This window comes from Oncorhynchus tshawytscha, linkage group LG05, assembly GCF_018296145.1.
Source record: "Oncorhynchus tshawytscha isolate Ot180627B linkage group LG05, Otsh_v2.0, whole genome shotgun sequence".
Lineage (NCBI taxonomy): Eukaryota > Metazoa > Chordata > Actinopteri > Salmoniformes > Salmonidae > Oncorhynchus > Oncorhynchus tshawytscha.
In genome coordinates, this window is record NC_056433.1 from 66,522,216 (window position 1) to 66,666,394 (window position 144,179).

Sequence of the window (144,179 nt, forward strand, 5' to 3'; positions counted from 1 at the left end):
CTAGGTAACTAAACAAAACTCATGTTATCTCCTACATATGCTGAGACATTTATGAAACAGACATATTCAGTTACTGATATTAAAGTTTTTCCTCCCACCGCTCTGCTGATGTCATTTCTCTCTTCTTTGAGACTAATATAATATTTTTCTTTTCATTTGCATAGTGAGTTGATTTTGAGTGACTTGTCTCTTGTCAGCTGCTAAAATATGATTGGCTCTAGAACAGTCTCAGTGGAGCTGGAATATATGACCTTAATAAAGTATGAAGCCTCATCCAGCAGAGCAGGCAAATGAATTACTTTTCCTCAATTTAGCTCCAATTCAGGAATTTTCATTACAGGATACACAACAACAAAGCAAATAAGATCAGACAACCTATCAGAAATTTCATTTTCTTGTCATCTCAACTTCTTGTCTGTGATCTCAGGAGGAATTAGGGCAATTAATGGCTTTTTGGTCATTAATAGAGAAGGAGTGTGGGGGAATTTTTATTTGTTTGTTGATGTTTATTGGACAAATCTGTCTCTGGGCTTTTGTTGTTTTAGTTGACTGCCTGTTCCTGTGATATGAAGTCACTGCAGTTGATAGTCAGAGTCATCATTAACTTGGTAAACTGGTTCAAACCAACTACTATCATCGGTTTATGCACTCAGCACTACTTGCTTAACTATATCAGGCTAAACTGCATGTACAGTAGATTATGTTTATGTGTAAATAAATCAACCTATTGTTGAGAACCGCGAGGCATTGTGGCCTGAGGATAAACACATTAAATATGTTTTTTCCTCCCCTGCTCGTGAGCTCCCATGCATTTAACGAGACACCCCATCCATCTTCCAAACAATATAAACCTCTACTAAGGTCTCTTTCTGTCCCAGATGGGTCAATGAGTGATTGCTGGCCGAACACCATATAAAAAGAAAACAATTTTCATCCCAGCTAGACTTTAAGAACTGCTACAAATAGCACCTACAGCAATCTGAGACTCAGTGGCACACACACAGTAAGTAAGTCGTTAAGTACCGTAGTCTAGTCATTGCCATAGTAATATTAGATCAAATTGATCATGTAGCTAGCTCACCATGAAGGAAATGTGGTGGTTACCATAGAGATTCTGTAATATTCATGAATTTGAATCACTTCTGTAATATTATATTGGCTTCCTGTGGCTGATGTTCCCAAAGCATTGTTTCATGAAGGAGATTAAAATGAAATTCCACTGGGCACAGACATCAGTTTAACTATCTATTTTGACTTACATTTGGATGAGTCGTCAACTAATGTGAATTCAATGTGAATTCCACAAAAAAATGTCACCCTGTCATTGGAGTAAGGTAAAAAAATTAATTCATGACTTTTAGCAAATCCAATCCAATCAAATCAAATTTTATTTGTCACATACACATGGTTAGCAGATATTAATGAGAGTGTAGCGAAATGCTTGTGCTTCCAGTTCCGACCATGCAGTAATATCTAACAAGTAATCTAACTTAACAATTTAACAACAACTACCTTATACACACAAGTATAAATGAATGAATAAGAATATGTATATAAGAATATATGAATGAGCGATGGCCGAACGGCAAAAAAGTATTGAGTCAGCCACCAATTGTGCAAGTTCTCCCAAATTCATAAAAAATCCTACAATGTGATTTTCTGGATTTTTTTACTAATTTTGTCTGACATAGTTGAAGTGTACCTATGATGAAAATTAAAGGCCTCTCTCATCTTTTTAAGTGGGAGAACTTGCACAATTGGTGGCTGACTAAATTCTTTTTTGCCCCACTGTACATATGAGTTGAGAAATGTAGGGTATGTAAACATTATACAAAGTGACATTGTTTAAAGTGGCTAGTGATACATTTATTGCATCTATTTTTTCATTATTAAAGTGGCTAGAGATGAGTCAGTATGTTGGCGGCAGCTACTCAATGTTAGTGATGGCTGTTTTAGGTATAGGGGGCAGCATTTTCACTTTTGGATAAATAGCGTGCCCAATTTCAACTTCCTGCTACTCATGCCAAGAATATAAGATATGCATATTATTAGTAGATTTGGATAGAAAACACGCTGAAGTTTCTAAAACTGTTTGAATCATGTCTGTGAGTATAACAGAACTTATGTAGCAGGCAAAACCCCAAGGACTAACCGTTCAGATTTTTTTGTCTTTGTCTGTTCAGTAGTTCTCATTGGGAAATGATATTTCTTAGACACTTGTTTTCAGTTCCTACCGCTTCCACTGGATGTCACCAGTCTTTAAAATTTGGTTGAGGTTATTCCTTTGTGCAATGAAGAAGTATGGTTATCTAGGAACTGGGTAACACTGTTGAGAGTTGTGCAAGACTTGAAAAGTAGTGTTGGTTTGTTGTCTTCCTGTATTGAACACAAATAGACCCATCTTCAATTTGATCGATTATTAACATTTAGAAATACCTAAAGCTGTATTACAAAAGTAGTTTGAAATGTTTCGGAAAAATTTACAGGCAACTTTTGAGATATTTTTTAGTGAAGTTGCGCAAATTGGAAGCTGTTTTTTCTGGATCAAACGCGCCAAATAAATTGACATTTTGGATATATATGGACGGAATTAATCGAACAAAAGGACAAATTGTGATGTTTATGGGACATATTCGAGTGCCAACAAAAGAAGCTCGTCAAAGGTAAGGCATGTTTTATATTTTATTTCTGCGTTTTGTGTAGCGCCTGCAGGGTTGAAATATGCTATTCTCTTTGTTTACTGTTGTGCTATCATCAGATAATAGCTTCTTATGCTTTTGCCGAAAAGCCTTTTTAAAATCTGACATGTTGGCTGGATTCACAACGAGTGTAGCTTTAATTTAGTATCTTACATGTGTGATTTAATGAAAGTTTGACTTTTATATAATTTTATTTGAATTTGCCGCCCTGCATTTTCCCTGGCTTTTGGCCAAGTGGGACACAAGCATCCCCTATCCTAGAGAGGTTACAAGTCTGATGGCCTTGAGATAGAAGCTGTTTTTCTGGATTATAGCAGGGTGAACAGGCAGTGGCTCGGGTGGTTGTTGTCCTTGATGATCATTTTGGCCTTCCTGTGACATCGGGTGGTGTAGGTGTCCTGGAGGGCAGGTAGTTTGCCCCCCGGTGATGCGTTGTGCAGACCTCACTACCCTCTGGAGAGCCTTACGGTTGTGGGCGGAGCAGTTGCCGTACCAGGTGGTGATACAGCCCGACAGGATGCTCTCGATTGTGCATCTATAAAAGTTTGTGAGAGTTTTTGGTGACAAGCCAAATTTCTTCAGCCTCCTGAGGTTGAAGAGGCGCTGCTGCTGTCTGTGTGGGTGGACCATTTCAGTTTGTCTGTGATGTGTGCACCGAGGAACTTAAAACTTTCCACCTTCTCCACTACTGGCCCGTCGATGTGGATATGGGACTGCTCCCTCTGCTGTTTCCTGAAGTCCACGATCATCTCATTTGTTTTATTGACATTGAGTGTGAGGTTATTTTCCTGACACCACACTCCGAGGGCCCCCACCTCCTCCCTGTAGGCCGTCTCGTCGTTGTTGGTAATCAAGCCTACCACTGTAGTGTCATCTGCAAACTTGATGATTGAGTTGGAGGCATGCATGGTCACGCAGTCATGGGTGTAAAGGCAGTACAGGAGAGGGTAGGCTTCAGTGTTGAGGATCAGCGGGGTGGAGATGTTGTTACCTACCCTCACCACCTGGGGGTGGCCCATCAGGAAGTCCAGGACTCAGTTGCACAGGGCAGGGTCGAGACCCAGGGTCTCAAGCTTAATTACGAGTTTTGAAGGTACTATGGTGTTTAATGCTGAGCTGTAGTCGACAAACAGCATTCTTACATAGGTATTCCTCTTGTCCAGATGGGTTAGGGCAGTGTGCAATGTAATTGTGATTGCGTCGTCTGTGGACCTATTGGGGAGGTAAGCAAATTGGAGTAGGTCTAGGGTGTCAGGTAGTGTGGAGGTGATATGGTCCTTTACTAGTCTCTCAAAGCACTTCATGATGACGGAAGTGAGTGCTATGGGGCGATAGTCATTTAGCTCAGTTACATTCACTTTCTTGGGAACAGGAACAATGGTAGTCCTCTTGAAGCATGGGGGAAAATCAGACTGGGATAAGGATTGATTGAATATGTCCATAAACACACCAGCAAGCTGGTCTGCGCATGCTCTGAGGACGCGGCTGGGGATGCGGTCTGGGCCGGAAGCCTTGCGAGTGTTAACACGTTTAAATGTTTTAGCATGTTGGCTGCAGTGAGGAAGAGCCCGCAGGTTTTGGTAAGCGGGCCGTGTCATTGGCACTGTATTGTCCTCAAAGCGAGCAAAGTAGTCGTTTAGCTTGTCTGGGAGCAAGACATCGTGGTCCGCGACGAGGCTGGTTTTCCTTTTGTAGTCCGTGATTGACTGTAGATCCTGCCACATACCTCTCGTGTCTGATTCATTGAATTGCGACTCGACTTTGTCTCTATACTGACGCTTAGCTTGTTTGATTTTCTTGTGGAGGGAATAGCTACACTGTTTGTATTCCGTCATGTTTCCGTTCACCTTGCCTTGATTAAAAGTAATGGTTCGCACTTTCAGTTTTGTGCGAATGCTGTCATCAATCCACAGTTTCTGTGTGTGGAATGTTTTAATAGACGCTGTGGGTACAACATGTCCGATGCACTTGCTAATAGACTCGCTCACCGAATCAGCTTATTCATAAATGTTATTGTCCGACGCGAAGCGGAACATATCCCAGTCCACGAAGCAATCTTGAAACGTGGAATCCGATTGGTCGGACGTTGAACAGACCTGAGCACGGGTGCTTCCTGTTTTAGTTTCTGTCTATAGGCTGTGAGCAACAAAATGGAGTCGTGGTCAGATTTTACGAAAGGAGTGCGGGGGAGGGCTTTATATGCGCTGCGGAAGTGAGAATAACAATTATCCAGGGTTTTTCCAGCCCGGGTCGCGCATTCGACATGCTGATAAATTACAGGTAACCTTGTTTTCAGATTAGCCAATCAGTTTTCCATGTTGTTTCAACGTGATAGCATATCACTTTTTGGTTGAAATGAAGTGGAAACAATGTTGATTCAAATGCATTCATGACAGTGAATTTCCTGCAGGTTTGTGGCAAATTTGCTGCAAACGAAATAGTGAGCGTTTAACACTAGGGAAACCAAGCTGCCTGGGTAGGTACCTACCAAAGTTGTCCGGTGGGTGTCTATCTTATTAAACTCCCGAATAAACTTGAAAATGTTATGGTGTTCATAGAAAGACACCACAGAAGAAGCCACTGCTGTCCAAGAAAAACATTGCTGCACATCTGAAGTTTGCAAAAGAGCACCTGGATGTTCCACAGCGCTAATATTCTGTGGACAGATGAAACTAAAGTTGATTTGTTTGGAAGGAACACACAACATTATATGTGGAGAAAAAAATGCACAGCATACCAATGTCAAAACCTCATCCCAACTGTAAACTATGATGGAGGGAGCAACATGGTTTGGAGCTGATTTGCTGCCTCAGGGCCTGGACAGCTTGCTATCATCGACGGAAAAATGAATTCCCAAGTTTATCAAGACATTTTGCAGGAGAATGTTAGGCTATCTGTCCACCAATTGAAGCTCAACAGAAGTTGGGTGATGCAACAGGACAATGACCCAAAACACAGAAGTAAATCAACAGCAGAACGGCTTAAACAGAAGATAATACGCCTATTGGAGTGGCCCAGTCAGAGTCCTGACCTCAACCCGATTGAGATGCTGTGGCATGACCTCAAGAGAGCAGTTCACACCAGACATCCCAAGAATATTGCTGAACTGAAACAGTTTTGTAAAGAGGAATGGTCAAAAATTCCTCCAGGTCTGATCTGAAACTTCAAAAAATGTTTGATTGAGGTTATTTCTGCCAAAAGATGGTCAACCAGTTATTAAATCCAAGGGTTCACATACTTTTCCCACCCTGCACTGTGAATGTTTACACTGTGTGTTCAATAAAGACATGAAAACATATAATTATGTAACGGCTTTCTTCCTGGGAAGGAGAGGCGGACCAAAATGCAGCGTGGTTATAGTTCATGTTTTTTTAATAAGAAAATTCAACATGAACATAATACAAAACAATAAACAAGGCAAAACCTAAACAGTCCTAACTGGTGCAGAAAACACTAAGACAGGAAACAACCACCCACAAAACCCAACACAAAACAGGCTACCTAAATATGGTTCCCAATCAGAGACAATGCCTAACACCTGCCTCTGATTGAGAACCATATCAGGCCAAACATAGAAATAGACAAACTAGACACACAACATAGAATGCCCACCCAGCTCACGTCCTGACCAATACTAAAACAAGGAAAACACAAAAGAACTATGGTCAGAACGTGACAAATTGTTTGTGTGTTATTAGTTTAAGCAGACTGTCTTTGTCTATTGTTGTGACTTAGATGAAGATCAGCTCAAATTTGATATCAAATTTATGCAGAAATATAGGTAATTCCAAAGGGCTCACATACTTTTTCTTGCCAAAGTAGATGTTCCTTTTTTCCAGGTGGGAAAGGGTAGTGTGGAGTGCGATTGAGATTGTGTCATCTGTGGATCTGTTGGGGAGGTACACAAATTGGAGTGGATCTAGGTATTCCCGGGATGATGGTGTTGATGTGAGCCATGACCAGCCTTTCAAAGCACTTCATGGCTACCGATGTGAGTGCTATGGGGTGGTAATCATTTAGGCAGGTTATCTTCTCTTCCTTGGGCACAGGCACTATGGTAGTCTGCTTGAAACATGTAGGTGTTACCGACTCGGTCAGGGAGAGTTTGAAAATGTCAGTGAAAACACTTGCCCGTTGGTCCGCGCATGCTTTGAGTACACGTCCTGGTAATCTGTCTGGCCGAGCGGCATTGTGAATATTGACATATTTAAAAGTCTTGCTCACATTGGCTACCGAGAGTGTGATCACACAGTCATCCGGAACAGCTGGTGCTCTAATGCCTGCTTCAGTGTTGCTTTCCTCGAAGCGAGCATTTAGCTCATCTGGTATAGCTCACGTCACTGGGCAGCTTACGGGTTTCCCTTTGTAGTCTGTAATAGTTTTCAGGCCCTGCCACATCCGAATGGAAGATGTATGCATCAAACAGAGATTGGGTGTTGATTGATGTAAATGGCTATAAAGTATAGAAAATACATTTTGTGTGACGGCATTGTCAAAATCAAATGATTTCTCTAACAGGTTGGGACCAACGTGGTTGAGTACGTGAACCAGGTGGAGGTGACCAGACCCTACCGATTTGTGTTGGCTCCTGGTGAGTGCTCACAGGCATTTGCAGTCATTAGTGGACAGGCATTGGAGCAAGGTACAATGTGTGAGGCACTGGAAGTGTGCTTCATGTCATATTATGTGTTTAATATCAACTTTCCCAGACAGACCACGATGCATCAGCTGTCAGGAACAGAATCCCCCGCAGTAAGACTTTTTTCCCCACTGAACAATAGTGGATAAGTATCTTCTTTTGTATGTAGTGTGAGAAGTGACAGGAGTAAGCAAAGCCCTCTGGCTGATGTGTTCCTGTGAATTAATAGATGGAAATATGGATGAGCCATGAGTGTCTCATTCCAATACTAATATGTGATCGTTTCAGGAAACTAGACGTATGTTGCGGGTCACTAGTTCACAGGAGAGCCGTTTGAATGTGAACGTTTAAAAAAAATAAAAATACATTTTTTTGGTAGAAATGCCTTCTCGAACATGGGAACTTTCATGCGCCTTAATAACAAACGTGTATGCCGTCTGTAAAGACGAATAAATAAATAAATTATGAGCCTAGTTGGTTTAGCCACAGAAAGAGTCAGCAACCTTCTTGCTAGCCATGATTGGCTGAGATAATGAGTGGGCTGGACATGCCAAGAGATGAGTTTGGATCTGTCTGTATTTTTGAGCTGGTGTTTGTAATCCTGTCTAAGGCGTCTTTTTAAAAATGTATCGCGAAGGTAAACTGCATAAGTGTTGCTCTCTGGAGGACCGAGTTCAGTGGAGTTTAAGTATGATAGCTAAGGAGATGGAGAAAACACCTGTCTCTGGATTACATCGTCAAACTAGGGGCAACCATGGCATCCGTGACAGGAGACATGTCCATCTATGATGTATACGGGTAAGAAAGTGGTTTCATTCCAAGTTAAAGTGTACTGTTAGCTAGCTAATGTTAGCTGGCTGGCTGGCTCGCTAGCTAATGTTACGTGTATGATCTTATTATTCGTATCTCAGAGCCATTTGCTTGGCTAGCTAACAAGGAACATGGTTGGTTAGCTACATGCAGATTAATGCATGGTTGTAACGTCATGAGTTGGGATTATGGTTCATTGTTAACCTAGCTAGCTAGCTACATGTCTTAACAAAAGACTCCACCACGCAAGTAACCATTTCAGGTGAATTCGTAAATTCAGTCTGGCCATCTGCTCAGATTTCAGTGCACTCTCATCTGAGTGTGCCAGAGCGCAGAATAACTAATGAATTTGTGACCGTCAACAGCAGTTGAATATGGCCGGCGTCAGTAAACGTCGGCAAAATAATTGTAATTAAATTGTTGCCAGCAGCACAGTTACAGTCACCAACGCTCTGGATAACATGAAAACAGTTAATGTGTGAAAGTTACATATTTCGAAACAATATTTTTGAATTTTTCGCGCTGCCTTTTCAGCGGAACCTCTGCGCCAGAAAGGTTAACCAGCTCTGCTAGGGTTAGTAAAATGGTCAGAGTGGGGTTTCTCTCATTATGTGTCTGGTAGTAACTAGCAAGCTAGACAATGTTAGCCAGGTAGCTTGGGTGCTTGACTGTTGTTGTGAGGTCAGAACGTTTGGATCAACCCTACTCATCGGCCAGAGTGTTCAGTGTGCGCTCTGAACGCTCCGAGAGCTTAACACTCTAAATTTACTAATGGACAATCTGACTGCACAGTTGCAGTCTCCAACTCTCTGGATAACATAACAGCCTAACCAGCTCTGCTAGGGCGAGTAATGTTCAGTGAGCTGCCATTAAAAATAAACAAATTAACAATGAAAGTTAAATTAGGGTCCATATAATTTGGATCAAAATAAAGCATAATATCAGTCTGTTAAAATAACAGTAGTTTATTTTAAAACCAAATCTTCTAACTCAGTCCAAAATCTTCTGAAAAGTCCCAAAATAAATGGTCAAGACTCTCTGGGTCACAACCACCAAATACATATTTGTTATCAATAGCTAGTTTGAATCTGTGTTTAATGAAGTTCTTTACAGGGGTGCTTGACTGATGGTGAAAGCACACCAAACGATTATGTTAGGTCAGCACCTAGTCACAGAAAAACACAGCCATTTTTCCAGCCAAAGAGAGGAGTCACAAAAAGCAGAAATTAGAGATTAAATGAATCACTAACCTTTGATGATCTTCATCAGATGACACTCATAGGACATCATGTTACACAATACATGTATGTTTTGTTCGATAAAGTGCATATTTATATAAAAGAATCTCAGTTTACATTGGCGCGTTACGTTCAGTAATGTTTTGCTTCCAAAACATCCAGTGATTTTGTAGAGTCAATTTACAGAAATACTCATAATAAACATTGATAAAAGATACAAGTGTTATTCACAGAGTAAAATATATACTTCTCCTTAATGCAACCGCTGTGTCAGATTTAATTTTTTTTTAACGGAAAAAGCAAACCATTCAATAATCTGAGTACGGCGCTCAGACAACAAATCAAGCCAAACAGATATCCGCCATGTTGGAGTCAACAGAAGTCAGAAATAGCATTAGAAATATTCACTTACCTTTGATGATCTTCATCAGAATGCACTCCCAGGAATCCCAGTTCCACAATGAATGTTATATTTTTTTGATAAAATTAATCATTTATGTCCAAATAGCTCCTTGTTAGCGCGTTCAGCCCAGTATTCATGACGCACAAGCAGACAAAAAGTCCAAAAGTTCCGTTACAGTCCGTAGAAACATGTCAAACAAAGTATAGAATCAACCTTTAGGATGTTTTTCACATAAATCTTCAATAATGTTCCAACCGGAGAATTCCTTTGTCTTCAGAAATGCAATGGAACAGAGCTCTCTCTCTCATGTGAACAAGCGTCACGAGCTCGAGGCACTCTGCCAGACCACTGACTCAAAGAGCTGTTATGAGCCCCCACTTCACAGTAGAAGCATCAAACAAGGTCCTAAAGACTGTTGACATCTAGTGGAAGCCATAGGAAGTGCAATTTGACCCCATAAACACTGTGTTCTGATAGGCCAAAAGTTGAAGAACTACAAACCTCAGATTTCCCACTTCCTGGTTGGATTTTTCTCAGGTTTTCACCTGCCATATGAGTTATGTTATACTCACAGACATCATTCAAACAGTTTTAGAGACTCAGAGTGTTGTCCATCCAAATCTACTAATAATATGCATATATTAGCAACTGGGACTGCGTAGCAGGCAGTTTACTCTGGACACGCTTTTCATCCAAATGTGAAAATGCTGCCTTCTATCTCAAACGGTTAAATATTACAGCATTAGACCTCTCACTAAAGGCGTCAGTCAAAAGTTACTTAATAAATCCGAACTGGATTTAACAAAAAATGCCATGACAAGTGCACATTTGTAAATCCCAAATTCTAAAAGTAATTGGAAAGGTAGATACAAATTATTTGTGATATTGTGGTTACAATAAAGAATGTAAACAAGATATAAAAGAGTAGTGATGGACAGCTTGTGGCATTTTGAAAACAAGTTTTTAAACACCTGTTTTCACAAGTGTACTGTAGTACTGTAGCAGGGATAGCCCTAATATTTTATGTACCTTTTGCTTTGTAAATAGCCAAACTTACCATCAATCAATTATGGGCCTGGTCCCTGGCGAGAAATTGCCCCCCACACATGGAGTTTGAGCGGATACTTGGGCCAATTGATCTTCTTCCTTTTTTTCTGTAGCAATTTTGAGCAAATTGCTCAAGGGCCATGGTTGATTCGTCTGTGAAGATGATGTCACTGAATGTCTCACCAGCTTTGATCCATGCCTGGGCCTGCAGGACGCGAAGGTCTTTGTTTGTAAGACAAATCGTTGGGTCTAAACTACAGAACAGTACAAAAAAAGCAAACACACATGGTTAATGTTCTGAGAAAAACAAACAAATATATATATATATATATATATCAACATACATGGTGAGTTCGTCGTGTCGTCGGTTCACCCTGATATTTCCATTCCTCTTCTGACAACAGAACTTGACCAACTGCTCACCAGGCACAGCAAAAGCTGTCCGGACTGTTATGCTGTTTTGCTATTCCAAGAATGTTTAACTGAAGAGAGATACCACGAGTGGACACAGAATACCAACTGGGATGGATCGCGAGGCAAATGTGGCTTACCAATGATTCTCCGAGTGTTTGTCATTAGTACTGTGTCTCAGAAGTTTCTGTCCATGACTGATGCAACCCAAAAAAGTATTAAAGACTAATGAGTACTTGAGGTCACCGAGAAAGTCTGGACATGGCCTGCTCTCCCTTATGTAAGGAATTAGGCACTTTGCCATGTTTACTACAGTATGTACTGTAGGCTATGTTTACTTGTCAGACTGCAGAGTAGCCTAATACACATGCAGGTAGCTTCTATCTTCAAAATGCTTTAAATGCTTTATTATCCAAATGTTTAAAGTGCGTGTGGGTGACCTCATGCAACCACAAAACATTGGATAAAGCATATACTGTACAGTACTGTATTTCTTCATCAGCATCTTTAAGCTTTCTTTAATAAAATAATGATAAAAAATACTCCTTCGAAATGCAAATGTTTCTTTCCTTATGGATCCGTAAAGAATTACAATGGTAATAACTATCACTGAATGACAGAAATATTGGAAGAAAGTAGACTAATGAAGGTAAACAAATTGTTGCTTCCTGGAAAATACTCTTTCAAACACACACGGTCACGTTGTACAGCTGCAATATGGCTATTAGCAGGGCTGTCAGCAGGACAATAGAGTTGCCTAGAAGGAGGGTAGGGGAGACTTCTGTCATCAAATGTATTTCTTAGTTGGCTGCACGCCCAATTTTTCAGTTTTTGATTTGTTAAAAAAGTTTGAAATATCCAATAAATGGCGTTCCACTTCCTGCTTGTGTCCCACTTGTTGTTGATTCTTCACAAAAAAATACAGTTTTCTATCTTTGTTTGAAGCCTGAAATGTGGCAAAAGGTCGCAAAGTTCAAGGGGGCCGAATACTTTCGCAAGGCACTGTATGTTGTGGTTAAACTCAAATATCCTAATTGATTATGGGCTATTATCAGGACAATATACCTTTACCAACATCTCTCTGTATTTTGATGCTTTGTGCAATGCAATTGATCAGCATTAAAAACTTTGCATATGGGGCCTCCTGAGTGGTGCAGCGGTCTAACACACTGCATTGCAGTGCAAACTGCATTGCTACAGATGCTGGTTTGATACCCGTGCCGGCCACAACCGGGAGACGGATGAGGTGATGGTAGGCTTTTGGTTTCTCCTTCTAAAAACAGAAATAAATCATCCTTAATAACAAACTGGCTTTATTTCCAAATTTGTGAGAATGCCTCAGCCCATGTTCAAGAATGGCCATTTTGTCACTCACTCTATCTCCAAAATATAGTTCATTTCTAAACAAAGTAAATTACTTAAAAGCCCCTTAGATATTCTCACAGATTAGATTTGTCCTAATAAAAAATGCCCCTTAGACATTAATTTACAATCCAGCATTCCTCTAAATGTAATTATTTGGCGGAGAGTCGTCTTTGAAAAAAATATTTGTAGATATACTGTAGGCCTACCGAAGGCTAAATGAGTCTCACTAGTGTTGAGTAATGTGCTATTAAAAGTGGTGTAGGTCTTATTTATTTAAAAAGCATATTGAGGTTAAAAGCAATAGGATTTGAAGCAATAACTATTTCAGCATCATTTTGTGCTACTCTGAGACAATCATGGGGAATGGTCTTGAAAAATCCATGAGATTTTTATTTTCACTGAATCTCCATTTGGGTATTGGTTACAGTTCAGTTAAGGTGTGGAAATGTTATGCACTTAGTACTCTAGCATACTCCCGACCATCACGTTGTACAGTGCCATATTTTCCGTACCATCCTAACGGAAACCCTTAGGGGTTCGTTTTTCATTTTTCTTGGAATAGAAACACCATAATATTAAGCAAATTAATTAAGCAAAATTTCATAAAATCAATCCTATATACTATGTTCTTACAAAAAAGATTATACATTCTCTAGTAATTCCAAAATTGAAAACTATCAACTTTGCTTTCACCTGGTCAGTCTATGTCATGGAAAGAGCAGGTGCTCCTAATGTTTTGTACACTCAGTGTACATTGTACATAGAAATTGGATCCCATAGGACTCTTGTGTGAAATTAAGCATTTAGTGATTTATAATATTATGGAACAAAAATATAAATGCAACATGCAACAATTTCAATGATTTTACTGAGTTACAGTCCCTATAAGGAAATCAGTCAATTGAAATGGATTAATTAGGCACTTTTCTGGGCAGAGGCGTAGCCATGGGTGGGCATAGGCCCACTCACTGGGAGCCAGGCCCACCCAATCAGAATGAGTTTTTCCTCAAAATAGGATTTTATTACAGACAGAAATACTCCCTAGTTTCATCAGCTGTCTGGGTGGCTGGTCTCACACGATGCCACAGGTGAAGAACCCAGATATGGAGATCCTGTGATGGCATGGTTACACGTGGTCTGGGGTTGTGAGGCCGGTTGGACGTACTGCCAAATTCTCTAAAATGGCATTGGAGGCGGCTTATGGTAGAGAAATTAACAATACATTATCTGGCAACAGCTCTGGTGGACATTCCTGCCAATTGCACGTTCCTTCAAAACTTGAGACATTTGTGGCATTGTGTTGTGGGACAAAATTGCACATTCTAGAGTGGCCTTAAATTGTTCCCAACACAAGGTGCACTTGTGTAATGATCATGCTGTTTAATCAGCTTCTTGGTATCCCACACCTGTCAGGTGGATGGATTATCTTGGTAAAACAGAAATGATCACCAACAAGGATGTAAACAAATGTGTGTTGTAAATTGGAGGGGGATAAGCTTTTGTACATATGGAACATTTCTGGGATCTTTTATTTCAGCTCATGAAACATGGGACCAAAACTTTACGTGTAGTGTTTATATTTTTGTTCAGTATATAATTTTACATAATGCAAATTATAATTTACCATTCACAATATCTTCAGCATTTCAATTTGAGTGATACAATATTTATATACAGTATGTAACTGAGCTATAAAAATGACAATTTTGATTCTTCATTCTTGCCTTTTTTTACTATTCTACTATTTATTTTCTAGTTTATTGTACTTTAGTTCGATGGTTGTTATTAAATAAACATCAGTCTGGGAAAGTTTACTTCCGTGAGGTTACTAAGTTCATCTTATTCATCTCAATTTGTCTTGCTCAAAGTGGTGTACCACAGGGCTCAGTGGTATGCCCTCTCCCAAACAGCACAGTACAAAATTACTCAGCAGAGAACACTCAAGAGGTTACTATAAAAATTGCTCAAAACATGCTGCACACGTCATTCATTTAGACCATTATGATATAAGGCCACAGGGAAGAAGCTGTAATAATATTTGACTAGAATGAGAAACAGAAAATGAATGGTATAAAATTGCTTGCAGGGAAACATTGAGCATTTCATAAGGCAGTTATCATATGCCCCTGATAGAGAATTCTCAATGGAATACACGCAGTATTGGATATTGAATTTGACTGTATGTGCAGCTAAATTGTTATTTTGTATCCATTAAATATGTCTGAGTTGTTTATATTTCCTTGGAAAAACAAATACTCAGTAACCATCTGTATCCACATTTGAGTTTTTTTAGTCTGTCCTTGATCAGTGATTGTTAAATGTGAACAACATACTGAGACACCCACTCAACAAATTACTACAAACACTCCCAGAGCACTGATACAAAAAAATCAAATTTAAAAAAAAATCTTTAAAACGATGTTCTGCTTTTTTCTGTACATGTATTGCTGCTGGCGATGATGTGAACTTGGCTGTCAATGAAACATGGAAATTGTTGGGAGCCATTACTTATGAACCATTTAAGGAAGACGGGCTGCAATCTCATGCAATCATCTATCCTATTTTTCTTGATGTTGGCTGCGCTTTGGAAAGGAAGTGAAGGTGTGATTGATACAGTCGAAACATGAATCCCAGATAACTATCAGAGAGAGAGAGAAAGAGAAAGACCTGTCTCCAATGTGATTATAACAGGAAAAACTCAGTTGGTCAGAAGTGATGTCATTGAAGAGTATTCACCTTGACTGGCAGCCAGCTCGCACACCACTGAAATACCACTGTGCCTTCCTAAAACATTTAAAGTACAGTATGTACCACAATGTTTCTATGTACACACACAATTTAAAGCAAATCATCAATATTCAGAGCCCACTTCCTGTACAAATGTAAGATGAGGAAGTTCTTTAACCGCCTCAGCAGGACATAAATCCACTCTCCCCAAAGTCCTAATTTAAAGACTTAAATTCCACATTTAGTCAAACTAAAGCAGTCAGCCTGTGGATCACGCTGTGCCTTGCAGGGAGGAAACATAAAGACGGCTTGTAATTGTTTTTCCTCTCTAGTTGTTTCTCCTTGGTTTGGGTGCTGTGTTCTCTAGACCGCCTCTCTCTGTTTGGCCTTGTCTTTACAGGCACTGGAGACCAAGAAGTTGGAGAATACACTTTTCTGTTTATGTTACCTACTTTAACACATTCAATGAACATGAATTAAAGCTTTGACAAGTCTTTGATCTAAAAGAAGAGTGACAAGTCATTTTAAACAAGTACACAAATGGAAACATATTTATCAACATATCCTTTTCATATCCTTTTTTTGCCACATACCTCTTGTGTCTGAGCCGTTGAATTGAGATTCTACTTTGTCTCTGTACTGGCGCTTAGCTTGTTTGATAGCCTTGCGGAGGGAATAGCTGCACTGTTTGTATTCAGCCATGTTACCAGACACCTTGCCCTGATTAAAAGCAGTGGTTCGTGCCTTCAGTTTCACACGAATGCTGCCATCAATCCACGGTTTCTGGTTGGAATGTTTTATCTATGGGAACGACATCTTCAACGCACGTTCTAATGAATCGCACACCGTATCAGCGTACAATGTTGTTGTCTAAACGAAACATCTCCCAGTCCACGTGATGGAAGCAGTCTTGGAGTGTGGAGTCAGCTTTTGGACCAGCGTTGGACAGACCTCAGCGTGGGAGATCTTGTTTTAGTTTCTGTCTGTAGGCAGGGATCAACAAAATGGAGTCGTGGTCAGCTTTTCAAAAGGGGGCGGGGCAGGGCCTTATATGCGTCGCGGAAGTTAGAGTAACAATGATCCAGGGTCTTTCCACCCCTGGTTGCGCAATCGATATGCTGATAAAATTTAGGGAGACTTGTTTTCAGATTAGCCTTGTTAAAATTACAATGAATGCAGCCTCCGGATAAATCGTTTCCAGTTTGCAGAGAGTTAAATAAAGTTGTCAGAGCCATCGATGTGTCTGCTTGGGGGGATATACGGCTGTGATTATAATCGAAGAGAATTCTCTTGGTAGATAATTCTACATTTGATTGTGAGGAATTTAAATCAGGTGAACAGAAGGATTTGAGTTCCTGTATGTTTCTTTCATCACACCATGTCACGTTGGCCATAAGACATACGCCCCGCCCCTCTTCTTACCAGAAAGATGTTTGTTTCTTCGGCGCGATGCGTGGAGAAACCCGCTGGCTGCATCTTGCGTCTCTCCAGTTAGCCATGTTTCGTGAAGCAGAGAACGTTACAGTCTCTGATGTCCCTCTGGAATGCTACCCTTGCTCGGATTTCATCAACCTTGTTGTCAAGAGACTGGACATTGGCAAGAAGAATGCTAGGGAGTGGTGCACGATGTGCCCGTCTCCGGAGTCTGACCAGAAGAAATTGCTTTTTCTGAGTCGTTTTTTTTTGGTCGCTGCATGTGATCCACTCGGTTACACTGGTTGTAAGGCAGAACACAGGATTATGAAAAACATATTCTTGGTCGTACTGATGGTGAGTTGACGCTGATCTTATATTCAGTAGTTCTTGTCGGCTGTATGTAAAGAAACCTAAGATGACCTGGGGTACTAGTGTAAGAAATAACACGTAAAAAAACAAAAAACTGCATAGTTTCCTAGGAACGCGAAGCGAGGCGGCCATCTCTGTCGGCGCCGGAAGTACGTGTTTGCGCCGGAAGTACGTGTTCTACAGTCAATCACGGACTACAGGAAGAAACCCAGCCCAGTCACGGACCAGGATGTCTTGCTCCCAGGCAGACTAAATAACTTTTTTGCCCGCTTTGAGGACAATACAGTGCCACTGACACGGCCTGCAACGGAAACATGCGGTCTCTCCTTCACTGCAGCCGAAGTGAGTAAGACATTTAAACGTGTTAACCCTCGCAAGGCTGCAGGCCCAGACGGCATCCCCAGCCGCGCCCTCAGAGCATGCGCAGACCAGCTGGCCGGTGTGTTTACGGACATATTCAATCAATCCCTATACCAGTCTGCTGTTCCCATTGCTTCAAGAGGGCCACCATTGTTCCTGTTCCCAAGAAAGCTAAGGTAACTGAGCTAAACGACTACCGCCCGTAGCACTCACATCCGTCATCATGAAGTGCTTTGAGAGACTAGTCAAGGACCATATCACCTCCACCCTACCTGACACCCTTGACCCACTCCAATTTGCTTACCGCCCAAATAGGTCTACAGACGATGCAATCTCAACCACACTGCACACTGCCCTAACCCATCTGGACAAGAGGACACCTATGTGAGAATGCTGTTCATCGACTACAGCTCGGCATTCAACACCATAGTACCCTCCAAGCTCGTCATCAAGCTCGAGACCCTGGGTCTCGACCCCGCCCTGTGCAACTGGGTACTGGACTTCCTGACGGGCCGCCCCCAGGTGGTGAGGGTAGGCAACAACATCTCCTCCCCGCTGATCCTCAACACTGGGGCCCCACAAGGGTGGTTCTGAGCCCTCTCCTGTACTCCCTGTTCACCCACGACTGCGTGGCCATGCACGCCTCCAACTCAATCATCAAGTTTGCGGACGACACAACAGTGGTAGGCTTGATTACCAACAACGACGAGACGGCCTACAGGGAGGAGGTGAGGGCCCTCGGAGTGTGGTGTCAGGAAAATAACCTCACACTCAACGTCAACAAAACTAAGGAGATGATTGTGGACTTCAGGAAACAGCAGAGGGAACACCCCCATCCACATCGATGGAACAGTAGTGGAGAGGGTAGCAAGTTTTAAGTTCCTCGGCATACACATCACAGACAAACTGAATTGGTCCACTCACACAGACAGCATCGTGAGGAAGGCGCAGCAGCGCCTCTTCAACCTCAGGAGGCTGAAGAAACTGGCTTGTCACCAAAAGCACTCACAAACTTCTACAGATGCACAATCGAGAGCATCCTGGCGGGCTGTATCACCGCCTGGTATGGCAACTGCACCGCCCTCAAAAGGCTCTCCAGAGGGTAGTGAGGTCTGCACAACACATCACCGGGGGCAAACTACCTGCCCTCCAGGACACCTACACCACCCGATGCTACAGGAAGGCCATAAAGATCATCAAGGACATCAACCACCCGAGCCACTGCCTGTTCACCCCGCTGCCATCCAGAAGGCGAGGTCAGTACAGGTGCATCAAAGCTGGGACCGAGAGACTGAAAAACAGCTTCTATCTCAAGGCCATCAGACTGTTAAACAGCCACCACTAACATTGAGTGGCTACTGCCAACACACTGTCAATGACACTGACTCTACTCCAGCCACTTTAATCATGGGAATCGATGGGAAATGATGTAAATATATCACTAGCCACTTTAAACAATGCTACCTTATATAATGTTTTCTACATTGTTCATCTCATATGCATACGTTGATACTGTACTCTATATCATCGACTGCATCCTTATGTAATACATGTATCACTAGCCACTTTAACTATGCCACTTGGTTTACATACTTATCTCATATGTATATACTGTAGATATCATCTACTGTATCTTGCCTATGCTGCTCTGTACCATCACTCATTCATATATCCTTATGTACATATTCTTTATTACACTGTGTATGACAGTAGTTTTTTTTGGAATTGTTAGTTAGATTACTTGCTCGTTATTACTGCATTGTCGGAACTAGAAGCACAAGCATTTCGCTACACTCGCATTAACATCTGCTAACCATGTGTATGTGACAAATAAAATTTGATTTGATTTGATTTGATTTTAAACAGACAGACAGATCACATACTGTGTACTCTGATTCAACTGCTCTGTGTGTGCGTGTTTTTTTTTATCAGAGTATGGTTCCCTATGTGTTTATATGTGTGTGTTTGCGTGTGGTGTTGGCTTTATAAACAACATGCTGAAAAACAACAAAGGGAAACGATTCGAGGTGAGATGAGAGGCCTCCTCAGATCTGCAATAGCTCCCTACGGCGACACTGATGTGGCACCGCGAACACAAATCACCTAATGATGATCGCTTTTCAAGGACCCACGTCGTTCTGATGATTAGTCAAACATATTCCCTGGCCTCTAATTATGTGTGAGGCAGCAGAGGCAGATACAGAGCGGAAGACATGCAGGAGAGGCCTCTGTTCTGTCATATCGTGCTTGGCTGTGCTGGGGTGGAGGGTGACTGACTGGTGTGTGGTTGCTGTTTAGGACTGTCAGTATGAAAGGCTGCAGAGGTGGATTTGAGGGACTATTGATGTTAGGTAGAAAAGAGGCATGCTTCATTGAGATGCATGCAAACCGTTTTCTGCATACGATAGAGGAACCAACTTTGAGAGAGGAAGCTGGATATCTGAGTCTGCAGTTGGCTCTGTGTTGTCATTTCCTGAATCCTCGCTGATCTCTGAACTGTGCTTTAACCTGACATATTCCACTTCCAGTCATCCACCAGTAGTGCAGCTACAGCAATGAAATGGGAGGGAACATGACAAATAGGCAGAAGTTTAGAATGATCTTTGTGGTAAATATAATGAACACAATGCGTGTATGAATTAAATAATTGGATACTGAAAACTCACACAGACAAGCACGTTTTTGTTGAATTTTTGTGGCCCAGAGTAACTAGAAGTGAAGTTGGGGAAATCAGTCCTCAAAGGTGGTAGCAGAGTGTGTTAGCGTTTGAAAGTCAGCACTGCTGCACTTTCTTCAGAGCAGGGGAAATAATTGGCTGGATTGTGTGAGGGAAGGTGTACATGTCAGGCTTTATAGTGAGTGGAGCCATTGATGTGGTGAAACACATAAAAACAGACATCTCTCAAGGTTAGCTCAGTTTAGATGTAGGTGTGTTTGTTTCCCTAGTATTGCATGTAGCCCAAAACATCTATGATTGTTTGTCTCTCTCTCTTTCTCTCCTTTTTTTCTATCTTTCTCTCTCTCTCTCTCTCTCTCTCTCTCTCTCTCTCTCTCTCTCTCTCTCGCTCGCTCGCTCGCTCTCTCTCGCTCTTTCTCTCTCTCTCTCTCTCGCTCGCTCTCTCTCTTCAACACCAACAAATTTAACACCGTCTTCTTCACCTGTCCTTGATTGCATGTTGTGATTTGTCGTGTTGCCTCTCATTAACCTTTCTATTATGCTAATTAACCAGCTTTAACACTTCTGAGGGACTACAAAGTCCATCTCTGGGAGATTGCAGGTTGCAGCATTTTGATCCCACTGGTGAATTACATTATTTTCAGAACCCCACTCCACAGTGTCTCTCTGCCACACAGAGCTCTTTCTGATGTGGTTCCTGGATTCTGCTGGTTTATAGTTCCTTATTTGAGAGACAAAAAGGACAAAAAGACAGACAGACAAAAAGGACAGACAGAAGACAGACAGACAGACAGACAGACAGACAGACAGACAGACAGACAGACAGACAGACAGACAGACAGACAGACAGACAGACAGACAGACAGACAGACAGACAGACAGACAGACAGACAGACAGACAGACAGACAGACAGACAGACAGACAGACAGACAGACAGACAGAGACACACCTGGCTCTCAAGAGAAGACAGGCTATGTGCACACTGCCCACAAATTGAGGTGGAAACTGAGTCGCACTTCCTAACCTCCTGCCAAATGTATGACCATATTAGAGACACATATTTCCCTCAGATTACACAGATCCACAAAAAATGTGAATAGAAAAAGCAATTTTTGATAAACTCCCATATCTACTTGGTGAAATACCACAGTGTGCCATCACAGCAGAAAGATGTGTGACCTGTTGCCACAAGAAAGGGCAACCAGCGAAGAACAAACACCATTATAAATACAACCCATATTTATGTTTATTTATTATCCCCTTTGAACTTTAACTATTTGCACATCGTTACAACACTGTATATAGACATAATATTACATTTGGAACTTCTGTGAGTATAATGTTTACTGTAAATTTGTATTGTTTATTTCACTTTTGTTTATTATCTACTTCAATTGCTTTGGCAATGTTAAAACATATGTTTGCCACGTCAATAAAGCCCTTAAATTGAATTGAATTGAAGTGAACAAGTGTGTGCCTGTTTGTGCGTTTGTTGGGGCACAACAAAGTAAATACTTTGGAAAACACATTGCATCAGAATTCAAACATCTACATCTAGTGGCTCATTGTGTAAATTGTTGCTAAGTTGCAAGAGAATGGAGCAAATATACTGAACAAAAATGTAAACGCAACATGTAAAGTGTTGGTCCCATGTTTCATGAGCTGAAATAAAAGATCCCAGAATTTTTCCATAAAAAGCTCATTTATCTCCAGTTTTGTGCACAAATTTGTTTACATCCTTGTTAGTGAACATTTCTCCTTTGCAAGATATCCATCCACCTGACATGTGTGGCATATCAAGAAGCTGATTAGACAGCATGATCATTACAGAGATGCACCTTGTGTTGGGGACAATAGAAGGCAACACAATGCCACAGATGTCTCAACTTTTGAGGAGTGTGCAATTGGCATACTTACTGCAGGAATGTTCATTTCTCTAACATGTGGCCCTCCTCTGTCATTTCATAGAACTCGGCATTACGTCCAACCGGCCTCACAACCACAGACCACGTGTAACTGCGCCAGGCCAGGACATCCACATCCAGCTTCTTCACATGTGGGATCGTCTGAGACCAGCCACTCAGAAAGCTGATGAAACTGAGGAATTTATGTCTGTAATAAAGCTCTTTTGTTGTGAAAAACTAATTATAATTGGCTGCCCATTAGGTGGGCCTGGCTCCCAAGTGGGTGGGCTTATGGCCTCCCAGGCCTACCCATGGCTGCACCCCTGCCCAGTCATGTGGAATCCATAGAATAGGGCCTCGTGAATTTTCTTCAATTGACTGATTTTCTTAGATGAACTGTAACTCAGTAAAGTCATTGAAATTGTTCAATGTTGCATTTATATTTTTGTTCGGTATGTATATCTAAGTTGTGTTTGCTCTGCTCATTGTATACATGCTAGAACTAAATGGTTGGATTTGATACATTTTGCCATGAATGCAAATTGTATCTGTTATCAAGTCTAATACGTTGTAGATGTACAGTAGACTTTGGCATCAAATATATTGATTGCAGGACTGGGGCCAATGTTTTCGAAAAAAAGAAGTTAGAAAATTAGAAGGTGAACATTCACTGCATGACCAAAAGTATGTGGACACCTGCTCATCAAACATCTCATTCCAAAATAATGGGCATTAATATGGTGTTGGGCCCCCTTTGCTGCTATAACAGCCTCCTCTCTTCTGGGAAGACTTTCCGCTAGATGATGGAACATTGCTGCTGTGACTTGCTTCTATTCAGCCATTAGAGCATTAGTGAGGCACTGGTTTTGGGCGATTAGGCCTGGCTCAGAGTAGGCGCTCCAATTAATCCGAAAGGTTATTGATGGAGTTGTGGTCAGGGCTCTGTGGTGGTCAGTCAAGTTCTTACACATTGATCTCGACAAACCATTTATGTATGGACCTCGCTTTGTGCGCGGGGGCATTGTATTGCTTAAACTTGAAGGTGCCTTCCCCAAACTGTTGCCACAAAGTTGGAAGCACAGAATTGTCTAGAATTTCCCTTCAGTGGAACTAAGGGGCCTAGACCGAACCATGAAAAACAGCCCCAGCCCAAAATACCTCCTCCACCAAACTTTACAGTTGGCACTATGCATTCGGGCAGGTAGTGTTCTCTTGGCATCTGCCAAACCCAGATTCGTCCGTTGTACTGCCAGATGGTGAAGAGTGATTCATCACTCCAGAGAAAAGGTTTCCACTTCTCCAGAATCCAATGGCAACAAGCTTTACACCACTTCAGCCAGTGCTTGGCATTGCCCCTGGTGATCTTAGGCCTGTGTGAAACCCATTTCCATGGCCGTTGCTTCCAGAGGCAGTTTGGCACTTGATAATGAATGTTGCAACTGAGGACAGACCGTTTTTATGCTATACTCACTCCAGCAGTCAGTGGTCCTGTTTTGTGAGCTTGTGTAGCCTATCACTTCATGGCTGAGCCATTGTTGCTCCTAGACATTTCCACTTCACAATAACAGCACTTACAGTTGACCAGGGCAGCTATAGCACTGCAGACATTTTACGAACTGACTTATTGGAAAGGTGGCATCCTACGACGGTGCCACTTGAAAGTCACTGAGGTCTTCAGTAAGGCCATTCTACTGCCAATGTTTGTCTAAGGAGATTGCATGGCTGTGTGCTCAATTTTTCAGCACACTAAGACGTGTTAGCTTGGGGCAGCAGGTAGCCTAGTGGTTGGAGCGTTGGGCCAGTAACCAAAAGGTTGCTGGATCGAATCCCCAAGGTAAAAATCTGTTGTTCTGGCCCTGAACATGGCAGTTAACCCACTGTTCCCTGGTAGGCAGTCATTGTAAATAGGAATTTGCTCTTAACTGACTTGCCTAGTTAAAGAAAGGTATAAATGTATATACAGTACCTGTCAGTGACAGGTGTGGCTGAAATAGCCAAATCCACTAATTTGAAAGGGTTTCCACATACCTTTGTATATATAGCGTATATCAACATTGCCATGCTGAATCTTACATACACAATCTCTCATTTGCAATCTTGGATGTATTCACTGCTTGTAACTTTGATATCATTAATAGAGACAGCTACCAATGGAACATGATCTAGCTCCAACCCACTTTTGAGTGAATACAGAAGCTTTCATTCTCTCTGTCCTCGGTATCTCTGTCGTCTATAGAGATCGTTGACAGGGAGAATCCTGCTGTTAGTGGAAGATAATGAGGGTCTGGAGAGGTACAAAAGATTGGACTCCTCATTGCTAGAGAGTGTGAGGTCTTCTGTTTCCCAGCAGCAGATGCCAACGGCTGTATTCTGACATCCACTTTACCTACTAGCAAAAATACCCAGGGGTTTTCCTACTGAATGTATCACATAGTCATTGTGACTGTTCCTAGTGTAGTGGCAGGAGAAATGACACTAATAAGGAGACTAAATGCTGAGCCCAGCATTTTGGTGACAGGAAAAACACTGCTGTAAAGATTCTGACTGTTGGATAAGGAAATGAATAGAGAACAGGATTGTATGGCTGCTTAAGTGCGATTTTACCACAGTATACTTTTCTCAGTGCAGTGAGGTGTGTTCCTGTCTAACAACAGTGAAGGCAATCTATTGGACATGCCTGTAATTAGTTAAAAACCTAACCCAAAAATAGACTTATCATGAATGGACATCACACTTGTTTGTTAAGCGATGTCAGTTAAGGAATCTCAGTGGGCTCTGTGTTTGAAATGTGTTTATCAGGAAGAGACTGGCTGTGTGAGGAGTGTTTATGCCAACGGTAAAAAACAGATCTGTTTCATCTGTGATAACGAACAGCTCTGCCACTCTCTAATTACTCTGTTTTCATACCCATCCTTCGTTACATATACACAGGAGAATCATTTTTAACAATGCCCTGTCTCCTTCAACACCTCATGGACATCAACAAGCAACCATCAACCCTAGCTGTCACTTGAAAAGACCACTGGCTCTGCAATCAAAACAATAACTGCACTTTCAAATGCTGCTTGGTCCAGAAAACAGCCATCAATATCCCTCCTCACTTAGGTGGGTAAAGAAGGACATTTGATCAGGAGTGCTTGGTAAACAATTGCATGCATCGCTCCAGAGCCCCTGGGAGAGGTTTCAGCAGCCCCATTCTCAGTCAGGCTAGCTCGTTAGTTAAGCCTCAGACCTGTCACACCTTATATTTCACTGCTTCCTCGCATGGTAGTCTTTCCTGTAAACCTGTGGTTCACTCTTACATTATTGACCCTTTTCATACCTTTCTTCGATCCCCTCCCTCCCTCTAACTATCCCCTTACACTCCTTTCCTATTTCCTCTATCCCTCCTCTCATACCCCTTTCTCACCCCATTATATCACTACCCCCTTCCCCTCCACCCCTGTCTCTCCCTCCTCCAGCCTTGTTAAATAGAGAACCACATTAGTCTAACTGGGGCCTCCTCTGGGGCTAGCAGTCCTGTCAGCCCCAAGGTTTAGTTGATCACTCAGCCAGCCTCCAAGTCCTGCGTGAAGCTTGGCTCGTTGGTACGTCCCCCGACGCTAATAGAGAGACAACTATAGGGGAGGAGAGGGGAGAAAAGGGGGAGTGCTTGTTAGAAATGCAGTTATTTAAGGAAATGGTCCATTTCAAATCAAAATATTTGTCTCCGGCTGGAGGTTTAGGGTTCTGAGAGGATGGATAGGCTTTAGTTATTGAACTGCAGATCTGGAGTAACTCAGGGATGCAATAGGCCATGAGACACTATAAGGCTGTTGACACTATCAATTTGAAATGTGATAAATACTCGCTGTGTTTAGACAGCATATTTTATCGCCAAAAGAGAGGTTTAGTTTTAATCATTTTCAAAGGGATTTTGCTGACTCCTTTTGTTGCTGGAAACCCAATGAGGTGGGACTCAATACAGCTAAACTATGACCTCCATTTGCACGATGCCGTCTGCTTCAAATCATAGAGGGTTTCTTGTTTACGCACAGCAAATTTGCGGTCAGAATTTTTATACCCACATGTTAAATGTAACACTTTCTTAGTAATTACAGTATATATGACTCATATAAATAGTGTTAAACTAACACCATTCAAAGTATTGAAACATTAACACCCCAAGAGTTAGGGTAATACCATGGGTGTTGCAAATTACGACATAAATTAACACTTTATTAGAGCTGATGCTGATACACTCTCAGTGTTAGGGAGGTAACACCTGCGGTGTTGTAGTAACCCGTTTTGGGGTGTTGTTTAAAACCTCTTAGATCTAAAGTCTGCTGTTTAGGGGAAATGCGTGGTTCTGGTACCACTTCTGACTGACAGTTTATAGTCTATCTGTGGACAATGTAGATTGAAATCCTTTGCATTGAGCGATAGCCTTGGTTACATTGGCCGCAGACTATACTTCTTTGCCTATGTGACGTAGGATTTGAAATCTGAAACCACTTGAAGTTGTTCCTCCTACCAGACTGTTTTCCTCACGGTAGCACATTCAGAGATTGATTTATATGCATGAATCTAAAATAATTAATACATTTGAAACAAAAAACACTTTTGGTTTGTCATAGACGGACAAGATTAACATAAGAGGAAAGGCGAGTTCCTAACGCGTTCAGGAAGCCAATAACATATGCTAAATATGTGTATGTGACCAATAACATTTTATTTTTATTTTTATTTGGTTGTTGCATTCAATGTCCATCAGTCCTGTAGCCTTCATCCAGTGAGTGCCTAAGTGAATAGTTTATAATTCAAATTGAATTATTTATGGCTTATTACTTTTTTTTGACAATAGCATATTTCAATAGCCTATTGTTACCCCAACACAGTGTTCTAAAACTCCTGGTTTGCAGACCACATCAGTAGAACATATTATGCTGGTTTACAAAAACATAAAAATGTCAATGATTTTACTGAAATACAGTTCATATAAGGAAATCAGTTTATTAAAACAAATGAATTGGGCCCTGGGTGGGCTTGGGAGGGCATAAGCCCACCCACTGGGGAGCAAGGACCAGCCCTTCAGGATATGTTTTTCCCCACAAAAGGGCTTTATTACAGACAGAAATACTCCTCAGTTTCATCAACTGTCCGGGTGACTGGTCTCAGACGATCCGCAAGTGAAGAAGCCAGATGTGGAGGTACTGGGCAGGTGTGGTTACACGTGATCTGCATGTGAGTCACGTTGGATGTACTGCCAAATTGCTCTGAAACAACATTGGAGGCAGTTTATGGTAGAGAAATTAACATGAAATTATCTGACAACAGCTCTGGTGGATATTCCTGCAGTCAGCACGCCAATTGAACAGTCCCTCAAAACTTGAGGAATCTGTGGCATGGTATTGTGTGACAAAAACTGCACATTTTAGATCGGGCTTTTAGTGTTCCCAGCTAAAGGTGCACCTGTGCAATATTTTTTTATTTTTTTATTTAACCTTTATTTAACCAGGTTGGCAAGTTGAGAACAAGTTCTCATTTACAATTGCGACCTGGCCAAGATAAAGCAAAGCAGTTCGACACATACAACAACACAGAGTTACACATGGAGTAAAACAAACTAAATATATATATATACAATGTGAGCAAATGAGGTGAGATAAGGGAGGTAGGCAAAAAAGAGGCCATGGTGGCGAACTAAATACAATATAGCAAGTAAAACACTGGAATGGTAGATTTGCATTGGAAGAATGTACAAAGTAGAGAGAGAAATAACAGGATGCAAAGGAGCAAAATAAATAAATACAGTAGGGGGAGAGGTAGTTGTTTGGGCTAAATTATAGATGGGCTATGTACAGGTGCAGTAATTTGTGAGCTGATCTGACAGCTGCTCTGACAGTTTCAGAGATTTTTGTAGTTCGTTCCAGTCATTGGCAGCAGAGAACTGGAAGGAGAGGCAGCCAAAAGAAGAATAGAGTTTTGGGGGTGACCAGAGAGATATACCTGCTGGAGCCCGTGCTACAGGTGGGTGCCGCTATGGTGACCAGCGAGCTGTGGTGGGTAGTATATGGGGCTTTGGTAACAAAACGGATGGCACTGTGATAGACTGCATCCAATTTATTGAGTAGGGTATGGGCGCTATTTTGTAAATGAGAGGTAAATGTAATTAACTAGAAAGTCGGGGGACCACAAAATAATTTTTAAAGAGCTGTTAACTTCCGAAAAAACTCTTAACCTCCTTGGGGTTATGTGGGACGGTAGCTTCTGGGCCTGAGTCGCAGGCAGTTTACTTTGGGCACGCTTTTCATCCAAAATTCTGAATGCTGCCCCCTATCCCAAAAAAGGTAACTTCTTTGTGACAGGGGGGCAGTATTGAGTAGCTTGGATGAATAAGGTGCCCAGAGTAAACTGCCTGCTACTCAGTCCCAGATGCTAATATATGCATATTATAAGTAGTATTGGATAGAAAACACTCGGACGTTTCTAAAACTGTTTGAATGATGTCTGTGAGTATAACACAGGGCCCTCAGACAGTGGTGTCAGGAAAATAACCTCTCACTTAATGTCAGCAAAACAAAAGAGATGATCGTGGACTTCAGGAAACTGCAAAGAGACACCCCCCTATCCACATCAATGGGACAACAGTAGAGAAAGTGGAAAGTTTTAAGTTCCTTGGTGTACATATCGCCGACAAACATAAATGGTCCACGCACACAAACAGTGTGGTGAAGAAGGTGCAACAGCGCCTCTTCAACCTCAGGAGGCTGAGAAAATGTAGCTTGTCACCGAAAACCATCACTAACTTTTACAGGTGCACAATGGAGATCATCCTGTCGGGCTGTATCACCACCTGGTACCTCAACTGCACCGCCCACAACGGCAGGGCTCTCCAGAGGGTGGTGAGGTCTGCACAACGCATCACTGGGGGCAAACTATCAGCCCTTCAGGACACCTACACCACCCGATGTCACAGGATGCCAAAAAAGATCATCAAGGACTTTAACCACCCGAGGCACTGCCTGTTCACCCATCTTCCACCCAGAAGGTGAGGTCTGTACAGGTGCATCAAAGCTGGGACAGAAAGATTGAAAAACAGCTTCTATCTCAAGGCCATCAGATTGTTAAACAGCCATCACTAGCATAGAGAGGTGGCTGCTTACCTACAGTTTTCATATTGTAGCCCATTCAACCCTCTCATCCCCATACTGTATTTATTTATTTATCTTGCTCCTTTACACCCCAGTTTTTTGCACATTCATCTTCTGCACATCTATCACTCCAGTGTTTAATTGGTGTATTGTAATTACTTCGCCACCATGGACTATTTATTGCCTTACCTCCCTTATCTTACCTCATTTGCATACACTGAATATAGACTTTATCTCCTGTATTATTGACTGTATGTTTGTTTATTCCATGTGTATCTCTATGTTGTTGTATCGAACTGCTTTGCTTTATCTTGGCCAGATCGCAGGTGTAAAAGAGAACTTGTTCTCAAATAGCCTATCTGTATACTGTACACTACACTATTTAGTCTATACTATCTATTGCATCTTTGCCGCTCTGTCACTGCTCATCCATATATATTATATTTCTATATTCTTATCCCATTCCTTTACTAGATTCTGTGTATTAGGGGTTGTTGTGGAGTTTGTAAGATATTCGGTTTTGTTGTGGAATTGTTAGATATTACCTGTTAGATACTGCTGCACTGTCAGATCTAGAAGCATAAGCATTTCACTACACTCGCAATAACATCTGCTGACCATGTGTATGTGACCAATAACATTTTATTTTATTTGGAGCATGCATGGCCACGCAGTCGTGTGTGAGCAGGGAGTACAGGGGGGGCTGAGCACACAAGGGGCACCAGTGTTGAAGATCAGAGAAGTGGAGATGTTGTTTCCTACCTTCACCAGCTAGGGGCGGACCATCAGGAAGTCCAGGACCCAACTGCACAGGCTTAATGATGAGTTGAGGGTACTATGGTGTTGAATGCTGAGCTGTAGTCAATGAACAGCATTCTTACATAGGTATTCCTCTTGTCCAGATGGGATAGGGCAGTGTGCAGTGTGCAGTGTGATGGTGATTGCATCGTCTGTGGACCTATTGGGGAGGTATGCAAATTGAAGTGGGTCTAAGGTGACAGGTAAGGTGGAGTTGATTTGATCCTTGACTAGTCTCTCAAGATCATTTCATGTTGACTAAAAGTGAGTGCTACGGGGTGATAGTCATTTAGTTCAGTTACCTTTAACTTCTTTGGTACAAGAATAATGGTGGCCATCTTGAAGAATGTGGGGACAGTAAACTGGGATAATGAGAGGCTGAATATGTCCGTAAACAAAACAGCCATCTGGGCCGGCAGCCTTGCAAGGGTTAAATGTCTTACTCATGTCAGCCACGGAGGAGAGCCGACTGTCCTTGGTAGCGGGCCGTGTCGGCACTGTATTATCCTCAAAGCGGGCAAAGAAAGTGTTTAGTTTGTCTGGAAGCAAGACGTCGGTGTCCGTGACATGGCTGGTTTTCTTTTTCTAGTCTGTGATTGTATGTAGACCCTGCCACACACGTCTTGTATCTGAGCCATTGAATTGCGACTCCACTTTGTCTCTATACTGACATTTTGCTTGTTTGATTGCCTTGCGGAGGGATATAACTGCACTGTTTGTATTCGGCCATATTCCCCGTCACCTTTCCATGGTTAAATGCAGTGGTTTGCGCTTTCAGTTTTGCGCGAATGCCACCATCTATCCACGGTTTCTGGTTAGGGTAGGTTTTAATAGTCACAGTGGGTACAACATCTCCTATGCATTTCCTTATAAACTCACTCACCGAATCAGCGTATAAATGGAAGCGTATAAATATAAGTGGATTCTGATTGGCCAGACCAGCGTTGAATAGTCCTTGTCACGGATACATCCTGTTTGAGTTTCTGCCTACAGGGAGGGAAAAGCAAAATTAAATTGTGGTCAGATTTGCCAAAAGGAGGGCGGGGGAGGGTGTTGTATGCATTGCGGAAGTTAGAGTAACAGTTATCCATTGTATTGCCAGCGCAATACAATCAATATGCTGATAGAACTTAGGTAGCCTTGTTCTCAAATTTGCTTTGTTAAAATCCCCAGCTACAACAAATGCAGCCTCAAGATATATGGTTTCCAGTTTGCATAGAGTCCAGTGAAGTTCCTTGATGGCTGTCATGGTATTGGCATGAGGGGGGATATATATACGGCTGTGACAATAACTGACGAGAATTATCTTGGGAGATAAAAAGGTAGGCATTTGATTGTGAGGAATTCTAGGTCAGGTGAACAAAATGACTTGAGTTCCTGAATGTTGTTACAATTACATCATGAGTCAGTAATCATGAAACATATACCTCTGCCCTTCTTCTTCCCGGAGAGATGTTTATTTCTGTCGGCGCAACGCACAAAGGCTCCCGGTGGCTGTACCGACTCCAACAGAATATCCCGAGAGAGCCATGTTTCCTTGAAACAGACCATCTACAATCCCTGATGTATCTCTGGAAAGCAACCCTTGCCCTAATTTCATCTACCTTGTTATCTAGAGACTGGACATTAGCAAGTAATATACTCAGAAGCGGCGGGTGGTGTGTGCGCCTCCTAAGTCTGACCAGAAGGCCATTCCGTTTTCCTCTTCTACGGCGACGTTGTTTTGGGTCAGCCTCTGGAATCAATTCCAATGCCTTGGGTGGTTCGGACAAAGGATCTCCGTCAGGAAGGTTGTATTCCTGGTCGTAGTGCTGATAAGTTGACGTCGTTCTGATATCCAATAGTTCTTCCCGGTAGGATGTAATAACACTTAAGATTTTTTGGGCTAACATTGTAAGAAATAATACATAGAAAAGCAAAATACTGTAATATTCCCTAAGGACTAGAAGCGAGGTGACCTTCTCTGTCGGCGCCATCTTGCTATCTGTAGCTATGACTGTAGGTTTCCATCCAAATGGCGGGAGATTTTCATGGGAAAATTCTAAAATCCGTGTGTAGAAAATATGTGCATTTTCCTACCAGCGGTTTTTCCACCAAACTGACTTTTTGCGGAAAACAATCAGTGCGTGATGAAATAGTGCACACAAAATGCAATGTTTTGCTTCAGTTTTCATGTACTGAATTGCATATTCAATTCTACCATCTCACAAAAACTGTTGCCTTAAATAGCAAATGTGCCTACTCTGGTCTTCCACATGCGCTCTAGCCAACAGCTACGGGTAAACTGTGCTGGTAAACTTGTCAACATGATGAGATTATTGGATAAGACTAAGAGCAAGAATATTTTTATTTGTCAAACGTTAAACCTCTTTGGGCGGAGATCCCTCTATAACGGGATCGATATGACAACAGCCAGTGAAAGTGCAGGGCGCCAAATTCAAAACAACAGAAATCCCACAATTAAAATTTCTCAAACATACAAGTATTTTACACCATTTTAAAGATACACTTCTTGTTAATCCCACCACAGTGTCCGATTTCAAAAAGGCTTTATGATGAAAGCAAACCAAAAGATTATGCTAGGTCAGAGCCAAGTCACAGAAAAAAAAAACATTTTTCCAGCCAAAGAGAGGAGTCACAAAAAGCAGAAATAGAGATAAATTAATCACTAACCTTTGATGATCTTCATCAGATGACACTCATAGGACTTCATGTTACACAATACATGTATGTTTATTTCGATAAAGTTCATATTTATATCCAAAAATCTAATTATACATTTGCGCGTTACGTTCAGTAGTTCCAAAACATCCAGTGATTTTGCAGAGAACCACATCAATTTACAGAAATACTCATAATAAACATTGATAAAAGGTACAACTATCATGCACAAAATTATAGATTCACTTCTCCTTAATGCAACCGCTGTGTCAGATCTCAAAACCGCTTTACCAAAAAAGAAACCATGCTATAATTTGAGTACAGCGCTCAGAGACCAAAACAACCCAAACATACGATGTCCATAATTTATGTCCAAATACCTAATTTTGTTTTTTAATACCCAACCGGAGAATTCATTTGTCTTCAGAAATGCAATGGAACTCAAGCTAACTCTCATGTGAACGCACGTGGCCAGCTCGTGGCTCTCTGGCAGACCTCTGACTCATTCCCCTCTCATTCGCCCCCACGTCACAGTAGAAGCATCAAACAAGGTTCTAAAGGCTGTTGACATCTAGTGGAAGTCTTAGGAAGTGCAATTGACCCCATAGACACTGTGTATTCGATAGACCAAGAGTTGAAAAACTACAAACCTCAGATTTCCCACTTCCTGGTTGGATTTTTTTCTCAGGTTTTTGCCTGCCATATGAGTTCTGTTACACTCACAGACATCATTCAAACAGTTTTAGAAACTTCAGAGTGTGTTCTATCTATAACACTAATAATAATATGCATATATTTGCAACTGGGCCTGAGTATCAGACAGTTTACTCTGGGCACCTTAGTCATCCAAGCTACTCAATACTGCCCCCAGCCATAACAAGTTAAGCATCGTTCATCATGTCACAAGAATAAGACCCTCAATATTTATTGGAAAGCTGCATCAACCTGAACACTTTCACCTATTGGAGGCTCCTCAGAGGAGGAAGGGGAGGACCATCCTCCCCAGTGAATTTCATAAAAAGAAAAATTGTAATACATTTAAAAGTGTTCCTTTTTTAGATACAACTATGCTAAATATAATCATGTCAACAAATACCTGATTTAAAACAGACTATTTTGCAAATAAGGTCTACGGTAGCCTCAGAAGCACTCTGTAGGGTTAGAACCATGGTGTAACCGGAGGGAAAGGGGGATACCTAGTCAACTGAATGCCTTCAAATGAATGCCTTCAACTGAAATGTGTCTTCCGCATTTAACCCAACCCCTCTGAATCAGAGCGGTGCGGGGGGCTGCCTTTATCGACATCCACGTCTTCGGCACCCGAGGAACAGTGGGTTAACTGCCTTGCTCAGGGGCAGAACAACAGATTTTGACCTTGTCAGCTCGGGGATTCGATCCAGCAACCTTTCAGTTCCAGGCCCAATGTTCTAAGGACAGCTAATTATAGTTGACTCAACGAGAGAGAAATACAATAGTTGAACAGTTTTGAACAAATTGATTTCTTCCAAAATGAAGGAGAAGCAAAAGAGAAATAAAGAGAGATTAAAAAAAATCACTTTCAGTTTGACTTACTTAGCTAGCAAATGCAGCTAGCTAGTTTAGCCAACTGAAACGCCCTGCTCAAACAGAGGGATGCTATGTTAGCTAGCTGGCTATGACTTTCAAACACAACACTGGAACTCTTCCAAGTCAAGGTAAACTTTTGGTTTTACTCATTTATTGCAACCGGGGACTGTCAGTGTAACTGCTTACTGACTGTACACTAACGTTACTGCAAGATTGTAGCGGGTTTACTAACACATTAGTTCAATTAGCTATGCTGACTATGGCGTTACTTTAGCTAATATTGTGAGAATGATGTAGGCTGTGTGCAGCAGTTTGGTTTGGAAAGTTTTTTTCGCCTGGTCACATACAGCTGATGTGTTGTGCATTGAAGTCCACAAGCAAAGGGAAGAGGTGAGAGGAGAAGAGTGCATATATGCGAGAAGGAATACAATGTGGCTGCTATGAAAATGAACTGCGTTTAAGTGTGAACAGGGGTGTATTCATTCCAGACAATTCTGTTGAAAAACGTTTCTTAAACCGAAGCAAACGTAACAAAACAGGGATGAACATATCTGAATTTGTCCAATAGAAACTCTCGTTTGCAACTGTTGGACTAATGATTACACCCTATATCAGCTAGATGCAGGCAAGAGTGTGCAAGGCGGTAATGAATGTCATTGTCTGTCCATGTGTCACTGTCTGTCACCTCAAATGTTTTCTCTCGACCTGTGTTCACCTACATTGTAAACTTTCATTCATAGGCTAGGTTGGAGCAACCTCATGATGGGAATAGGGAAAGTTTGAGTATCAAGTCGCCTAAACCTATCGCTGTTATATTGAACTGGGTGAATGGAATATGAATGAGATTCATCCAATATGCTGTAATAGAAATAAGGCCATTCTCATGGGAAAAAATGTTGTCCTCCCTCATCTTAAACGGCACTGACGCCACTGCTTTCACCACCCTGTAATTTATTTAATCTGTAGCCTTATATACTGCATGGTTTCCAGAGTTATAGTGGGAAGACCACACACCATATCATTGCGTTTCTGCCACCATTTTTTGCATAATTAATTTTACAGACACAAAAACATCCCACCATGTCGAACGAACAAATTATCTATCGCCATTTATCAAACTGTACCGAAACTTCCTGTTTCCATCACATCTGTCGTGATTTCATTTTAATACAGTAGGACATTACTCGCATAAAAACTATGGATGGAAACGTGGTTTGTGGTACCAAATCTTTAATGTTTTGATCTTCAGTACCTCTTCATTTAAGGTGCTGCATACAGACGTATCACAGGGTCCATGGACAGGGTCCATGCTACATATTGCTACAGACAGGAAGAATAGAGCTGTTTTTGTTTGACGTTACCTCTGGCAGAAACCTCCTCAGGTGTCTCCAGTCCTGACTGAGCCAACCTGTCCCCAGTGTTTGTCCCACTGTATCATTAGCCAGCGACTCAGCTCTCCGCTCCAAATGTCATATATCCACAGTAATGAACTGCTAGAGAGAATAGAGTAGAGTACATGCTATTCCCAAACTTCCCTGCTGCACAACTCCCATTAATCCAAATGCTCTGACTTTGCTGCTCCAGTACCTCTCCTCATTAGCCTTGGCAGGTATCAGGATGCACATAATTGGGAGGTGCCCCATGTCAGGCAGTTGTATATACTAGAGAAGGAGAAAGAAAGAGGGAGAGAGAGCCATGAGGAAATGACGAAACACCCTGGAGAAAGATGACTAGGGCTCAGATTACTACAGGGGTGCAAGGGGCAAGCATCAAGCTGTCATTCTGTTTGTCAAACCGTGTCAACGCCTTTCAGCGCACTGTGCCAATAAAAAGTCCATAAAAATATATATGAAAATGTAGAGGGGGGGACAAACAAGGTGTTTGTGGATTCCAATAACCCTCAGAGGCTCTGTGAGTCTCCCCCTATACCCGCTTATCCAATGTTTACCTCACAGAGAAGCATTGTTATAAAAAACAAATAATTATGTATCCTGCACGTTGAACTTCCTTGCCAGTCCCTCAGTGGGGGAAAGTGAGGCTCTACTGTCAAAAATTTTTTCCACTGATGTTCATTGTCTTGGATAAGAGTATGTCCTTGGTTAATATTACAGCACTATAACAGAACGCCTTGCCTTCCTGGCTTTGTCACAATTAAGACAATCTCATCCTAGCTCCTCATGAATCTGAGCACTTGGTACACTTCATGGCGAGGGATGCCTGAGAGCCCGATTTGCGGAAATGCTTTCACAAATAGATGCACATACAAGCCATAACACTGCTATGGTACCTCATTCTCTACATGTTGCCCCTGCATTAGTTTCCATGTTAAATTGAACGGGGGGTGTCCACCTTAACTGCATCTTGCCCTGGAGTGACATTGGAGACACGTGGTATGGAGGGGCATGGAGCGGCATGGTGTGGGGCAGTGCAGAGTGGGCAGGTGCGGTTGGGCACTTTAATAATGCACAGTGCTTTAATAATTGCCTGGGCAACATGGCCAAGCCCTGGTGGTTGTGTGCTGCGACTCTGAAGAAGACGCTCAGAATGTGCCACTGCATCATAGATTGAGGTTGGGAACCTAGGAGCACGTCTGGGCCATTTTTCAAATGTGCATTTCTTGTCCCAGAAGGAAGAAGTGGTTTTCCCCTATCATAAGCAATTGGAATAGATACAGGCACTAATATACTCCTTCAGTAGGTTGAGAAAGAGGGCTCACTGTGATGTTTTTCCTGGAGCACTGTATTTCTCCTTCCTGTTTTCACTGATAGAAGAATGAGGAGAGATCTGAGAGGAATGGGCTTACTGACCCATTCAATACTGCAACAGCCATGCAATTACTCTCCGTATGCTCTGACACCACTTTGAATGTGGTATAGAAGATGGCAATGCAACAACACAGTATTTACAACAGCATGGTGCTTTTAGGAGATTGTATGGGGTCCTTACTGTAACAGACAAACACTGTAGAGATTTCCACAAGGAAATAACACAAAAGCAGTTACCCCATTTGAAAATATAAATCTGAATTATGTGATTATATGATTATGTAATTATATGAATATTGAAATATAGAAATAAATGTGAATTATAACAGTAAATCCAAATGGCACCAAAATAAGTAGTGCCTGGACCTGGAAGTTCTTACAACTTATCCACCCTTATTGTGGATATGATTTTTCCATCCTGTTCTCTTTCAATAAAAGGCACCAATCATTGTTAGTAATTGGAGAGCGAATGGAAAGGACATTCCTTTGAAATGCCACTCCTAAATGGTCCCGTGTCAAATGAGGTAAGGGAATCCGAATCAGAATCCCCCTCATCTCTACTTCCTTATCAAATGCATCTCATGCAGCCTATTTCAGAGCTATGCAAAAATCTGATGATTTAGAGAAAAGCCTTGCCTTTTCTAATCCAGCAGAAATGTCATGCTTGATTGAAACTTGGAGGAGTTGCAGAGTCGAGTCAAGTGAGAGGCGCATTCATTTGCATTTGGCCGACCAAATCACTATTTTTATAGGCCCCCTTTTCACAATTACACTCTCAGGATGTTAATGTTACTTTCAGACAGAATTACCTCTTTATGTGCTCTGATGCTTGTACTCCATTAATTTTGTTTTATTGCCACTAAATTAGTTTCACTCAGCCCCTCTGGCAGAGAAACCTAATGCGCATAAATATAATTTATGCACCTAAACATTTGTACTCAAAATATTCAGCTCAAGTACACTGTAGGTAGGCCGTGGGAATGTCAATTCGCTTCCCAACTCTTTGACTTCCACTCTGTTCTGACTGTGTAGGAAATGAATAGACTTATGGAGTTATTCTGGTGAAGTCATTCACCACAGGAATACCTTGTCTCTAACCTCATAGATAAAGTTTCTAAGGGAACATTTTCTCAGAGAATTGTGCCTCGTAATAATGTCACCTTCAGCCCACCAAATTCGGAAGTCTGTGCTATTTCACTTTCATGCATGAACATTATGTTTTAGTGCTACTATTAAGGCTATATGAGTTCAGATATTACTGTTTTAGCGGTGGGCGGGGGAAACTAGGTGTCACATTGGGAATTGCACTTGATTGCAGTTGTGTGGTGAACTATGAAGATCATTTGGAGAAGGATGCAGAGATTACACCATGGGGAGCTCTACAGTACCTAGCTGAGGAATAAACATCCACTAAACAATAAAACAACAATTATGAAACATTTCAGGAATAATGGGGTCTTTATGAAAATCTATGTTTATAAAGACTCAAGGTTGAGTCTTGCCTTGTCGACTGAATGACATTAGTTGGACCATTAATATAAATATGTGGACTACACTCAATAGATTTTTTTTGTACTGCTTCAGAGGGAGAGACATTACAGCAAATAAAGTAATATCAGCAGGAGATAGTTCTACACAAGGATGCACTAAAGAACCTGAGATGTTTTGGTGGATACTGGGTATTAAGGCTTTTACTCCAGCCCTGATCTAACACACCTTATTTGGCTAATCAAGGTCCTGATGAGCAGCTGATTTGTAAGGCAGATTTGTTAAAGCATGAGAGCACAGTAGCTCTCCGGCAGGAGGGTTGACCACCCCTGTTGTTTTCTATTTACTATTTTCCTTCAGAGGATGCTGTGGAATGTTTGAGTCTCATTGGCTCCAGTTGTCATTCTGGGTGATGAAGCTAAAGCTGAGCTAGGGTTGGGAGATTTAAACCAGAATGTAAACATTTGTCTCCCATCAGGCCTGCTGTTGAGACAACCCTAAGCTTTTTCACTCCGAGGCCTCTCAGGTGAAATTCCTTTATTCCAGGACCCAGAGTAAGACATAAAACTCTATAGATTACAAGAGACTGGCAGCTAGTGAGAGAAACACCTGAGATAATGAGCTTTGATACGCTGCCTGTCTCTCTTCCTCCAGCAGCCATCCATCAATGGAAATGTTAGAGACAGAGAGGTCCAAAGCTGGGTTATTCTCCTCCTGTCACTGGAAACTAGATTCCACACACCTGCCTGACCTTTGGTGAAGCAATTTTCTGCCCATGTAGTATAGCCTACTGCTGGTGTCCTGCCGACTACACCAGCTGCTGGGATGAGCGATGGGATTTTATTAGGGATGGCAACGTCTTGTTACTGACCAAACATAACTTATACCTGCACCCACCTACATCCCACTGGGAACACCATGTCATTTCAACATGGGTAATTAGGTAATATTTAGTTGCAATATTGTACAATGAGATTACAACCTATTTTCAACCAAAAAAAAGCTTCTCCCAAGTGGGTGTGACACATAGTCCCATTGCCTGCTGCACTGCTGCTTGGATTCCACCTGGCAATCTGTTCACCGTCCGCCCTGGCCTGACTCCCACTGTCTGGTAGAGGTACCTCCACCACACTCACCCCTCTCTCCCGAGCTTTTGCTCGCCTCCAGCACTCAGACACTGTTGGGGCGAGTGACTCTGAACTTACAATGGCTAGCCCCAAGTCGTTATATATATATTTTTTTTCTTGGGAATTTTGCTATTTGCCTCAAGACTACTGCATACTTTGTTGACTACAAAGTTTCTTTACCCAACCGTTGGACAGACTATGTTTGATCCCACACTTGGTTCTTTGACACTCTATTGGTTGCACAGACTTTTGGCCTCCCATCCTATTCCAACCACCTCTCGCCGGCATTGTATTCATGTTACCTGATGAAATTGCTGTACAATATGATCTTGTTGCCATCTGACACACATTCAGATGTCATAAATCAGCACTGCAGAGCTCTCCCTGTAGTATGCCGTGCCTTGATTGTATTACTGTTGATCATATCTGGAAATGTGCATGAACACCCTGGCCCACCTACTGTTGTTAGCCCCAATTCTCTTTGTGCTCTGATATCTGCTTCACTGATTTCTGCTCTCCTAAAATCCTGGGTTTTCTGCACGTTAACACTAGAAGCTTATTACCTAAAATGTATCATTTGAAAGTGTGGGTTCACAGCTCCAATCCAGATGTGTTGGTCATTACTGAGACATGATTAAGGATGAGTCTTTTGAATACTGATGTTAACCTTTCTGGTTATCACTTTCTTTTGGCAAGACAGATCTTTACCAAGGATCACCTTCAGTGCTTGGTTATCTCCATCAAGTCTGTCCCCAAACAATTTGATTTGCTGGTTTAAAGCTTTAAACTTGCAAATAGCTCTTTCCCTAATTGGAGGGAGTTGAAATACCGTGTTGCCCAGCAACAACCCCCCAAAAATCACTGCTCTAGAGAAGATCTGCATGGAGGAATGGGCCAAAATACCAGCAACAGTGTGTGAAAACCTGGTGAAGACAGAAAACGTTTGACCTCTGTCATTGCCAACACAGGGTATATTGAGATAAACTTTTATTATTGAGATAAACTTTTGTTATTGACCAAATACTTATTTTCCACCATAATTTGCAAATAAATTCATAAAAAATCCTACAAAGTGATTTTCTGGATTTTTTTTTCTAATTTTGTCTGCCATAGTTGAAGTGTACCTATGATGAAAATTACAGGTGGGAGACAGTTACAAGTGGGAGAACTTGCACAATGGGTGACTGACTAAATACTTTTTTGCCCCACTGTATATATATATATATAAAAGCATAAATATATAAGAAAGCATAAATACATCTATGTCTGAGGTTTTTATATATAAATTAATATATATATATATATATATATATCAGTGACATTGATATTGATGGATACCATGTTTTTTTGTTCCGATTGCAGATCTAAGGGTGGTGGTGTTGCTATATACATAAAATACACGTTTTTGGAAACCATTCTGACTCGTTACCAAACCCAAGCAATTTCAATATCTGTCTTTGAATATAAATCTGACTCACAGGTGGTAACTGAGAACCTCTATTCTGAACTATTTTAATGAACATTTTCATGATGCAGACATTATTTGATAGAGTTAAATTTATGTTAAAAAAATCCCCTGCCCCTGATGATCTGAAAACCCCACCTACTACAATTAGCTGCAGACATTGTTCCTCCCCCTTCAACATACATTTTTTATTTATTTTTTATTTCACCTTTATTTAACCAGGTAGGCTAGTTGAGAACAAGTTCTCATTTGCAACTGCGACCTGGCCAAGATAAAGCATAGCAGTGTGAACAGACAACACAGAGTTACACATGGAGTAAACAATTAACAAGTCAATAACACAGTATAAAAAAAAGAGTCTATATACATTGTATGCAAAAGGCATGAGGAGGTAGGCGAATGATTACAATTTTGCAGATTAACACTGGAGTGATAAATGATCAGATGGTCATGTACAGGTAGAGATATTGGTGGGCAAAAGAGCAGAAAAGTAAATCAATAAAAACAGTATGGGGATGAGGTAGGTAAAAATGGGTGGGCTATTTACCGATAGACTATGTACAGCTGCAGCAATCGGTTAGCTGCTCAGATAGCAGATGTTTGAAGTTGGTGAGGGAGATAAAAGTCTCCAACTTCAGCGATTTTTGCAATTCGTTCCAGTCACAGGCAGCAGAGAACTGGAACGAAAGGCGGCCAAATGAGGTGTTGTCTTTAGGGATGATCAGTGAGATACACCTGCTGGAGCGCGTGCTACGGATGGGTGTTGCCATCGTGACCAGTGAACTGAGATAAGGCGGAGCTTTACCTAGCATGGACTTGTAGATGACCTGGAGCCAGTGGGTCTGGCGACGAATATGTAGCGAGGGCCAGCCGACTAGAGCATACAAGTCGCAGTGGTGGGTGGTATAAGGTGCTTTAGTGACAAAACGGATGGCACTGTGATAAACTGCATCCAGTTTGCTGAGTAGAGTGTTGGAAGCAATTTTGTAGATGACATCGCCGAAGTCGAGGATCGGTAGGATAGTCAGTTTTACTAGGGTAAGTTTGGCGGCGTGAGTGAAGGAGGCTTTGTTGCGGAATAGAAAGCCAACATCTTTAACGTCACCCTAGAATGTAATGAAATCCCCAGGTTGCGGAAATCAGCATTTGTCCTTCCTCTTTTGAAAGGAGATGATCCCACTCTACTTAATAATTATCGGCCAATATCTAAATCATCTGTTCTGGCAAAGATATTTGAGTCCCTAGTCAATAGGCAGCTTAAGGTTAACCTCCAGGGAAAAAAAACATTTTGAATGGTATGCAATCAGGTTTCAGGTCTAGCCATAGTACTGCCACAGCAACTTTGAGGGTGTGATATTCACTGTGCCCTGGATAAGAAGCTGCATCTGTATCTGTTATCATAGACTTTCAAATGTTTTTGACATTGTAGCAAATTCTCTTGGTGCAGAGATTATAGTGTATTGGGATTACTGGTCATACTCTGGAGTGGTTTGTGAACTACCTGTTTTCATGACGTTGGCCTGGGGGGTTGGTTTATGACAGTCATAAATACCTCTTTTATTTTGGGAAATGAACTATATTCTGGTAATCCAAACAATTGAGCATATGCAGTGGTACTTAATGAATATGATGTCAGTTCGGTTGTCATCTGAGATATTCTCATCAATGATAAAATGACAAACTCTACAGTGAAAATCTACACATCAGAGTTATCGGATTCACATGGAATTGTTTTTCAATTTAAATGTTTGAATATGAAATTATTTGTGATGGGACAAAATGTGATTTTAGCTTCTAAAATGTGAGATGTGGGTTTTCACAAGTTAGGGCTGCTCACTCAGTGGCCCGCCTCTGTGGAGGGACATGGGCTATAAAACTTTTCTAACACACCCTCTTCTCCCTTCCTATATAAGCCCTTGACGACAACATAACTTCCTGTTCCGATGAGGTGGGATGACGATCCTATGTCAGAATGGTTCAGAAAATAACTGTTCCGATGAGGTAGGATGACGATCCTATGTCAGAATGGTTCAGAAAATAACTACAGGACGAACCGAACATCAGCAGGAGCTTTGGTTGTGAATGGTATGAACTTTGAACTCTTATTCACTACAGAAGTGATACCTCCTAGCTGTTGAGTTAGCGACCGCAGCTGCAAACGCACGTTAGGAAGGAACGGACAGAGTATCCCGTCTATCACAACGACGTTACTACAATGTATCCAATTGACAACCAGAGACATTTTTCAAAGGACAGAGGACTCGGTTTGGCAACACGGCCTTCCATCTACCACCAACCTAATGAAGCGGCGCACAGAGTAAATATTTATTGCATTTTCCTTTTCCAAATGGGCGGTAATTTAGAATGCATGAGATACTGTATTTACGATAGCACAGCTTTGCCTTTGTTCCTCTCTTCCCGCTCTTTCACTCAACCTAGCACCTTTTCCTTTGTGTAACAAGCCGTCATATCTGTTCCACCTGCAAGGGACGTTTTCCTATGACGTAATTTGTAATCAAGTTATGATTTAATTATGTGTATGTGAATTATGTGTGATTAGTTAGGTATTTAGTAAATACATGATTTAACCCAATGTTGTATTGCTGATTCAAATTGTTAGCCAGGGTTCTTGAAGATAACCAAGAATTTACAACTTTCAGATTATGAGACTGAAGTAGAGACGGCCTACAGGGAGGAGGTGAGGGCCCTCGGAGTGTGGTGTCAGGAAAATAACCTCACACTCAACGTCAACAAAACTAAGGAGATGATTGTGGACTTCAGGAAACAGCAGAGGGAACACCCCCCCATCCACATCGATGGAACAGTAGTGGAGAGGGTAGCAAGTTTTAAGTTCCTCGGCATACACATCACAGACAAACTGAATTGGTCCACTCACACAGACAGCATCGTGAGGAAGGCGCAGCAGCGCCTCTTCAACCTCAGGAGGCTGAAGAAATTCGGCTTGTCACCAAAAGCACTCACAAACTTCTACAGATGCACAATCGAGAGCATCCTGGCGGGCTGTATCACCGCCTGGTATGGCAACTGCACCGCCCTCAACCGTAAGGCTCTCCAGAGGGTAGTGAGGTCTGCACAACGCATCACCGGGGCAAACTACCTGCCCTCCAGGACACCTACACCACCCGATGCTACAGGAAGGCCATAAAGATCATCAAGGACATCAACCACCCGAGCCACTGCCTGTTCACCCCGCTGTCATCCAGAAGGCGAGGTCAGTACAGGTGCATCAAAGCTGGGACCGAGAGACTGAAAAACAGCTTCTATCTCAAGACCATCAGACTGTTAAACAGCCACCACTAACATTGAGTAACATTGTACTGCCAACACACTGTCAATGACACTGACTCTACTCCAGCCAATTTAATCATGGGAATTGATGGGAAATGATGTAAATATATCACTAGCCACTTTAAACAATGCTACCTTATATAATGTTACTTACCCTACATTGTTCATCTCATATGCATACGTTGATACTGTACTCTATATCATCGACTGCATCCTTATGTAATACATGTATCACTAGCCACTTTAACTATGCCACTTGGTTTGACATACTTATCTCATATGTATATACTGTACTCGATATCATCTACTGTATCTTGCCTATGCTGCTCTGTACCATCACTCATTCGTATATCCTTATGTACATATTCTTTATCCCCTTACACTGTGTATAAGACAGTAGTTTTTTTGGAATTGTTAGTTAGATTACTTGCTCGTTATTACTGCATTGTCGGAACTAGAAGCACAAGCATTTCGCTACACTCGCATTAACATCTGCTAACCATGTGTATGTGACAAATAAAATTTGATTTGATTTGATTTGATTTGAAGTACGATGAAGATTAATGTTGACTGCTATTGATGTAAAATATTACTAGGTCTTTAAGACCTAGAAGATAACAGCTCTATACATATTATTTTGTGGTGCCCGGCTCTCTAGTTAATTACATTTACATGATTAGCTCAATCAGGTGATATTAATTACGGAGAAATTATTTTATAGAATAGCACTTAATCCGGCATAGCCAAAGACGCGACACTGTCAAATCGAAACCAGTGTGTTAAGGTAGCTGGTTGTAAATCGGACACCATAAAGTTCTGCTCGGGTGTGCCTCAAGGATCCATTTTAGGTCCGCTGTGGTTTATTATCTATATCACCAACATTGGGAGACATATTGAGACGCTGATGTATATTTTTCATGCAGATGACACTGTTCTCCATTCAAGTGGCTGCAGTTTTACTTTGGCTTTTGAAAAATGCTCAAACAGCTTTTAATGTCATTCAACAAAATCTGTACAATTTGAAGCTTGTTCTGAATTTCTCTAAAACAATATGCATGGTATTTTCCAATACTAAACATTCTGAAAACCATGTAAGTACTACCTTGGAAGGACATTCTACAGAGCAAATCAAAACATACAAATATCTGGGAGTTTGGGTTGTTGTGACTTTTGACTTTTGATTCATTTGGTTATCCTATTTAAGAGAATCTATGAGGACACCATTAAGGTTTGGATACAGAAAAACCCTTGACTTAATGCTCCCAGTAGTTATCATTAACCGTTAAACCATTAATGACTATATCAACACGTCAATAATTTAAAGTTTAAAGTTTTAATGTCACATGCAGTGAAATGACTTTCCTGCAAACTCAAAACCCAACAACTCAATAATCAATAACAATGTATCAAAAAACAAAAAATATGAGAAATAAGAATAAGAAATACACAATGAAGTAAGTATACTATAAAGAGTAAATATTTTAAAAGTCAGTTCCAATACAATATTCACATGTGCAGGGATCCTGGAGTGATGGATGCAGATATGTATAGCGCTAAGGTGACTAGGCAACAGGATATAATATAAACAGAGTAGCAGCAGCTTTGCATGTGAGTGGGTGTGCGGGTGTGTAGAGTCAGTATAAATGTATGTGCATATTATGTGTGAGTGAGCAAATGATGGAGTGAGTGTTTGTGTGTGTTCGAGTGACAGTGTGTGAGTGTGCAGGGCAAATACTGAAATAAAAGGTCAATAAAGATACAAGGTAAATTCGGTCCGTGTAGCTATTTTGTTAGCTATTTATCAGTCATATTGCTTGGGGGATATAAGCTATCCATGAACCTGTTGGTGGCAGACTTGATGCACCGGTACCTCTTGCCGTGCAGCAGCAGAGAAAATAGTCTTTGACTTGGGTGGTTGGGGTCTTTGACAATTTTCCAGCCTTCCATTCACACCACCTGATATAGCGGTCCTGGTGGCAGGGAGCTCGGCCCCAGTAATGTACCTCAAGGAACATTCTGTCTAATAAAATGATCATTCTTAATTAAGGATTAGCCCCTTTTTTCCCCAATTTTCGCCTAAAATAACATACCCAAATCTAACTGCCTGTAGCTCAGGTCCTGAAGCAAGGATATGCAAATTCTTGGTACCATTTGAAGGGAAACACTTTGAAGTTCATGGAAATGCGAAAGGAATATAACACAATAGATCTGGTCAAATATAATACAAAGAAAAAAAACAGTTCTTTTGTATTTTTTGTACCATCATCTTTGAAATGCAAGAGAAAGGCTCAAATGTATTATTCCAGCCCAGGTGCAATTTTGGCCAATAGATGGCATCGGTGTATGTGCAACGTTTTAGACTGATCCAATTAACCATTGCATTTCTGTTCAAAATGTTGTATCAAGACTGCCCAAATGTGCCTAATTTGTTTATTGATAACTTTATGTTCAAAATTGTACACACTCCTCAAACAATAGCATGGTATTACTTCACTATAATAGCTACTGTAAATTGGACAGTGCAGTTAGATTAACAAGAATTTTATTTTTATTACTTACAACCTCGTGCTAATTGCATTAGCCTACGTTAGCAAAACCGTCCCGTGGAAGGGACACTGATCCCGAAGAAGTTTTAATAGTCATTAGTTCTGGAACTGCAAAAACCCAGTCACTGGCAAATGACTTCAATGCCACAAATAATCAAATTCACGGTTTTACTTACTAGACTAAATAGGTATATCATTTCGTAGTTAACCTCTTTGAACCACCCCTCCTGGATCTGGGATAATTGTCATCAGCAACGCTGAATAGCATAGCGCAACAGTCAAATAATATTACTAGAAAATATTCATATTCATGAAATCACAAGTGCAATAAAGGAAAACACAGCTTAGCCTTTTGTTAATCACCCTGTCATCTCAGATTTTGAAATTATGCTTTACAGCGAAAGCAATCCAAGAATTTGTGTATTTTTATCGATAGCCTAGAATAGCATTATGTACACTTAGCATCAGGAAGCTTGGTCACGAAAATCAGAAAAGCAATCAAATTAACCGTTTACCTTTGATGATCTTCGGATGTTTTCACTCACGAGACTCCCAGTTACACAGCAAATGTTCCTTTTGATCCATAAAGATTATTTTTATACCCAAAATACCGACGTTTGTTTGTCGCGTTATGTTCAGAAATCCACAGGAAAGAGCGGTCACGACAACGTAGATGGAAATTCAAAATAGTCTTCATAATGTTCACAGAAACATGTCAAATGTTTTTTAGAATCATTCCTCAGGTTGTTTTTAAAATATATATTCGATAATATATCAACCGAGTGAGTAGCTTTTTCCATAACAGTGCGAGGAACAATGGCCGTTTTACTCAATTGCGCACCAACTCTCTGAGAGCCCCCAACTGTCCACTTACGCAACATACACACTAATTTTTCTAAATAAAAGCCTGAAACTATGTCTAAAGACTGCTGACACCTTAGGGAAGCCACAGAAAAAGGAATCTGGTTGATATCCCTTTAAATGGGCAATAGGGATGCATAAGAACAGAGAGATTTCAAAAACAGGGGCACTTCCTGATTGGATTTTCCTCAGGTTTTAGTCTGCAATATCAGTTCTGTTTAACTCACAGACAAAATGTTGACAGTTTTGGAAACTGTAGAGTGTTGTCTATCCTAATTTGTCAATTATATGCATATTCTAGCATCTGGTCCTGAGAAATAGGCTGTTTACTTTGGGAACGTTATTTTTCCAAACATAAAAATAGTACCCCCTAGCTTCAAGAGGTAAATAAAAAAATTAAGACAGGGTACAATGGGATACAACACAGTTATTGAGGTGAGAATCTCCGCAGATCAGTATGAATAGGCTTATGTACTCAACAACACATTCACAGGACTTTTGAGGATGATATGATCTTATTCATTGAAAGAGAATATGTGAGAGGGGTACATCAACATAGGCTTTCACAACCATGAAACTATAGAGCTCACCTTCCAGGAATAGACATGGACTAGGCTACCAGTTAGCATCCGATGTTGACAGTGCCAGGACAGTATTGATCATTGGTTTGTAAATTATACCTACCCTCTTACAATGTTCAATGACTTCCACCACTTAACACAAACAGCGCCACATTCAGAGGAAAGTAAGAATGCAACACCGACTTGCATGTCAGTGTTGCCTGCCCAGTTGGATTCCGTTAGGATGAGATGGAGCTGGGGTAAAGGGTTTGTTGTCCAATTCTCATTCGACAGTAGTGCTGAGGTCAGCAGGCCGAAGTAGCTCATAGCAGAAAGAGCTATACCCACTTCTCTCTCTCTCAGTCCTCAGTCAAGGAGAGTAAAGTTGATTACAGCTTTTTCCTGTGCAGTGAATTCTTCCTCTGATCCCAACCGGGGTGGATTGTGAACTCAGTCAGTTAGTCTTGAATGAGCAAACAGTGCATTCCGCAGGATCACCTCTAGGATGATTGCTTCTGTCTGAGTGGGATAGGTCTCGTCAATAGGTGTTTGGTTCCAAGGTAATGTGGATAATTTGTTCAACTGGTGTGGCTGCACCGCGAAGAAACTTGATATACTAGTCTGTTAGCAAGTAATCCTGTAATTATAGGGATACTCACAGATGGCGGGCTGATAGGCCAGACAAGGTACCACGGGACCACCCCGTTGATCCCAAGAATCCATCCAATTTTTGACAAGTGAGATAAATCTAAGATTTCCTCATAAGTATCGACAGTATGTTCCTACTGTAGAGAAAACAGGTCAACAGTCCCTAGGATGAAATACATATCCTATAGATTCTAAACATACCTTAAGTAAAATGCATTCATTCCATGTCTCAGCAAATACACATTATATAACCCTTTTAGAAACAGAAAAATCAGAAGAAAAATATCAAGTTATGCCAACCAATGTCATGAGTCCTTCTGTTTGGTACATTGTTCAGAAATGAGTTTAAATGTCACTTTCACAATTGCTGCCACTTTTCCTTCTTGTTACAAGGAATATCATAGCCTGCCCCCCATTGGAATCCACATCTATGGTACCCAAAATTCTAGTTGGTAATCCCCAGTAACAAATGTACATTGTAAAGATGATCTGCTGATCTGCAGAAAGTGCCTGTTCTTTGTCTCTTAGACCTCCTTCAGGAGACAATCCTTCAGGAGTCATAAAAAGGGGAAACGGAGAGGAGTTTATTGTTCTTGTGACAGGGGCCTCTTGTAAGCTACTCAGTGACTGGAAGGTCTGACCCCCCTTTGCACATTAATGCGTGCAGAGGGAAACTTTGCTCCATCATTGATGGCTTGAGGAAGGTGCTGTCAATAACAGAACACTCTGGCCTGGAATGTAGTACATAGGGAATATATGTTCTCCACCATTCATAACTGAGGGTCACTTGTCAACAACAAAACTTAAAATCTTTGCCTGGAGGGTGTGTAACCCTCACTCGTGGGCTCTTGTTACAACAGAGTGGATGAGAAGTTAAGTTTCAACACCCATGTTGAAAACCTTGTCCATCAACACATGCTGGCAATTGGGTTTTATTACCTGCACAAATCTTGTTTTTCCTTTGCCGCCAGAAAATGGTTGATTTGTTGTACCTTTCTCTCTGTGTTGGTCTATGGTGATACTATTATGTTTAAGCCTAAAACTCTACACTGAAGGCTTTTGAATCTGTATCATGAAGCCTTCATTTTGTTACCAATCAGACACATCTAATTCATCATGGTGATCTTTACAGTGTACTAGCAACACGCAGGCTCAAACACTGGTACATTCTTGAGGTCATTTTAGGTAAAGTGTATCTATCCGCTCTTCTAGCTTGAAATGGAAACACAAACAAGCTCAGATCTCAATCTTGTCTCATGCTAATCGTACAGCAAATTAGAACCAAGCATGGAAAAAGTTCCTTTCATTACTCAGCCCCCTGGTCTTGGAATTCCCTCCAAGCCAACCTAAATCTCCAGGACCTGGCGTCCCTGGAGGAGTTCAAAGGACAAATAGATAAACAGGTTGTTTGAGACATGTAGTTGTTTCTAGTTCTCACTCGATGTCACACACATCCACTGTTTGTCAATGTGTCTTCTGTCTGTTTTCCATTTTGTCTCACATTGTTATCCCCAATGATGAAATCCGGGGAGGGGAATGTGGATCTTTCTCCGTCCGTCTGTAATTTCATTTGTTTATTCATTCGTAGATTTGTTTGTTCATACATTAGGCACACACAATATCGCAAACAGCACTGGCCCAATTTTAACTAAGCTTTGGTGTATGATGTGTCTTTCCATAGAGATCCAGCATTTACAAAATTACACTGATTGGCCAGATGGTGGTGCTACAATAAGAGATTGAAAATGCAAACTTTGAAAGGTCACGAGCCTCACCCCGTTTGATCTGAAGTCATGAAATTAGGTACATAGGTCTCAGGGGGGCGCTATAATAATGAACTGGAATTCAAAACTTTGAATAAGCATATCTCCTGCCTTTTACCTGCTGTTAATATAAATAATAATTTCTTCTTAATTGGCTTGCTTGGTTAAAACCTTGTGTGACTAGGGGGCAGTATTTTCATTTTTGGAAAAATAATGTTCCCGTAGTACACAGGATATTTTGTCAGGACAAGATGCTAGAATATGCATATAATTGACAGTTTAGGATAGAAAACCCTCTAAAGTTTCCAAAACTGTAAAAATATTGTCTGTGAGTATAACAGAACTGATATTGCAGGCGAAAGCCTGAGAAAAATCCAATCCGGAAGTGACTCATCTTTTGAAAGCTCTGCGTTCCAATGTGTCCCTATTGAGCAGTGAATGGGCTATCAAGCAGATTACTTTTTCTCTGTATTCCCCAAGGTGTCTACAGCATTGTGACGTAGTTTTATGCATTTATGTTGAAGAATACCCGTAAGTGGCTACATTGCGCAACTGGTCACCTGATGGCTCCCAGAGTGATTCTCGCGTAAAATACAGAGGTAGCCATTATTCCAATCGGTCCTACTGAAAAACCAATTGTCCCGTTGGATATATTATCAAATAGATATTTGAAAAACACCTTACGGATTGATTATAAACAACGTTTGCCATGTTTCTGTCGATATTATGGAGCTAATTCGGGTTTTCGTGACTGCAATTTCCGGGCAATTTCTCAGCCAAACGTGAAGAACAAACGGAGGTATTTCACCTACAAAAATAATATTTTTGGAAAAAGGAACATTGGCTATCTAACTGGGAGTCTCGTGAGTGAAAACTTCCGAAGCTCATCAAAGGTAAACGATTTAATTTGATTGCTTTTCTGATTTCCGTGACCAAGTTACCTGCTGCTAGCTGGACAAAATGCTATGCTAGGCTATCGATAAACTTACATAAAGTATTGTCTAGCTTTGGCTGTAAAGCATATCTAGAAAATCTGAGATGATGGGGTGATTAACAAAAGGCTAAGCTGTGTCTCAATATATTTCACTTGTGATAACATGTAAACACCCTAACCAGCTCTGTTACGGCAAGTAAAATAGTCAAAGTGAGGTGTTCTCTCGTTTGTGTCTGGAAGTAGCTAGCTAGTAAGCTAGCCAACTTTAGGCATTTAGATTGGGTGCTTGGTTGTGAGAAGCATGCATATGGCAGGCATGCTGCAGAAAGAAGAGCAGGCAACTTACTATTCCCCATCGTTTATCGGTGCAATTTTGACGGCCGACTAGCTCAAAAGTTTTGAGAGGGTTTATCTAATGTTCCTTCGTTCAATTTTACCTCATCTTGCTCTGGCTAGCATTAGTTGTTCATCTTGTTGTTGATGATTGGCATATAAGGAAAGATAGCCTACCTTTTTGTGGTTTGATCAATAGGACTGTAAAGTTCCAAAATGTAAGAGGACTCCTGTGTTATTTATATATTTGCAGAAATCAATTCAGGTGAAATTTGTGGCTTACGCCAAATGCGTTCTAATTTTCTAAAAAGTTGCGCTGATGCAACTGTCTGTAAACACACAGGTCAGTTAAAAGTGAATGATGGCAGGTCCTTGTGGCAGATGTTTGCGTAAAGGCCTACTGTAGCTCTGATTGGCTATGGTGCAACGGCCTGTGTAGACTCCAGTCCTGGATGATACTTTTTTTTATCAGGTTTTATTTACTGTAGTGTCTATTAATAGTCCAAACACACGGCCGCTTTCCCACTCTATATTACTATAACATTTTCTCAAATGCCATAACATACGTAATTCCCAAACATTCTAAGAATTTCTGAAAATGTGAAAAAAAAGTGCTCGCTTGTCAGAAAATGTACCAAAAAAATTACATTCATCCTAGGGCTGTATTTGAACAGATTTTAAAAATATATATATTTTTTAAATGCTGTCAGTTCAACTTTAAATAACTGTTAACTAAAAAAATATATAGGCCTAAATAGCATCATTGATGTTATGAGTCACATTAATTTGCTCTGTTAAATCTACCCTTTGGAATGACTTCGATAGCAGCAGTTAATCTATTTAGATTTTAAGTGGAAATCACTCAACATCATTCTCACGATAACATATTGGTAATCGTCAGTAACAAATATCATAGCTAAGCAGGGCTTGGTTAAAATCCTGAATGGGAGACCAAAAGGTTGCTGTAGATAGATTCATTCTCCAGGTGCTGCCCAGCTTATTGTTTTTTTCTGATAGTGGATTTTACTTTGAAGATCTGATGTTTTAAATAAACAAATTCAAAATAATTTATAGACTAACTTTCTATGTTGAAATGTAGTTTACCATGATGAAATAAACCTGTGGTTGAAATTTCACCGTCAAAAACAAGTTTACATTGATGACTTTTTCGAATCCAATGTATTTTCCACGTAGATTCCACATCACAATAGGTTGATAAATTGCGTTGAAACAACATTAATTCAACCAGTTAGTGTCCAGAGGGATGTAGTTAAAACAAAGACAATTGAAAGTCCTTGAAACTCACATTTCAAGTGTACCAATGGACACTTTTGTTTCACTGTTGTCATCAAACGTCCAATTAACCAGAGCATTTAAAAAAAAACTTTTCTTAAAGCCAGATTTCATATTGGCACATAAAAAAGATTCATACCTCATATTCTCAAAAATTCTGAAAAAGTACTAATAATGACAGACAGAACAGAGAGAGAGTGAATCAATAAATAATGAATGCCTCCACTTTGATTGATGATCATCTGAAGATATAGGGAAACTTTCCAGGCTACCACTCTTTTAGTATTTTACACTATTTTCCTGCAGTGAATTGGCTGGATTGCTTTCAAGGATATCCAAGGGGAAAAGTCATTAGTCGAAGAATAAGTCACCTGGCGTTTTATGCCAAATACTGGAGCGAGTTGTGCTCTAGGGTTTGTTGTGACTTAAATATATTATTTTGTTGTCGGGCAATGTTGCCTTGTCGAAGTCCTTTACACAGATAAATTGCAAAGGTTCATTCAAGTCAACATTTCTCTCAAATTACAGGATAAGAAATCCTCTCAAAACACAGAAGGACTGAATGGAACATCTCATATTCTGTGGTTTGCATGAAGCATTTCCTTTTCAGAGAATAGATTGATTTTGAAATAGAATCTTAACTGACAAAGGAATGCATCAGATATGATATAATCTAGATTATTTAAAAATATCAAATATAAATATGAAATTGATTCATCATACATAGATTATCTCTGATAAAAATATCCACTAGATAAAACATCTAAACTATTTACAGATGGCACATAAAAATGAGTTTTATTTAGTGAATTAGCAAATTCAGAATGTTTTCATACATCATATAGACATTGTTTCATAACTGTTCACAAACGACTGCATTATAAAAAATAAAAGTAACATAAACATACTAGCCATTGCGTGTATGGTGTTTTATTTCTGCATGTCTGAAGTATTGTATAACTCTAATTTTACAAATATGTGAAATAGAAAAGCCTATGTGGGAATTTAAACTTATGACAAACAAGGAACATTTGATTTCCTTAGCATCTCATTTAGCTCTGGACACATGGGGTGTAGTGGGATTAAACAGAAGAGTATGATAATAAAAAATGGTGTGTTCAATAACAAAGTGAAAGTCCTAAGTAAAGCCATTCTGGTGTCAAACCAAACACACTGTTGAGATAACACTTAATTATCAGCAAAAGCTTCACATTTTAACAGATTATTGAGATATGTGCAATTTATGGGAAACATATCAGTAATGATACATCTTTTATATCCATCACGGTCAGAAATCAACTCTGTTTCTAATTTCTTATCATTTAAAAAAGGCAAAGTGGGCATGGTGAAGCCCCCTTGTGTTTGTATGACACACACTTTCCAGAAATATATAATTTTACACGAATCCCAATAAACAGCGCTCAACATCATAAAAACAAAGAAATGCCCCTCGGTGCCTTACAAAATTGCTCTTAAGTGTAATCAAGTCAGTGTAATAGCAGCACAAGCATCTGTGTAGTTGGACTCCGGCCCCTTATTAGCTACATAATTTGGTTGTTTCGTATTCCATGGAGTTCGGCTGTTTGGCAGAAAAAATCTGCAACGCTGCCTGTATTCGGACAACATCTGTGGTGGATAATTTCAGGCGGTGGCGCAGCAGGCAGGAAAAGAGGTCCAGGAGCTGAGGTCCAGGAGGGGACAGTCTGTTGACCCGGTCCCTGATCTCTAGCAACTGCAGCAGGGCTGAGTCCTGCGATCCCTGAGTGTACGGGTAGTCCAGCTGCAGAATCAGGTCCTGGATTGCTTCCGGGTCAAAGTGCATACTGTAGCCAAACACCTGGATGCTGTTTATTTTCATGTAGCCCAGGTTCTTACCAGGCTCCAGGAACTCTAAAGGTTCGTAGTAGACTGAGCCGTTCCCTTGGGGCAACGGAGCACTGATCCGGCTCCGCAAGTAGAAGTGGACAGTTTCAAAAAATGTTTTCCACTTGTTGCCCAAAGTCAACGTCCAGTTGTAACAGTCCAGGGGAATGTCTAGTTTATTCCTTTCCCAGTCGGGGTAGCTGTTCTGGTGTATAGGCATGATCCAGCTCTCAGAGTGACTGCCCCCGAAGGGGTTGATGTAGACAGACAGCACTGGCTCCAAGGTGCTGTTCTTAGTAAGGCAGATCTGCAGGGTCATCCCGAGGAGCATGTGGACGTGGTTGGACTTGTACTTGTTGCTCTTCAGTGTCAGCAGCATCCTCTTTCTCCACGACGGGTCAAACCAGTTGTTGAGCCGGACATCGTTGCTGACGAAGAGCCCATGGATGCCAATACGGCTGTCTTTCTTCTGTAGCAGGTATCTCAGCTCCAGGTCCTGCAGGTCCATCTCAAAGCCGATGTAGTGGTCTGTGGAGTCCGGCACCTCATTGCGGCAGACCCCCTGGCTGAGCATGTACCCAGGATTGCATGTGGCACAGCGGGAGCGGTTGTCGTAGGAGCAGGAGGCGCAGAAGGAGCCCTCGCCCATGGTGCAGGGTATGACACCCTGGCAGGACGGGTGTTCATAGGGGCAAGAGCAGCTCCTTGTCTCCTCCAAGTATGAACCTATGTGGTTGTTCTCACTGCAGTACATGATGGACAAGATAAAGTTCAGCCAGTAGGTGAAGGACCTGCAAAACACAGATAAACACAATGAAGATAAACTTCCAGACTGTTTTCTACAGGAAATGCACTTTGTGTGGCCAAACACTTTGCAGTTCTGGGAAAAGGGAAAGAGGGATACCTAGTCAGTTGTACAACTGAATGCATTCAACTGAAATGTGTCTTCCGCATTTAACACAACCCCTTTTGAACACTATCTGCTCAAGGATCAAATCAAATTCAATTTATCACATGCTTTGTAAATAACAGGTGTAGACTAACAGTGAAATGCTTGCTTTGTCCTTTTTAAATGTGTGTGTGAGTGTGGCATCAATATGCATGTGTGCTCATGCGATGTGTGGGCGTATGCAGTATATCTGTGTTTGGTGTGTGAGTGTTAGGGTGAAGTCGGAAATTTACATACACCTTAGCCAAACACATTTAAACTCAGTTTTTCACAATTCCTAACATTTAATCCTAGTAAAATTCCCTGTCTTAGGTCAGTTAGGATCTCCACTTTATTTTAAGAATGTGAAATGTCAGAATAATAGTAGAGAGAATGATTTAATTCAGCTTTTATTTCTTTCACCACATTCCCTGTGGGTCAGAAGTTTACATGCTACCAAATACTAATTGAGTGTATTGCCTTTAAACTGTTTGACTTGGGTCAAACGTTTCAGATAATATATCCACATAATTTTCTATACTCATGTTGCCATCTATTTTGTGAAGTGCACCAGTCCCTCCTGCAGCAAAGCACCCTCACAACATGACGCTGCCACCCCCGTTCTTCATAGTTGGGATGGTGTTCTTCCAAACAGTTATATTTTTGTTTCATCAGACCACAGGACATATCTCCAAGAAATACGATCTCTGTCCCCATGGGCAATTGCAAACTATAGTCTGGCTTTTTTATGCCAGTTTTGGAGCAGTGGCGTCTTCCTTGCTGAGCGGCCTTTCAGGTTATGTTGATATAGGACTCGTTTTACTGTGGATATAGATATTTTTGTACCTGTTTCGTCCAGCATCTTCACATGGTCCTTTGCTGCTGTTCTGGGATTGATTTACACTTTTCGCACCAAGGTACGTTCATCTCGGCCTCCCGGGTGGCGCAGTGGTCTAGGGCACCAGAGACTCTGGGTTCGAGCCCAGGCTCTGTCGCAGCCGGCCGCAACCGGGAGGTCCATGGGGCGATGCACAATTGGCCTAGCTTCATCCGGATTAGGGAGGGTTTGGCCGGTAGGGATATCCTTGTCTCATTGCACACTAGCGACTCCTGTGGCGGGCCGGAGGCAGTGCACGCTAACCAGGTCGCCAGGTACACAGTGTTTCCTCCGACACATTGGTGTGGCTGGCTTCCGGGTTGGATGCTCGCTGTGTTAAGAAGCAGCGCGGCTTGGTTGGGTTGTGTTTCAGAGGACACATGGCTTTCCACCTTCGTCTCTCCTGAGCCCGTACGGGAGTTGTAGCGATGAGACAAGATAGTAACTACTAACAATTAGATACCACGAAGATTGGGGAGAAAAGGGGCTAAAAAAATTTTTAGGAGACAGAACGCATCTCCTTCCTTATTGTTTATACAGATTAACGTGGTACCTTCAGGCGTTTGGAAATTGCTCTCAAGGATGAACCAGACTTGTGCAGGTCTACAATTTTTTTCTGAGGTCTTGGCTGATTTCTTTTGATTTTCCCATGATGTCAAGCAAACAGGCACTGAGTTTGAAGGTAGGCCTTGAAATACATCCACAGGTACACCTCCAATTTACTCAATTGATGTCAATTAGCCTCAGAAGCTTCTAAAGCCATGACATAATTTTCTGGAATTTTCCAAGCTGTTAAAAGGCACAGTCAACTTAGTGTATGTAAACTTCTGACCCACTGGAATTGTGATACAGTGTATTATAAGTAAAATAATCTGTATGTAAACAATTGTTGGAAAAATTACTTGTGTCATGCACAAAGCAGGAGTCCTAACCGACTTGCCAAAACTATAGTTTGTTAAAAAGGAATTAGTGGAGTGGTTGAAAAATGAGTTTTAATGACTCCAACCTAAGTGTATGTAAACTTACGACTTCAACTGTATGTGTGAGTGTGTGGGTAGAGTCCAGTGTGTATGTAGAGTTAGCGCAAGAGAGTTAGTGCAAAAAAGGGTCAATGCAGTTAGTCCTGGTAGCCATTTGATTGGCTATTTAGCAGTCTTGTTAAGCAGTTTCATGGCTTGTTAGTAGAAGCTGTTCAGGGTCCTGTAGGTTCCAGACTTGTGCATTGGTACCGCATTGGTACCGCTTGCCGTGCGGTAGCAGAGAGAACAGTCTATGGCTTGGGTGGCTGGAGTCTGATCATTTTTTTGGACCTTCCTCTGACACCGCCTGGTGTAGAGGTACTGGATAGCAGGTAGCTTGGTCCCATTGATGTACTGGGCCATACTCACAAACCTCTGTAGCGCCTTGCGGTCGTTGTAGCGCCTTGCGGTTGGATGCCTTGCAGTTGCCGTACCAAGCAATGATGAAGCCAGTTAAGATGCTCTCAATGGTGCAGCTGTAGAACCTCTAAGATATAGGGGCCCATGACAAATCTTTTCAGCCTCTTGAGGGGAACAGCCACTGAAGTACCCGCTTCACAAAAGTGTGGGTGTGGGGACCATATTAATTCCTTAGTGATGTGGACACAGAGGAACTTGAAGCTCCTGACCTGCTCCACTACAGCCCCAACAATGTACCAATGTGGATGGGGGTGTGCTTGCCCCTGCATTTCCTATAGTCCACAATCAGCTCATTTGTCTTGCTGACATTGAGGGAGAGGTTGTTGTCCTGGCACCACACCGCCAGGTCTCCGACCTCTTTCCTATAGGCTGCCTCATCGTCATTGGTCATAAGTCCTACCACCGTTGTGCTATTACCAAACTTGATGATGGTGTTGGAGTAGTGTGCAGCCACACAGTCATGGGTGAATAGGGAGTACAGGGGGGACTAAGCACACACTCCTGAGGGGCCCCCTTGTTGATGGTCCACGTGGCAGATGTGTTGTTGCCTACCCTCACTGCCAGGGGAAGTCAGGGTCCAGTTACATAGGGAGGTATTCGGGACTTGAGTCTGGAAATGAGCTTGGGGGGCGACGACGACTTTGATGTTGAAAACTGAACTTTAGTCAATGAACACCATTATTACATAGGTATTTATTTTGTAAAGGTGGGTGAGGGCTGTGTGGAATGCAATAAAGATCATCTGTGGATCTGTTGGGGCGATATGCGAATTGGCGTGGGTCCAGGCCTTTCTGAGAATTTCATGGTTATAGATGTGAGTGCTACGGGGCGACAGTAATTTAGACAGGTTACCTTGGCATTCTTGAGCATGCGGACTGTGGTTGCCTGCTTGAAACAAGTTGGTATTAAAGACCAGGTCAAAGATAGGTTGAAAATGTCAGTGAATACACTTGTCAGCTGGTCAGTGCATGCTCTGAGTACACATCCTGATATTCCGTCTGGCCCTGTGGCCTTGTGAATGTTATCCTGTTTAAAGGTCTTACTGATATCGGCTATGGAGAGCGAGATCACACAGTTGTCTGGAACAGCTGGTGCTTTCATGCATGGTTCAGTGTTGCTTACCTCAAAAACGAGCATAGAAGGTATTTAGCTCATCTGGTATGCTCACGACACTGGCCAGCTCGTTGCTGGGTTTCCCTTTGCAATCCATAAAAGTTTTCGAGCAGAGCCGACGTAGTAGGATTTGATCTTAGTCCTGTATTGACACTTTGCCTGTTTGATGGCTCGTTGGAGGTCGAAGCGGGATTTCTTATAAGGCTATATGGCTGTACGTACACTACGGCTGTACGTACACTACGTACACTACTGTTCAAAAGTTTAGGTTCACGTAGAAATGTCCTTGTTTTTGAAAGAAAAGCTACTTTTTTGTCCATTAAAATAACATCAAATTGATCAGAAATACAGTGCAGACATTGTTAAATGTTGTAAATGACTTATGTAGCTTCATTAAATTGTAACCACAAAACACCAGTCTCAACGTCAACAGTGAAGAGGCGACTCCCGGATGCTGGCCTTCTAGACAGAGTTCCTCTGTCCAATGTCTTCTTCTGTGTTCTTTTGCCAATCTTAATTTTTTTTTATTGCCAGTCTGAGATATGGCTTTTTCTTTGCAACTCTGCCTAGAAGGCCAGCATTCCGGAGTCGCCTCTTCACTGTTGATGTTGAGACTGGTGTTTTGCGGGTACTATTTAATGAAGCTGCCAGTTGAGGACTTGTGAGGCGTTGGTTTCTCAAACTAGACACTCTAATATACTTGTCCTCTTGCTCAGTTGTGCACCAGGGCCTCCCACTCCTCGTTCTATTCTGGTTAGAGCAATTTTGCTCTGTTCTGTGAAGGGAGTAGTACACAGCGTTGCATGAGATCCTCAGTTTATTGGCAATTTCTCGCATGGAATAGCCTTCATTTCTCAGAACAATAATAGACTGATGAGTTTCAGAAGAAAGTCCTTTGTTTCTGGCCATTTTGAGCCTGTAATCGAACCCGCAAATGCTGATGCTCCAAATACTCAAGTAGTCTAAAGAAGTTTTAATGGACAGTTTTATTGCTTCTTTAATCAGAACAACAGGTTTCAGCCGTGCTAACAACTGCAAAAGGGTTTTCTAATGCTCAATTAGCCTTTTAAAATTATAAACTTGGATTAGCTAACACAACATGCCATTGGAACACAGGAGTGATGGTTGCTGATAATGGGCCTCTATATGCCTACGTAGATATTCAATTAAAAATCAGCTGTTTCCAGATACAATAGTCATTTACAACATTAACAATGTCTACACTGTATTTCTGATCAATTTGATCTTATTTTAAATGGACAAAAAAAATGAGCTTTTCTTTCAAAATCAAGGACATTTCTAAGTGACCCCAAACCTTTAAACGGTAGTGTACGTACAGTCATTTTGGGGATATCAAGTTCACTAGAATAACTAGATAGTCACATTCCCCAATACAAAATTCCATCTTCCTTGGGTTCATGTCATGATACAGCTGTATTTTCCTAACAAAATAACAATATATTAGGTATTACCCTGTAGTATTTTATGTCTGGTCATATCAGCAGTTTGTCGCAGTGTTTAATTCTTAAATATATGCAGGCAGGGTGTCATGGTATTTTCAGTACCCCAGATGAGACATACTGTAAACAATGATAGATACTGAATTTATGTGGGTATATGTGCACACAGCAACAGTTTATGAAGAATTGACGACAGTTTATGAAAATATATGAAAGTGGAAAAACTGAAAATAAAATGCTCTCCCTTAAAAGCCAGCCTCAAGGTATATATAATGGGTTATTTATCTACAAGACATTTTATCCATGTTTGTTAATCAAATCTCTTTGTAGCTGCAGAAACATTGATGTCTATTGGGCCTGGTTTTGTCGCCCACATGGGTATTGTGCACATCTCTCCTCCTCACTGGAACTGCTGCTCAGCCAGGAATGTTTTTCTCCCACCACGCTGACCCAGAATATTTAATGGCGGGGGATATGTAAATACTACCGGAGTCATGTTGCCATGAGAGACGGGGTGAGGTGAGTGAGAAGGTGGGTGGTAACTTAAGAGGTGTTACATGTAGCAATGCTCCCTCTCATTGAAGCCACGGAAGTTGAAGGCCGACTATAGTACTGCAGGCATTGTTAGCAGAAAACAGGACCCCATTATAGTGAATGGAAAATACATAAAAAAATGTAATAGTACAAATAATTGCTTCTAATACACCAGAAAGTATTCACACCCCTTGACCCGTTGCACATTATGTTGTGTTACAGCCTGAATATGAAATGGATTCAACTGAAAATGTTTTGTTCCTGACCTACACAGTAGCCCACAATGTCAAAATGGAATTATTTTTTCTAAAATGTTTACAAATGAATAAGAACTCAAAAGCTGAAATATCTTGAATCAATAAGTATTCAACCCCTTTGTTATGGCAAACCTTAAATATATTCAGGAGTACAAATGTACTTAACAAGTCACATAATAAGTTGCTTGTCCAATAATAGTTCATCTTTTTGGGTGCTTTTTACCCCTTTTTCATGATATCCAAGTGGTAGTTACAGTCTTGTCCAATCGCTGTAACTCCACTACGGACTCGGGAGAGGCGGAGGTTGAGAGGCATGCGTCCTACGAAACAACCCTGCCAAGCCGCACTGGGTCTCCCAATCACAGCCAGCTGTGACACAGCCTGGGATCGAACCCGGGAATGTAGTGATGCCTCAAGCACTGCGATGCAGTGCCTTAGGCCGCTGCACCACTCGGGAGGCCTTTAACATGATTTTTGAATGACTACCTCCTCTCTGTATCCTGTAGTCGAGTAGTGAATTTCAAACACAGATTCAATCACAAAGACCAGGAAGGTTTTCCAGTGCCTCGCTAAGAAAGGCACCTATTGGTAGGATGGTAAAAAAAACACAGACATTAAATACCCATTTGAGCATGATATTTATTAGTTAGTAATTACACTTGGGATCTTGTATCAATACTCCCAGTCACTACAAACATATAGGCGTCTTTCCTAACTCTGTTGCCGGAGAGGAAGGAAACCACTCAGGGATTTCACCATGAGGCCAATGGTGACTTTAAATCAGTTAGAGTTTAATGACTGTGATAGGATGGATCAACAACATTGTAGTTACTCAATACTAACCTAATTGACAGAGTGAAAAGGATGCCTGTACAGAATTCAAATATTCATAAACATGCATCCTGTTTGCAACAAGGTACGAATGTAATACTGAAAAGAAATGTGGCAAAGCAATTCACTTTTTGTCCTAAATACAAAATGTTGTGTTTGGGGCAAATCCATAACACATTACTGAGTACCACTCTCCATATTTTCAAGGATAGTGGTAGCTGAATCATGTTATGGGTATGCTTGTATTCGTTAATGACTGGGGAGTTTTTCTTGATAAAATGAAACGGAATGGAGCCAAGCACAGGCAATATCCTAGAGGAAAGACTGCACCAGGTTGCTTTCCACCAGATACTGGGAGGTGAACACACATTCCAGCAGGTCAGTAACATAAAACACAAGGCCAAAACTACACTGGAGTTGATTAACATGAAGACAGTGAATGTTCCTGAGTGGCCGAGTTACAATTTCAACTTAAATCTGCTTGAAAATCTATGGCAAGACCAGCAAATGCTTGTTTAGCAATTAACAACAAATTTTATAAAGGCTTGAAGAATTTTGCACAATCCAGGTTTAGAAAGCACTTCGAGATTTACCCAGAAATAATAGCAACTGTAATCGCTGCCAAAGGTGATTCTAACATGTATTGACTTAACTAATGAAGATACATTTATTAGTGTTTTATTTTTCAAATGTTGGAAGTGTTCTTCCACTGGCAGAGTATTTTGTGTAGATTAAAATGGATTTTGTATTTTTTTTTATCCCACTTCAAATCAAATGTTTAAATCACATTTTATTTGTCACATGCACCGAATACAACAGGTGTAGACCTTACAGTGAAATGCTTACATACAAGCCCTTAACCAACAATGCAGTTAAGAAAAATATGTGTTTAGTAAAAAAATAGATAAGGAAAAAATAAATAATCATTAAAGAGCAGCAGTAAAATAACAGTAGCAAAGCTATATACAGGGGGTACCGGTACAGAGTCAATGTGCGGGGTCACAGGTTAGTCGAGGTCATTGAGGTAAAAATGTACATGTGTAGAGTTAAAGTGACTATGCATAGATTTAAAACAGAGAGTAGCAGCAGCATAAAAGAGGGGTCTGGGTAGCCCTTTGATTAGATGTTCAGGAGTCTTATGGCTTGGGGGTAGAAGCTGTTAAGCCTGTTGGACCAAGACTTGGGGCTCTGGTACCGCTTGCCATGCAGTACCAGAGAGAACAGTCTATGACTAGGGTGGCTGGAGTCTGACAATTTTTAGGGCCTTCCTCCGACACCGCCTGGCATAGAGGTCCTGGATGGCAGGAAGTTGGCCACAGTGATGTACTGGGCCATACGCATTACCCTCTGTAGTGCCTTGTGGTCGGATCCTGAGCAGTTGCTATACCAGACAGTGATGCAACCAGTCAGGATGCTCTCGATGGTGCAGCTGTAGAACCTTTTGAGAATCTGAGGACCCATGGCAAATCTTTTCAGTCTCCCGAGGGGAAAACGGTTTTGTCTTGCCCTCTTCTCGACTGTCTTGGTGTGTTTGGACCATGAAAGTCTGTTGGTGATGTGGACACCAAGGAACTTGAAGCTCTCAACCTGCTCCACTACAGCCCCGTCAATGAGAATGGGGGTGTGCTCGGTCCTTCTCCTGTATTCCACAATCATCTCCTTTGTCTTGATCACATTGAGGGAGAGGTTGTTATCCTGGCACCACATGGCCAATGTCTCTGAGCTTTGTACACGTGTCTCTGTGTGTGGAGTAAAGTTGGTCCAGAGTTTTTTTCCCCCTCTGGTTGCACATTTAACATGCTAGTAGAAATTAGGTAGAACAGATTTAAGTTTCCCTGCATTAAAATCCCCGGGCCACTATGTGCTTAGCCAGTGGATGAGCGTTTTCCTATGGCTGTATTCAGCTCATTGAGTGAAGTCATAGTCCCAGCATCGGTTTGTGGTCGTAAATAGACAGCTACAAAGAATATAGATAAAAACTCTTAGTAAATAGTGTGGTCTACATATATTCTACCTCAGGCAAGCAAAACCTAGAGAATTCCTTACCATTAGATTCCGTACATCAGCTGCTGTTAATAATGTCCCTGAACAGATTTTTTTTTTTTTTTATTCCACACAAGAAGTTATAAGGACAATTTAGTTGCTAATGGCAGCCTTGCAGTATCCGGGCAGCCTTCAACTTGAGTTACTCAATGAGAGGGGGCAGCACTGAGCTAGCTTGCAACGTCACTTCCTGGAGTAGTTCAAATTGCAGGTGTTATGTCTTCATGAGATGCCATCTTAATTTGGCTTCAATGCGCCATTGAGTCTTCACATAGGAATGAATGGTGTCATGTGATCTATGGCTTTGTCCCTTCATATATACAGTAATTTGTCAGAGCTTTTCACAGACACCCAACACCGGAGACAGTGGATACCTCTGTGTGCTCTATTTTAACAAACCTAATGAAATGGTAAATCTTAGCGCTGGCGGTAGCATTATAGATTCGGGGGTGTGTCAGAAATATTTTTTATATTTTCACAACCAGAATGATGGGCGCAGTAGCTGGCGGTAGTGTGAAAAAGCTGGGTTTTGATTAATAAAGTTGCGGGATTGTCGAAGCTTGGCCCCTCACCATGGCTAAATTTGTGGTTGCTTCAAGTTGTGTATTTATGGTGTTATCTATTGCATTGTCCTCAACCCCAATTTGAATATTAGTTTGTTAAATAGCCTGCTAAATATGTTGTAATTGCATCAATATGGAAATACATTGTTAAACATAGGCTATAGCATTCACAATGATAGGGGCTAGGCCTACTGTACATTTGAATTAATTTAATTTGAATTTAACCCTTTTTTTACCAGGTAAGTTGACAGAGAGCAAATTCTCATTTACAGCAAAAACCTGGGGAACAGTTACAGGGGAGAGGAATGAGTCAATTGGAAGCTTGGGAATGATTAGGTGGCCAGATTGGGAATTTAGCCAGGACACCAGGGTTAAAATGATAAGTGCCGTGTGCTCTTTAGTGGCCACAGAGAGTCAGGGCACCCATATAACGTCCCATCAGAAAGATGGTACACTACACAGGGCAATGTCCCCAATCACTGCCCTGGGGGATTGTGATATTTCTTTTGACAATATGAAAGGGTCTCCCATCCAGGGACTGACCAGGACCAACCCTGCTTAGCTTCAGTGGCAAGCTAGCAGTGGAACGCAGGGCGGTATGCTGCTGGCTAAAATTGCAGTCTGGACATGCCAAATGTAGTCAATAAGCAATATTAAATTCACTAGGCTATTGATAATACCTAAAAAAAATGCATCATTGTTAGCCTATTAAAACAAGTTGTAAAATTGGATGTCTAAATACAGTTACAGGCACCATAATTGCTCCTTGTGGGCGTATAATACAGACAACTTAAAACTATGGAGGGTATTATGCACATCCAAACTTTTCACAGGAGCTGGATAAAGATCCAATATAAAGAGAATGAGGAAATGTCCACTCACTGATGTTTTATAAACATCATGGTACCATTTTACAGATCATATTAGCGCTTATCCAGAATTAGCAGCTGAAATTACATTGCTTTCGAGCCATGCATGTTCTCACCATAAACCAATTAAAGATAAATCTTTCTAATAAGTTTGGTTTTTAATCAAATTAAACAAAAAACAATGTTTTTTAAACCAACAACAATCTGTCTAAATAGGATCGAGTCAGAAATATACCATAAATCACTTCTCTTATTTCATGGAACTGTGCACATGTAGGCCTAAATGTCTTTACACATAATATTCATACTTCTATACAAAATACTAGGCTCCTCTCAATTCTATCGTTACCTACAGTATGTGCAAGGCAAATATATTTTTTTTTACCTGGTTGATATGGCATTATAGGAAGACTGCATAGTTTGGAGGAGCGTGTATGGTAATTGGACGAGGGGATGGATACTCTACCATTGATCAACATCAATGGGACTGCAGTAGTAGAGAGAGTCACGAGTTTGAAGTTCCTTGGAGTCCACATCACCGAGGACTTGTCATGGACCAATAAAACCACCACTCATGTCAAGAGTGCACAACAGCGTCTCTATTTCCTAAGGCGGCTGAAGAACTTTGGCATGCTGCCCTGGGTCCTACCGCTGCACCAGAGAACATCCTGACCAGTTGCATCAAAAACAATTCCAATCACTCGGTAGACAATTTAAAACCTCCTTATTCATAGTCTACTTGGCTAATGGCCACGATAAAAAGACGCACTGTGATGCTGCTAAATCAGCCTGTATTAAGGGGAGGGCAGGCTATGCTTGTTATTTTTTAAAATCAAATTAAAATGGGGGTGGTAAAAATAAATGGTTTCTAAATATGAGATTCACCTGCACAAAAGGCACATCTCTCCTTCCATGGGCACTGTGCATCATGGCTGGATAGGGTGCGCTTTTGCTCTCAAAGTCCATGCCATTATCTACTGCATTACAGTTAAGACCTGCTTTTTGTGAGTCTTAAAACTTCCCATTAGCACTGCATGAAATTGTGACTTTTGCACTTGTTAAGAACACACCTCAAATATTGCCACCCCTTCAACCTCAGCGCAAGCAAGCTGATGTTAAACAGGTAAATAGCCGAACCTGGCGTTAGGTTTGGAAAATGCCAGTGCACCAGTTTTTACATGACGAAATTGCAAACTAATGTGCACCTTAGCACCAGCCGAAAATACAGCCCCATGTATCTGCATCTCTGTGCTGGCACCCAATTCTCTGTGAATAACTGGATTTACTTTTTGAATTGCATTCATGAAACAATTTGTCGAAACACCATAAGGTTGAGAAACGGAAGGGGCAAAGAAACCTATACTGGACATTGGAGGGGCAGAGAGTAGCTTGTATTGCTTTACTAAAACCCATTGAGAAATATGTCAGAGTCAGACTCTTCATGTACACGATCACTTCTGTGTTAGAGCCACAATAGCAGTAGTACTAGGAGACTAGTACAAATTAACATAGTTTATGAGAATCTCATGGACACAGACCTTTTATTTGTATCCATTATAGGTAGTTTCATCAAAAAAGAGGGAAAGTCATACAAAAAGACACTCAACACCACAGAATACAGTCATTCAAAATATAGTCCTTGACGGTGAAAAATAACAGTAAAAGGAAAGACTAATGAAATGGATGTTCTCTCAATGGGATTTTCTATCTAAATAATAAACATGAATGAATTAAATAAATTATGGCTGACGGTATTCGTCAGATCTAGGTAACTACTGTATTCTCTGTATGTAGTCTATTAAAATCAAAGCTCTCAGTATATCTAATGTATGAAATAAGAGTTCCAGTTTTATTAATCAGTCCTCTATGCTTGTTAAAGTCAATTTTCCCCTGACGAAGAAATATGGGCTGGTTTTGCCAAGTGAAACCTTCTCTAAAACACATTTAGAAGAAAATGAAGAAAAAACACAAGCACAGCAGAGTTTCACCCGACAAGAGGGTTGGTGAAATTGGAGATGCTATCTCATGTTCTGATTGATTGCCTGTGAACTCTTTTGAACATAAGAAACAAAATAAATCAGTGCAGAAATGTCAAAGCAATATGCAGAGTACAGAATTCATCTCCCTTCGCCTATCAACAATGTGTATGTCTGAACAGCAGCCATTTTTGACTGGGACATTCACAACATCTCCGAGTCTATTCAGGCACAAAAGGGATTCTCAGTCAGATTTCTTACATGGCCTGGACATTTTGAAGGGAGACTAGACCGGGACCAAGTCATCAGCATCGAAACAATTCTTTCTACAAAAACCCTTCTTAGGTCTCTGCTGAAAACAAAGTGTTGTGTTTATTGCCATGTTATAAACAACACTTTGGGGCGGCAGGCAGCCTAGTGGTTAGAGCGTTGGACTAGTAACCGAAAGGTTGCAAGATCGAATCCCCAAGCTGACAAGGTAAAAATCTGTTGTTCTGCCCCTGAACAAGGCAGTCAACCCACTGTTCCTAGGCCATCATTGAAAATAAGAATTTGTTCTTAACGGACTTGCCCAGTTAAATAAAGATAAATCCTGTTTGGGATAGGGGGCAGCATTTTCACGTTTGGATGAAAAGTGTGCCCAGAGTAAACTAGCTGCTACTCAGGCCCAGTTTCTAATATATGTATATTATTAGTATATTTGGATAGAAAACACTGAAGTTTGAAGTTTGAATGATGTCTGTGTATAACAGAACTCATATGGCAGGCGAAAACCTGAGAACAATCCAACCAGGAAGTGGGAAATCTGAGGTTTGCAGTTTTTCAACTCATTGCCTATCGAATATACAGTGTCTATGGGGTCATATTGCACTTCCTAAGGCTTCCACTAGATGTCAACAGTCTTTAGAACCTTGTTTGATGCTTACACTGTGAAGGAGGGGGGAATGGGACCTGAATGAGTCAGAGGTCTGCCAGAGTGGCATGAGCTGGTCACGCACTCATGCTTGCGTTCCATTGCATTTCTGAAGACAAAAGGAATTCTCCGGTTGGAACATTATTGAAGATTTATGATAAAAACATCCTAAAGATTGATGCTATACATCGTTTGACATGTTTCTACGAACTGTAATATGACTTTTCTTCTGAACTTTAGCCTGGACCTGCCATCGCGTCGTGAGTTTGGATTTGTGAACTGAACGCACTAACAAAGGAGGTATTTGGACATAAATTATGGACTTTATCGAACAAATCAAACATTTATTGTGGAACTGGGATTCCTGCGAGTGGATTCTGATGATGATCAAAGGTAAGTGAATATTTATAATGCTATTTCTGACTTCTGTTGACTCCAACATGGCGGATATCTGTATGGCTTGATTTGTTGTCTGAGCGCCGTACTCAGATTATTGCATGGTTTGCTTTTTCCGTAAAGTTTTGAAATCTGACACAGAGGTTGCATTAAGGAGAAGTATATCTCTAATTCTGTGCATAACACTTGTATCTTATATTAAAGTTTATGATGACTATTTCTGTAAATTGATGTGGCAAAATCACCGGATGTTTTGGAAGCAAAACATTATTGAACGTAACGCGCCAATGTAAACTGAGATTATTGGATATAAATATGCACTTTATCGAACAAAACATAGTCCTACGAGTGTCATCTGATGAAGATCGTCAAAGGTTAGTGATTATTTGTATCTCTTTCTGCTTTTTGTGACTCCTCTCTTTGGCTGTGACTAGGCTCTGACCTAACATATGTTGTGGTTTCGCTATAAAGCCTTTTTGAAATCAGACACGATGGGTAGATTAACAAGAGGTTTATCTTTAATTTGGTGTAATGCACATGTGAATGTATGAAAGTTACATATTTGCCATTTCAACGGAATGTTGTCGAGGGTTCCGCTAGCCATAAGAAGATAAAAACATTTTTTTTTTTTGATACCTCATCCAGAGATAGCACAGAAATATAACTACCAGTTTGAGGCTTGATTTTTTCATCCATATCCATGTAATTTAAATATCACCAACAATGTTTATCATAGCATCCAGTCACGTCTCTGTCACTCCCTCCCAATCTTTCCTTCTGTATCCCCCCCTCTCGCATTCTTCATGCACACACGGTACCAGTCAAAGGTTTGGACAGACACCTACTCATTCAAGGGTTTTTCTTTATTTTTAGAATAATAGTGAAGACATCACAGCTATGGAATAACACATACGGAATCATGTAGTAACCAAAAAAAAGTGTTAAACAAATCAACATTTATTTTATATTTGAGATTCTTCAAAGTAGCCACCCTTCTTTGCCTGGACGACAGCTTTGAACACTTTTGGCATTCTTTCAACCAGCTTCAGGTGGAATGCTTTTCCACCAGTTTTGAAGGAGTTCCCACATATGCTAAGCAGTTGTTGACTGCTTTTCCTTCACGCTGCTGTCCAACTCATCCCAAACTTTCTCAATTGGGTTGACGTCGGGTGATTGTGGAGGCCAGGTCATTGGATGGAGCACTCCATCACTCTCTTTCTTGGTCAAATAGTAATTACACAGTCTGGAGGTGTGTTGGGTCATTGTCCTTTTGAAAAACAAATGATAGTGGGACTAAGCGCAAACCAGATGGGATGGCGTATCACTGCAGAATGCTGTGGTAGCCATGCTGGTTAAGTGTGCCTTGAATTCTAAATAAATCACTGAGTGTCACCAGCAAAGCACCCCCACACGATCACATCTCCTCCTCCATGCTTCACGGTGGAAACCACGCATGCAGAGATCATCCATTCACCGCTCTGCATCTCACAAAGACAGTTGGTTGAAAATAGGACTCATCAGACCAAAGGACAGATTTCCACCAGCCTAATGACCATTGCTTGTGGCCCAAGCAAGTCTCTTCTTATCGGAGGCCTTTAGTAGTGGTTTCTTTGCAGCAATTCAACCATGAAGTTCTGATTCATGCAGTCTCCTCTGAACAGTTAATTTTGAGATGTGTCTGTTACTTGAACTCTGTGAAGCATTTATTTGGACTGCAATCTGAGGTGCAGTTAACTCTAATGAACTTATCTTCTGCAGCAGAGTTAACTCTGGGTCTTCCTTTCTGGCGGTCCTCATGAGAGCCAGTTTTATCATAGTGCTTGACGGTTTGTGTGACTGCACTTGAAGAAACGTTCAAAGTTCTTCACATTTTCCAGATTGACTGACCTTCATGTCTTAACTTCTTAAGGTATAGGGGCAGCAATTTCACTTTTGGATAAATAGCGTGCCCAATTTCAACTTCCTGCTACTCATGCCAAGAATATAAGATATGCATATTATTAGTAGATTTGGATAAAACACTGAAGTTTCTAAAACTGTTTGAATCATGTCTGTGAGTATAACATAACTTATGTATCAGGCAAAACCCAGAGGACTAACCGTTCAGAATTTCTTTTGACGTCTCTGTTCAGTGAGTTCATTGGGAAACCATATTTCTTAGGCACTCGTTTGCAGTTCTTACCGCTTCCACTGGATGTCGCCAGTCCTTGGAATTTGGTTGAGGTTATTCCTTTGTGCAATGAAGAAGTACGGCCATGTTGGAAAAAGGTAACGCTGTTGAGTGCCCAAGACTTGAAATGTAGCGTTACTTTCCTCTCGTCCTCTATTGAAAACAGATAGACCAGTCTTCAATTTGATCGATTATTAACATTTAAAAATACCTAAAGTTGTGTTACAAAACTAGTTTGAAATGTTTTGGCAAAGTTTACAGGCAACTTTTAAGATATTTTGTAGTGACGTTGCGCAATTTGGAAGCTGTTTTTTTCTGGATCAAACACACCAAATAAAAGGACATTTTGTATATATATATGGATGGAATTAATTTAACAAAATGACCAATTGTGATGTTTATGGGACATATTGGAGTGCCAACAAAAGAAGCTTGTCAAAGTTAAGGTATGTTTTATATTTTATTTCTGTGTTTTGTGTAGCGCCTGCAGGGTTGAAATATGCTACTCTTTGTTTACTGTTGTGCTATCATCAGATAATAGCTTCTTATGCTTTCGCCGAAAAGCCTTTTTAAAATCTGACATGTTGGCTGGATTCACACATTTTATTTGAATTTGCCGCGCTGCATTTTCCCTGGCTTTTGGCCAAGTGGGACGCAAGCGTCCCCTATACCATAAGAAGTTAAAGTAATGGACTATCGTTTCTCTTTGCTTATTTGAGCTGTTCTTGCCATAATAGGGACTTGGTCTTTTACCAAATAGGGCTATCTTCTGTATACCACCTCTACCTTGTCACAACACAACTGATTGGCTCAAATGCATTAAGAAGGAAAGAAATTCCACAAAGTAACTTTTAACAAGGCACACCTGTTAATTTAAATGCATTCCAGGTGACTACCTCATGAAGCTGGTTGAGAGAATGCCAAGTGAGTGTGCAAAGCTGTAATCAAGGCAAAGGGTGGCTACTTTGAAGAAAATATAAAATATATTTTATATGATACCAGATGTATCCAAGTGCAGTCACTGGATCCTGGACTTCCTGATGAGCTTCCCCCAGGTGGTAACGGGAGGCTACAACACGTCTGCCATGCTGATCATCAACACTGGAGCCCCAGTGTGTACTCAGTCCTCTCCTGTACTCCCTGTTCACGCACGCCCAAACAAACACGACTCCAACACCGTTATTACGTTTGCTGACACCGACAACGATGAGACAGCCTATAGGGAGGAGGTCAGAGAACTGGCAGTGTGGTGCCAGGACAACAACCTCTCCCTCAGTGTGAGCAAGACTAAGGAGCTGGTCGTGGACAACAGGAAAAGGCGGGCCGGACCAGCCCCCATTAACATCAATGGGGCTGTAGTGGAGAGGGTCGAGAGCTTCAAGTTCCTTGGTGACCACATCACCAACGAACTATCATGGTCCAAACACACCAAGACACTCATGAAGAGGGCACAACAAAACCTTTTCCCCCTCAGGAGACTGAAAAGACTTGGCATGGGTCCCCAGATCCTCAAAGTTCTAAAGCTACACCATCGGTTGCATCACCGCCGGGCATGGCAGCTGCTCGGCATCTGACCATAAAGCGCTACAGAGGGTAATGCGTACGGCCCAGTACCTCACTCGGGCCAAGCTTCCTGCAATCCAGGACCTATATAATAGGCCGTGTCAGCGGAAAGCCCATAAAATTGTCAGATTCCAGTCACCCAAATCATAAACTGTTTTCTCTGCTACCGCACGGCAAGTGGTACCGGACCGCCAAGTCTAGGACAAAAAGGCTCCTCAACAGCTTCTACCCCCAAGCCATAAGACTGCTGAACAATTAATCAAATGACCACCAGACTATTACATTTTTAAGTTTAATTTATTTGGTAAATATTGTCTTAACTCTTTTTGAACTGCACTGTTGGTTAAGGGCTTAAAAGAAAGCATTTGACGGTAAGGTCTGCACTTGTTGTATTCTGCGCATGTGACAATTAAAGTTGATTTGATTCAATATTATTCTACAATGTAGAAAATAGTAAAAATAAAGAAAAACCCCGGAACAAGTACTGTAGGTGTCCAAACTTTTGACTGGTATTTTACATGCCAGCTAAACTTCACAGGCAACGTTTATCATAATACAGTCTCACCTCTCTCTCAGCACAATGACTTTCGGCTGTGTCCGACACCTCTTGCTGAGGGTGAAGAGTTTGTTGACGATTCGTCGGGATTTGGCAATGAGCTGTCTGCTGCTGAGCTCCAGCTGTCTGTAGCGTTGGTGGATGGCCGGCTCCATCTTCCAGAAGTACTGGATGGCAGATGTGTTGAGGGCGTAGAACATCGGGAGTCTCCGCAAAAAGTTCTGGAACTCCTCTGAAAGGCAGACAGGTGTGGAGAGGTTTAATGCCCCCTTGTCGTTCTGGTCCGCTTATTTATTTATATGATTCTGTTCATTTTGTCTGATAAAGTCAGACGGCATTAAGGGATCACTTTAGAGAGAGCACATGGGACTTGATTTGCCGGGCCGCGGTGGGGGAAAATGGAAGTGATGCATATGCTAATAGAAAGAGGCAGAAATAAATGTAGGTCTGTGTCTCTGTTTGAAACACCAAGAACCCAGCCAGCTCCTGGCAAAGCAAGCTCATGGCTCTGTGTGCAGAGGCACAACAGCCAAACAGATTGAAAAGCAGCAAAAAATATTACATTGCTTCATGGTAAGTGTTAGGTTTAACGAGTCAAAGGGGGCAAAAAACGATTTTCAGAGCAATCGATATATGCTTTCATGATTGAATAGATTTTTCAGAATTCAATTCTAATTAATCTGTAATGAGAAAGTGACAGTGATATTTACAATTAACAGCTATGTTGATTATCTCTGATTGCAATCGTCATTCGCTCTCAAAGTGATTAGCCATGGTGTAATATGTACTGCTGTGAATTTTTGATAAACCATCGCTATATTAGGAGAGATATCTCAGGTTGCAATTAGAAGTAAACGTAGTAGTGACTTTACGGCCATTAGATTCCATGATGTGCTCGGTAAAGGATGTTTACATGTTTTAAATCAGCCTCCAGCTGCTGCATTCAAATGAATTAGTGTGCTCCATTGCACCCTGAGTAAACCTGCTTAGGCTGGCACCATTCCCAGGACACAAAAAAAAAGTCTGTTCATGCCAAGACTAGAGCGCTGTTTCACTGCCACGACAATGACACCTCATCCCTGAAAGCCCAGGCCTCTTCCCACCATTATTATCTTGTCAGACGATGAAAACAGCTAGGTAACAATGCTTCTCTCTTAATGCCTTCCCACAGCTCTTCTCTGAGGCAAACCACTGCAGAACTACAGGTACTGAACCCGGGCAAATTAAACAGCTCACATCAACAATGCAGTAGGGCAGATGGCGTGGAGGGTATATAATTGGTCCAACTGGCTCAGACAGTTACACTATAATGCTGCCAACATCAAGGTTGTGGGTTTAGTCCCTCGCATGGGCCATGTGAATTAAACATACAGTGCCTTCAGAAAGTATTCATACCCCTTGACTTATTCCACATTGTATTATTACAGCCTGAATTCCAAATGGATTAAATATAACTTTTTCCTCACCCAGACACACAATACCCTATAATGACAAAGTGAAAACATGTTTATTTTTATGAAATACACAAATATTTCATATACATAAGTATTCACAACCCTGAGTCAATACAGTACATGTTAAAATCGCCAGCGGTTACGGCTGTGAGTCTTTCTGGGTAAGGCTCTACGAGCTTTCCACACCTAGATTGTACAATATTTGCACATTATTCTTTAAAATAATTCTTCGAGCTCTGTCAAGTTGGTTGTTTATCATTGCTAGACAGCCATTTAAGTCTTGCCATATATTTTCAAGCAAATTAAAGTAAAAAATGTAACCAGGCCACTCAGGAACATTCAATGTTGTCTTGGGAAGCAACTCCAGTGTATATTTGGCCTTGTGTTTAGGATAATGTCATGCTGAAAGGTGAATTTGTCTCCCAGTGTTTGTTAGAAAATAGACAACCAGGATTTCCTCTAGAATTGTGCTTAGCTATTCTGTTTATTTTTATCCTAAAAAACTCCCTAGTCCTTGCCGATGACAAGCATATCCATAACATGATGCCGCCACCACGCTTTAAAATATGAAGAGTAGTACTCGGTGATGTTGGATTTGCCCCAAACAGAACACTTGGTATTCAGGACATAAAGTTAATATATTTTTCCAAATGTTTTGCTGTTTTACTTTACTGCCTTATTGCAAACAGGATGCATGTTTTGGAATATTTTTATTCTGTAGAGGCTTCCTTTTCACTCTGTCAATTAGGTTAGTATTGTGTAGTAACTACAATGTTGTTGATCCATCCTCAGTTTTCGCCTATCACAGCCATTAAACACCCTCTAACTGTTTTAAAGTCACCATTGGCCTCATGGTGAAATCCTAAAGCAGTTTCCTTCCTCTCCGGCTACTGAGTTAGGAAAGACGCCTGTATCCTTGTAGTGATTGGGTGTAGAAAAGCAACTTCACCATGCTCAAAGGGATATTCAATGTCTGCCCTTCTTGGCGAGGCTTTGGAAAACCTCCCTAGTTTTTGTGGTTAAATCTGTGTTTGAAATTCACTGCTCAACTGAGGGACCTTACATGTATGTGTGGGGTACAGAGTTGAGGTTTTCAAAAATCATGTTAAACACTATTCCACACAGAGTTCATTAAACTTATTATTTGACTTGTTAAGCAAACGTTTACTCCTGAACATATTTAGGCTTGCCATAACAAATTGGTTGAATACTTATTCACTCATTTTTATTAATTTGTACTTTGACATTATGAGGTATTGTGTTTAGGCCAGTGTCAGCAAATTTCTATTTAATCCATTTTAGATTCAGGCTGTAACACAACAAAATGTGCAACAAGTCAAGGGGCGTAAATACTTTCTGGAGTTGCTGTATGCGTTTACACACTTCTCAAGTGTGACCCGGACATTTAATATGAATAATTCAGCCTTTAAATATACATGTGAACCCATAGACAACGTGTTGTGTAAGGTTCTGTGGCATATATCAGGAGACTGAAAAGATTTGGCATTGGTCCCCAGATCCTCAAAACATTCTACAGCTGCACCATCGAGAGCATCCTGAATGGTTGCATCACCGCCTGGTATGGAAACTGCTCGGCATCTGACAGTAACGTGCTACAGAGGCTAGTGCCTCCTGCCGTGTACGTCACTGGGGCCAAGCTTCCTGCCATCCAGGACACACACACACACACACACACACACACACACACATATATATATATATATATATATACACACACTAGGCGGTGTCAGATGAAGTCCCAAAAAATGATCAAAAACTCCAGTCACCCAAGTCATAGACTGTTCTCTCTGCTACTGCATGACAAGCGGTACCAGAGCGCCAAGTCTAAAAGGTTCCTTAACAGCTTCTACCCCAAATCCATAAGACTTCACAGCTTCTAACCCCCAATCCACCCCCCCCCCTTTTACACTGCTGCTACTCATTGTTCATTATCTAGGCATAGTCACTTTACATGTACACATTACATCAACTAACCTGTACCCCGCACATTGACTCAGTATCGGAACTCCCTGTATATGTCCTTGTTATTGTAATTTTGTAACTTTTTATTTTTTTACTTAAGAAAATATTAAAAATAAATCAAATTAAGTGAAAAAATAAAATGAACTCTATTTCTTGATTGCATTGTTGGTTAAGGGCTTGTAATAAGCATTTTACGGTAAGGTTTTATTCGGCGCATGATAAATACAATTTCATTTGATTTGACATACAGTTGCAGTACATTTGTGCAAGTATATTGAATGTTACAAATTCTCTATATACGCCTCTGTGAGTGTATCATCAATGTCATACTCCCATACCCGACTCTTCAAAGTCCTGGTTGGCCATGTTCCAGGTGTCTCTGATGTGCAGTAGGCTGGCCTCCATGGCCCTCAGGTCCACTTCGGGGCAATTACACTGGGGAAAGCCTGGGCTGCAACGGCACCAACAGTCATTGTCTCGGCACACAAACTGACCCTCCACATTACAGCCGATGTAGCTCAGAGCAGCCTGGACGAACCTGACCCTCAGGTACTCTGGTAGGATGGCCTGGAGACCTGAGGAGAGGACATGGTACAGTTTATATATGACAACACTGGCTAAACTTCAAGACAAATTACTGTAATAATGTAAACTAGACTCATACTGTATTAACTATAGACTTTCTACTGTAAGTTACTATAGGACAGAAGAGGTATTTTCTGGTCACTTTATAGATACATTTCCACTGGCTTGTTCATATATATGTCTACAAATCCCTGTGATCCACTTAGGAATCCAGAGGTTCCGTTTCCAATGCCAGACAAAGACGAATTGAAGCTAAATTCCTTCTGACACTCTGGTGCCTCTTGTCTAACGTTTGGCAGAGAATATAAACTGTGACAATTCCATCAGAATGTCTGGGTGGGTTCAATTATGGATGGCCGACCTTGCAGATTAATCTTGTTTTCAGGGCTCTGAACCAGAACAGAGCTGACTGAGTCCAGGTTGTCATAGTTACTGCATCCAAGAGGGCCCGTCCTGGTTTCGGTCACCTAGCGGGAAAGACAGAGGCACATGGCAATACTCCACTACACTGTAAAAGAGAGCCACTAAAGTCATAAAACATGTAGGGATGCAGAGCTGAATGTCATGTGGAATGAGATCAACAACAAGAGTATGCTCACTCAGATCCTACCATCTGTACTTCCACAGGACTAAATATTTTATACCTTATTGAGACACGTTTAAAATGTTCACATCAACAAACATTACAAGTAGTAGTACAGTAGTTCAGTTGTTTGGTGTATGATGCAACACCAAGGTAGTGCATTTAGACATATCCACTATTCAGTATAGTCTGTTAGATGATAATTCTCTGTTCAGAGGCCACATTATGTTATATCCAAAAAGTATAGTACATGAATAAGCTTAAGGGTGAGAGGTGGTTTCTTGTCTACTCAGAGAAAGCGATGATGACATACAGTAGCAATGCAACCAAAAAACACTGTCATCTGACACAAGGGAGAGAAGAATGTGGAGTCTGCAAAAAAGTAAAAGAAAGAACTACGTATGAAGAATTATTTTCGGTGGCAGATTCCAATTATGCTTTAAGTCTTGAAAGATGCAGTTACATGCAAGCCTGGCAGACATATCACTAGATTCACGCTGACAAATGAGAAAGACACTGGATCTCTTCTCCTCTGGGTGAGTGGTTAGATCGTTCACAATCACAGCTCAATCCTCCTTGACAAAAGGATGATTTAAAGCTCCCATATATCAAGGTTTCTCTGCCACCATTCCAAGTCTGGCAGCCTGTGGGCCCATCCATCTCCCTCCTCGTCACTTGCAAGTTATTCTCCCCTAATGCCACAGTGGCTCCTTCTTTTAATATTTTCCCAAAGGGCCAATAAAAGTAACCACATCACCAGTGTAGATCAATGAGGAACTATGGTTCTACATTCAGAAGAAAGGGGACACTTTCCTTTCCCTCTGTGGGCAGAAAAGTTGTCTTTCTTTGACACCTACTTTAATGTCACTGTGAAAACAGAGGGAAGGGTGAGACACAGGAAAGAAAATGAAGAACAGAAACTTAACTGTATCAAAAAGGTATGCATTCAAAATATTAATACACCAGAACCATGACCAACCTTCATGCATAAGCAGCAGTGATTCATTATATGATAATCACAAAATATTATTTTCCATTTTTCATTCAACATTGAGGTTTTAGTTACTTTGAAATGGAGAGGGGGGAAGAGGGTTGAGAAAGAGAGAATAAAAACCTCAACTTCAGCAGGCCTATCGACGGCATTTCCATTATTTTTTTTTATTGATGCTTCAACGAAAATAATTAAAATCCGAGAAATGTCTAGAGGGATGGGCAGATAAATTTCTAACACAGACAGATGTCCAACTTAAAGGGAAATGTTTTAATTTAAATCTGGATTTTCTATGCATAGCAATGAGAACATCTGCAACAAGGACCAAGTGAAGCCGAGCATACGCACACTTAAATCCATTTCTTATAGAAAGGACAAAAAAAAAGAAATCTTAACAGTTGTTTGTATAAAAGTATGTTCAGTAACTTATTGGGACTTTGGTGGATAGAAAAATGTAAATGAGGTGGAGGAGAGAGAGCGAGCGGGGGTTGTATTAATATGCCATAATCGAGTGCTGACTATCAGAAATTCGAACAGCTGCATTTAATGGGACTGGCGATTGCTCTTAAAGGCTTTCCTGGAATAGGAATGTGCTGCTTGGTTATGTGATGGAGACATGTCTGGTATGCATCATCATATTCTACATTTCAGTAGTTCAGCAGACGCTCTTATCCAAACCGAGTAACAGTAGTGTGTGCATTTTTTTTTTTACTTCGTACTGGTCCCTGGTGGGACTCATACCCACAACCCTGGCGTTGCAAGCGCAATGATCTACCAAACTGAGCCACATGAGACTTGATATACGGGAACAGCACTCAATCAGAAGAAGCATCCATACTGTGAGTAAGGCAGAGACCAGAGTCCCCTGTCCTGCCTCAGCCAAAGAATCTGCCCCTGGGGAATTGTTTAAAGGTCTTGCAAGTGTTTAGTGTTTGGGAATAGCTAATGGTTTAAAGCGAGGATGAAAATATAATCATATCCCAAGTGCTCCAGAGCAATGCAGTAACAATGCTTGTATACTTTTATATGCATGGTGCAATGCCTCAAATGACAAGGAAGCTCAATTATTTTCTAAATGCAAGCATTATTAATATTATTATTATAGCACTAAGGCAAAGGCATGGGAACTGATGAAGATCATGCCTTCTGTTAATTCCACCTATGAGTAATTCCACAAAAGCAGAATATAATACATAAAATGCCAGTAAGTGAGCCCCAGATGTCAGATATTTAAATAATAATGGGTATTAAGAGGCCTATACACCAGCCTGTTAAAAAAGTATGGAATGGCATTAATGTTTGGGACCGGCGCTTCTTTGGAAATTGCTTTTTTCACGGCACCACAGAGAATCGTCCTGTTTTTAATCACTAGGCATAGCCTTAGTAGATGCAGCATATCCCCATTTGCATCCTAGATGTGTTTACGCGTGTTTAGACATTCTTTGAGGATTCCGGCAAGATGTTTTAAAACCACTTTGTTGCACTGGCTTACACTACGATGTCAACCAGAGCTGGGGATCAGCTTATCGACTTGAAGAGAGAAAAAATAAACTAGCATGAGATTATATTTGTGCCCCCTAAATAAATGGAGGCTCATTGAAATCCGCAGGGGAGCAGCAGAGGACCTTTGAGAGAAGAAAGTAGGAGTTAATACTGTGGCAAGGCAAACTATGATATGCTGTTTTTTTAGATGGGAGTCTGTTTCCCAACTTGGATGGGGCTGAGAGAGAGACTCCTTTTGATTTGGAACAAATTATCGTCCCTCTTCCCTTCTCTCAGAGCTTAATAATTCTGGTGCTCTTGGCAGACAATGTTGCAGAGAGAGGAAACAGAGCTGGCTAAAGGTTAAGATTACTCACAACTTGCATATTAGTAGCTTGACTGACGATGACCCAGACAGAGGTTAAAGGGTAAGTGAAGCCAACTGCAGCTCATTCCTTTATCTAATTTGTAAAGTTCTCCCAGAGTATATAAGACCTTGATAGAAAATAACAAACTTCCTCTTGTTTTTACATCTGAGGGTGTCTTTTTCTTGAGGGGGAGGACATGGCAAAATGTTAAAGAGGACACAACAATATAATAACGAAGATGACAACATCTGTATGAAATGAATAATTCATTGATACACAAGGGATAAAACAATAGTGTTTTTTTATTTATCCACATCAAATCTGTTCTACATCGTGAACAACTGCAACCATATTTTCTCACTAGATTTCCAAAGCTCAGCCTCACAAATTATCTTTATTCCCCTACAAATGAACCATAAGAGGACATGAATGACTAAACACTGCAGTAGCAAGGCAGCAAATTGGGTCAAAAACACTCCAGTCCTCATCGATGGCTAGTTGTTTTTCAGGCTAATTGTAATAAACCTTAGTAGAAACGGACCTGGGTTGTAAATCAAACTTTAACCACTTGATTTATGTCCACCCAGCACTGTTAGTATCTCCTGTCAGTGTTTCTTGCTCGCTGGTAGGTTAAAGCACCGATATTTACAGGTGGCAGAACCCCAGTATTCTTTATACGTCTTCTATTCATTAGCGTGACACCTTAACTCATACCCAAAATGGCTGACAAATGGGGCAAGCTCTCTAAGAAATTGTTGAAATAGAACCGAGGATTCATCACTCTGATGCGTAATTGTAGAGGCACCACTTCCCTTCGCCTCCCCTCTTTATCTTTTTCATTTTTCCTTTCCCTTTAGTGTTATAGCTATAGCTCCTACATTATACCAGTACAACAGGCTTTTCTCCTCCTGAAATCTGTTCTCTTAAAGCCGTTGTCCGGTGCCCTCTTTCTAAGAGATGCTTTTGTTTTGCCATCCGTCTTCATCTTGACGAGGTAAAAATCCATGGCCTGAATTAAAGGCAGCTGATGCTGTGAATATTTCACATCAGTCACCTGAAACTGCCTCCTAAACAAATGCACCTCAGAGGACTTCTGCTCCATTCATCTCAATCAGACGATTTTAGCAGCACTTTGTCCATGAAAACGCTGCCAACAAAGCCATGATGTGTCCCGTTGCCAAGTCACTTTAAGGAATATATGGCCTTATCTCTCTGTGGTGGCCAAAGATGGGATAGCACTGGGAAAAGTCAATGATAAACAGATGGATGCTTTCAAACTACAAGTGAGTTTATAACTCTACATCATCTTAGATAATGTTCAAAATCAATGTTGAACTGTACAATTGTGTCAGGTATGACTGTCACGTGTATTTTAGCACACACCTACTCCCCTCCCCCACATTCTTTAGAAGTTGGTCCCCAAACCTCAAGAAGTACAAAACAGTCTAGCAGTCCAGTTTTAAACAATCACTTCTAAATAAATGTAAATTCGACACCAGTGGCTCACCAGCTGGTGAAACACTGCTCTCATACAAGGTGTCTATACATGGGAAATTACTCAATGATAATCCTCTCATTGCCACAGGTACATGTAAACAAATCACAGGCTCACATGGAAACGAATCACCCCGAATACAGAGTCTGACAAACATGTCCTGCTGTGCAAAGGGCAAACTCTGCCGATCACACTCATTACTCAGTAATAATGACTGACACAGTGATTAATGGACCCAGCTAGAGGGCTCTGAGAATGAATGTGTGTGTGTGTGGGGGGGCATGGATGCAATCTGGATGTGGTGCAGCTTGTAGGTTTACCTTAATGGCTGTGGATGCTATCTGGATGTGGTGCAGCTTGCGCAGGGTGCTCTCTCTGTCGATGAAGTAAGAGGCAGCCAGTTGGTGCAGGGCCTCTAGAGTCACGGCTGTACCGTTGGCCTCTCTCGTCTCCACCGTTCTACTCAACCTCCGCTTGTCCACAAAGATCATTAATGACTCCTCCCCTAAACACACAGAGTGGAGCAGAATATGCACGGAGAACTGGGCTGGGGAATAGAACAACACATTCAATTACACCTTTACAGCAAAGATAGAATTTACTGTTTGCGTTTCTGAAGCTGAGCATCAGCAGCATACAGAGGATTGGGTTAAAAGAACACCAATAAATACATATTATTCTTACCCCCCAGGGTGGCTGAGAGCAGGAAGTGTGTTCCGTACTTCCTGATGATGCTGTCTGTAATGGAGCTGAGGCTGGGCCGTCTGCCCAGGTGTCTGATGGTCTGGAGGAACTCTGGGTCCAGGGGCAGGGCCAGACCATTGTTTTCCTGTCTCTCTAGAGCCAGGCTGTTCACTTTCCAGCGGCCAAACTCCCTGCAATGTCAGACACACATTAGCACACACACAGGCAGCGATGCACATGCGCCCCACCCACCCACACACGGCAGGCTTCATTTGCAAACACCCTCTTTCATAGTCCTAGTGAAGACAGAGGAAAACGTTCTCAAGAGGATGTTACAGCCAGTCAACAGCCTTGCCCTGTGTGAGGAGACTAATTTTTAGATTCAGGCAATGCTGGGTGGGAAATGTGTCTGCACGCCATGACATCTCCGGTGCCATTTCTTAAAATATGAACAGTGCCATGCTGTTTACACTGTTCTGAGAAGGTCTCTCTCGCTCTCTTTCTCTCCGAGAGCACAAGGCTCCCCATCATTACGCACACCTGCCTCTCCCCCTCATTACACAAATCAGCGATTATTGGACTCAATCACCTCTGTCATTACCTCCCCTATGTCTGTCTGTTCCCCCGCACTGTTTCTTGCTTCAGCATTGATTGTCATATGTCCTTGTCCTGACGCTGTTCCTGTCTTGTTCGATGTCCGTTCCGATTAAATGTTTGACTCCCCGTACCTGCTTCTCTACTCCAGCGTCGGTCCTTACAGATTACCATGCAGCTCAAACAGCCCATAATAACCAGGCTTCAGTGGTCAAGCCTATTATGGAGAGAAAGGATCAATGTAAAACTGTCAGAAATTAGTGCTGTGGATTTTAATGGAATAACAATGGAGGTGATCTACTGTGGGTCGGAATAGTTTATCAGGTCTGTCGTGGAACAATCAGGGAAAACACACGGGCACGCACCCGCACACACGCTCAAGAGTCCACAGTAGCTGTCAATCAAAAACTCACTTTTCTGGGGGAAAAGTCCCCCCAGAGAAGAAAAACACATAAAAAAGTAGCCAACAGGAATCAGCTAATTAGGGCCTGTTTCACAATGCCATTTTTCCATAACAAGGGTCAATTACTGGTATTCCTTCCACTGAGCCGTGGGGGAGAGAAGGAGGGAGCGAGTAGAGCAGCGCTTAACCGTGATCGACACAAAGCCTCGCCGGGCTTGTTGATGTACAGTTAAGGATGCTGGATAGCAAGGGCACACAAACACCCTAGCGAGTTAGCTAGCATTAGCACTGGGCAATTCCACCACTGGCCCCCTGTAGGGATGCTAGGACACTCACGGCTTTATTTATTTAAAAAAATACAATTTTAAAGAATGCAATGGTAAATCTTAGCACTGGCAGTAGTGCCATAGGTCAGGCGGTGTGTCAGAAATAATTTTGCTATTTTCACAGTGGGAATTATGGATGCAGTAGCTGGCGGTGACACATAAGGGCTTGACCCCTCACTGCCCAATCAGACCGTGCTCCTCTAAATACAGTACGTGGTTGCTTTAAGTTGTGTATTAACAGTCTTATGTATTGCATTGTTTTCAACTCCAATTCAAACATTAGTATGCTGTAGTCTAGTTTATAAAATACCCTACAGAAACAAAATAACAAAAATGTAAGCCAATCCCATATTTGCTAAATAGCCTATTGTGGTAAACCGTGGGGTGTTGGGTTGAATGTTCAGAGATTGACACAGAGACAGGGAGGCGTTAATCAGAAAAACAACTTTACTTAATTAAGACAGAAAATAAATATATCAAAGAAATAACTTTGGTTTTGCTCGGTCTTCCATCTCTCTTTATACCAATGTCCGTCTCTCTCCCTTCTCTCCCGTGGTGTGCCATCGTGCTCCTTTCATTTAGCCTCCACAGCTGGTTGGCACTTTCCTCTAATTACCGCCACTTAGGTGTCCATGTCGGGGTGCCCAGCTCCCGGAATCCCAGCAGAGGGAGCCAACATCGCCTCACGTACGTCCGACCATCCCCCGGGGTAGACCTCCTGGGATACCACACACCAACCCCCTTAGCCCTGACTGGGAGGGAGGCATGCTCAGGGCTAGGTTTGCATCCCTCCTGGATAGGGCGTCCGCATTGCCGTGCTGGGCCCCCAACCTGTGGATGACAGAGAGAATCCCTGTAAGGACAGGAACCAGGGGGTGACACGGTCATTCGTGTCCTTACCTCATGCTATCCACACGAGCGGGGCATGGTCAGTAATCAAGGTGAACTTCCTCCCGAGAAGGTAATACTTGAGGGTGTCGAGGGCCCACTTCACGGCGAGGCACTCCTTCTCGACAATTGAGTATTTCTTCTCCCTCGGGAGGAGCTTCCTGCTGACATACATGATGGGGTGCTCCTCGCCTTCCTGCTCTTGGGACAAAACGGCCCCTACCCCGGTGTCAGACGCGTCTGTCTGGACCAGGAGAGTTTGAGAAGTCCGGGGTGACGAGTACCAGGTGCGAACATAGCGCATACTTCAGGGCCTGGAAAGCCGCCTCTGTGTCCTCCATCCATCGCACGTCTGGAGTAGTCGTGCCTTTGTTAAATCTGTCAGGGGAGAAGCTATTGCGTCAAAGTTAGATACAAATCTACTGTAGTAGCCTGCTAACACCAGGAATGACTTTACCTGCCTCTTCGTTCGGGGGACCGGCCATCCTTAATGGCAGCAATTTTTTTTCTTGGGGTTTCACATTTCCCCTCCCGATCTGATATCCCAGGCACTCCACTTCGGCGTAGCACAGCTTGCACTTGTGGGGGTTCGCGATCAGACCTGCATCCCTTAGCGCATCAACCACAGCCTGTAACTTGCAGATGTGCACAGTGACAATTGGGAGTCACAATTATGTCATCTAGATAAGCCGCTGCGTACTCACTGTGTGGCCACGAACTCGGTCCATGAGCCGCTGAAATGTTGCTGGTGGCCCGTGGAGCCCGAAAGGCAGAACCCGGTAGTGGTATAGCCCCCCCGGGTTGGAGAAGGCAGTCTTCTCCCGGAAGGCCGCTACCAGTGGCACCTGCCAGTACCCCTTCGTTAGGTCCAAGGTCCTGATGTATCTCGCTGTCCCCAAGTGGTCGATCAGTTCGTCCACCCAGGGCATGGGGTAGGCATCAAACTTACTGATCTCGTTCAGGCCCCGGAAGTCATTACAGAAGCGAATGGTTCTGTCCAGTTTTGGAACCAGCACTATGGGGCTAGACCACTCACTGAGACTCCTCCAGTACCCCCATTTCTAACATTGTTGTCACTTCCCGCTGGACCACCACCCTCCGGGCTTCTGGTATTTGGTATGGCAGTTTACGCACTTTTTCTCTCGGAACAGTGTGGATCTGATGTTCCACGAAGTCCGTGGGGGTCGGCTGCTCTTCCCAGACCTCCTTGGCTAGGTGCAGCAGCCCGCGGGGCCGACGGCCGTACAGGAGCTCAAAGGGGGAGAACCCCGTGGATGATTTGGGTACCTCACGCACTGAAAACATCAGGTGGGGCAGCAGCTGGTCCCAGTTCCTCCAGTCTCTCTCGATGACCTTCTTCAGCATGTTTCAGGGTCTTATTGAAGCGTTCCACCAGCCCATCGGTTTGTGGATGGTACACACTGGTCCTCGTTTGATTCGTAACAGATTGCAGACATCCTTCATCACACAAGACATGAACACGGTGCCCTGTCTGTCAGGATTTCCTGCAGAATCCCCACCTGGCTGAATAAATGGAAGAGCTCCCGTGCAATACCTTTGGATGCCGCTGTGCGTAGCGGTATTGCCTCAGGATAACGGGTGGTGTAATCCATGAATACCAGGATGTATTGGTGTCCCCTCGCGGTCTTCACCAACGGACCTACCAGATCGATTGCCAACCGCTCGAATGGCACTCCTATAATGGGCAAGGGAACCAAAGGGTTTTGATACGGCACCCTCGGAGCTGTGATCTGGCACTCCGGGCAACCACGGCAGTAGTCCATGGCGCGTTTGACTCCGCGCCAGTGGAACCGGTTCCCGATCCGCTCCCTGGTTTTCTCCACCCCCAGGTGTTCCCCAAGCAGGTGGGTGTTGTCAAGCTGCAACACAGTCCTAACATACTGGCTGGGTATGAGTAACAAGTCTTTGGTCTCCCCATTATGCTTTACTACCTGATACAATAAATTATGCTTAATTGCGAAGTGGGGGTAGCACCAATCACTTAACCCAGGTAACAGTACGCCATCCACCGGCATCACCTGGACCCTAGCGTTCTGGAGATTTGGGTCTTCTAATTGGGCCGTCCCGAACTGACCCGTGAGGATTCCCATGTTGGGAGGTCCGTCTAGGGCCTCCAACTCCATAAAGTGTAGCCTGAGGTCTTCCTTGCACAGTGGCTCGCTTGCCGGAGCGGGGTCGTCTCCCTTCTCCGAGTCCGACTCAGGCCCAGTGGACACCTCTTGTGGCGGGGGTTGGGTGGCACACGCCACAGTCTCTTTTCCTTTTCTTCCTTCCTTCCGTGCTCGCCTCCCCAGGTCTCTCCTCCACAGTGCCTGGAAGAGAGGGCAGTCTCGACCGAGGAGAAAGGACACTGGTAGGTTAATCACAGCTCCCACGCGCATTTGGCACTCCCCCTTTGGGGTGGTTATCCTCACGGCCACCATTGGGTACCTCTTCATGTCCCCATGTACACAGGACACTGTCACCTCCTCGTCCCCTTGTTCCTCCTTCCCCTCTCACGTGAGCCACTGCGGGTGGGCCAGGGTCACCATGCTACCGGAGTCCAGCAGAGCGCTGGTGTCGATGCCATCGATTCGTACCGGAACCAACGGAGGGGCCGTCTCGGTTTGCGCCCAACAGGAGGTGACGTAACTCGCCATCCGGGTTATCCCCGAGCTGGGAAGTGCGGAGGGCATGGCCTCCTCCCAGCTGGGAGAGGTCCACGCAAGGTGCCCCAGCTCACTACTCTCAGAGCAGCATCTCTGATCGGGGTCCAGCAGCCGCCGGCGTCGTCGTCAGTTTGGGTCACCCTCCCGCTTCACAACCTCGGCTGGTCCCGTCCAGGCCCCCTTTCGCTCCTCGTCTCTCTTTGTGTTGGTCGACCCCCTCGCCATGTCTCCTCTCTACGCTCGGGCCCCTCTCAGCAGGTCCTGTGTGTTCTGGTGAATTTCCACCACTGTCAGCAATTCCTCCAGGCTCTTGGGGTTCTACATGCTCACCGTCTTCTTCATCTCGTAGGGCAGGGCCCGAAAGTATTTATCCAGGACAGGTTTGTCGAGCATCGGGAGGGGTCAAAGGCCCAGTCGTGGACTAATTGTTTACGGCGTGTGAGATTGAACCCATAATGGCTTAGTACCTCCCGTTTGAGTCCCTCATAATTCTCGGCCTGGTCAGTGTTCAAATCAAAGTAGGCCTTCTGGGCCTTCCCAGAGAGATAGGGTGCCAACAGGCTGGCCCACTGGGGCTTGGGCCATCCTTCCCGCTGTGCCGTCCTCTCGAAGGTGCACAGATACGACTGCACGTCATCTTCCTCCCTGAACTGAACCAAGAACTGATTCGGGCCAGACTCCTGAGCCCTCCCAACCTTCAACTGGGCTACCTCCGCTACCAGTCTGCGGTTTTGTTGGTGCTGCTCCTCCAGCGCTTGCTCCTGGAGAGCCTGTTGCTTCTGCTGGCAGAGGATGACCTGAGCCGCCAGCTCCTCCATGGTTATCTCCGCACACTCGACCCCACGGCACCTAAATCTATTTAGTTGCCCGCATTCTCCACCATATGTGGTAAACTGTGTGGTGTTGGGTTGAGCATGCAGAGATTGACACAGAGACAGGGAGGCATTAGTCAGAAAAACAACTTTACTTAAGACAGAAAATAAATATATCAAAGAAATAACTTCAGTTTTGCTCGGTCTTCCTTCTCTCTCTAAACCGGTGTCCGTCTCTCTCCCGCAGTGTGACATCGTGCTGCTTTTATTTAGCCTCCACAGCTGGTTGGCACTTTCCTCTAAATTACCTCCACTTAGCTGTCCATGTCGGGGTGCCCAGCTCCTGTATTCCCAGCAGAGGGAGCCAACATCGCCTCACGTACCTCCCCTCTATTACCATCCCCCGGGTTAGACCTCCTGGGATACCATACTATGTTGAACATGTTTGAAGTCTATATTGTTCTAAGTAATTGCATGGCTTCAATAGGCCTATGAGAATATATTGTTTAACATAGCATTCCACTAATATAGGGGCTAGGCCTACTGTAAATTACATTATGTCTCAGCCATGGACATGCCAAACGTGGTCAATAAGCAAGAAATTCACTATTGATAAGACCAACAAAAAAGTGAATAATTGTAATTAAATTCAACAACTTGTTTTAAATAGGCCATGTCCAAATATAGTTACAGGCACCATACTGTAATTGCTCCACGTGGGCATATACTGTAATATTAATCAAGGCAACTTAGTCTGGAGGGTTTTACAAACATCCAAACTTTTCACAGGAGCTGGACATAGATTCAATACAACCCCCAACCCCCAGAGTCTATTGATGAACAGTGCATCAATATAAGTAACATAATAAAAATATCCCCATCAAAATCTGTTAGTTTAACCTAAAAATATAGGTTCTTTGCATGGGCTGCGTCTCAATTCACTGCATCCTCCTAAAGTATGTCGCCCTTCCACATCTGTGGTAGAAAGTGGCAGAGTCTTCTCACTAAACCATCTGAACGGTTTGGCCTACAAACTAATATGACCCCACAGTAGAAAGGGGTTGACTCACAAATACAATGGTATTCTCCGTTTGAATAGACCTCTCCGCTCTACGACTATCTAAAGGTAACCCATACAAATGAATGGAAGTACGGAGGTAGTTTTGACAATAAGGGGTTAAATGTGTAATCAATAAAACTATTTTAAAAAAGGTTAAAGAAGGACTTTTAAGCCTTGACATGGATTGTGTATCTGTGCAATTCAGAGGGAAAATGAAGAAAGAAAAAATATTTAAGTGCCTCTGAGCAGGATATGGTAGTAGGTGACAGGCACACCAGTTTAAGTGTCAAGACTGGACACCAACTTGGCACAACTGTGGGAAGCATGGATGTTTGTCCTAGCCATTGAATATTTCAGTTGCGCTGCCTAGAAATTGACAGTTTGGCACACATAATTGTTACAGTAATTTCCTTTTTTTCTGGAAAATTAACACTTTTTTTAAAATTACAGTAATCAGCTCTAATTTAAAATGTTTCCTGTAAAATAATGGTTTATGTCAATTATAACAAATGATGGCTTTTAGGGAAATCATTCTATTTTAACATACTGTATGTAAATGTACTTTTACGTGGAAATCAGAGTCAAGACATTCAGTTCACTGTGAATAAAATAACAATTTAACAGTTATGGAAATACACAACCAAAATACAGTAACTTCTTAAATAAATTAAAGTAAATTAAAGTAGCGGTTTTAAGACCTAAATTAACTCAAACATATTGTAGACATACATTGTGTGCGTGTGTGTTTTGGTTTGTCAATAACAGCTAGTGCGCAATGTCTAATATTTAATAAGTCTCAAGGTATTGCTCGCCTGAGGTAGAGTACCTTATGATAAGCTGTAGAGCACACCATCTACCAAGAGAGTTCTCATCTATATTATTCATAGCCATCTATTTACCAACACAAACCGATGCTGGCACTAAGACCGCACTCAACGAGCAATATAAGGCCCCAAGCAAACAAGAAAATGCTCATCAAGAAGCGGCATGCCTATTGGCCGGGGACTTTAATGCAGGCAAACTTAAATCTGTTTTACCTAAATTCTACTAGCATGTCACGTGCAACCAGAATTATTTTTTTATATATATAAAAAAATAAAAAAATAAAATTAAAATAAACTCTAGACCACCTTTACTCCATACAGATACACATGCAAAGCTCTCCCTCACCCTCCATTTGGCAAATCTTACAATAATTCTATCCTCCTAAATCCTGCTTACAAGCAAAAACTAAAGCAGGTAGTACCAGTGACTCGCTCAATATGGAAGGGTCAGATGACGCGGATGCTAAGCTACAGGACTGTTTTGCTAGCACAGACTGGAATATGTTCTGGGTTTTCATCCAATGGCATTGAGGAGTTTACCAACGTCATCAATAAGTGCATCGACAACATTGTCGCCACAGTGACTGTACACACATATCCCAACCAGAAGCCATGGATTACAGGCAACATACACATCGAGCTAAAGGCTAAAGCTGCCACTTTCAAGGAGTAAATAGTATTAAAAAAATCACCAGTAGTGGCTGTATACAGTCATGAGTAAAGCGGAAAACGCTCATCCATAGGCGGTGCTCCTAGTGGCCTTCATGCAGGGAAACTCTAATCTGTTTTACCTCATTTCTAACAGCATGTTAAATGTGCCACCAGAGGAAAACAATTCTAGACCACATTTACTCAACACAGAGATGCGTACAAAGCTCTCCCTCACCCTCCAAATTTGGAGTGGCATCTGACAGCAGCGAAGATAAGTAACATATTTGATATAATGCATGCAAGTTTAAAAATACATTAGAAAGATACACCACAATGTCAAAGAAAAAAGTGGAAATAAAAATGTATTTAACAATTTAGAAATGAAATATTTGTGTCATGTTGGCTGCTCACTGGAAGTTTCTCTTAACATTTTTATTTTCTCTTGCAAAGCCACAATTCTTATATGTCTACCTTGTGTGCATGCTCATTTTTAAAACATTTTTATTTAACCTTTATTTAACCAGGTAGGCCAGTTGAGAACAAGTTCTCATTTACAACTGCGACCTGGCCAAGATAAAGCAAAGCAGTGCGACAAAAACAACAGAGTTAAACATAAGCAAACATAGTCAATAACACAAAATAAAATAAGATTTTTCTATGCATGTACAGTGTGTGTAAATAATATGGGGATGATGTAGTTGTGTGTGCCATTTACAGATTGGCTGTGTACAGGTACAGTGGGGGTAAGCTGCTCTGACAGCTGATGCTTAAAGTTAGAGAGGGAGATATAAGACTCCAGCTTCAGAGCTTTTTGCAATTCGTTCCAGTCATTGGCAGCAGAGAACTGGAAGGAAAGGCAGCCAAAGGAAGTGTTGGCTTTGGGGATGACCAGTGCAATATACCTGCTGGAGCACGTGCTACGGGTGGGTGTTGTTATGGTGACCAGTGAGCTGAGATAAGGCAGGGCTTTACATAGCAAAGACTTATAGATTACCTGAAGCCAATGGGTTTGGCGATGGATATGTAGTGAGGGCCAGCCAACGACAGCATACAGGTCGCAGTGGTGGGTAGTATACGGGGCTTTGGTGAAAAAACGGATGGCACTGTGATAGACCGCATCCAGTTTTCTGAGTAGAGTGTTGGAGGCTATTTTGTAAATGACATCGCCGATGTCAAGGATCGGTAGGATAGTCCGTTTTAGAAGGGTATGTTTGGCGGCATGAGTGAAGTAGGCTTTGTTGTGAAAAAGTAAGATGATTCCAGATTTAATTTTGGATTGGAGATGCTTAATGTGAGGCTTGAAGGAGAGTTTACAGTCTAACCAGACAACTAGATATTTGTGGCTGTCCACATATTCTAGAACCATCCAGAGTAGTGATGCTAGTCGGGCGGGAGGGTGCAGGCAGCAATTGGTTGAAGAGCATGCACTTAGTTTTACTAGCATTTAAAATCAGTTGGAGGCCAGGGATGGAGTGTTGTATGGCGTTGAAGCTCATTTGGAGGTTTCTTAGCATAGTGTCCAAAGAAGGGCCAGACGTATACACAATGATGTCATCTGGGTAGAGGTGGATCAGAGAATCACCAGCAGCAAGAGCAACATCATTGATATATCCTCTTTGAGATCCCTGAGATCTGAGATCCCTCTAGCTGAGATCCCTCTAACGGGATCGATAAGACAACAGCCAGTGCAAGGCTCCAAATTCAAAACAGAAATCCCATAATTAAAATTCCTCAAACATACAAGTATTTGACACTATTTTAAAAGATACACTTCATGTTAATCCCACCACGGTGTCTGATTTTGTTAGGTCAGAGCCAAGTCACAGAAAAACAGCGGTTTCCAGCCAAAGAGAGGAGTCACAAAAAGCAGAAATCAGGATAAATGTATCACTAACCTTTGATGATCTTCATCAGATGACACTCATAGGACTTCATGTTACACAATACATGTATGTTTATTTCAATAAAGTTCTCAGTTTACATTTGCGCGTTACGTTCAGAAGTTCCAAAACATCCGGTGATTTTGCAGAGAGCCAAATCAATTTACAGAAATACTCATAATAAGCATTGATAAAAGATAGCTATTATGCACGGAATTATAGATACACTTCTCCTTTATGCAACCGCTGTGTCAGTTTTCAAAAAAACTTAACGGAAAAAGCACACCATGCTATAATCTGAGTACGGCGCTCAGAGACCAAAACAACCCAAACAGATATCTGCCATGTTGTGGAGTCAACAGAAGTCAGAAATAGCATTGTAAATATTAACTTACCTTTGATGATCTTCATCCGAATGCACTCCCAGGAATCCCAGTTCCACAATAAATGTTTGTTTTGTTCGATAATTACCATCATTTATGTCCAAATACCTCCTTTTTGTTAGCGCGTTCAGTCCAGTATTCCAAATTCATGACGCACGATCACTAGGAGCAGACAAAGTAAAAAAGTTCTGTTACAGTTCGTAGAAACATGTCAAACGATGTATAGAATCAATCTTTAGGATGTTTTTAACATAAATCTTCAATAATGTTCCAACCGGAAAATTCCGGAATTGTCTGTAGAATTGCAATGGAACTCAAGCTAACTCTCACGCGAATGAGCGTGGCCAGCTCGTGGCTCTCTGGCAGACCTCTGACTCATTCCCCTCTCATTCGCTCCCAATTCACAGTAGAAGCCTTATACAAGGCTCTAAAGACTGTTGACATCTCATGGAAGCCTTATGAAGTGCACTGTATCGTCGATAGGCAATGAATTGAAAACCTACAAGCCTCAGATTTCCCACTTCCTGGTTCACTTCTGGGACCGAGCAGCAGGCAGTTTACTCTGGGCACCTTTATCATCCAAGCTACTCAATACTGTCCCCGGACAACAGGCCCTCCGATTTGGCACACTGAACTCTATCTGAGAAGTAGTTGGTGAAACAGGCGATGCAGTCATTTGAGAAGCCAAGGCTATTGATTCTGCCGATAAGAATGCATTGATTGACAGAGTCAAAAGCCTTGGCCAGGTCGATGAAGAAGGACCTTGAGCGTAGCTGAGGTGCACCCATGACCATCTTGGAAACGAGATTGCATAGCGGAGAAGGTACTGTGGGATTCGAAATGGTCGGTGATCGGTTTATTAACTTGGCTTTCAAAGATTTTAGGAAGGCAGGTGTCATGACGTTGGCCTGTTGGGGAGGTTAAAGACCCTCATGAATACGTTTCCCCTTTTCTCTCTCTCTACTTTATGAGAGTTGACTCTTGTATAGCCTTTGTAACATAGATAGTCTGGTAACAGCCACTGAGCGTTTTGAAGCACAAACACCAGGAGATTTGGTTGAAAGGTTACATCCATTCTCATAATAACGCGGCCACTGACAACTTGTACATAGGGTCCGAACTTTTAGTTTGGGCCTCGGGTACCAACACCACCCGTTGGTGGGGTGGGGGGTCCAGAGACTCAAAAGGGGGAGAATAGTAGCCCAGACCCATGAGCCTAATCGAGACGTTGGGTGGGTCGAGACTACAGACAACACCGTACGAGGCCGCCAGAGCATAAATCATATCTAGTTGTAAACTCCCCTATGAGAACAGTGAGGACAACTGGTCCCCCTGAGTACCAGTACCAATACCAATACCACAGACAATCCAGCAACACTCAGTAAGAGGATTAGTAACCTCACAAGTTAAATTGCTATTGATAATAGCGACATAAGAGTCAAGAGTGTAACAAGGGGAAGGGAATCTCCATTGCACTTTTCCAATGGTTAACACACATGCCACTAATAAATAGAACCCTCCATACGAATGGTTCCGTGCTTAGAGAGTACTTCCGTTGTCAGGTTAGCTCCTCTGTGGATAACATAGCTATGAAGTAGACTTTTTCATACCTACCGCCACTACAATAGTGGAAGACAGTGACTGGTAGTAAAACCACTACAGACTCCCTCGACACCAATTCTGACTGACCTCCAGGCATTGACCTGAAAACTACCTGACTACGTCAGACTCATTCTGAACAAGTTGTAATCTGCCAGAATACTTGGTTTTCTTCCCTTGACATGTGCGCTTGTGTAAGCATAAACGCACATGCACAAGGGAACATCCAATTAAAATAAATCCTAAGATCACTTAAGGATCCGAGAAAAATACCAGCCTTAGTAAAGTTGAACATTTATTTTGAGGCCTTTGACTCTACAGCTACAGTACTCACCAGTTGTTTTCTTTCCAGAAGTCCATAGGTCATCCCTGTAGAGTGCCCAAAACGAGTGCCTTGCAGCTGTAGACTTATCATGTAGTTATCAACTTAGGATAGTACCCTAAGCAGCACCCCGGAAATTAGGAAAGCCCTAGATATGACATTAGACAATGCCATGATAGGGTCATTTTGCCAAAACCATGGACGTGTATATAGGGTCGACCACCAGAGGGGAAAATGACACAGCGATCACCAACTGGACATCTGCTGCCCAGGCTTGAAGCGGACTTCTTCATTTGCAGACACCCTAACCGAGTCGACCACCAGAGGGGGGACTGCAACAGCAATTATCAACTGGACATCTGCTGCCCAGCCTTGGAGCGGACTTCTTCATCCCCAGAAACCCTACCCGGGTCGACCACCAGAGGGGGACCACAACGATGGTCCACAACCAGGAGAACCCATGGTCATTTTTATGTTGGTTTGCAAAATGCAGGTTAATCGCACGATTGAACCCAACATGGGGGGACTGTCATGACGTTGGCCTGTTGGGGGAGGTTTATGACCACCATAAATACCTTTCCCCTTTTCTCTCCCTCTACTTTATAGAGTTGACTCTTGTAAAGCCTTCGCAACGTAGAGTCTGGTAACATCAAAAGGTGGGAAACAACCATATTTCGGTAATCCAACCAGTTGAAAATATGCATTTGTATTTAATGAATATGATCTCAGATCAGTTATTGTCTGAGACTAATGACATTTTGTCACCAAGATGGCATAGCTGTCACGCCCTGGTCTTAGTATTTTGTGTTTATATATTTATTTGGTCAGGCCAGGGTGTGACATGGGTTTATTTTGTGTTGTGTTTATGTATGGGGGTTTTTCGTAGGTTTTGGGATTGTGTCTTAGTGGGGTGTTCTAGCAAAGTCTATGGTTGCCTGAGGCGGTTCTCAATCAGAGGCAGGTGATTCTCGTTGTCTCTGATTGGGAACCATATTTAGGCAGCCATATTCGTTGAGTGTTTCGTGGGTGATTGTTCCTGTCTCAGTGTTTCGTATTTCACCAGATAACCTATACAGCCTTTCACGTTCCGTTTGTTGTTTTGTATTGATCGTGGTTTGTCTACATTAAACATGTATCGAATTAACCACGCTGCATTTTGGTCCGACTCTCTTTCGACGGAAGAAAACCGTAACAATAGCAGTCAGACGTCTTTTGTCCTCGTCTTGTCCTGTATATACAGTGGGGCAAAAAAGTATTTAGTCAGCCACCAATTGTGCAAGTTCTCCCACTTAAAAAGATGAGAGGCCTGTAATTTTCATCATAGGTACACTTCAACTATGATGGACAAAATGAGAAGAAAAAATCCAGAAAATCACATTGTAGGATTTTTGATGAATTTATTTGCAAATTATGGTGGAAAATAAGTATTTGGTCAATAACAAAAGTTTCTCAATACTTTGTTATATACCCTTTGTTGTCAATGACAGAGGTCAAACGTTTTCTGTAAGTCTTCACCAGGTTTTCACACACTGTTGCTGGTATTTTGGCCCATTCCTCCATGCAGATCTCCTCTAGAGCAGTGATGTTTTGGGGCTGTTCCTGGGCAACACGGACTTTCAACTCCCTCCAAAGATTTATGGGGTTGAGATCTGGAGACTGGCTAGGCCACTCCATGACCTTGAAGTGCTTCTAACGAAGCCACTCCTTCGTTGCCTGCAACCCCCCTCACCAATTTCTATATAAAAAATAAAGTATCATTTACCTCATATTCGGCCAGGTCATTTACAAAATAGCCTCCAATACCCTACTCAACAAATTGGATGCAGTCTATCACAGTGCCATCCGTTTTGTCACCAAAGCCCCATATACTACCCACCATTGCGACCTGTTGGCTGGCCCTCGCTTCATACTCGTCGCCAAACCCACCGGCTCCATGTCATCTACAAGACCCTGCTAGGTAAAGTCCCCCCTTATCTCAGCTCGCTGGTCACCATAGCATCACCCACCTGTAGCACGTACTCCAGCAGGTATATCTCTGGTCACCCCCAAAAACAAAATCTTTCTTTGGCCTCTCCTTCCAGTTCTCTGCTGCCAATGACTGGAACGGACTACAAAAATCTCTGAAATTGGAAACACATATCTCCCTCACTAGCTTTAAGCACCAGCTGTCAGAGCAGCTCACAGATTACTGCACCTGTACATAGCCCACCTATAATTTAGCCCAGAAAACCTCTTTCCCTACTGTACTTATTTTATTTATTTATTTTGCTCCTTTGCACCCCATTATTTTTATTTCTACTTTAAACATTCTTCCACTTCAAATCTACCATTCCAGTGTTTTATTTGCTTTATTGTATTTACTTTGCCACCGTGGCCTTTTTTTGCCTTTACCTCCCTTCTCACCTCATTTGCTCACATCGTATATAGACTTGTTTCTACTGTATGTTTGTTTTACTCCATGCGTAACTCTGTGTCATTGTATGTGTCGAACTGCTTTGCTTTATATTGGCCAGGTCGCAATTGTAAATGAGAACTTGTTCTCTATTTAACCAGGTAGGCAAGTTAAGGTGAAATAAAATATAAATAAATAAAATGACAGGATGACAGAAACTGTATCTTGGAAAGTCGCCAAATTCTAGTTATCAGATTCACATGGAATTGTTGTGCAATTTAAATGTTTAAATATGAAACTATTTGTGAAAGATGAAATGTAATTTTAGCTTCTTAAACTAGAGAACGGTTTGTCAGTAAACTCTGCTCACTCAGAAGCCCCACCCAAGTGAACAGACATTGGTTGTAAAACTATGAACACACACCCTTCTTTCACCACTATATAAACCCGTTGACGAAAATTCAACTTTCTGTTCTAAGGACAAGAGGACGGCGGTCCCCACGTTAAAAGGTCAAGATCACCAACAGAACTAAGCCAACCTCAGCGTGAACTCTGGTTGAACGACAAGAACCTAACAAAATTAGCATCGAATTTCAACGTGAAGATGACGATCAACACGACGAAAGGAGGAATTTTGACTATATCAGCCAGAAAATAACATGAGCTTAAAGTATGGCAACTTGGTATGAACTTTGAACTCTTATTCACTAAATCAGTGATACCTCCTAGCCGTTGCATTAGCAACAGCAGCTGTAAACGTGGGCTAGGAGAGGACGGACAGAGTATCCACTCTACCACACTCCACCACTAGACATTCTTCAGAGGACAAGAGATCCATACTGGAGAACCCGGCCTTCTATCTACGACCAATCTACCGAAGCACGGCTCAGAGTAAATATTTATTGCATTGTCCTTTTTCATATAGGCAGTTATTTAAAATGCATAAGATACTGTATTTACGATAGCATAGCTGCCTATGGCCCGATAGAGACCAAATCTTTTTGTTCCCGCTCTTTCATTCAAAACCCAACCCCCTTTCTTTCTGTAACCAGCCATCATATCTGTTCCGTCCAGTAGGGACGTTTTCCTTTATGACATGATTTGTAATCAATGTATGATCCTTTCTGTGTAGATGTAATTCTGTGTGATTATGTCACATCCTGACCATAGAATGCCTGTATTGTCTATGGTAGAGTAGGTCAAATCAAAATCAAATCAAATGTATGTCACATACACATGGTTAGCAGATATTAATGCGAGTGTAGCGAAATGCTTGTGCTTCTAGTTCCGACAATGCAGTAATAACCAATGAGTAATCTAACCTAACAATTCCAAAACTACTACCTTATACACACACAAGTGTAAAGGGATAAAGAATATGTACATAAAGATATATGAATGAGTGATGGTACAGAACGGCATAGGCAAGATGCAGTATATGGTATCGAGTACAGTATATACAAATGAGATGAGTAATGTAGGGTATGTAAACAAAGTGGCATAGTTTAAAGTGGGTAGTGATACATGTATTAGATAACGATGCAGTAGATGATAGAGTATAGTATATACATATGAGATGAATAATGTAGGGTATGTAAACATTTTATGTAGCATTGTTTAAAGTGGCTAGTGATATATTTTACATTCATTTCCATCAATTCCCATTATTAAAGTGGCTGGAATTGAGTCAGTGTCTTGGCAGCAGCCAGTCAATGTTAGTGGTGGCTGTTTGACAGTCTGATGGCCTTGAGATAGAAGCTGTTTTTCAGTCTCGCGGTCCCTGCTTTGATGCACCTGTACTGACCTCGCCTTCAGGATGATAGCGGGGTGAACAGGCAGTGGCTCAGGTGGTTGTTGTCCTTGATGATCTTTATGGCCTTCCTGTGACATCGGGTGGTGTAGGTGTCCTGGAGGGCAGGTAGTTTTGATGTGTTGTGCAGACCTCACTACCCTCTGGAGAGCCTTATGGTGGTGGGTGGAGCAGTTGCCTTACCAGGCGGTGATACAGCCCGACAGGATGCTCTCGATTGTGCATCTGTAGAACTTTATGAGTGCTTTTGGTGACAAGACAAATTTCTTCAGCCTCCTGAGGTTGAAGAGGCGCTGCTGCGCCTTCTTCACGATGCTGTCTGTGTGGGTGGACCATTTCAGCTTGTCTGTGATGTGTAAGCCGAGGAACTTTAAAAAAAAAACTTACTACCCTCTCCACTACTGTCCCATCGATGTGGATAGGGGGGTGCTCCCTCTGCTGTATCCTGAAGTCCACAATCATCTCCTTAGTTGTTGACGTTGAGTGCGAGGTTATTTTCCTGACACCACACTCCGAGGGCCCTCACCTTCTCCCTGTAGGCCGTCTCGTCGTTGTTGGTAATCAAGCCTACCACTGTAATGTCGTCCGCAAACTTGATGATTGAGTAGGAGGCGTGCATGGCCACGCAGTTGTGGGTGAACAGGGAGTACAGGAGAGGGCTTAGAATGCACCCTTGTGGGGCCCCAGTGTTGAGGATCAGCAGGGTGGAGATGTTCCCTACCCTCACCACCTGGGGGCGGCCTGTCAGGAAATCCAGTACCCATTTGCGCAGGGCGGGGTCGAGACCCAGCTTGATGACGAGTTGAGGGCACTATGGTGTTAAATGCCGAGCTGTAGTCCATGAACAGCATTCTCAGATAGGTATTCATCTTGTCCAGATGGGTTAGGGCAGTGTGCAGTGTGGTTGAGATTGCATCGTCTGTGGACCTATTTGGGCGGTAAGCAAATTGGAGTGGGTCTAGGGTGGAGGTGATATGGTCCTTGACTAGTCTCTCAAAGCACTTCATGATGACGGAAGTGAGTGCTACGGGGCGGTAGTCATTTAGCTCAGTTACCTTAGCTTTCTTGGGAACAGGAACAATGGTGGCCCTCTTGAAGCATGTGGGAACAGCAGACTGGGATAAGGATTGATTGAATATGTAAACACACCAGCCAGCTGGGCCTGCAGCCTTGTGAGGGTTAACACATTTAAATATTTTACTCACGTCGGCTGCAGTGAAGGAGAGTCCGCATGTTTTTGGTTGCGGGCCGTGTCAGTGGCACTGTATTGTCCTCAAAGCGGGCAAAAAAGTTATTTAGTCTGCCTGGGAGCAAGACATCCTGGTCCATGACGGGGCTGGTTTTCTTTTTGTAATCTGTGATTGACTGTAGACCCTGCCACATAGCTTGTGTCTGAGCCGTTGAATTGCGATTTGTGTGAGATTGAGGGTATCTAGCTTAGATTGTAGGACGGCCAGGGTGTTAAAATAAGCATGTCCCAGTTTAGGTCACCCAACAGTACAAACTCTGAAGATTAGATGGGGGGCGATCAATTCACATATGGTGTCCAGGGCACAGATGGGGGCTGAAGGGGGTCTCATCCCAACATTAACTCCAAGAGTTCACACTTGTAAGATACTAATTAAAGCTACACTCGTTGTGAATCCAGCCAACATGTCAGATTTTAAAAAAAGGCTTTTCGGCAAAAGCATAAGAAGCTATTATCTGATGATAGCACAACAGTAAACAAAGGGAGTAGCATATTCCAACCCGCAGGCGCTACACAAAACGCAGAAATAAAATATAAAACATGCCTTATCTTTGACGAGCTTCTTTTGTTGGCACTCCAATATGTCCCATAAACATCACAATTGGTCATTTTGTTCGATTAATTCCGTCCATATATATCCAAAATGTTAATTTATTTGGCGTGTTTGATCCAGAAAAAAACAGCTTCCAAATATGCAACGTCACTACAAAATATCTCAAAAGTTGGCTGTAAACTTTGCCAAAACATTTCAAACTACTTTTGTAATACAACTTTAGGTATTTTTAAACGTTAATAAATCGATCGAATTGAAGACAGGTCTATCTGTGTTCAATACAGGAAGACAACAAACCAACGCTACTTTTCATGTCTTGCGCAACTCAATAGTGTTACCCATTTCCTAGATGGCCGTACTTCTTCATGGCACAAAGGAATAACCTCAACCAAATTCCAAGGACTGGTGACATCCAGTGGAAGTGGTAGGAACTGAAAACAAGTGCCTAAGAAATATTGTTTCCCAATGAGAACCACTGAACAGACAGAGACCTAAAAAAATAATTCTGAACGGTTAGTCCTCAGGGTTTTGCCTGATACATAAGTTTTGTTATACTCACAGACATGACTCAAACAGTTTTAGAAACTTCAGTGTTTTCTATCCAAATCTACTAATAATATGCATATCTTATATTCCTGGCATGAGTGGCAGGAAGTTGAAATTGGGCACGCTATTTATCCAAAAGTGAAAATGCTGCCCCCTCTACCTTAATTAAGAAGGAAAGCAATTCAATGAATTAACTTTTAAGAAGGCACACCTGTTAATTTAAATGCATTCCAGGTGACTACCTCATGAAGCTATCATCAAGGCAAAGGGTGGCTACATTGAATAATCTCAAATATGTTTTGACTTGTTTAACACTTTTTGGTAACTACATGATTCCATGTGTGTTATATCAAAGTTGTGATATTTTCACTATTATTCTACAATGTAGATAATAGTATAAAATAAAAACCCTGGAATGAGCAGGTGTCCAAACTTTTGGCTGGTACTGTATGTACCATTGACCTGCAATGGATTTGTGCCACAAATTCTAATATAAGGTAAGCATTTCTTGTTCACCCAAATTCCAAAATTACATATTGGTTTTCTTCCCCTGTTAGCAGTACATGGAAAAGGGGTGACAGCAATCCATTCTTTGGTTTCACTGGAACGGTTTCCAAAATGCTAACGTTTTAGCATTGGTGGCACAAATCCCATTCATGTTATGGGACCGATAACAGCATTTCTGCGCATTTTGTTCAAAACATCTAAGTGACTTTGTTGACCTTTACACTCAATTGTAGATACTTTCGGATGATTTGGACATGATATGAAATACGCTCATATCGGTCCCATGACGTGAATGAGATTTGTGATACAAATGCAAAAAATATTAGCATTTGGAAACAGTGCCAGGGAAGCTAAACCAAAGCATGGATTGAAGTCATACTTTACAGGGTAATTAAAGCCCAAATGTAATTTTGTAATTTGAGTGAACTATCCCTTTAAGTAGGCTATTTGCAAATGTATTATAGTGACGGTACAATTCCCACCAAGTGGGTTAACCCTGTTAATAGAGAGTTTTCCTTTCATGCCAGTGACCCAGGTTCCCTTCCCTGCCCAGCCGTTCGCTACTCTGGTGCCAGAATTGGGATGGTGGCCGTGAGGCCATTGGAATGCACTGCCAGACATTTAAAGAGGCCGATGTGGTTGAAGCACAGAATCGTGCCTTCCCATTTGGAGGGAGCAATATAGTGGTCCTCGATAATATGAGCCTTGTTACCATTCTGAAGTGGGTTTACCCCATTGGCGCAATGCGTATCGTGTATGCTTTTCATGGCAGTGACCCAGGTTCCCTTCTCTGCATTGCAGTTTGCTACATTGGTGTCAGAATTGGGATGGCAGCAGTGAGGCAATTGGAAAGCACGGCTGGATGTTTGAGGAGGCTGATGTGGTGAAAGCCACGTTACCATTCCCAAGTGGGGTTACCCTATTTGCACCATGTGTAGGGTGTTTGACTTTCACACCAGTATGTGGATTTCAGATAAAATACTCAATTGTGATTTAACATTAGGTAAAGCAAGGCGCTAGAGCAAAGCACATTTCCAGCCATTTTACACAGTTAACAAATGAACAAGGGGGTAAAATAAATATATATATATTTTTATACTCTGGGCATGCATGCATAATGGTCTGCATAAACTGAATTACTATTCACAGAGTGTACAAAACATTAGGAACACCTTCCTAAAATTGATTGGCACCCCCTTTTGCCCTCAGAACAGCCTCAATTTGTTGGGGCATGGACTCTACAAGGTGTCAAAAGTGGTCCACAGGGATGCTGGCCCATGTTGACTCAATCATTTGAGAAACCAAGGCTGTCGAGTCTGCCAATAAGAATGTTGTGATTGACAGAGTCGAAAGCCTTGGAGGTCGATGAATACGGCTGCATAGTATTGTTTCTTATCGATGGCGGTTATGATGTCATTTAGAACCTTGAGCGTGGCTGATGTGCACCCATGACCAGCTCTGAAACCAGATTGCATAGCGGAGAAGGTATGGTGGGATTCGAAATAGTCAGTAATCTGTTTGTTAACTTCTTGCGTCGAGCAATCCCGTATCCGGGAGCGTAATCATAGCCTCAAGCTCATTACCATAACGCAACGTTAACGATTAATAAAATCACAAATGAAATGAAATAAATATATTGGCTCACAAGCTTAGCCTTTTGTTAACAAAACTGTCATCTCAGATTTTCAAAATATTCTTTTCAACCATAGCTACACAAGCATTTGTGTAAGAGTATTGATAGCTATCATAGCATTAAGCCTAGCATTCAGCAGGCAACATTTTCACAAAAACAAGAAAAGCATTCAAATAAAATAATTTACCTTTGAAGAACTTCGGAGCTTTGTTTTCAATGAGGAGACTCAGATAGCAAATGTTCAGTTTTTCCAAAAATATTATTTGTGTAGGAGAAATCGCTCCATTTTGTTCATCACGTTTGGATAAGAAAAAAAAAAACGAAAATTCAGTCATTACAACGCCAAACGTTTTTCCAAATTAACTCCATAATATCGACAGAAACATGGCAACGTTGTTTAGAATCAATCCAAGGTGTTTTTCACATATTTTTTCGATAATAAATCATTCGTGGCAGTTGGGTTTCTCCTCGGAAGCAAATGGAAAAATGCACGCAGCTGGAAATTACGCAATAATTTTGACGGAGGACACCAAGCGGGCACCTGGTAAATGTAGTCTCTTATGGTCAATCTTCCAATGATATGCCTACAAATACGTCACAATGCTGCCTTGGGGGACACCTTGGGGAAACGACAGAAAGTGTAGGTTCATTCCTGGCGTATTCACAGCAATATAAGGAGACATTGGAACACAGCGCCTTCAAAATCTGGGACATTTCCTGTTTGAAATTTCATCTTGGTTTCGCCTGTAGCATCAGTTCTGTGGCACTCACAGATAATATCTTTGCAGTTTTTGGAAACGTCAGAGTGTTTTCTTTCCAAAGCTGTCAATTATATGCATAGTCGAGCATCTTTTCGTGACAAAATATCTTGTTTAAAACGGGAACGTTTTTTTATCCAAAAATTAAGAGTGCCCCCTATATCGAAGTTGTTAACTTGGCTTTCGAAGACCTTAGAAAGACAGGGTAGAATAGATATAGGTCTGTAGCAGTTTGGGTCTAGAGTGTCACCCCCTTTGAAGAAGAGGATGACCGCGACAGCTTTCCAATCTTTGGGAATCTCAGACGATACGAAAGGGAGGTTGAATAGGCTAGTAATAGGAGTTGCAACAATTTCGGCAGATAATTTAGAAAGAGAGGGTTCAGATTGTCTAGCCCAACTGATTTGTAGGGGTCCAGATTTTTCAGCTCTTTCAGTACATCGGCTCTCTGGATTTGGGTAAAGGAGAAATGGTGGGGGCTTTGGCGGGTTGCTGTGGAGGGTGCCGGGCAGTTGACCGGGGTAGGGGTAGCCATGTGGAAAGCATGGCCAGCTGTAGAGAAATGCTTATTGAAATTCTCAATTATAGTACCCCGGCCAGGTCGATTAGAAAGGCCTGCTCGCAGAAGTGTTTCAGGGAGCATTTGACAGTGATGAGGGGTGGTCGTTTGGTCACAGACCCATTACGGATGCAGGCAATGAGGCAGGGATCACTGAGATCTTGATTGAAAACAGCAGAGGTGTGTTTGGAGGACGAATTAGTTAGGATGACATCTATGAGGGAGCCCGTGTTTACTGATTTGGGGTTGTACCTGGTAAGTTCATTGATCATTTGTGTGAGATTGAGGGCATCAAGTTTAGATTGTAGGATGGCTGGGGTGTAAAGCATGCCCCAGTTCAGGTCACCTAGTAGCACGAGCTCAGAAGATAGATGTGGGGCAATCAGTTCACATATAGTATCGAGGGCACAGCTGGGGGCAGAGGGAGGTCTATAGCAAGCGGCAACAGTGAGAGACTTGTTTCTGGAAAGGTGAATTTTTAGAAGTAGAAGCTCAAATTGTTTGGGTACAGACTTAGGAAGTAATACAGAACTCTGCAGGTTACCTTTGCAGTAGATTGCAACACCGCCCCCTTTGGCAGTTCTATCTTGGCAGAAAACGTTAAATCAAATCAAATTTTATTTGTCACATACACATGGTTAGCAGATGTTAATGCGAGTGTAGCGAAATGCTTGTGCTTCTAGTTCCGACAATGCAGTAATAACGAACAAGTAATCTAACTAACAATTCCAAAAAACTACTGTCTTATACACAGTGTAAGGGGATAAAGAATATGTACATAAGGATATATGAATGAGTGATGGTACAGAGCAGCATAGGCAAGATACAGTAGATGATATCGAGTACAGTATATACATATGAGATGGGTATGTAAACCAAGTGGCATGGTTAAAGTGGCTAGTGATACATGTATTACATAAGGATGCAGTCGATGATATAGAGTACAGTATATACGTATGCATATGAGATGAATAATGTAGGGTAAGTAACATTATATAAGGTAGCATTGTTTAAAGTGGCTAGTGATATATTTACATCATTTCCCATCAATTCTTATTATTAAAGTGGCTAGAGTTGAGTCAGTGTCATTGACAGTGTGTTGGCAGCAGCCACTCCATGTTAGTGGTGGCTGTTTAACAGTCTGATGGCCTTGAGATAGAAGCTGTTTTTCAGTCTCTCGGTCCCAGCTTTGATGCACCTGTACTGACCTCGCCTTCTGGATGACAGCGGGGTGAACAGGCAGTGGCTCGGGTGGTTGATGTCCTTGATGATCTTAATGGCCTTCCTGTAGCATCGGGTGGTGTAGGTGTCCTGGAGGGCAGGTAGTTTGCCCCCAGTGATGCGTTGTGCAGACCTCACTACCCTCTGGAGAGCCTTACGGTTGAGGGCGGTGCAGTTGCCATACCAGGCGGTGATACAGCCCGCCAGGATGCTCTCGATTGTGCATCTGTAGAAGTTTGTGAGTGCTTTTGGTGACAAGCCGAATTTCTTCAGCCTCCTGAGGTTGAAGAGGCGCTGCTGCGCCTTCTTCACGATGCGGTCTGTGTGAGTGGACCAATTCAGTTTGTCTGTGATGTGTATGCCGAGGAACTTAAAACTTCCTACCCTCTCCACTACTGTTCCATCGATGTGGATGGGGGTGTTCCCTCTGCTGTTTCCTGAAGTCCACAATCATCTCCTTAGTTTTGTTGACGTTGAGTGTGATGTTATTTTCCTGACACCACACTCCGAGGTCCCTCACCTCCTCCCTGTAGGCCGTCTCGTCATTGTTGGTAATCAAGCCTACCACTGTTGTGTCGTCCGCAAACTTGATGATTGAGTTGGAGGCGTGCGTGGCCACGCAGTCGTGGGTGAACAGGGAGTACAGGAGAGGGCTCAGAACGCACCCTTGTGGGGCCCCAGTGTTGAGGATCAGCGGGGAGGAGATGTTGTTGCCTACCCTCACCACCTGGGGGCGGCCCGTCAGGAAGTCCAGTACCCAGTTGCACAGGGCGGGGTCGAGACCCAGGGTCTCGAGCTTGATGACGAGCTTGGAGGGTACTATGGTGTTGAATGCCGAGCTGTAGTCGATGAACAGCATTCTCACGTAGGTATTCCTCTTGTCCAGATGGGTTAGGGCAGTGTGCAGTGTGGTTGAGATTGCATCGTCTGTGGACCTATTTGGGCGGTAAGCAAATTGGAGTGGGTCTAGGGTGTCAGGTAGGGTGGAGGTGATATGGTCCTTGACTAGTCTCTCAAAGCACTTCATGATGACGGATGTGAGTGCTACGGGGCGGTAGTCGTTTAGCTCAGTTACCTTAGCTTTCTTGGGAACAGGAACAATGGTGGCCCTCTTGAAGCATGTGGGAACAGCAGACTGGTATAGGGATTGATTGAATATGTCCGTAAACACACCGGCCAGCTGGTCTGCGCATGCTTTGAGGGCGCGGCTGGGGATGCCGTCTGGGCCTGCAGCCTTGCGAGGGTTAACACGTTTAAATGTCTTACTCACCTCGGCTGCAGTGAAGGAGAGACCGCATGTTTTCATTGCAGGCCATGTCAGTGGCACTGTATTGTCCTCAAAGCGGGCAAAAAAGTTATTTAGTCTGCCTGGGAGCAAGACATCCTGGTCCGTGACTGGGCTGGATTTCTTCCTGTAGTCCGTGATTTTCTGTAGACCCTGCCACATGCCTCTTGTTATAGTTAGCAATGGAGATTTCAGGGTTTTTGGTGGTCTTCCTAAATCAGTATTCAGACACGGCTAAGACATCTGGGTTGGCAGAGTGTGCTAAAGCAGTTAGTAAAACAAACTTAGGGAGGAGGCTTCTAATGTTAACATGCATGAAACCAAAGCTTTTACGTTTACAGAAGTCAACAAATGAGAGCACCTGGGGGGTGGGAGTGGAGCTAGGCACTGCATGACCTGGTGTAAGTCTGTTTTTGCCTCTTCGTGTGGTGACGTTGATAGACCAGTCGTGAAATTAGTAGGGTTCCAAGTAGCTCTAGGTAGCTAGCAGGCCGATATTGTAGCCCAGGAGTATGCTTCGGTGGTAGAGTGAGATGAGTAATGTAGGATATGTAAACATTATTAAAGGGATGATATTTAAAGTGACTAGTGATACCTTTATTAAGTCCATTTATTTAAGTGGCCAGAGATTTGAGTCTGTATGTTAGTGATGGCTGTTTAACAGTCTGATGGACTTGATTGAAAAATAGTTTGTCTCTCAGTCCCAGCTTTGATGCACCTGTCCTGACCTCACCTTCTGGATAATAGCAGGGTGAAAAGGCAGTGGCTCGGGTGGTTGTTGTCATTGATGGTCTTTCTGGCCTTCCTGCGACATTGGGTTCTGTAGGTTACCTGTAGGGCAGGTAGTTTGCCCCCGGTGATGCGTTCTGCAGACCACACTACCCTCTGGAGAGCCTTGCGGTTGAGGGCGGTGCAATTGCCGTACCAGGCGGTGATACAGCCTGACAGGGTGCTCTCGATTGTGCATCTCTAAAAGGTTGTGAGTGTTTTAGATGACAAGTCAAATTTCTACAGCCTCCTGAGTTGAAAGAGGCGCTGTGGTGCCTTCACTACTACGGTCCCGTCGATGTGGATGGGGGTGCTCCCTCTGCGGTTTCCTGAAGTCCATGATTATCTCCTTTGTTGTCGCTGAGTGAGATTATTGTCCTGTCACTACACTCCGAGGGCCCTCACCACCTCCTTGTAGGCTGTCTCATTATTGTTGGTAATCAAGCCTACCACTGTTGTCGTCTGCAAACTTGATGATTGAGTTGGAAGGGTGGAAGGGTCTTCCAGCATGACAACGACCAAAAACACACAACCAGGGCAACTAAGGAGTGGCTCCGTAAGAAGCATCTCAAAGTCCTGGAGTGGCCTAGCCAGTCTCCAGACCTGAACCCAATAGAAAATCTTTGGAGAGGGCTGAAAGTCCGTATTGCCCAGCGACGGCCCTGAAACCTGAAGGATCTGGAGAAGGTCTGTATGGAGGAGTGGGCCAAAATCTCTGCTGCAGTGTGTGCAAACCAGGTCAAGAACTACAGGAAACGTATGATCTCTGTAATTGCAAACAAAGGTTTCTATACTAAATATTAAGTTCTGCTTTTCTGATGTATCAAATGAAAAATAGCCCATCTATAATTTAACCCAAACAACTACCTCTCCCCCTACTGTATTTATTTATGCTCCTTTGCACCCCATTATTTAGATGTCAACCTTGCACATTCTTCCACTGCAAATCTACCATTCCAGTGTTTTACTTGCTATATTGTATTTACTTCTCCACCATGGCCTTTTCTTTTTTTTGTTGCCTTTACCTCCCTTATCTCACCTTTTTGCTCACATTGTATATAGACTTATTTTTCTACTGTATTATCGACTGTTTTTTTACTCCATGTGTAACTCTGTTGTATGTGTCGAACTGCTTTGCGTTATCTTGGCCAGGTCACAATTGTAAATGAGAACTTGTTCTCAACTTGCCTACCTGGTTAATAAAAAAATTTAAAAAATACATTTTGGAAGATGAGCCTCGTCACTGAGATTAAATCCAGTTTGCCAGGACTGTTAAAAGGTGAAATCTGATATTTTCTGCCATTAAATAACTCTTGAATACCTCAATAGGCCTTCCTTCAGACCTTCTTAAATGCATTTTGTGAAGGTGAGGAGACAGGACACGGAATTGTGTAAGGACTCATTAAGTTAGCTGTCTGTTTTTATGCTCGCTCTAACAGGTTGCTCCGTAGTTCACAACACTGGTGTCTGTGGACCTCAAGAAGTCGTTCTATGAAGGCCTGCCCAAGCTCCTTGAATTCTACAGGACCAAGAAAAGTGGAGGTACTGCTAAAACACTTGATGGGCAGTCTCGACAAAGAAGTTGTATTATATTTATGGAAACAAAAGTATTCTGTACAGTCCGGTATGTACATTGATAATATGGATAACTTTTTTTCAATACGTCTTAATATGGGTGATGACTCCTTAACATTGTGTTATTTACAACCACTTTGATAACAATGGTGTAAATTGTGCTTTTTTTGTCAGTTCCATTCAGAGGGAGGCTGTGCTGCGAGGCCTGCCTTGATTCAAGAGAGAGGACCCTATCCATTTCTTGAAGATGTGAGGTATATAACAATACACTACAACACAACGTTATTATTTCAACCTTCATTCACAACAGATATGTTTCAGAGCTGATCTAATTACACTGTAGATATCCCTGAGCAGCTGTTTAGAGAAAATGACCCTGGAATTGTTTTGATTCTGTTTATAGAGCAGCACCGTTTGCATTCTGAATGTCACAGAACTCAATAATAACAGTTTATTCATCCCTGGTAGTTATCTAAACTAGCTTGCTAACGTGACTACTTTGTGTGAAGCGGAAGTTTGTTTATTGAGATGATAGCAGTGAGGTCAAATTCAAGTTTCATAAACAACAAAAATCCATATTTGTTTCTGATACCCCCAGGTGTTCTAAATGGAGAATCAAATAGTAAAAACATGAACCATCAAGCCATCTTAAACAATTATGTTATGGGGGGTGAACATCCATAAGCTATACAACTGATAATATCTTCAAATAAAAGTGGTTGGGTAAGTTTTGAAATGTACTTGTAATGTGTATTTTTTCAAGCCCCCCCCCAAAAAAAACCTGTTTTACATACATTTCTAATGGTGTTAGAAATATGCTTTCATCAGATGCTCCAGAGATGTTCATCATGGGGGGATATCCTTTTGCTGGCTTTGAAGTAGAGGGAAGGAGCATGCATGAGTTGACTCTCCACATGTTATGCTCCTATAAAGGAGTCTATGGATTTGCTTCCATAACATTTTATTCCCTATCCACTTGTACACTGCATTAAACTATTGTAAGTTATAGCCTACCACAGGGTTCGCCAATTCTATTCCTAGAGAGCTTCTGTGCAGGTTCTCTCCAGCCCATCACTAACACATATTTGAAGAATCATGCACAGCAAGTTGCTTTCCCAATATTAGAGGCCCTTGGCCTACTGTTAACGATACGTTTTATCTGACAGATAGACGCATATGAATACTTGTGTTTTAAAGTAATATTTAAAATCATCCATTTCTACTAGATAATTACATAATCTGCTTTTTTTTATAATTTGAGGCCCATAATCTAACTGGAAATGTTTGAACAATCTGATCCCGTACATTAACTTGAATCCTAACACATACATACATTTTCAATTAAAGTAGGGGGTTTCAGATGTACATTAACTAGCCAATATTAGAAAAATACATTGTAAATATGGTAATTTAATAAAATTACTTGTTTTACTGTAATTTTAGCCTGCCAAAGCAGGACATTTTAATTAACCATTTGTCATTCTTACTCTTCATGTAAATGTCTGTAATTCTAAGATTCTCACACATCAATTGAATGACATTTTTCTGTAATTTTACTGTTAATGTTTGGCACCCTGTGGTTCCATGCTTTTGACAGTTACAATATTGTCCTGTAATTTTAGATATGGCCCATAAATTTACAGGGCAATATTGTAAATATACATTAAAAAACATTAACTGTAAAATTACAGAAAAATGTCAGATTGAAAAGCCATGTGAAAATCTTGAAATTAGACAGATTCACATTTAATTTCTGATTTAAAGTATGTGTTAAGATAACTGAAATATATTTTAGAAATGTTCCAAATAGCCAATTAAGGGTACATTACTGTATATTTACAGTAAATCTATAAAACTAAAAAAGTAATCTGACAGTGTTTTTATGGAATTACTGTAAACATACATTAATGTACCCCTAAAATTGTCTATTTGGAACAATTCTACAATAGGTTTCAGTCATCTTAATACACTTTAAATCAAATGTTTTTTTACTGTAATTTTTGCCTGCTAAAGCAGAGAATGTTAATTAAGTTTGTCACTTAAATGTAAATGTCTGTAATTTTAAGATTTTCAAATGTCATTTGAATCTACAAACATGTTCTGTCATTGTACAGCTAATGTTTGGCACCCCTGTTGACTTAAAACAATTTTTTTTAATAACAGTGCACAGCTTCTACTGTACAGGCTGTGCTCTTTTACAAGTTGAAGTCTTACATTGTGCATTTCTCTCTCTCAGGGATTAATCTAATGTGACATTGATCCCTCTGAATGTTCAATGTACACGCCCCATCAGCAACAGAGGAATAGTTTTGAATTTTTAGAACCAGGAAGAAATATCCTTTTGATTGCAACGACCTCAGTCACCATACATGACGTTGAAGTAAACAACCCCTATGCCAGCTTCAAGTCAATAGCCAGCTTCACATTCAAAGGAGCACAGATCAACTTTCCTAATTGAGCTGCTTAATTTGTGTGATAGAGAGCAAGAGACGGCAAGCAAGAGAAAAGACAAAAGTGAGATGGAGAACAGCTATGATCCTCTCTGAATAATGATCCCAATAGTGAACATGCCACCAACACCACCAAAAAGGATCAAACACTCACCAGAGAATGATTTACTTGGTATGGTTCACATAAACAATGTGATATGGATTCAGCATCATGGATTTAGGATAGAATTGCATGTAATAGTCACTGTAGCGTATCACTATATCTCCAGGATGAGGAGCTAATTTTCATCACACAACAGGGTCATTAAGGTATTACCCTCTCCTTAGTCCCGATCCCAGCTATAAGTCTTTAGCCTGGGCCACAAAATGAGGCTACTGTCACATAATGGAGGGAGCCTAACAGATGTGGATTTAGTACCTGTCCTCTCTCCTTACCAGAGGCAGGTGTGAATGTAATCACCTTCACTGTAAACAGCAATCATATGGCCTGGTTTATAATCTATGGTGTTTGGCAGAGCGGGGTGGAGCTACACACCATATTCACTGTCGATCCTCATTGTGTCTATTGTCACAACAAAGCAGACGAGCCAGGATCTCACACTCTGCGCAAGGACACATTACTGTAGCAGTGCCTGGAATATCTCACACAGTGCATTCGGAAAGTATTCAGACCCTTTGAATTTTTCCACATTTTGGTACGTTACAGCCTTATTTGAAAAAAGAAAATCCCTCAAGCTACACAATAACCCATAATGAAATTTTACAACATTTACATGAAGAAATATTACATTTACATAAGTATAAAGATCCTTTACTCAGTACTTTGTTGAAATACCTTAGGCAGTGATTCAGCCTTGAGTCGTCTTGGGTATGATGCTACAAGATTGGCACACCTGTATTTGGGGAGTTTCTCCCATTTTTCTCTGCAGAACCTCTCAAGCTCTGTTAGGTTGGATGGGGTGCGGAGTGGAGCTGCACTGCGATTGTCACGTCTCTCCAGAGATGTTTGATCAGGTTCAAGCCACTCCTGCGTTGTCTTGGCTATGTGTTTAGAGGCATCATTCTATTGGAAGGTGAACCTTCACCCCAGTCTGAGGACCTGAGCACTCTAGAGCAGGTTTTTATCAAGAACCTCTCTGCATTTTGCGCCGTTCATCTTTCCCTATCCTGACTAGTCTCCTGCCACTGAAAAACATCCCTGCAGCATGATGCTGCCAACACCATGCTTCACTGTAGGGATGGTGCCAGGTTTCCTCCAGATGTGGCGCTTGGCATTCAGGCCAAATAGTTCAATCTTGGTTTCATCAGACCAGAGAATCTTGGTCTGAGAGTCCTTTAGGTGCCTTTTGGCAAACTCCAAATGGGCGGTCATGTGCCTTTTACAGAGGACTGGCTTCCGTCTGGCCACTTTACCTAAACGTGCTGTTTGGTGGAGTGCTGCAGAGATGCTTGTCCTTCTGGAAGGTTCTCCCATCTCCACAGAGGAACCCTGACCAAGGCCCTTCTCCCCTGATTACTCATTTTGGCCAGGTGGCCAGCTCTAGGAAGAGTCTTGGTGGCTCCAAACATCCATTTAAGAAGAATGGACACCACTGTGTCCTTGGGGACATTCAATGCTGCAGAAATGTTTTGGTACCCTTCCCCAGATCTGTGCCTCGACATATTCCTGTCTTGGAGAGCTACAGACAATTCCTTGACCTCAGCTTGGTTTTTGCTCTGACATGCACTGTCAACTGTGGGACCTTATATAGACAGGAGTGTGCCTTTCCAAATCATGTCCAATCAATTGAATTTATCATAGGTGGACTCCAATCAAGCTGTATAAATATCTCAAGGATGATCAATGGAAAAATGAGTCACCTGAGCTCAAAAGGGTCTGAATACAAATGTTTGTTTTTTTCTAAATTTGTAAACATTTTGAAAAATCTGTTTTTCCTTTGTCATTGTGGGGTATTGTGTGTAGATTGAGGAACAAAAAACTATTCCATCCATTTGAGAATAAGGCTGTAACGCAATACAATGTGGAAAAAGTCAAAGGGTCTGAATACTTAATATGAGCCAGTTTGCTACAGGTGGAAAATAATCCAGAAGCAACATGAAACGTAAATTATGTGGATTCGAAATAATAGATTTTTTTGTAGGGTTGATAAATGTTTTGTTAGTGCAAATCAAGTCTGACATTTTAAAGTGGATATTACAAACTTTAGAAGCCTTTTTAAACCTTGAATACACTACAAGTTTGCATTTCTCAGCAACAAAGAGTAATCAAATGAAGATCCTACATCTGTATAGCTTACTCACACACATGCAAGACTGTGCACATAAGCACACACAGCCATCAACACTCCTCACCTCTTCACTCGGCTGCCCCTGAGAATTCTGTCACCACCGACACACAGCATAGGCTCTGGAACAGACGTTACCATGGACCTCTGCTACACACACACAGTCGCTATAGCAGAGGTGACACCACGGACCTCTGCCCCATATAACTCCCCCATCACACACACTTGTCAGGAACCATAAGCCCTGTGCTCTACGAGCTCCTCGTCACGACTCCCCGAGCTACAGGGACACGCTACTGTAACTGTCCTGAGGCATCACTCAACCTTTGGCTGGGGGAGAAAAGAGGTTATGCTGAGTCTATATATCTTAACCATTTGAAGCAGTTTATGTTCTATGTAACTGGAGAATGGATTTGTGCGCCTATGTTTTGTGATTTTTAGGAGACGGGAAATGATTTCCCTCTTGGAGGACTATTCTATAGGCATTGAGAACTGTCTGTTGCCTTACGACGGCTCTGAAAATAAACCAGCGGCATGCAGAGTTACAGTTACCAGCTATTGAACGACACGATTGTATGATTCAATCTTGTAGGCGTTGATCAAGATGCCTCTCCAGAACAAACATGTTTTTGTCGGTGGCGAACCGTGGCTATTGGACCTAGACCAAAACATTGTATCAAACTCAAAAAATCGAGACAAATTAAAGAGTCATAACGTTACTATATGCACCCAACATTATATATAGCTCTAATGCAGATGAAGCAATGCTTTTGATGACATCATGTATTAATCAAACAGGGCTGCAACTTGCACAGAGACATAACAGTACCAGCACAGAACAATGCGACCTGCAACAGCCACACTGCGCACCCAATTTATGGTAGCCAAAATTTGATTGGTTGATTCCACTGTCAATCCAGAATTCTGCTCTAATGCAGTTGAATGGCAAGGGTATTGAGGGATTTGTTTATCTGGCAAGGGTTACCCTGGTGGGAGGAGTTTAAACCGGATGAAAAGTGATTGCACTCGTTTTGGATCCGGGCTGCCTCCAGGGTGTGAGCCAGGTGCCTTGCTCTGGCCGACAGCAAAGTCAGCTCAAAACAAATGTGACGTAATTAAGCATGTATGATGAGTAGGATTCTGTGTTTTCACATGAAAAGTGATTGTTTTTGATAAAAATGCTTTACATGGGTTGCCAATGAAAACGAGTTTGAAAATTTGAAAATTTATTTTTATGGCACAACATAACAGCTCAAAATAACTATCGCTTGCACAGGAGAAGGGAGCTCTTATCTTACATATCACAGTCCTTAATAAGGGATCACATTGACTGAGGTGTTGAAATTCTAAGATACTATTGCCCTTTCTCTTCCAGAGTCAGCAGGTGTAGCTTTGTGCTGAGAGTCACCAGCAGGGGGGAGTAAGGCACAGAGAGAGAGAGAGAGAGAGCTAACACTTTCACAGTCCTCTTGACTCCCTTTCCCTGGTCCTGACTGAACAGGTCACTGGAGCACAGAGAGCGAGAGCAGCGTTACATTCCCCATCTGTGCCTGGCCGTGTCACCTCAGCCGGCAGCCAAACGCCACTGTGTGTCAGTCAAGACCCTTTAGCTGGTATCATCCACTATGCTGTTCCAGCAATCCCATGCCGACAACATCACACAAACATACCAGGGACACACATGCAAAATCACACACGCCTTGCATGAAAATGGAAAAATCACAATAAACACAATAGGTATGGACAGGTGACAAAGACAGCACTCACTACAGCAAACAACCCCAGTATTCATCCGCCTGACCTTGCCAGCAGTCAGTGCAGTATATGTTATTGATGAAGAACACTGGTTGTGAGCTGCGATATATGCGGCCACTTTGCCAGACTTTGCAAACTGCCTTGTCCCTCCTGTTCTTTTGAAACTAGAAATGCCAGCTGTAAGGCTAAACCCCTCTGCTTCGCATCACACACACTCACTGGCAATCTCACCTCTATCAATGTCACCTGTACAGGTATCTCTAAACCATAATGTTGATCTTACTCTGAACCTTGCTACTCAAGAAACTTTCGATGATCTCACCAGTCTCCCTAAACCCTGCAGCCATCTTTACTTAAGCCATGCAGACAGACTCACCTGTATATCTTGTACTTGGTGGTGAATCCTTGCTGGTAGCGCTCCGTAAAGTCAGAAAACTCCTGGGAGTGATGAAAGGGCCCTTTGTCAGACAGGAGCCAGGCGAAGGGCCCCGTGGCGTCGCTGGAGCCCCCTGCCCCTGCAGACGCCCCAGCTCCTGCCCCGGCCCTGCTGGCTGCCGCCCCTACCACCCAGCACTGTAGGAGGCTTAGAACTGTACACTCCCATAGAACCATCAGAGCCACCCGTCTAACAGTGATACACCGGCCGCTCATGCTTCCCCCGCACCCGACGACTCCTCATTCTCCCCAAACTTCTTTCCCCTTGTCCTGAACGATAGGAGGGAGAAAGACAGGATGGTTATATGTTAGAGAAGGGGATGAGTGTGTGAGTTTTGTAATGAGAGTAATAACCAGAGGCTAACATGTCACCACAGTGTGTGTGTGTGAGATACTGTGCTTGTGTCATCAGTGAAATACTTGTCATTTCTTGACCTTCCATTAGCTAGGCAACCTGACTATTTTTCAATAAGTATTTTTCAAAAAAAGATTCTCCTGAATTAACACTATGCGATTTAAATACTATGATGTAGTGTATTGTACATAATGTATACGTTTTCCAATCAATAAACAACCAAATTAATATGATAATGTAAATAGTATTTTAAAACACAGGGGTCAAATTGTCTACAATTAATAGGCTATTTTATTTTTACACATTCGTGGTAGAACATAGTGGAAAATCATTTTACCTGATTCTGCGAACGGTGTGGTACAACGCTTATCGGTGAAGTTATTGTTACAATTTCGCCCCAGCGGATCTTCTGAGTGGACCGCAAAGTTGTGATCAGCCCAATGCATGAGAGAACGCGCATGGGATCGAGACCCAACTGGATAAACCTCCGTTTACTGGGTCAGACGATCATACGCTATAAATCACGGCCACGGGAAGTAAAAAAATAGTGACTGAGCGACATCCACCTGAATGGCTGGAGCTCCCTTTTACCGCATCATACCTCCATACCTCCAGTGGGTCGACTACACTCGATTATGTAAAATCCAAAGGAAGGAGAAGGCAACAGCGCACCGGACAGAGACGAACAAGGGCGCGCTGCTCATTAAGCTGGAGGAAAATCAATTTCCACCTTCCAGGTGAATTTTCTGTTGTTTTTTTTCCGAGGGAAAATAAGTTGTTTATGATGTTCCTCAGAAGAAAAAACACAATGCATAAATAGGTGGTTGCTTTCCCCTCAACGCCAAAAAAGCCAAATGATCCTCTTTTCTAACTGAGACGCACTTGGAGAACTGCGCACTCGAGTGCGATGCTCTCTTGTACTCTAGTCAGTGTGGTGGCATGTATCAGAATGATATTCGCTGGTTTGCTCTCGAGCACGGTTAAAATGTCAAATGTATTCCCAAACCGAGCCCACCCCACTCCCCATTGGCTGAATGGAGATAAGAGAGGCAGGGTTTAGGTCTGGCTGTATAATGAAACGGATGGTCAAGAGATTACCTAGAGTTTAGGCTCTTCACTTCTGTCAGAATAAATCAGGGGCCATTTGTCGAATACAAATATTTGACAGGCACAACATCTGACTATAGGCTACACATCTTATATCGGCTAAATGTTTGTCGTAGGTTATTGGGCTGTGCTGATTGTAATGTTGTCTCAGCACTTGAAAGCTTGAAAGACACCATTCGTTAATTATACAAAAGATGTGGAGTTTCAGATCCAAGTTGAAGGGAGGAAAATACCTTGCAGGACAAAAATATGACATAACAAAACACCAATTTGGCTTGGGCCATTAAAGTTACATGGCAAAAATTGACAAATATATATATATATATATATATATTTTTTTTTTAAATGTCTTCATTTAACAGACGTTCTTATACAGAGCGGTTTACAGTAGTGAGTGCATTCAGTAGTGAGGGCTTCCAAGACGGTCTTCTGATCTGTGGTGACTTGTGAGACAGGCGTCATTTCCGGTCACAACTTGTAGACTTGTTTATGTGCTGCTGTGAAGTTTGTTGCTAACCTTACTTTGCTACCTGCCAACTTTACGATTGTTTGACTTTTTAATTACAGTTTTTTTAATATATATATTTTTCCCTCGCTCAACTTTTTTCATTCAACTTCTTCACCCCAGACACTTTATCTGGACGTGGTTCGTCAGGACCTCCACCAGCCGATTCGAAGTAGTAACATTAACATTATGCCTTCTAATTGCAGTCGTTGTACTCATAATATACAGGAGAACGATCACTTTATGGCAAGGATAGCTTTGCTGCAAGCCCAGTTTCAGACGCAATCGTTAGGCAAGGGTAATTTAAGTGTAGGAAAGGATGAAACAGCCTCTGTGCCACGAATAAGTACAAATAGTAGTATAAATCCCCTCGCACAGTCCCCACAGCCGGACAATTTTATCATGGCTTCTGGAAGGAAATTCTGTAGGAATGCTCAACCAGTGTCGCTCATTCAGACGACAGAAACTTTCAACCGGTTCTCCCCATTAAGCAACGGGTCGGAGTCAGAGGCTGAGCCTTCTCTGGTCTCTTCTCCTCCCGTTACGGGGCCTGAGACACCGAAGCCTCTCACCATTAGCTCTGACAAATTGAAAACCCTAGTCATTGGCGACTCCATTACCCGCAGTATTACACTTAAAACAAATCATCCAGCGATCATACACTGTTTACCAGGGGGCAGGGCTGCCGACGTTAAGGCTAATCTGAAGATGGTGCTGGCTAAAGCTAAAACTGGCGAGTGTAGAGAGTATAGGGATATTGTTATCCACGTCAGCACCAACGATGTTAGGATGAAACAGTCAGAGGTCAACAAGCGCAACATAGCTTCAGCGTGTAAATCAGCTAGAAAGATGTGTCGGCATCGAGTAATTGTCTCTGGCCCCCTCCCAGTTAGGAGGAGTGATGAGCTCTACAGCAGAGTCTCACAATTCAATCGCTGGTTGAAAACTGTTTCATGCCCCTCCCAAAAGATAGAATTTGTAGATAATTGATCCTCTTTCTTGGACTCATCCACAAACAGGACCAAGCCTGGCATGTTGAGGAGTGACGGACTCCATCCTAGCTGGAGGGGTGCTCTCATCTTATCTACGAACATAGACAGGGCTCTAACTCCCCTAGCTCCACAATGAGATAGGGTGCAGGCCAGTCAGCAGGCTGTTAGCCAGCCTGCCAGCTTAGTGGAGTCTGCCACTAGCACAGTCAGTGTAGTCAGCCCAGCTATCCCATTGAGACCGTATCTGTGCCTCGATCTAGGTTAGGCAAAAATTAACATGGCGGTGTTCGCCTTAGCAATCTCACTGGAACAAAGACCTCTTCCATTCCTGTCATTATTGAAAGAGATGGTGATATCTCACATCTCAAAATAGGGCTACTTAATGTTAGATCCCTCACTTCCAAGGCAGTTATACCCAATGAACTAATCACTGATCATAATCTTGATGTGATTGGCCTGACTGAAACATGGCTTAAGCCTGATGATTTTACTATGTTAAATGAGGCCTCACCTCCTGGTTACACTAGTGACCATATCCCCTGCACATCCCGCAAAGGCGGAGGTGTTGCTAACATTTAAGATAGCAAATTTCAGTTTGTAAACTGCGTTTTCGTCTTTTGAGCTTCTAGTCATGAAATCTATGCAGCCTACTCAAACACGTTTTATAGCTGCTGTTTACGGGCCTCCTGGTCCATATACAGCGTTCCTCAATGAGTACCCTGAATTCCTGTCGTACCTTGTAGTCATGGCAGATAATATTCTAATTTTAGGTGACTTTAATTTTCACATGGGAAAGTCCACAGACCCACTCTAAAAGGCTTTCGGAGCCATCATTGCCTCAGTGGGTTTTGTCCAACATGTCTAGGGACCTACTCACTACCACAGTCATAGTCTGGACCTAGTTTTGGCCCGTGGAATAAATGTTGTGGATCTTAATGTTTTTCCTCATAATCCTGGACCACCATTTTATTACGTTTGCAATCACAACAAATAACCTGCTCAGACCCCAACTAAGGATCATCAAAAGCTGTGCTATATATTCCCGGACAACCCAAAGATTCCCAGATGCCCTTCCAGACTCCTTCCACCTACCCAAGGATGTCAGAGTACAAAAATCAGTTCACCACCTAACTGAGGAACTCCATTTAACCTTGAGTAATACCCTAGATGCAGCCACACCCCTAAAAACAAACAACATTTGTCATAAGAAACTAGCTCCCTGGTATACAGAAACTACCCGAGCTCTGAAGCAAGCTTCCAGAAAATTGGATCGGCGCTACACCAAACTGGAGGTCTTCCGACTAGCTTGGAACGACAGTACCGTGCAGTATCGAAGAGCCTTCACTGCTGCTTGATCATCCTATTTTTCCAACTTATTTGAGGAAAATAAGAACAATTCAGAATGTATTTTTGATACTGTCGCAAAGCTAACTAAAAAGCAGCATTCTTAGAGAGGATGGCTTTCACTTCAGCAGTGATAAATTCATGAATGTCTTTGACGAAAAGATCATGATCATTAGAAAGCAAATTACGGACTACTCTTTAAATCTGCGTATTCCTTCAAAGCTTAGTTGTCCTGAGTCTGCACAACTCTGCCAGGACCTAGGCTCAAGGGAGACACTCAAGTTTTTTAATACTGTATCTCTTGACAAATTGATGAAAATAACCATAGCCTTCAAACCTTCAAGCTGCATACTGGGCCCTATTCCAACTAAACTACTGAAAGAGCTGCTTCCTGCCCTCCTATTTTGAACATAATAAACGGTTCTCTATCCACCGGATGTGTACCAAACTCACTAAAAGTGGCAGTAATAAAGCCTCTCTTGAAAAAGCCAAAACCTTGACCCAGAAAATATAAAAAACTATCACCCTATATCGAATCTCCCATTCCTCTCAAAAATGTTTGAAAAAGCTGTTGCTCAGCAACTCACTGCCTTCCTGAAGTCAAACAATGTATACGAAAAACACTTCAGACTGGTTTTAGACCCCATCATAGAACTGAGACTGCACTTGTGAATGTGGTAAATTACCTTTTAATGGCGTCAGACCGAGGATCTGCATCTGTCCTCATGCTCCTAGACCTTAGTGCTGCTTTTGAGACCATCGATCACCACATTCTTGTGGAGAGATTGGAAGCCCAAATTGGTCTACATGAACAAGTTCTGGTCTGGTTTAGATCTTATCTGTTGGAAAGATATCAGTGTGTCTCTGTAGATGGTTTGTCCTCTGACAAATCAACTGTACATTTCGGTGTTCCTCAAGGCTCCATTTTAGGACCACTATTGTTTTCACTATATATTTTATCTCTTGGTGATGTCATTCAAAAACATAATGTTAACTTTTACTGCTATGCGGATGACACACAGCTGTACCTTTCGATGAAACATGGTGAAGCCCCAAAATTGCCCTCCCTGGAAGCTTGCGTTTCAGACATAAGAAAGTGGATGGAGGCAAATTTTCTACTTTTAAACTCGGACAAAACAGAGATGCTAGTTCTAGGTCCCAAGAAACAAAGAGATCTTATGTTGAATCTGACAAGTAATCTTGATGGTTGTACAGCAGTCTCAAATAAAACTGTGAAGGACCTCAGCGTTACTCTGGACCCTTATCTCTCTTTTGACGAACATATCAAGACTGTCTCAAGGACTGCTTTTTTCCATCTGCGTAACATTGCAAATATCAGAAACTTTCTGTCCAAAAATTATGCAGAAAAATGTATCCATGCTTTTGCCACTTCTAGGTTAGACTACTGGAATGCTCTACTTTCCGGCTCCCTGGATAAAGCACTAAATACACTTCAGTTAGTGCTAAACACGGCTGCTAGAATCTTGACTAAAACCAAAAAAATGTGATCATATTACTCCAGTGCTAGCCTCTCTACACTGGCTTCCTGTTACGTCAAGGGCTGATTTTAAGGTTTTACTGCTAACCTACAAAGTATTAAATGGGCTTGCTGCTACCTATCTTTCCGATGTGGTCCTGCCGCACATACCTACACGTACGCTATGGTCACAAGAAGCAGGCCTCCTTACTGTCCCTAGAATTTCTAAGCAAACAGCTGGAGGCAGGGCTTTCTCCTACATAGCTCCATTTTTATGGAATGGTCTGCCTATCCATGTGAGAGACGCAGACTCGGTCACAACCTTTACGTCTTTATTGAAGACTCATCTATTCAGTAGGTTCTATGATTGAGTGTAGTCTGTCCCAGGAGTGTGAAGGTGAATGGAAAGGCACTGGAGCAACGGACCGCCCTGACTGTCTCTGCCTGGCCCTCTCCACTGGGATTCTTTTCCTCAAACCTTATTACAGGGGCTGAGTCACTGGCTTACTTGCGCTCTTCCATGCCGTCCTTGGGAGGGGTGCATCATTTGAGTCACTGACATGATCTCCCTGTCTGGGTTGGCGCCCCCCCCCCACCCCCTTGGGTTGTGTCGTAGGGGAGATCTTCTTGAGCTATACTCGGCTTTGTTTCAGGATGGTAAGTTGGTGGTCGAAGATATCCCTCTAGTGGTGTGGGGGCTGTGCTTTGGCAAAGTGGGTGGGTTTATAATCCTGCCTGTTTGGCCCTGTCAGGGGGTATCGTCGGACGGGTCCACAGTTAACTCCCCCTGAGTGTAGGGGCTTAAAGTAAATTGTTACAAATATTTTTTTTAATCGTTAACCATTTCTGTCTTTGATTATATATTCAAATTAAACAGTCAAATTACATTCTGCAAAGCCTCACTTGTCATTAAATTATACAGTTGGAGTCAGAAGTTTACATACACTTAGGTTGGATTTCATTAAAAATCTATTTTCAACCACTCCACAAATTTCTTGTTAAAAAACTATAATTTTGGCAAGTCGGTTAGGACATCGTGCATGACACAAGTAATTTTTCCAATTTTTCCAGACAGATTATTTCACTTATAATTCACTATCTCACAAATCCAGTCGGTCAGAAGTTTACATACACTAAGTTGACTGTGCCTTTAAAATAGAAAATTCCAGAAAATGATGTCATTGCTTTAGAAGCTTCTGATAGGCTGATGGACACCATTTGAGTCAATTAGAGGTGTACCTGTGGATGTATTTCAAGGCCAACCTTGAAACTCAGTGCCTCTCTGCTTGACATCGTGGGAACATTGAAAAAAATTGTAGATCTCCACAAGTCTGGTTCATCCTTGGGAGCAATTTCCAAATGCCTGAAGGTACCACATTCATCTGTACAAACAATAGTATGCAAGTATAAACACCATGGGACCACACAGCCATCATACCCCTCAGGAAGGAGACGCTTTCTGTTTCCTAGAGATGTAATTTTTTTAATTTTACTTAACTAGGCAAGAACACATTCTTATTTTCAATGACTGCCTTATTTTCAATGACGGCAGTGGGTTTGTACCTTGTCAGCTCGGGGGTTTGAACTTGCAACCTTCCGGTTACTAGTCCAACGCTCTAACCACTAGGCTACCCTGCCGCCCCAGATGAAGATATGTTGGTGCGAAAAGTGCGAAAAAGTGCATATCAATAATGTATGTAGTAAAAATATAAAAAACATTAAGCTGTCATTTATGTTGATTTACAACATTTATGGGTTAACTTTTATCTCATTAAGTGTTGGTAAAACAATTTATATATATATATATATATGTATATATTAATGGGCTGGTCAAAAAGCCAAACATTTTTGTAGAACGACCTATCAAATCAAATCAAATTGTATTTATCAAATGCTTTGTAAACAACAGGTGTAGACTAACAGTGAAATGCTTACTTACGTGCCCTTCCCAACAATGCAGAGAGAAAGGAAATCAAGAAATAATAGAAAAGTGAAATACGTAATAATAAATACACAAGGAGTAACTATAACTTGGCTACAGTGGTTCCTCCTTTAAAAGTTGCGAGCTTGCACCGCGGGACTTAGAGGTACAAAATGTACAACTTAGAGGAATATGTTAGTTAGTGTAGAGACAAACGTTTGATCATATTTTTTTGTCATAAAATTAATTTACAAAAATCTCTATTTAGCAAGTTATCTGACTAGAAAACAAACATTAGCCAGCTAGCTAATGATGGGAGAATGAATTTGTAATTTGTGTTGTTTAATGTTTTAGGGACTCCTGAGAAAACCAGCAAACTAAACTAGGCTGTCATCTTGAGAAACAGTGGATGTAAAGAATCCAGCTAGCTAAAGCATTAACTTCAAATTTAATGTACAATTGTGTAAGCTTCCCTTGCAATACAGCTGAGTTAACATAGCTAACTATTTACTTGCTTATTGTGTAGTGGAGGATACAAATAACTGTATGCCTATGGATGTGTAGCTTCAGTATGTAGCCGATCTGTGTATGGACCCTAAAACTTTTGCGATGAACCTCAGCTATCATAGTTGTTGTATCAACTTCAAGTCTGAATGCCATTAATGAAGCCTATGTGTAACCGGAGTGATATGGCTAACTAGTTAGCGGGGTGCGTGCTAATAGCATTTCAATCGGTGACGTCACTTGCTCTGAGACCTTGAAGTAGTTGTTCCCCTTGGTCTGCAAAAGCAGTGGCTTTTGTGGAGCGATGGGTAATGATGCATCGAGGGTGGCTGTTGTTGATATTTGCAGAGGGTCCCTGGTTGGAGCCCGGGTAGGGGCGAGGAGAGGTTACGGAAGCTAAACTATTGCATATGGATAGAGTAGAATGTAATAACTTTATTATGCTAAGGATGCAAGTCCTATATACATGTACTGTAGTTATTACCACGCATGAGATTCCCACATTGTAGCCTGTACATTGAATATGTTCACTGATCATGTACTCTTCCTTGGCAAATTACGGTGCGGTTCAGGTATGAATCTTTGAGACATTCTTTTTCAGTCATACCAAACTCCATTATTTTAATGACGCTGTCTGCATGGATGTATTACAATTACATATGTCAACAGTGTTTACCACTCCTGCTCCTGATTACACATTGTAACTATGCAATAGACTGGAAACATGACTGATTTGTAATTCATATATACTGAAAAAAACTATGCATATCGAACTCCCTTCATCTGCATTAATCTGAGGACACAGGATAGTATTTAAATAAGATACTTAATTTCAACCAGTGGAGAAAATAAAACACTTTATTGAAAGAACATTATCCAGGTGTTATAAATACATAATAAATGCATTATAAATACAAGTTCAATCTGTACTTCAATGCACATATGGTGTGCATTATAAAACGAGGAAGAAAGATGAGGTGGGGAGAGAGGTGTAGAAGACAGAAAGGGAAAGAGGTAAGAACAGTGGCAGACAGCATATGATTAATGAATTACAGTGCTAATATCCTACTATTCTCTCAGTTCATCACAATTGCGATGTCTCCTAACCAGCCTTGGACCCCCAGTTGGCCCGAAGGTTATCTTAAGAGTGGGTGAGGTGGCGATGACTGGACTGGCTTCCTCTCTCACATCAAAACATAACTGCAGACGAGTTACAGATGGATAGAGAGAGAGCATGCCCTGTTATTTTTTTATTCTAACACGGTCAGTCACTCTGGGACTACTACATCTCTGTCTGTATTTCAATGTAAAGCATCTCTTTAATAATACTTCCTGTTGACCCGACCAAGTGACATCTTGCCTATGATCATGCTGTGCCCCCTGTGTAAGCCAGTTCAGATGCAGGAGGGGTTCACCAAAACAGCTGGTATAACCTAGAGGATTTAGGCAGAAGGGGGAGAGGGATGAAGTGAAGAAGAGAGACTGTTATTGTGTGTGTGTGTGGTCTCACCCGGTGTCCACACTAAGTGGCTACAGAGTACTTTATGCTGAAAAACAGACAAGAAGACAAACAATAGAAGATACTGTTTGTGACGCAGACACCTATCGGAGTGTACCTGAAACATTTAAATATAGAGGGCTATGTGTCTCACCACTTGGTGAGACACATAGCTACCGCTTACCGTGCAGTAGCAGAGAGAGGAGTCTTTGACAATTTCTAGGGCCTTTCTTTGACACCGCCTGGTATAGAGGTCCTGGATGGCAGGGAGCTCGGCCCAGTGATGTTCTGGATCGTACGCACTACCCGATGTAGCGCCTTGCTGTCGGATGCCAAGCAGTTGCCATTCCAAGCGGTGATGCAGCCAGTCAAGATGCTCTCAATGGTGCAGCTGTGGAACTGTTTCAGGATCTGAGGACCCATGCCAAATTTTTTCAGCCTCCTGAGGGGGAAGAGGCATTGTCGTGCACTCTTCACGACTGTGTTGGTGTGTTTGTACCATGATAGATCCTTAGTGATGTGGACACCGAGGAAATTGAAGCTCTCGACCCGCTCCACTACAGCCCTCAGTTTCCTGTAGTCCACGATCAGCTCCTTTGTCTTGCTGACAATGAGGGAGAGGTTGTTGTCCTGGCCATAGCAGTGGGAAGTATGGGTGCTAATCCTGAAAAATCTGAATTAAAACAAAATACATAATTTTTTCTTTACAAAAGTAGTGAACCTGGCCTTTACTAGTCCTGTATTAGCGGACTGTAGCATGGGCAAAACATTTGTTTTGCCCTCTGTTTAACCAATTTGAAAATAGTGCATTTTATACGTTACAAACTCCACACGTGCACAGACCATGGACCAAAATCAATCCATTCTCATTTTTGTGACCATTCTCCATGGATTCGTCTGGCCTCTCCCTTAGCCCTATGATGATGAGGACGGTGAGCAGAGGAAGAGGAAGATTGATGATAGTTCTTCATGGTTGATAACATCATCACACCACTTTGGTATATCTACAGGCCTATGTTATTCACACCTAATTTGAAAGATAATCCAGGTCTCAGACAGTAATCTACCTCTGCTATTCCTTTGAATTGATGCGTTTGACACTGAGCATGTCACACGGAGGTAGAGCAGAAGGGAAAGGCATATAATGCATTCCTGCAGACGATCAAAAGAAGATTGCATTAGAAAACCAACACTATTGAGTCATGATGAGATATGTTTGCTGTGCTGTTCATAGAAGAGTTGAAATCGAAAGACTGTGTCGATTCCACACCATGTCATCAGCTCTCAGGAGGTTGAGCTCATGGAAACATAATTCTAACTCTTAAAGCTGTGCCTTCTCTCCAATCCTCTGTAATGAGAGTAAAGACTTCAGATAGACCTTAAACGATCATCTTAAACGATCATAGGGAGTCATCTCCCTACAATGGCGCCGGAGCAGAAGGCAGACGTTTTACGTTCCCCCAACCGATTGTTTTTTGTTTGTTTATCTGCGTTGTTTGTAACTTATTTTTTGAAGTTAGGGAAACTTAAATGAGTTTGACCAAATTTCGATCAGCATGTTGAATGTGCAACCAGAAAGAAAATAACTCTGGACCACCTATACTCCACACGCAGAGATGCATACAAAGCTCTCCCTCCCCCTCTATTTGGCAAATCTGACCATAATTCCATCCTCCTGATTCCTGCTTACAAGCAAAAATTAAAGCAGGAAGCACCAGTGACTAGATCAATAAAAAAATGGTCAGATGCTAATCTACAGGACTGTTTTGGTAGCACAGACTGGAATATCTTCCGAGATTCCTCCAATGGCAATGAGGAGTACACCACATACAGTGGGGAGAACAAATATTTGATAAAATGCAAATGAATTACTTAAAAATCATACAATGTGATTTTCTGAATTTTTGTTTTAGATTCCATCTCTCACAGTTGAAGTGTACCTATGATAAAATTACAGCCCTCTACATGCTTTGTAAGTAGGAAAACCTGCAAAATCGGCAGTGTGTCAAATACTTGTTCTCCCCACTGTATATCATTGGCTTCATCAATAAGTGCATTGATGACGCCGTCCCCACAGTGACCCAACCAGAAGCCATGGATTACAGGCAGCATCTGCACTGAGCTAAAGACTAGAGCTGCCGCTTTTAAGGAGCGGGACTGTAACCCAGAAGCTTAAAAGAAATTCCGCTATGCCCTCCGACGAACAATCAAACAGGCAATGCATCAATACAGGACTAAGATCGAGTCGTACTACACCGGCTCTGACACTCATCAGATGTGGCAGGGCTTGCAAACCATTACAGACTACAAAGAGAAGCACAGCCCAGTGACATTAGTCTACCAGACGAGCTAAACTACTTCTATGCTCGCTTCGAGGCAAAGGGCCAGACGGATTACCAGGATGTGTACTGCGAGCATGCGATGACCAACTAGCAAGTGTCTTCACTTACAATTTCAAACTCTCCCTGTCCGAGTATGTAATACCAACATGTTTTAAGCAGACCACCATAGTGCCTGTGCCCAAGAACACTAAGGTAATCTGCATAAATGACTACTGACTCATAGCACTCACGTTTGTAGCCATGAAGTGCTTTGAAAGGCTGGTCATGGCTCACATCAACACCATCATCCCAGAAACACTTGACCCACTTCAATTTGCATACCGCCCCTACAGATCCACAGATGATGTAGTCTCTATTGCACTCCACACTGCCCTTTCCCACCTGGACAAAAGGAACACCTATGTGAGGATGTTATTCATTGACTACAGCTCAGTGTTCAACACCATAACATCCTCAAAGCTCATCATTAAGCTAAGGACCCTGGGACTAAACACCTCCCTCAGCAACTGGATCCTGGACTTCCTGATGGCCACCTCCAGGGGGTAAGGGTAGTTAACAACACATCCACCACGCTGATCATCAACACAGGGTTCCCTCAGAGGTGCATGCTCAGCCCCCTCCTGCACTCCCTGTTCACTCATGACTGCACGGTCAGGCACTACTCCAACACCATCATTACATTTGCAGATGACACAACAGTGGTTGGCCTGATCTCCAACAACAACGAGACAGCCTATATGGAGGAGGTCAGAAACCTGGCCGTGTGGTTCCAGGACAACAACCTCTCCCTCAACGTTATCAAGACAAAGGACATTATTGTGGACTACAGGAAAAAGAGGACCGAGCACACCCCCATTCTCATCGACGGGGCTGCAATGGAGCAGGTTGAGAGCTTCAAGTTCCTTGGTGTCCACATCACCAAAAAACTAACATGGTCCAAAACACACCAAGACACTCGTGAAGAGGGCACGACAAAACCTATCCCCCCGAGGAGACTGAAAAGATTTGGAATGGGTCCTTAGATCCTCAAAAGTTTTTCTGCTGCACCTTCGAGAGCACTGGTTGCATCACTGCCTGTTATACATCACTGGGGCCAAGCTTCCTGCAATCCAGGACCTCTATACCAGGAGGTGTCAGAGGAAGGCCCTAAAAATTGTCGAAGACTCCAGCCAACCTAGTCATAGACTGTTCTCTCTGCTACCCCACGGCAAGTGGTACCAAAGTCTAGGTCCAAGAGGCTTTTAAACAGCTTCTACCCCTAAGCCACAAGACTCCTGAACATCTAATCAAATGGCTACCCTGACAATTTGCTTTGCCCCCCCCTACGTACCACTGCTACTCTCTGTTATCATCTATGCATAGTCACTTTAATAACTCTACCTACATGTACATACTACCTCAACTTGCCGGTGTCCCCGCCAAACAAAGACTCTGCACCAGCTCTTTAATTACTTGTTACTTTTATCTCTTATTCTTGTCTGTATTTTCTTAAACTGCACTGTTGGATAGGGGCTAATGTGTAAGCATTTCACTGTAAGGTCTACACCTGTTGTATTTGGCGCTTGTGACTAATAAAATTGTATTTTATTTGATCTCAGACCATAATCCCCATAGGCCTATAGTGCACCACTTTTGACCAGAGCTTTGTTGTGTGCAAACTATGACAAAGGAACACAGCCAACTGTAGCACTGGATCCTTGATAATAAAACTGATGTTGGATCCCACACTACGCTTTTTCACTTTCCTTGGATAAAACCCAGAAGTCTGGTTCCTCTTTGGTCATCCACCTGCTTCTGTTTGGTGCTATAAAAGGTGACTTATGTACTTACGTGTCTCAACATGGCATAACTACGCAATGGTGGAGAGAACCATGAGGCAATATTTTATTTATAGGTCATAATCAATGAAAAGTGTGACTGAGCTATGCATGTGTGTGTGTGTGTGTGCCTGTCTAATCGTGAGTGTTTAGAAAAAAAGATGGTCAAAGTGATTTGCAATTGATGGCCAGTATTCTATCTGATTGGCCATGGAAAGAACAGTTGGAAAGCCAGAGGAAAATCTAAGAGTGTGTCAAAGCAGAGTGCTCATTATAGGGAAAGAAAGCACAGGCTGTCTGTCCAGGTTGCCGTGGCTCAACAGAATAATGAGGACTTGTCTGGATAGGTTTCTGTTGCAGGGGCTGCAGTTTGCAAAAATGATGTCCTTGGCAGGTGAGGTGAGCTCATACCGTTGTCATATATAGGTAGCTCATACCGTTTTAATGTTTCATAAATGCTCAGTTTGTTTGTATTTATTTGATAATATTGGCAAATGAATAATGTAATAGTGTTTATAAACAGCTTTTAAGCAGACCTTCTAATAAAGTGTTACTCAGGTGACATTGTCAGGTATGCACAGTATTTTCTCTATACAACTGCCTAAAAGTCAATAGAGTATTCATTATAGCTTGTTCATTAACACCAGTGAAGTGTCTCAGTGACAAGCAACCAGGGAAGTGTTACCAAAGAGAATATTTTAATTACCAGATGCTTGACAGCTTTTGTCACTACTTTGTCAGATCAGTATCATGTGTTGTGATTTGTTTGTTGAAGACATAATGTTGGCTGGTTACAGTACAGACACTTGAATGTATATTCCCGAAATAGAGTCGTGCTGCTGTACAGACATAGATGGACTGGTTGGGGATTACAACAAGTGGATTCTTTTAGATTCACAAGATAATCATTATGTAGTTTGATTCATAGTTTGACAAAATGGGAGAGAAATAGACATCATTATTTCTTTAACTGTTTTCGTTTAGATGATGTACAGTGCCTTCAGAAAGTATTCAGACCACTTGACTTTTCCACATTTTGTTACATTACAGCCTTATTCTAAAATGGATTTAAAAAAAAGCTTCAACAATCTACATACAATACCCAATAATGACAAAGTGAAAATACGTTTTTAGAAATGTTTGCAAATAAATAAAATAAATGGAAATACCTTATTTACATAAGTATTCAGACCCTTTGTAATGAGACTGAAAATTGAGCTCCGGTGCATACTGTTTCCATGTTTCTTGACTGGAGTCCACATGGGGTAAATTCAATTCATTGGAGATGATTTGGAAAGGCATACACCTGTCTATATAACCAAGCCAACATTTCTGCAGTATTGAATGTCCCCAAGAACACAGGTCCCGCCATCATTCTTAAATGGAAGAAGTTTGGAACCACCAAGACTCTTCCTAGAGCTGGCTGCCCGGCCAAACTGAGCAATCGGGGGAGAAGGACCTTGGTCACTCTGACAGAGCTCTAGAGTTCCTCTGTGGAGATGGGAGAAACTTCCAGAAGGAGAACCATCTCTGCAGCACTCCACCAATCAGGGCTTCATGATAGTGGCCAAACGGATGCCACTCCTCAGTAAATGGCACATGACAGCCCGCTTTTGGAGTTTGCCAAAAGACCCCTAAAGTTTATCAGACCATGATAAACATGGATTCTCTGTTCTGATGAAACCAAGATTCACCATCATTGGCCTGAATGCAAAGAGTCACGTCTGGGATGTGGTGAAGCATGGTGGTGGCACATCATGCTGTGGGGGTGTATTTCAGAGACTAGTCAGGATCAAGGGGGAAAAGAATGGAGCAAAGTACAGAGAGATCCTTGATGAAAACCTGCTCCAGAGCACTCAGGACCTCAGACTGGGGCGAAGGTTCACCTTCCAACAGGACAACGACCCCAAGCACACAGCCAAGAAAACACAGGAGTGGCTTCGGGACAAGACTCCATGTCCTTGAGTGGCACAGCCAGAGCCTGGACTTGAACCCGATCAAACATTTCTGGAGAGACCTGAAAATAGCTCTGCAGCAACGCTCCCCATCCAACCTGACAGAGATTGGAAGGATCTGCAGAGAAGAATTGGAGAAACTCCCCAAATACAGGTTTTCCAAGCTTGTACTGTCATACTCAAGGCTGTAATTGCTGCCAAAGGTGCTTAAACAAAGTACTAAGTAAAGGGTCTGAATACTTATGTAAATTTGATATTTCTGTTTTTTCTTTTTAATAAATTAGCATAAATTTCTAAACAGTTTTTGCTCTGTCATTAGGGAGTATTTGTGTGTAGATTGATGAGAAAAAAACATATTTTATAATAAGGCTGTAACGTAACAAAATGTGGAAAAAGTCAAGGGGTCTGAATACTTTCAGAAGGCACAGTAAGTGAGTTAGACTGTTGGATGTTTTATTTCTGGTCATCATCATCATCATCATCATCATGTGCTGAAAATATTTTGCAACTCTTATAATGGTAGTAGAGTTTAAAAAATATTATATTGTTTAAACCAAGGCGATTTGCCCTTTAACCTAAACAGCTTCTACCCCTAAGCCATAAGACTACTGAACATCTAATCAAATGGCAACCCAGACTACTTGCACTGCCCCCCCTCCCTCTTTTACGCTGCTGCTACTCTGTTATTATCTATGCGTAAGTCACTTTAATAACTCTACCCACATGTATACATTACCTCAATGACCTTGACTAACCAGTGCCCCGCACTTTACTCTGTACCAGTACCCTCTGCATATAGCTTCGCTATTGTTATTTTACTGCTGCTCTTTAATTATTTGTAACTTTGTTTCTTTTTTTGTTGTTGTATTTTTCTTAAAACTGCATTGTTGGTTAAGAGCTTGTAAGTAAGCATTTCACTGTAAGGTCTACCTACACCTGTTGTATTCGGTGCATGAGACAAATACAATTTGATTTGTTTTGCTATAGTATTGTGCACATGCACTCTAGTTCACTTTAGTTCCCTTCCAAAGGCTTCAAGACTGTTTAATAAAGCCTCACAATGTTTTCAACACTCCAAGCCAAGAAAGTGATCAACCGTAGATTCATTCACTCAAGTTTCCTTTTGAAGACTGGAAGGCATACTATGGGCTTGGAAGTTCGGCTCTACCGAGGCAGCCCAACCCTCTGATTTTTTACTCACCAGTAAAAATATGTTATGCGGAACATAGAGACCTTGCCAGTCAATTTAAGCAGAAAATGTCATTGAATTACAGTATGCATGTAATTAATGGTTAGGAAAAGAGAGAAAATTATATGCTGAACCCGATGATCCAAATGGCTTCTTTCTCCTTGTTAATTGTAAATCTAAGAGTAACAGTAGGCAGAGGGGCAATTAGTAATATCAAAGGCTTGGCACAAGGTGTTTTGGACCTGATCCATACAATTTACATTTTAAAAGCACACAATTAAGACAAACAACATGATTACAACAAATGTCATGCATAATTAACCACTTCCATACCAAGGCCAGTTACCCTGCACTACAAACCAAATTCCATCCTCAATAGCATTATGATTCCACTCACATACACAGCTACAGTATCTATTAACAGTTAAGGCAGGATATGTATCGGATGGGAATACGTAACCTAAAATTACCACTGTCCATTAGGCCTTCAGTTTATCCGTGAAGGGGATTGGGGCCTGAGGGCTGGACAAACCAACTGTGTTAATATGCTAAGGTTAAGCCGGTGAACAGCCAGACATTCTAACCACTAGGGAATTGAAACCATTTGTGGTCCCAAAATTTTTATTTTAGATTCAGAATCTTTCCACTCCTGTTAGGAGAAACCAATTAATTTATAGACGGGTTGCATAACAACAAAAAAATGCATTTGGAGTGGATTTTATAAGAGGGAATTACAGACAATCAACAGTAATGTTTTGGGTTTGTTTTTAGTTAATCTCCAAAATTCCAGAATGGGGTGTGTTCGTCACTGATAGGTCACTGATAGGAAGTAGTGCAGCCTCCGTGTACAGCAATAGCAGGTTATAAATGATTTAGGCCCAGAACGCTGTAAGCTTGTAGGACGGTGGCCTGGCCTTATCATAGAGGTCTGTCCCACTATTTTCCATTTCCCGCTCTCCATGCGGTGGTGAGGCCTGGGCTAATTACTGTAACTAATGGCATGGCTGACTGTCATAATTATCATTACATCAGTGATGCTAACAGCTTGCTAGAACCCAATCTGCTCTGCTCTGCTCTGCATCACACACACCTGTGGAATGTGGATGTACCTGAGTACTGTATACAAGCAAATCAGAATATTCAACATGTTGCTAATCAGTAAAAAAAAAAAAATGTGTGTGTGTGGACATGTTTATACATACTTGTGGGGACCAAACATTTTACTAACTGGGGACATTTTGTTAGTCCCTACAAGGTCAAATACTGTTTCTAGGGGTTTTAGGGTTAAGGTTAGTGTTAGGGTTAGAATTAGGTTCAGAGTTAGGGTTAAGAACTAGGGTTAGATTTAGGGTTAGGAATAGGAGTTAGGGTTAAGGTTAGGTTTTGGGGTTAAGGTTAGGGCAAGGGTTATGGTTAGGTTTAGAGTTTAGAATGGGACTAAATTGTGTGTCCTCACAAGGTTAGTTATACAAGACTGTGTGTGTGTGTGTGTGTGTGTGTGTGTGTGTGTGTGTGTGTGTGTGTGTGTGTGTGTGTGTGTGTGTGTGTGTGTGTGTGTGTGTGTGTGTGTGTGTGTGTGCGTGCGTGTGTGTGCGTGCATTGGTGTGTGTGTCTTTGTTATTTGTACAAATACAGATGCCAAGCAACATTGGTTTAACAACTTTTGCTCAAAAGTCTATGCAAGGAACAGAGTGCAGTTGAATATTGGAAGATAATCACAAACTTGACATGTGGAGATTACGTCAAATCAGTAAGATGAAAGTATTTAATCTTGTTCTACCTTGTAACAGTTTACCATTGCTTATGCATCTGTGTGTGGGTGTGGGTGTGTTCATTTGTGCAGGAGCTTGTGTATGCATGATATGAGTGTATGTGTGTGTGATTCCCTGACTGACGTGCAAAGCATTGTCTCCATTCTAAGAGAGCTGACCCAGGTCAGAGAGCCCCCCCTAAGGGTCTGCTTGATGGGATGCATCCTGTTCAGAATCATGATCCCAACAACACTGACATCCTGCTGGGTCACTGATGATATCAGGCTCCTCGGCTGATTATTTAGTTTTACAAAAATATCAGGTATTACTGTGCACATCTCCTCAGGTCTGTCAAAGGCTTATATGTGATGACACAACAACATGCAAACCCTTGAGTTTATTGGCACTGTACCATGGCAACTGCATCTCTGTGGTTATAGGTTCCTAATATAGTGAGAATATATGGAGACGGGTGCAGGCTCTCTGTCTGTCAGAGGTGGGCAGGCAGTAAAATGCAGGGCCAGATGCTGTTTGGACACACACTGTGACAGCAGATTACATGGCCAGGCTGGACTAAAGCTTTACAGGCTGAAGGTCACTGGTAGGATAACTTTACGACACCCCGTCAGCTGTCACCAACAGTGGGACAGAGATGGGTGGTTTTGGAAAGTCCACAAATAAAGAATGTTCAGCTGTCTTCAAATACTGGGATGTGTGAAGAAATTAGTGGTGGAGTCAAGGTTGTGTCCTCAGGAAATAATTAAATATTTTGTATCACAGGAAAGTTATCAATCTCCTACACCTCTACATTTCTAGAGAGGTAATGGACCTATGAATCAAATCAAATGTTATTGGTCACATACACGTGATTAGCAGATGTTATTGTGGGTGTAGCTAAATGCTTGTGCTTCTAGCTCCGGCAGTGCAGTAATATCTAACAAGTCTAACAAATTACACAACATACTGTACACACACAAATCTAAGTAGGAATGAATTAAGACTATATACAGTACATATGGAAGAGCGATGTCTGAGCGGAACGGACTAAGATACAGTAGAATAGTATAGAATACAGTATATACATATGAGATGAGTAATGCAAGATACAGTATGTAAACATTATTAAGTGAATGAGATACGGTAGCATAGTATAGAAAACAGTATAAACATATGAGATCAGTAATGCCAGATATGTAAACATTAAGTGACTAAGATACCGTAGAATAGTATAGAATACAGTATATACATATGAGATGTGTAATGCCAATTATGTAAACATTATTAAAGTGACTAGTGTTCCATTCCTTAAAGTGGCCAGTGATTTGTAGTCTATGCCTATAGGCAGCAGCCTCTAATGTGCTAGTGATGGCTGTAGTCTGATGGCCTTGAGATAGAAGCTGTTTTTCAGATTCTCGGTCCCAGCTTTGATGCACCTGTATTGACCTCGCCTTCTGGATGATAGCGGGGTAAACAGGCAGTGGCTTGGGTGGTTGATGTCCTTGATGATCTTTTTGGCCTTCCTGTGACAGTGGGAGCTGTAGGTATCCTGTAGGGTGGGTAGTTTGCCCCCGGTAATGCGTTGTGCAGACCGCACCACCCTTTGGAGAGCCTTGCGGTTGCAGGTGGTGCAGTTCAACAGGAGGCTTTCAATTGAGCATCTGTAAAAGTTTGTGAGGGTTTTTGGTGCCTTCTTCACCACACTGTCTGTGTGGGTGATCCATTTCAGTTTGTCAGTGATGTGTACGACAATGAACTTAAAGCTTTCCATCTCTCCACTGAGGTCCCTTCGATGTAGATAGGGGGATGCACCCTCTGCTGTTTCCTGAAGTCCACGGTCATCTCCTTTGTTTTGTTGACGCCCTCACCTCATCCTTGTAGGCTGTCTCGTCATTGTTGGTAATCAAGCCTACTAATGTTGTGTCGTCTGCAAACTTGATGATTGAGTTGGAGTCATGCTTGGCCACGCAGTCATGGGTGAACAGGGAGTACAGGAGGGGGCTAAGCATGCACCCTTTTTCGGGCCCCAGTGTTGAGGATCAGCGGAGTGGAGATGTTGTTTCCTACCTTCACCACCTGGGAGCGTCCTGTCAGGAAGTCCAGGACCCAGTTGCATAGGGTGGGCTTCAGAACCATGGCCTCAAGCTTAGTGTTGAGCTTGGATGTACTATGGTGTTGAATGCTGAGCTATAGTCAATAAATAGCATTCTTATATAGGTATTCCTCTTGTCCAGATGGGATAGGGCAGTGTGCAGAGCGATTGCATCATCTGTGGATATATTGGGGCGTAAAGCTAATTGAAGTGGGTCTAGGGTGACAGGTAAGTTAGAGGTGATATGATCCTGGACTAGTCTCTCAAAGCACTTCATGACAACAGAGGTGATAGTCATTAAGTTCAGTTACCTTTTCCTTCAGTTACCTTGACCTAAATAATTATTTAACAGTGGTGTAAAGTACTTAAGTAAAGTACTACTAATTTTTGGGGGTATCTGTACTTTACAATTAATATTTTTGACAACTTTTACTTCACTACATTCCTAAAGAAAATTATGTACTTTTTACTCCATATATTTTCCATGACACCCACGTCAGTTTGTGGTGGAGGTTGACGCATCAAAGGACAGAGTGGAGTCCTGTCCCAGCGTTCTCCCCTTGACCTAAAGCTGCATTCCTATGCCTTATTTCCCATCGTCTTACCACCACAGAGAGGAATTATAATGTGGGAAATCGAGAAGTATTCGTGGTGAAGATGGAGTTGGAGGAGTGGAGGCACTGGTTAGAGGGGGCGGAACATCCATTCATTGTGTGGACGGATCACAAGAACCTGGAATATCTCCACACCGCCAAGCATCTCAATTCCAGGCAAGCTCGTTGGGCCCAGCTTTTCACTCGGTTCAACTTTACCATCTCCTACCCTCCGGGTCCAAGAATGTTAATCCGGATGCGCTTTCACGCTGCTATTGCCCCACTGCTACACCCTAGAACCCCAAGACCATCCTTCTTACCTTGTGTCTGGCGGCTGCACTCATATGGGGAATAGAGTACCATGTCCGTGACGCACAGCGTTCCAGTTGGACCTTGGGGGCGAGGGGGGTGGATAACTGGATGTTTGTCCCAGACACTGCCCATTCCACGGTCCTGGAATGGGCTCATTCCTACAGGCTTGCCTGGCACCCTGGATCCCATCGGACCCTGGCCTTTGTGTGACAAACACTTTTTGTGGCCCACCATGTTTTCTGATGTCTCCGCATTTGTTGCCGCCTGCACTGTCTGTGCTCAGAATAAGATTCCTTGGCAAGCTCCGTCTGGCCTCCCTCAACCACTTCCTGTCCCTGGTCACATGTATCCCTGGACTTCGTAACTGGTCTCCCTCCATCTGATGGCAACACCACTATCCTTACGGTGGTGGACAGGCTTTTCCAAAGCCACCAATGTCATTCCCCTCCCCAAGCTACCCTCAGCCAAGGAGACGGCCCAAATCATGGTGCAGCACATCTTCTGGATCCATGGACTTCCTGTGGACATGGTCCCCGACCGTGGTCCTCAATTCTCGTCCCGGTTCTGGAAGGCGTTCTGCACGCTCATTGGTTTCATCGGCCAGCCTGTCCTCTGGGTTAGTCAAGGGTTTTTCGATTGGATGACGTTGTTTACTTTTAATTCATCCAGATAGACATGATGGATGTGTCACTTTGGCTGTGAACACACAGGCAGACCAATTCTAATATTTTATTTCACTAATTGGTGTTTTGACCAATCACATCAGCTTTTTTCACATCCGATCTTTACCAGAGCTAACCTAACATCCAATCTTTACCAGAGCTAACCTAACATAGCAGGCGTAAAAGAAAATCCTAAACAAAGTTCCCACATCTTGTTTTCAGCAGAAAAGGAAGCTAAGTTGAAGATAGCTGTATCCCTGAAAACCAGATGCATCCGGTTGTTAGGAACTCCGCTTAGGGTGTTTCAAAAAAGATCAGCATTGGGCTGCCTGTTGTAGTTGAAGTGGAGTTGAAGTGTAGAAGAAGTAGTTGAAGTGGAACATGTGTGGTTTTGAACAGAACTTTTAAGATTAGTTAACCATCAGTCTGTCTTTGTGTCTTTATTTACTTCATCTTAATTTAATCACAAGCTTGTTGTTTGTACCAGATTGTGTAATAATAGATCGATTTTCTATAGCGCTTTCATAAAGAATCTCAGTCACTTTTAAAAAACAAACAAATCAGTGAGTTTGCAGTTCATGAGAGATGGTCTTCCACAGCTAGATGATGCAGTTTAGTAAAGGAGTATCTTAAGCGGAGGTGGCGTCGATGGTACATCCAGGGAGGGAGAACATCAGTCAGACTCGCTGGCCCGGGGCTTTTCTTCAGGCACCGCTGTCTCTGAAGTTCACAGCTACTCCTCCTAGGCTGGAACATCAACCACCGAAAGTGTAGCATCCACCTGGCTGATGCTTCCGCAGCTATAAGAACCTGAGAGACCACCACACATCTGAAATAATCAGTAACAGTGTCCTATGAGGTGAGCCTCTGTCATCCCCTCTTACAGTCCACATCCTTCCAGAAACAGGGGTAGGTGGGAAAAAAAGCCAGTGTTGTATTGATCAGGTGGTGATGCATTATTCAAATTAGATTAGCTAGCTACTGTGCCTTCAGAAAGTATTCACACCTTGACTTTTTCCACATTTTGTTGTTACAGCCTGAATTTAAAAATGGATTAAAATCAGATTTTGTGTCACTGGCCTACATACAACACCCCATAATGTCAGAGTGAAATGACATTTTTAGAATTTTTTACAAATTACTTAAACATAAAAAGCTGAAACATATTGAGCCAATAAGTATTCAACCCTTTGTTATGGCAAGCCTTAATAGTTCAGGAGTAAAAGTGTGCTTAAAACGTCGCATAAAAAGTTGCATGAACTCACTCGGTGTGCAGTAATAGTATTTAACATGATTTTTGAATGACTCTCTCATCTCTGTACCCAACACTTACAATTCTCTGTAAGGTACCTCAGTTAGGAAGTGAATTTCAAACACATATTTAACCACAAATACCCATTTTCCAATGCCTCGCAAAGAAAAAGGCACTGTTACGTTCCCCAGATTATGTGTTGTAGATTGTGTATTTGCATGTGTTTATTTCAGGAAATGGCTTCCTGAAATCCCTCAAGCAGCTGATTGGTCGACTCCAGGGCTAATTGGAGAGCTGACCCCGCCCCCTCGTCAAGACACAGCTGTCTCCAATTACCCATTCCTTCTGAAGCTATATAAAAGCCAGTGTTCTGTTCAGGAGGGAGATCTTTTTGGAGGTAGAGATTTTGCTGGAGGTAGGGATTGCTGAGATTGATTGTGATAGAGGTTGATTTTGCTGGAAAGTGGTATGTTCTGTGAGTTTGTTGCTCAGATAGAGCTTATTTGACATCCTTTTGTTTCTTAGTTTGTTTGAAATTGTTTAATATTCTGTTTCATTTGTTCCCAGGGGGAAGGGGAAGGCACCTAGGGAGTGCTTAGGCAAGAGGCCCGCGGGCATACATATACCCGTAGCATATTCGCTGTCTAGACACACTAGGTAAGACCTGGGCGGACCACCCCTTTGTATTTTGGTTAGGGCACCAGGTGGTGCTAAATTAGGTAAGTAGTGGGTAGGCAGGTAAAATAGGAGAGGGGGCTTTGAGATTTACTTTCTTTGCTTTGGTTCCGTCCAGCCCCTTTTCCCCATATTACCGTGTAAAGGAATAAAGTCCTTGTAAACGGTACCACATTCTGCCTGTTGTCATTCTTACTTGCACCTACAGTCCATACCTTTTTCGCTTCACGGAGAGTTTAGTTGTAGCAGGGTGTTGCGTTCCCTCTTCATAGAGGCGTGCGTAACATAATGGGGGCTCATCTGTGATTTTTCCATTAAACCCACCGGACCCTGCTGCTCTGAGCTCTCTCTGTGGTTAGTGATTGAGGTGTGATGGTAGGTTGTGAGTTTGGATGACTTGTTTAGTTAGTGTGTTCAGGAGACTGCATTGGAAAAGATGGCTGCCTCAGCCATCTCCAAGTTTTTTGAAGCGCCCTCTATTGATTGTTTGGTGAAGTTTCGTAAAGTAGACCTTATAGCTATAGCTGACCATTATGGATTTGTATTCCCTGAGAAAGCCCTAAAGGCTGAGCTTTTGGTGCTAGTCAGGGAGGGTTTAGTGAGAGAACTGATTCTCTCACTGCAAGGAGAGGAGACGGGTAGACTTTCTGATGCCAAGTCAGAGGACAGGGCGGAGGAAGGGGTTCCTCGTACCCCCTTTACATTGCCCCGATTCGATCCTTTATCTTCTGCTTCGGGTCGTTCAGATGGGACTGCTAGGCTGAAGGTGAGGCTGGCTCGGTTAGAAATGGAGCAAAAAGATAAAGAGAGACAGATGAATTTTGAACTTGAAATTAGGAAAATAGAAGCTGACAAGGAGGTGAGGATCCGACAACTGGAGCTAGATGCTGGCTCCAGTGCGACTCCACAAGCTGCTCATCAAGCCCACTTCGATGTGAGTAAAAACATAGCTTTAGTCCCTCCATTCCGAGAGTCGGAAGTTGATTATTATTTCTCTGCGTTTGAGCGTGTGGCCGCTGCGCTGCATTGGCCACTCGAGGTTTGGCCGCTTCTGTTACAATGTAAATTGTCTGGGAAAGCCCAGGAAGTAGTAGCTGCTCTCTCCCTGGAAGACAGTTTACATTACGATACAGTTAAAACTACCGTGTTGCGGGCTTATGAGTTGGTGCCTGAAGCTTATAGGCAGCGCTTCAGGAACCACAAAAAAACGTCTCACCGTACATTTGTTGAATTTGCTAGGGACAAAAAGTCTCTGTTTAGTCGCTGGTGTTCAGCCAGCAAAGCTAACACCTTTGCTGATATTCGGGAGTTGATGCTGTTGGAGGACTTTAAAAGCAACCTCCCAGATAGAATTGTAGTTCATTTAAATGAACAGAAAGTGGTGACATTGGCCCAAGCAGCAGTGTTGGCAGATGAGTACGCTTTGACACACAAGACTGTCTTTGGTGCACCACGTTTTGAAGGCCGGACGATTACATCATCAGTTCCTCGTTCAGGTCGCTTTTCCTCTAACAACCCTAAGCCTTTTCAAGAAATCCGTGAATGTTATTACTGTCACCAAAAGGGTCACGTGATTGCGGACTGCCCAGTTTTGAAAAATAAACCGAAACGGTCCCAGTCACCGTCCCCAAAAATGAGAAGTTTGGGTTTAGTCAAGTCTTTGGATCGTCCATTGGATCGAGTTGTTGATTCAGCATTTGAGAAACCGGATCCTGTCTATGCTCCGTTTATCTCTGCCGGTTATGTTTCCTTAACAGGAGAACCAACTGATCAAAAGCCTATCCAAATCCTACGTGACACCGGGGCGGCGCAGTCAGTAATCATTACTGATGCTTTACCCTGGTCTCCTGAAACGTATTGTGGCTCACATGTCATATTACAGGGGATAGAGACAAAAACCGTACCTGTACCATTACACTGGGTCCACTTAGTGTCAGACTTGGTATCAGGACGTTTCCGTGTTGGTGTAGTGTCTACACTGCCAGTATCAGGTGTAAAATTGCTACTAGGGAATGATATTGCTGGTGGTAATGTCACTCCTGTGTTAGAGGAGTAGTAGACAACCCAGAAATCAGAACTACAGATGAGAAATTGGTTCAAGCATTTCCACATGTTTTTCCTGCTTGTGTGTTAACGAGGGCACAATCTCGCAAGCTAGGAGATGTGGTGGATTTGGCTAGTTCTATTTTTGAGAATGTTGAGGTAGAAGACAATGCACTGAGTATTCCTTCTGCATTGCCGACAGTTTTTACCCCCGTAAAAACTAAGGCAGGGGAAAACGAAATCGCGCCCCAATTACATGACATTCTTTTGTCTGTCACCCCTGAGAAGGTGATTGAATGTCAAAAAGAAGAC

General features: G+C 42.2%; 1 protein-coding gene across 1 annotated transcript; it reads right to left on the reverse strand.

Annotated features, from left to right (window-relative positions):
- Window positions 1-54,093: 54,093 nt before the first annotated feature.
- LOC112251162 (BMP/retinoic acid-inducible neural-specific protein 3-like) lies at window positions 54,094-118,788 on the reverse strand. The gene is made up of 8 exons (XM_024421956.1): window positions 118,177-118,788; window positions 117,426-117,754; window positions 83,293-83,483; window positions 82,929-83,113; window positions 78,051-78,156; window positions 77,443-77,679; window positions 73,677-73,899; window positions 54,094-55,970 (listed from the first exon to the last, which is right to left on the reverse strand). The coding sequence occupies exons 2-8, from the start codon at window positions 117,698-117,700 to the stop codon at window positions 54,854-54,856; spliced, it is 2,334 nt and encodes a 777-aa protein (XP_024277724.1). The 5' UTR covers window positions 117,701-117,754; window positions 118,177-118,788; the 3' UTR covers window positions 54,094-54,853.
- Between the last annotated feature and the right edge of the window lie 25,391 nt (window positions 118,789-144,179).

Bases quoted from the DNA above. Each gene is read 5' to 3' on its own strand.
- LOC112251162 (XM_024421956.1), bottom strand. From the start codon at position 117,700: ATGAGCGGCCGGTGTATCACTGTTAGACGGGTGGCTCTGATGGTTCTA. The intron at 83,484-117,425 runs GTGAGTCTGTCT...CTGACATTGCAG, and splicing joins ACCAAGTACAAGATATACAG to GGAGTTTGGCCGCTGGAAAG. The intron at 73,900-77,442 runs GTATGGGAGTAT...TCTGCCTTTCAG, and splicing joins CCAGGACTTTGAAGAGTCGG to AGGAGTTCCAGAACTTTTTG.